The sequence below is a fragment of the Leptonotus elevatus genome, chromosome 13 (assembly GCF_054856555.1).
Source record: "Leptonotus elevatus isolate MCC_2025b chromosome 13, RoL_Lele_1.0, whole genome shotgun sequence".
NCBI lineage: Eukaryota > Metazoa > Chordata > Actinopteri > Syngnathiformes > Syngnathidae > Leptonotus > Leptonotus elevatus.
This window is the reverse complement of record NC_141251.1, coordinates 19,576,035-19,720,213: the sequence shown is the minus strand read 5'-3', so window position 1 is coordinate 19,720,213 and position 144,179 is coordinate 19,576,035. Positions and strand designations below refer to the sequence as shown.

General features: G+C 39.6%; 6 protein-coding genes, 3 long non-coding RNA genes and 1 other non-coding gene across 11 annotated transcripts; 5 read left to right on the top strand and 5 right to left on the bottom strand.

Annotated features, from left to right (window-relative positions):
• Positions 1 to 33,050: 33,050 nt before the first annotated feature.
• On the bottom strand, positions 33,051 to 36,700 carry LOC147164141 (uncharacterized). The gene is made up of 3 exons (XR_015096788.1): positions 36,386 to 36,700; positions 34,309 to 34,567; positions 33,051 to 34,115 (listed from the first exon to the last, which is right to left on the bottom strand). It is a non-coding gene; the product is annotated as an uncharacterized LOC147164141 (long non-coding RNA).
• A 5,068-nt stretch (positions 36,701 to 41,768) lies between these two features.
• spock2 (SPARC (osteonectin), cwcv and kazal like domains proteoglycan 2) lies at positions 41,769 to 79,164 on the top strand. Its single transcript, XM_086093513.1, has 13 exons — positions 41,769 to 41,963; positions 43,694 to 44,136; positions 44,250 to 44,472; positions 44,612 to 44,722; positions 61,969 to 62,014; positions 66,720 to 66,834; positions 66,951 to 67,056; positions 68,345 to 68,456; positions 68,529 to 68,663; positions 71,191 to 71,409; positions 74,580 to 74,642; positions 76,950 to 77,081; positions 78,398 to 79,164. The coding sequence occupies exons 1-13, from the start codon at positions 41,769 to 41,771 to the stop codon at positions 78,541 to 78,543; spliced, it is 2,046 nt and encodes a 681-aa protein (XP_085949639.1). The 3' UTR covers positions 78,544 to 79,164.
• A 1,055-nt stretch (positions 79,165 to 80,219) lies between these two features.
• tysnd1 (trypsin like peroxisomal matrix peptidase 1) lies at positions 80,220 to 84,553 on the bottom strand. Its single transcript, XM_086093345.1, has 4 exons — positions 83,294 to 84,553; positions 82,515 to 82,645; positions 81,798 to 81,983; positions 80,220 to 81,041 (listed from the first exon to the last, which is right to left on the bottom strand). Exons 1-4 carry the CDS (start codon positions 84,334 to 84,336, stop codon positions 80,839 to 80,841), a joined length of 1,563 nt encoding a protein of 520 aa, XP_085949471.1. The 5' UTR covers positions 84,337 to 84,553; the 3' UTR covers positions 80,220 to 80,838.
• Positions 84,554 to 84,856: 303 nt separating this feature from the next.
• On the bottom strand, positions 84,857 to 88,506 carry sar1ab (secretion associated, Ras related GTPase 1Ab). Its single transcript, XM_086093069.1, has 7 exons — positions 88,411 to 88,506; positions 87,389 to 87,459; positions 86,807 to 86,926; positions 86,495 to 86,560; positions 86,299 to 86,402; positions 86,094 to 86,225; positions 84,857 to 85,772 (listed from the first exon to the last, which is right to left on the bottom strand). Exons 2-7 carry the CDS (start codon positions 87,444 to 87,446, stop codon positions 85,656 to 85,658), a joined length of 597 nt encoding a protein of 198 aa, XP_085949195.1. The 5' UTR covers positions 87,447 to 87,459; positions 88,411 to 88,506; the 3' UTR covers positions 84,857 to 85,655.
• Positions 88,507 to 89,076: 570 nt separating this feature from the next.
• Positions 89,077 to 93,433, bottom strand: ppa1b (inorganic pyrophosphatase 1b). The gene is made up of 11 exons (XM_086093754.1): positions 93,283 to 93,433; positions 92,657 to 92,721; positions 91,533 to 91,586; positions 90,939 to 91,058; positions 90,784 to 90,870; positions 90,577 to 90,703; positions 90,378 to 90,505; positions 89,763 to 89,848; positions 89,614 to 89,689; positions 89,498 to 89,537; positions 89,077 to 89,408 (listed from the first exon to the last, which is right to left on the bottom strand). Exons 1-11 carry the CDS (start codon positions 93,341 to 93,343, stop codon positions 89,386 to 89,388), a joined length of 867 nt encoding a protein of 288 aa, XP_085949880.1. The 5' UTR covers positions 93,344 to 93,433; the 3' UTR covers positions 89,077 to 89,385.
• An 872-nt stretch (positions 93,434 to 94,305) lies between these two features.
• Positions 94,306 to 95,647, top strand: LOC147164136 (uncharacterized). Its single transcript, XR_015096941.1, has 2 exons — positions 94,306 to 94,656; positions 95,338 to 95,647. It is a non-coding gene; the product is annotated as an uncharacterized LOC147164136 (long non-coding RNA).
• Positions 95,648 to 101,316: 5,669 nt separating this feature from the next.
• On the top strand, positions 101,317 to 105,878 carry eif4ebp2 (eukaryotic translation initiation factor 4E binding protein 2). Its single transcript, XM_086093547.1, has 3 exons — positions 101,317 to 101,634; positions 102,992 to 103,171; positions 103,353 to 105,878. The coding sequence occupies exons 1-3, from the start codon at positions 101,502 to 101,504 to the stop codon at positions 103,382 to 103,384; spliced, it is 345 nt and encodes a 114-aa protein (XP_085949673.1). The 5' UTR covers positions 101,317 to 101,501; the 3' UTR covers positions 103,385 to 105,878.
• A 1,049-nt stretch (positions 105,879 to 106,927) lies between these two features.
• On the top strand, positions 106,928 to 110,190 carry rps24 (ribosomal protein S24). The gene is made up of 5 exons (XM_086093751.1): positions 106,928 to 107,016; positions 107,589 to 107,654; positions 107,745 to 107,954; positions 108,590 to 108,703; positions 110,110 to 110,190. The coding sequence occupies exons 1-5, from the start codon at positions 107,014 to 107,016 to the stop codon at positions 110,110 to 110,112; spliced, it is 396 nt and encodes a 131-aa protein (XP_085949877.1). The 5' UTR covers positions 106,928 to 107,013; the 3' UTR covers positions 110,113 to 110,190.
• A 7,656-nt stretch (positions 110,191 to 117,846) lies between these two features.
• Positions 117,847 to 122,946, bottom strand: LOC147164133 (uncharacterized). Of its 2 annotated transcripts, none has more exons than XR_015096791.1 (4): positions 122,829 to 122,946; positions 119,200 to 119,895; positions 119,007 to 119,123; positions 117,847 to 118,919 (listed from the first exon to the last, which is right to left on the bottom strand). It is a non-coding gene; the product is annotated as an uncharacterized LOC147164133 (long non-coding RNA). The 2 variants fall into 2 exon arrangements; XR_015096790.1 differs by having other exon boundaries at positions 119,013 to 119,123.
• Positions 122,947 to 123,315: 369 nt separating this feature from the next.
• On the top strand, positions 123,316 to 123,387 carry trnad-guc (transfer RNA aspartic acid (anticodon GUC)). Its single transcript has one exon. It is a non-coding gene; the product is annotated as a tRNA-Asp (tRNA).
• The last annotated feature ends 20,792 nt before the right edge of the window (positions 123,388 to 144,179 follow it).

Sequence of the window (144,179 nt, the reverse complement as noted above, 5' to 3'; positions counted from 1 at the left end):
TATTTATTAACATGTTTTTTGCCTACCCCCCGGAAAAAAATCTCCTTGTTCTTGTTTTTGAGCTAGTTAACATGTTTTTTTGCCTACCCCCGAAAAAAAAATCTCCTTTGAGCTAGTTCCTCTAAGCCCATCTTTTTTTTTCTTCCCTCTTTTTTTTTTCTTCCCTCTTTTTTTTTCTTCCCTCTTTTTTTTTCTTCCCTCTTTTTTCCCCTTCAACCAGTCACAGAACAAATTATCTTCAGCCTTTGGCCTTCTACTGAAGTGCCAGCATCTGCTTCTGTTGTCATCTTTTGCGGCGCTTTGCTTTTGCATTATGTGTTGATGTTCCTCCCCTAATTTGTCCCCAGTCACTCCACTCAATATGAAATAAGACGTTCCAATTCATTCATGTAATCGAAGCCATAGAGCAAAAGAGAATGGAGAGATATGGAGAATGAGATTAAACCCTCCCCTCTCCCTCTGTTATTTTGAGTTTAATATGAGAGGCGGCGTGAGGACTGATGAGAGATATACCGTAGATGGCCAGCATGTGAATGTGTCTTAGATTAGTCAAAGCGCTCTCACCAGGGAACGAGAGGCACAAAAAATGAGTTTATTTTAATAGAGGTAGGGAGGGAGGCATCAGTCTTAAAAGATAAACACAATTTAAAATACACCATCGCCCACCTTTTCTTTTATCTTCCTAATACTTCATTTTACTCTCTGGCTTCATGGAATGTAAAATGGAAATGAAGCAGTTTGAATGTCCGTTAACTCATTCACTGCCATTGACTGCTATAGACGTCAAAAAATCATTTTAACTATTTCTATTAGTTTAACTTTTTTTTCCACTTTTGTTAACAAGAGTATGAAAACCTAGAAAAAAAATATTGTACATTTAGAACAGATATAAAATGAATGATTAATCGTTAATTAACTCGTGAAGTCATGTGATTAATTACAATTTTAAAAAATAATCGCCAGACGCCCTAATTAAAAAATAAAATATAAAATTAATTAAAATTTGTAATCATAATTAATCGCATGACTTCAATAGTTAACTCACGATTAATCACATATTTTATATCTGTTATAAATGTACAATAAAAAAAAAAATCTAGGTTTTCATAAAAAAAATTATGAAATAAAAAAACTAAACTAATATAAATAGTTAAAATGATTTTTTGTCATCTATTGCCATCAATGGCATTGAATGAGTTAATGGTGACATGTAATGCTAGCAAAATTGAATAAAAACATGTAACTAATGTAATAAATTATTGCCTTAAAGTCTGCTTTTTCAATGCTAACACCTAATGGCAAATGCTATTGATGGGCTAGCGAAGGTCATGCTTTAGATGTTGGAACACAAACATGCAAAAAAAAGACTAACATTACTGCAGTTTACCCGATCGCTGACAGTAGTCGTGAAACTCATATTCGTTTGTGTCTGCATGAATATAAATGTATTCTACCGCACACCAGGTGGAGCCACAATAAATGTGTCATCCTTTCCATTAATTTTCTTAACCGCTTGTCCTCACAAGGGTCACGGGGGGGGCGCTGGAGCCTATTGAATTTGTCATAATGCACAAAATTATTTATATTGGATTTGATTATAAACTCATATTCCAATTTTAAAAAGATATTTGATTACATGTATTATTGAACCAAATGTTATCAAGAACCTGCATTTATCTGGTTACTTATTAGGGTTTTTAAAGCACCCACCAGCCCCCCAAAAAGAAAGAAAAAAACAGGATTTGTATAACACCATTTGACCGAAATGGCCTTTTAAAAGCTCACAAATGCATATAAATGAAAACAAAGCTTGAACGGAGCTTTCGGGCATTTGAAAGTTTTCTAAAGTGTCCTAACTTGTTGAACAATCCTTATTTATCTTGCTTTCTCTCATTTGACAGACAATCAAGTCGCCCTGGCAGACTTTTCCTGAGATGAGAGTTAGATGGATTTTAGCCGCCCGCGACTTTCTCACAAAATCAATGGGGAGCACAAAGTGGACTCCAAAGAACTCCATAAACATCTTTATCACTGCGTTGGCAGGAGCTTTTCAACAGGACCAAGGCTAATTACATTTTACTAGAAAAGGTCTTCAGAACTGCGGCATACTGAAAAACTAGTTGAATTCATTAATATATTGAATTCATTTGAATGTATTTAATTAATTTTTTAATTAACCGGTTATCATTCCATTATTTAACAGATATGTCACATGTAATTAATTCATACAAACTTACTTATTTAGCTAATTTATTAAATTTAGTTGCATTGACTAATTTATTGAAAATTTTTAACTTTTATTTTACTGGCATTATCTTATTTATTAAACTAGCTAGTAAGCTGTACATTGTTAAATTCCACAGTTTTTTATTATTGAATTGAAATGTGGTAATTAAACAAATTGATCTCATTCAATTGTGCTAAATTTAGTCTATTGTGTTTAAATATTACATAAAATACATTTTACATAATTTTTATTAAATGCTTAAGTAGTAAATGTCCATATTTCTCATATTAATAAAAATAAACCATTTAAAAATAGATATTATATTTTATATAATTGTATATGATTATATATCTATAAAATACAGCCAAATGTAATGTGTGTAAATTTTGTGGCATATTTTTTTCATGTTCTTTATTTTTTTTACTTTCTTTTTCTTTTTTTTTATTATTTGTTTATTTTTGATACTGTCTACTGTCAGTAATTTTTCCTTGGTGGAGGCCGATGACATTTCAGCTCGATGATGTTGTTTACGGTGCATGTGCCATAAAAAACACGTATAGAATTAATAAGAATATGCATCTCGCTGTCAAACAGCCAACATATTTTAATAATAGCGAGCGTGAACCCAATTAAAGCTCAAAAAAAAGCTCAAATGTCAATTACCCTCACCACCACCCTCCCCGCTAACACCCCCCCCCCCCCCAAACATCCACCCGCTCACACATACATACACAGTACATAGACTCTCTGAAGCGGCAATCTCTCAGAGGCAATTGGCCCTATCATGCCAGCCGCGGCAGCCTACTCCGCCCGGTAACGGTTTTCCAGGCCACCGATTGGCCGAGACGCCGACCTGCTAACGATGACAGATTGTTTATTTACCGGGTTGAAGCCAAGCAAAATATAAATCTCAACCAAAAATAGTAGCGAGGGATTGTGTCACTAGTTTCTATTTGCTTTCTTGTTTTGTTCCGCGTCCACTTTAGTTCATTTGTTTGCTGGTTTATTGACTTTTTCAATGTTAATATTTTCTCTGTGCGCTTTTCTTGTGACATTTCAGGGTATTTGCTCAGTTTGTAAGTCAAATGTGACCTTTGATGTTTGTATTTCAAAGAGGGACAAATGAGGTGGAGCCAGTGATGGCTTACAACGAGAGTTTTCTTGTCTCAAACTGCCAAATATATAATATAATAAAAATATTATCATTAGATGTACATCATACATGATATCAGGTCTCATCAGACCACAGTTCTGATAGTATGAAAGGATGTCAACCCTGGATTGTGACGTTAACAAGGTTTGATTTTTTCCATTACAGTTGGTTACAGATGGTTTTTAACTACAATTAAGTATTCAAATTGGGGTTCCAAGGTTTGGTTGAGGTTTCAAACAAGGATCAGGGTTTCAAAATACAACTTTAAAGTTTGGTTTTGAAACCTGGGTTAAGGTTTCAGATAAGGTTTTCAAGCCAATGTTTAAAATGAGGTTTCAGTGGCGGATTTTGGCATGCGAAGCAGATGCAGCCGCACAGTCAACCCAATGTTACAGTTTCAAATAAGTCTCAAGCCCGGGTTAGGGTTTCAAACTAGCATTTAAAGTTAGGGGTGAGCATTTTCAACAAAGTTTAGTTGTAATTAGGGGTTTAAATCTAAGTTTGCATTTTATATCAGGATTTACATCCAAAGCTATGGTTTCAAGTAGGGTAAAGATTTAAACCAAATTTAGGGCTTGAAATTGAGACTTAACGCTTGGTTTAGGGTTTCAAATAAGGGTTAAGGGTTCAAAATAAAGATTTTGTGTTAGGAAATAATGTCTAGGTTTGTTTCAATAAGTTCCACAAGCCTCAGGAGTTTTAACAAAAAAAATTTGGGATTAAAATTATGTTTTCAAGATGTGACTTGAGAATTTGAAATTAGGGTTTCTAGTAGGGTTTCAAGCCAGGGTGATGGACTAGGGTCTCAAATTGGGGGTTTAGGGTTCAAACTAGTGTTAGGGTTTCAAAATAGAGTTTCAAATTATATTTTCAAACCTGCGTTATGGTTACAAATTAGGGTTTCATGCTAGGTTTAAGATAGGGTTTCAAACTTGGTTTTGAGCTTCAAGCAAAAGTAAAGGTTCCAATATGGGGTTTCAAGTTAGGCTTTCACGCCGGGTTATAGTTTATAACTAGGGTGTGGTATTCAAATTATAGTCTAAAACTTTGGTTTGGGTTTTAACTCTTTTACCGCCAATAACGTTTAGTAAAATCCAAATGAGTGCCGCCAAAGACGTTAAAAGACGTTCACTATGTTTTGTTTTTTTGGGGGGTGGAAACGGCTGGAGGAAAGCCTTGGCAAGATGTGCTAAAAGTATCAAGCAGATTGAGTTAGTATAATGACTATTTTTGGGCACTAGATGGCAGCGATGACTCTCTTTGGATAAGATCGGGTAGGAGTCAGTAGAAGACGTGAGGCGGAGCTAGAGTGTTGAGGGGAGAATGACTGAGGAAGCGAAAATGGCGACCGATTGCAAGCAGCTCACGCTTGAGCATTTTTTTCAAAGACGAAAAGCATCGACCAATGCTAAAGAGCACATTGATGATGATGATGATGGTGACTCCGAGGTTGACGCCGAAGTTGGAAGCGTTGACGCGGCGGCTTCAATCACATCGTAAAGCCTCACCGGCTAGCGATGCTAACGGCAGAAAACGTGGTGCACAACCGAGCACTTCTGCACAGGCGGACGTTCAATCGGACGATGAAGAGTACCCCGAGTCCAATGCATATTCATCGGAGGAGTGGGTACAGTCTGATCACGGAGAAGACACTGGTTCTGGACTACGATGCCACCATGAATGGAGTGGATGAGATGGATCAGAACATCTCTTACCACCCGGTATAGGAACTGAAGGACATGAGGAAGCCAGACGTAACACCAGGTCATGACAACATGGCCAAACACACACTGCAGTATATACCTGCTACTGCCTGGAAAAAAAGGCCGGCAAGAAAGTGCACGCGAAGGGGCAATCGCAGTGAAACTAATCAGTGGTGCGAATCCTGCTGCGTCCCCTTGCACGCAGGGGAGTTTTACACAATATACCTCACAAAAAGAGAAATTGTGTAGTTGAAACATCCACACAATTGTAAATAGTACCACAGTTGCACACATTTGTAAATAGTTTGCCAAATTGTTTTGTGAAATTGTTACACTGTTGAATGTAAATAAACGTATTTTGCTATCAAAATCACTTTTTCATTGTTGGTGGTAGTGTTTTACAGAAGTAAAGCACTGTTTGGGTGTTTGTGGCATCATTCATGGAAAAAAAAAGGTGTCAAATTCACTAGAGTGCATGAAATAATATCGTTTCACAAAAAGCTTGATTTCTCCGTATTTTGGTCCAAAACAGAGCATTTGGGTGAAACTAACCTATTTTCTATTATTGATTACTGAAAAACGGAATAAGGTAGAAACTAACTTTTTTTTCTGATGAAAGATGAGAGTTCAATCTTTCATTTGGTAGTATCTGTGTTTCCATAGTCCAAACACAAAATGGTCTGTGGATCTTGAAATACCAGTCAAAATGCTTAAATAATCTGGCACCCACATATCCTCTTTTCTGAAAATGCTTGGCAGTCAAAGAGTGAAACAAGATTTGTGGTTTCAGATTACGGTTTCAAGACTGGGTTAGAGTTCTAAACAAGTGTCAGGGTTTTAAAGTAGGGTTTCATGCCTATGTTAGGGTTTCACGTAATAATTTAGAGCCTGCATTAGGGTTTTTCACAAGGTTTAAGGTTTCAAATTAGTAATTGATAGTATGACACACACACACAGACACAAACACACCCCCACCCCCACACACACACAAGTCAGCAACAGGGCACTTGTACAAATGTTCTTCCCGTCTGCTGGGAGGAATATGAAAGCGGTTTGGCGTGTCTCCGTACTCTCGATCCGTGTTGGCGGCTCACACAGGCCCGTCGGTGAGATCTCATTGGCCGCTTTCACTCTGACAGCTCAAAGCAATTACACACACACACGCGCTCCCCGAGCACACTACTGAGGAGCGCTTCATTCTTCTGACATCCTGCACGTGAAGGCCACTTGTCATCTTTCACCTGAGCAGCGGAGGGGGGCGGAGGCAGGGTGGGGGGCTTGTTTTTCGACAGCCATTTGTTTCCCACAAAGTACGCGAGTTGCGTAATTGTCTTGGGCACACGCCGCTGTGAGGCTTTTATGCTTGACTGCAGCGTGAAGGAGCTACTAAATGTCTCACTAAACTAACTCCAGCTTTTTGTTAAAGGGGAAAAGGAATATGCAGGAATACATTTTTTCCAATGTAGTTGTTTTAGCCTGTTTTTAAACCTGTATAAATTACAATAAACTCTATTCTGTTCTATGTCTATGTGTGTCCTAGAGAATAACTTGGACATTGCATAAATTAGCTTTATTTAACTATGAAATGGGTGAGTGCTGATTATCTGGAGTCTCAGTCTGGTCGATTTAAGACAAGTGTGTCAAACTAATTTTAATTCAGGGAACACTTTCATCTAAATTTGATCTCAATTGGGTCGGAACAGAAAGTCTGTTGCCGAATAACCTATAAATAATGACAGTTTTGTTTTTGTTTTTAAATAAAAGTACATGCTGAAACTATTGTCATTTATTATTTTACTGTAATCTGAAATTTTGAAATTTCTGAAGAAAAAAAATGCTTTTTTTTGCATCAAATTCTGAGTAACTGTCAAATTTCAGAATGCCTTTTAAGTGGTTGTCAGTGCATCATCTAGTGGACAAAATTATGAACAACAACAATGACTAAAAATTGCTGTTTGTGTTTTCTCACAGGCCAGATTGGATCCCCTGATGGGGTGTTTATTGCCCGTGTGCCATATGTTTGACATTCCTATTGAACTGTTGAAAGGGGAAGTCAAAAAATATCTTTACAATAACATGATTGTGCATATGCAGGTCACAAATCCAACAGCTATGGATGTTTATTGTTTACCTATAGTGAAATCATTTTCTTAGGTCCATTCATGTGCCTAGAGGCTATATATCTGTGTGTGTGTGTGTGTGTGTGTGTGTGTGTGTGTGTGTGTGTGTGTGTGTGTGTGTGTGTGTGTGTGTGTGTGTGTGTGTGTGTGTGTGTGTGTGTGTGTGTGTGTGTGTGTGTGTGTGTGTGTGTGTGTGTGTGTGTGTGTGTGTGTGTATAAGTGGGGGTGTGTGTGTGTGTTAGCGTGTCGTTTCACTTCATTCTTCATTTTAAGTTAGACTTTAATGTCATGTTCACATGGTTTCCAGTCAGTATTGGGGTTTCAAGGTAAGGTTTCAAGCCAGGATTAGGATTCCATCATATTGATTGCTTGATTTGAAGATGTACCTTTGAGCTCAACATTCCAGAAGGAAAGAAGAAGAAAAGGCTTAGAGCCATTAAAGTGAAATATGGCCGTGATGAGTGCGCAGGTACGCCGCTTGAAGTATGGAAGCAGAGAAGGAAGGACGTCGGCCACCCTCCCACCCTCCCGCAGCTCCTTAAGTGCAAGAAGGCCGACCTCAGCCGGGTGGCGCTTGTCTGCAATCAGCAGTCGGCATGGGGGCGCTTGATTTATGAGCTGCTGCCTCTGAGTGCACTTGTGTGTTTATTTATTTGTTTTGGAGTGCTCCTCTTTCACAAAGTTGGCCTATGGTGAAGGGCTTTCCTCGCCTCCCAGCCTCTTCTACGCGGGGTGGGGTGCTTATTTTGTCAACAGGGACCAACCAGGAGCACTTTAATCAGGACAAAAATGTGCTTGAAAGGTTCTCATGTTTATTTTGGTATAAATTGCAGTGAACTTTCACTATTTGATGCAAATGGGAAAATTCAGAAACTCGCAGTTCTTGTGCTTTTTTGTAAATGTCCTAAAATGACACGATATACAGGAAAAGCCTAAGTCTAATTAGGAAAGTAGGACTGTAATTTGGTGTCAAGGGTGGGATTTCAAACAAGGAATGAATGTCTCTGTTGTGGTTTAGGGTTTCAAGGCTGGGTTAGTATTATAATGCTATAAGTGTTAGGCTTTGAAGACTAAATGATTAGGGTTCAAGAGTAGGGTTTCAAGCCAGGTTTAGGATTTCAAATTAGGGTTTGAATTTAAGACAAGGTTTGTGGGTTCCAAACCACTGTTTGGATTTTGAGTAAGAATTTCAAGCCTGGATTATGATTGTAATCAAAGGTCAAAGTTTCAAATTAGGGTTGCACACAAATTATGGTTTGAAGGTAGGGATCATGATTAAAAGTAGGATTTCAAGGCAGGTTATGGTTTAACATGAGGATTTCTTGCCTGGATTGTAAAAAAAAAAAAAGATTATGATTGCAAGCTTACATTAGGGTTTTAATCAAACCTTGGGGTTTTGAATCCCGAGTTAGGGTTTTTTAATTAGGGTTTGAAGCTAGAGTTAGGGTTTTGAAACTAATGTTAGAGTGAGAACCCTAACACTTACAAGTGAATAGAGCATTTAGGTGCAATCTTCCCGAAATAGTCCAAAATACCCACACAGGTGTAAATGGGTGCGTTTTCTAAGAGAATAATTTTACGAAAGTTCTCCAGAAAACTGGCAAATCTGCAGGGCATTACTTTACTGTATCAGCAAAGACTATTGACATGTACGCAAAATAGTATTAATGACGCTTATTAATCCAGCACAGACACATCAATAACAATAAACGCTCTTGCATCCAAACCATTCTTCATTCTCCTTCCCTCAGCCACTTAAACGGCAGCTATTTTCAGGCTAAGAAAAAAAAAAGGGCCCCGTTATCGCATTTAAAGCAAGTCCAAGTTCACTCGCCCTGGCGGCGCCGCATGTACCTTAAATGCCAAATATCCTCTGACTTCCTCTGTTGGTGGAATTCAATAATTTAGCAGCACGGGTCAACAGTGCCTTCGTTTCTTCTGCCTGGAAACAATATGGAGAGACTAAGTTCATGTGGAGACAAGCTCGAGGTACCAAAGAAATACAAGCAAGTTCAGTGGTATCTCAATTTACGTGAACCCTACTTTTTCAACAATTCGGCTTTCAATTGTTTTTTACATCTACATTTTGTAACAATAATCATTTTGAAGTGTATTATTATTGCATGCTTTTGTTTTAAACATTTGACTGTTGAGCGGATGTTTTATGCAAATATCACTATGCAATGTCATGCAAATGATTACTTTCCGAAAATTTCGCCCAGTGAATGAACTATAAAATAAATAAGATAGTATTAAGACAGCATACATTTGATTAATATATTGTTTACCTCCCACAGGTGTTTATTTTCTGAGTTGTTTGCAAAATTATGCATCCACACTTCTTGTCAGTGAAGAGCCTACAACCTCACAATAAAGCATTTAGTCAAAAATTGCCAAAAGTCCATATGAGAAAAGGCAAAAAATTGACCAAGGCAATGGTAGGAAAGTGTAACCTGGTCAACAACATGGCGTCCATTAAACCATGGGCTGCAAATTCAACCAATGACTGAGCAGCGAGTTTAAAGTTTGAATATCAAGACGTTTTCTATGGTTTGATGAGACTGCTATGCTTTTACTTTGAAAGCCTGATTTTTTTCACAGGATGTTATGCCGTTGTTGCCGAGCAGACCGGGAGGCTTGTTATTGTCTTGAGTTGTTAATAAAGTTGGCATCTCTTGAACACTTTCTAGACAAAATGTCAAAAAGCAATTTGTTTAAAAAAAAAAAGGCGAGAAATGTCTCTCTTCTCGCCCCTGCACACTTTATACGCCATAAAATCTTCAATAAAGGTTAAATGTACATTTATCCTTTTCATTAGTCATTCACATGTATTTCACACTGCTTTTGTGTGAACATGTATAGCTAATCTATTTGAAATGTACTATTGTTCGTATTTTTGTGTCAGATGAAATTGAATTTACATATGGGAAATAAAGCTTTGGACATTGTATGATTTGTTTTTAGTCAGACTTTCTGGAACAGATTTGTTGTAACGAATTGTTAGATCATTTATAAACTGTTAATAATTATTATTAATAATGTGTTGTTTGTTAAGGATTTATAATAATACTTATAGATAGTTAATATATCATTACTAAACTGTTAGGTAACGAGTTATAGTTAATGATTGATAACTATACCTACTAAATGAGTAATAGCTCATAAACAAGCTATTAGTAAATTACTATAGTGACTTGTTCAGTATCAGTTAATAGTTTATATATGTTATTGGAACATTATTCTTAAGTTGCAACTATTCCTCATTAACTTTTAGCAAATAATTCATTAATTAACTAGCCTACTAATGATCTGTTAACTAGTTATAACCGGTTTTTTTATTATAAAGTTTTACAGATTAATGGGAAAAACCCAGGATCTACCATACTGTTTCCTCCCATGTGCACTATATAGTGACTAGTGAGCGATTTCTAACACAGCCACGCCGCTTTCAGTTCACTTGTTGTGTGCTCGAGTTGTGTTAGTGGACACAAACACGCACACACACGAAGCGCACTCCATCTTATTGTTGTTCCTAACACTTCAGCCTACAGCCCAGCACGTTCTCCCTCTCAGGAGGGACGACTTCTCATCTCCTTCTTGTTTGCCGTCATGTCCTCTACTCCCTCTCTCCCTGGGCCTCTCTTTCGCTTTCTCGTTTTCCTCTCAACACGCTGTCCTCTCGGCCGGCTAATCGCGGCGGTCATTCCGCGGCCATTTGTCAGCGGAGTGTAAGGTCCGCGCTTATCTGCTGGCCTCCATCTTGCTTCTTGTGGCGGGCGGTGAATCTGGTGCCTGGGATTTACTCCACTTAATCCACCTCTTTACACCACTGCTATCACATTACAATTATACAAAGCATCAATGGGATAGAAACATATGATATAACAGCACACAAATGTGCCAAGTAAATCATCTGAAGTAACACATTTATTTGCACAGTTGTGCTTTGGCCAGAGCCATGTTTAGTATATAAATGCTACTTTGGTGCCATCTTGTGGCCATTGAAATTTTCAAAGAGGGGAGGAGCTTCATGTAGTCAGTACAGAACCTTGTCTAATGAAAAAAATCTTGTGGCATCGATAGGCAATTACAAACCTTGTCAATTACTTCCTTCCACTGTGAATAGCGAGAGAACACTTTAACAAGTTTTGCTCTGACCATTGACAGTCTTCTGCCCAGATTTAATTATAACTGTTTGATTTTAGTTATAACTGTTTAGATTTAGTCATAACTGCTTTTGCTTCTTATTATAATGATAATGTCCAATCTTTCCACACAACGCTTGCTTAATGTTGCGCCAGCCGTCTGCGACCATGACGCCGCTAATACCTTTTTCTCTGAAATGTTTATCTGCTTGTGTTGGACTCTTTTGAGTCCGAGTGAGGGAATGTTGACAGTCTTCTGCCCAGATTTAATTATAAAGGTTTAAACAACAGTTGGGGTTTCAGTTTCTAGTTACAGGCAAGGAGTAGGGTTTCAAATTAAGTGTTTCAAGGCAGTGTTAAGATTTCACAGTAGGGTTTCAAGCCAGGGTTAGGTTTTTCAAACAAAGGTTAGGGTTTCAAAATGAGGTCTCAAACTAGCGTCAGGGGTTCAAACTAAGGTTCAAGTAGGGGTTTAAACAACAGTTATGGTTTCAAATTCAGGTTTTAAGCCATGAAAAAAGTCCAATTATGGTTTCAAGCCTGGGCTAGGGTTTCAAGCAAGGTTTGAGGTTTTGAACAAGGGTTAGGATTTCAAGCTAGGGTGGATTTTCAAATTACGTTTTCAAACCTCTGATAAGAATTTAAGCAATGACGTTTTGTATGGTTTGATGCCAGGGTTTCAAGTCTAGGTTAAGTTTTGAAAGTAGAGTTTTAAGTCAGGGTTAGTGTTTCATAGTAGGGTTATAACAATGGTTATGTTTGAAATTCAGGTTTCAAGCCTGGCACAGAGATTCAAACGTGATAGGGTTTGAATAGTTCATCCCAGAGCTGTTTGAATGCTGAGTGTTTTGATGATCATTTGACACCCGTGGCAGTAAAGCACATTTCGCCTCCTCGGTCGCAACACTCATGCAGATTAGCACTCAGTCCATGCAAGAATGCGATTGATTTTGACTGATCTCATCATCGAGCAATCTGATTGAACACAAAGTAAGTGTTTTGAGGCCACCACGTGTCATTGTCACCGTCTGCTACTGAGCTCGTCTTTTGATCACCTGGCAGAAAAATCGCACTTAGCCTCCTCTTTCCACAGATTTCCAAAAACACTATTGATTTGGACACCTTTTCTAACCTGATCAAGCGGAGTAAAAATCACGTATGGACAGGAGCTGCATGCTAGCTGAGCATTAGCGTACATGCTAATCCCTGTGTCAGTTGCGTGGTCGTGCAATGAGATTGGCTGCCATTCCAAATGTCCAATAACAAGTGGTACCTTGACTCAAGTGCCAAATGAGTCGCCGCCAGAACAATGCCTTCCACGAACATGGCCGCCATGCCCAAACAGGCAGAAAACACATCCCCCTTATCTTAACCAGCAAGCCACTTGTGAGGATATGATGGGATGTCGTAACCACGGGAGACAAGCTTTCCTCCTGTGCTGCAACCCATTGCTAATTGTTGCCTCATCCTGGTTCGGAGGGTAAGTCAGCATTTTAGCTGCTGCTGCCTTTTTGCCCCCCTCCAATGGCGAGTACTCTCAAAGTCTGCAGAGTATTGGCACAAAAGAGTCCCGGGAGTGCCCAAATGGAGGAGAAAGTCTGGCGTGTGATCAAAAAGTCGGAGAATGCTATACTATGGGGAGATCAGCATCAGTGAGGAAAGGAATGGCTTTGGGCATGGGGATCAAGTGAATCAATGTGAGAGAGGAGGAAAATGATGGCCGAGTGAAGAAGGAAGCTGAAAGGTAGTTAAGAGCCAGACCGGAGGCATTTCATCATGTGCGACGACACCAAGGTGGCTCGGGGTGGGGGGTGGGGGGTGCGGGCGGGGGGGGGGGGGGGGCGGGGGGGGGGGCTTGCATCAGTCTTGCTTCATGAAGGCCAAACTGACGCTTGATACAAACTCACATGTATTCCCAGATGGATATCTCTGGCTCGCTTTCCTTCTCTCCCTCACTATTAATAAAATAAAGAAAAAAGAAAGTTAAATGTTGACTACTGTATAATTGTAAGAATGCTCGATGCCAGTAGGAGTACTCAACTCTTGAGTCGTCACCGATACCAAGTACCGATACCACTCATACTTTTGATTAGGGCTGGGTACCGCTGCTAATTTCATCAATCGATTTGATTTTGATTCACAAGAGTTCAGTTTGATTCAATTTCGATTTTTTTTCCCCGATTTGATTCATTTCACTTTAATCCGATATTGATTAATTATGGAACATCAAATCTTCTTAGACATGAAAGACATGATAACAACTCCACAAACATTAAATTCCAAATCAAATTTTGCGGAGGCAGTAAACTGGTTAAATAAATTAGTTTATTAATGAAAACACAAGTTATTATTATTTTACACAAATATTGACATCAGCAATGATGAGATGGAAATATTTTCATCATTCTCATTCATTAATTGTAAATATACATTTAAAAAATACTGAATTGCCTTAAAGTGCAAAAAGTCAGGTTTTTCATAGATGTAAGATAATACTTTTAAATTAATGTGAACAGTAAGTTTCAAGAAAACATTAAGATGCAAAAACATTTTTTTTTATTTTGACTTTTGTCTCATGAATGTATGGAGAAAAGCGATATTAAAATAATTGATTCATGGTTTTATGAATCCATATGAGGCTCGAAAAGGAAAATCGATTCAATATCGATTATTTGATTTTTTTTAAACCCAGCCCTACTCTTGATACAGAAAATTAAGTGTGTGTCATCAGACCTGCAAGATGGCGAGATCCGCCAAACCCACATACACACACAGATGGTGCAAAGAACCAGAGCAGAGCAATCTGAAATGCAATCCCCATGGTCTTATAACCTCACACACTCTCTCGCTCACACACGCACATGCTCAGGTGGGCGAACCAGCGGTCCCTGATTTCTCATTACTGCAGATGGATAGATGGGTGCAAGCAGGAAGGATTGGAAGTGAAAAGGAGATGGAAAGGAAAGAGAGGTGGCAAAATGCTCTGTACTTCCGTAAAAGCACAGATGTGTGTGTAAAATAAGACTTTGGTCAAAGGCGATGTAGTGATATTCAATTCCTGTACCTAAGTAGAAAAGAAAAGACTCTTGAGTAAAATGTGAAAACATGTAATTGGGGGGTTTATCTGAAGCACTTTTAATGGTGGCAGTTGGGCAATGTCTCCCATTTAACATGAGCTTGAATGTGATTCGTTAATTCTGGACGCAGGCAAACGCCCAGTTATGAGGGTGTGTACACTTGTGCAACCACATTGTCTTAGTAGTTTAGCTTAACTTCCTCTCAAAAAGAGTCCATGTTTAGTGATTTACATGTTTATTTTGGCGTCATTATTTTTCATGTCACAAAAACCTAGCATTGAACGAGGGTGTGTACACTTTTTCTCTCCACTGGTACCTTGACTTGAGAAGAACCCCAATTTAAGCCATGGCCCAGTTGATTTTTTTTAAACCTTGTTTAGAGCTGTCAAAATTAATTGATTAATCGACCAGTAATCGATTACCAAATTAATCATCAATTATTTTAATAATTGAGTAATCGTTTGGAGACATTTTTTTATTTAAAATTGTCCAAATCCTCTGATTTCCGCATATCATTTCTATAGTCCTCAATGAAAGAAAACTGATTATCTTCTGTGTTTAATCAAAATAAAGGATTTTAAAATTCTGTTTTTACTTTGGAAAACAATGACCGAACCGGTAACATAGTACAACATCAATCCACCCTTGATTTATTTTATTTTTTTATCACTATATGAATATGAAGTACAAAATTAACACCAATCACTGGTTAATAAACAGTAATAGGGGCAAAATGCTTTTGTAATACACTTTAATGCAAAATTTAAATGAATCCAATTAATCGATTGAATAATCGATATATTAATTAATTCTAAAAATATTCGATAGTGACAGCACTAATCTTGTGGGTTTTTTTGTTTTTATTTGACAAATGTCTTTTCTCTAATCAAATATGAGCAAATGTAGTGGAAGGAAAAAGTCAAACTAATAAATACAGTAAAGTACGGACACCTGAAAAAAATCTAGTAAAAATCTCGCATTGGATCTCATCAGAAGAAAGTAGAGTTTGGGGCAGCAGTGAAGCTGCTCAGCCAATCAGATAGAGAAAAACGTTCCTCTCATTGATCCGAGGAGCTCAATTGGCCGCAAAAAAGCCGTCGATGATAAGTCACGGATTGGCGTGTCGGGGGCTTCGAGGGGTTTACGTTCACAAACCACATCACGTCCACATTTTCTTCCCATCCTCCTCATCTTCTCTTTGCTATCACACCACCTTGTTTATATATTTTTTTCTCCCTCTCTTATCTGCTGTCAGGCAGGAAAATAGCCATTTGGGGTCCTGCAGACACCAATTTCCACCACTACCACACACGCACACACACACACGCACACTCCAATTTCCCCTGCCACCCTGCACTGTCTAATATAGCTCTCAACACAATCTCACATTATCCTCTCATCCCTCCTTCTCCAGAGCGGGAGTCCTTCCTTCATTCCTTAATTCCTTCCCTCCACTGATGGGACGTAAAGTACAAAGACATTGTTACGCTCTCTGAACTCACGTATTTATTTTTCTGATAACTATTTGTTTATTTGGAAACAGATAATCTGAATAATCTTTGATGCTTACAAAATTCCCTAAAATTGATTAATGAATGTTAAATTATTGTTGATTGTTTGTAAAAGTATGTTTATATCGTCTTTGGTATTAAAGAAAAATGTACTTTGAGACTAAATTGTCTTTATGTTTACAAAAACACACAAGAAGTTCGGTTCTTTTCATATTAAATTGATGTTCAGGAAAAAAAACAAGTTAGGTTATTTGATGTCTAAATCATCTTTGGTGTTTACAAAAACACGTCAATTTTGCTCTTTGATGAATAATTGGCCTTGACCTTTACAAAAAAGTAAATTTCGTTTTTTAAAGACTAAATCAAAACTCATGTAATAATATGTCATCTTACCTGTCATAAATATTTTTATATTGCATTATGAATGGAGTGTTTTGGATAGTCCCATAATGGTGTCATTCCACCTAAACGAGCGAGTTAAACGATGGTGTGGCCCTCATTACTCTGTCTCTGTTGATTGTCATTCCTGTTGAGTGAAAGAAAGAGGTGAAGGACCAGTTCATCTTTTTTTTTCTTCTTCTCAGTGCTCAGCCACTCACATGAAAAAAAGCTGCAGGCTGAATCAGCACTTAAACGCGTTGCTGCAGACACAAAAGCAGTGCATTCACGCCGATGAAGGCCACAGGTCGAGTGGGAGTGTGAAAAGAAACGCTTGAATTGACGAAAGCAGCGCTTCTCAGTTCATTCAATGCTCACAAGTTTCATTGGTAACCTTCTCACACAAAAGATGACCCTTTTTTATTTTTGTTAAATGCTAAATGGTCCAACATGCTCGATGTTGTTGTCAATTGCTGGTTGATGGGATGCTTCAAAGCATCTATTCTGGAACCATTAGATACTCAAGACCTACCCTAGCAAGCTTTGTGACCAAGTACCTTGGTCCAAGTACTTTTTGTCCAAGTACTAATGGTGTCATCTACTACAATGCTACAACGGCCCAACTGAGAAGGTTTCCAAATGTTGCGAGCTGCTTCAGACACTGCCATTAAATGACGTTAAAGTAAACTTTAACAACATCCAGCTAACATCTGTTCATTTGGTTAGCCTGCAGTGAAAATACAGGTAAAATTGTCCTTCATTTATTAAATTTTTCCATTTTTTCCATTTTTCAAGCAGATATTTTGCCCAAAATTTTGGCCTAAGAAAGTCAGTGCAGTGCTGACAAGACGAAGCAGACAATAATGGGGTTTCCAATACAAATGTTTAGATTTTTTTAGGGCTGGGTATCAATTCTAATGTCCTCACTCAATTTGATTTTGCTTCACAAGAGTTCAGAGAAATTCGATTTAGACTTTTTCCGATTTGATATCCATTAATAATTGGCACATCAAATCTTCTTAAATGTCAAGGACATGATAAAAACTCCACAAATATTAAATTTCAAAGTCAATTTTGCAGAGGCAGCAACTGGTCAAATGATTTAGTTTATTAATGAAAGTAACACTCACACACAATAATCTCCAAAGTGTTACACAAACATTGATGATGAAAATATTTTCATAATCGAATTCAATAATTGTAAAGATAAATTAAAAAGATTCAGAATTGCCTTAAAGTGCAATAAGTCAGGTATTTCATAAATGTAAGAAAATACTTACAAAACAGTAAATTTTAAGAAAACAGTAAGATGCAAAAAATGTGGCCTTTAAATTCTATTTTCTAAAAAAATATATATAAAGTAATCGATTCATAATTTTATGAATCAATATCGGTCTTTTTTTTTTAAACCCAGCCCTAGAAATTTTGTGAAAATGCTCAAAACAAACATGCGAATATTGAGTGGAGATGAGACTGCACCATGATATGACGTCATATAAGAGTGTCTCTCTCACAACCCAATTTTTGTTCCCTTAAACGTCCCGGTACTTTACTTTATCGCCCACCGCCATTTTTTGTGTTTACAATATTTACGTGTGACGTAATATTCGGTCAAAACGAGTGACGTGGAGCTGGTCCTATTATCATTTATTCGCAAAACCTGTTTTCATAGCCAAAATTTTCATTTTATCAATATGCTAAAAAAAAAAAAACTCCAACCCTCCAAACATACAAACTTTTTTTTTGCAAACTTTAGGCCTTCTTTTTCTCTGACTTTCTAGCGTTTCCATTCAAGTTTATTAAAAATTCTTGAAAATTGGAATAAAAATAGTTGGATGGAAACGCACCTAATGTCCATTGAATTAAAGATTGAAATTATAGAAAAGTGTGCTTGACCTGACAAAGACGTATGAGCTTAGTACTTGACAATTTGAGAGAAAAAATTGAGATACAAGCGCTCACAGTATGATGGCAATCAACTCACCTCCCAATAAGAAGCAGCTTGTCAGAAAGTAAACAGATCATCAAAAAAAGAAGCTTCAAGCTGTTTGTAGTAAACTAAACATAAAACAAAAGAGAATTACACAATATGTATTTAACAACCACATAAATCGGCTAGTTTATTAGTTTATTAATGCTAAAACATAATGGCAAAGGCCATTGACGGGCTGATGAATGGCATTTGCTGTATATGGCGGAGTCATAAGACCACATAACAATACGCAAAGTCACAGGCAGTGTCTTCTTCGTTTGTGTCTGCATGACTGCATTATACTGCCTCCCAGTGGCCAAGTGACAACACCAAAAGGATCAGCATTAAATTCACAGCTTAATTCTTTACATTCTATCAAATTTTGTTATATTTGTATAAAATGTAACACAAATTTACATGAGTTAGTGTGAAATTGTCATTATTAAAAATAAAAATAAAAAAACATTACAAAAAAAATTATTTTCTGGAGAAGGTGGAATGAATTAATGGCATTTCCCTTCATTTCAATGGGCAAAGATGATTTGAGAGTGTTTTGAGTAATAAGCATAGTCACAGAACGAATTAAACCCATGACTCAAAGTACCACTGTATTCACTTAGCTTGCTGGAGATGAATAGAAACTATAAACTTTAACTATCAATTTCTTCAACTATCAACTATTAAAACTTGTGTGTAGCTAGCCACAGTCGTCGTAGAGGTTGCCTGAAGGTGAGGGCCGTCACACTTGGTGTTATCGCACAAACCGACAAGAGAGCATTTATAGTGGCTGAGGAGGACGCATCACTGGATGTAAGTGGGTCATACAACCACTTGGATTGACAGGAGGAGGAGGAGATGGAGTTGGTGGAGGTGAAGAGGAGGGAGGGGGGAGTAAAGGTGAAGTGACAGGATGAGACTTCCAAGGCTTCGGGAGGGGGTGAAGGTTGACAGAGAAAACCTGCAGGGGCTGAAAAAGCAGCTTAAGATGGAAAGGTGACGGCAGCACTCGGGGTGGACAAGTGGGTGAGGAAGAGAGAAAAAAATGACAGAAAGCGGCTACGGGGGATGAGGGCGGGGGGCTCTGAGGAGATGCAACCAGGCGCAGGTGGGAGGAGAAGGATGGCGAATAGGTCACGGGAAAAGGTTGCAGGGAGGAAAATGTTAGCGGTGAGGGCAAAACAAAGCGAGGGGTGAGATGTTTCAACTCCAGCTGCGCCTGTTTGTGTGTGAGAGAATGGAGTAGGGCGGGGGGTGGGGTGGGGAGGTGTCTCCCAGGGCGACAACCCCGTTGTAGCTCTACCTGCTCCGAGGCCTCTCCCAGAGTGCAACCTTTCCAGCGGGTCTCTTGTCAGTCAGCGCAGCTTCTTTCGTGCAATGCCACGAAGAACGCTCGGCTTCTTTTGTACTCTCTGACTGACGCCTGGAATGACTTCTTCAGACACATCCAGTGTGAAAGTCGTCAAATACTCTGAGAACAAGGGCAGGACATCAGAAAGTTAACATGCTAATGACATTAGCATACTATCCTATGGTTAGGAGTGGGACAAAAAAAAGATTTAATCTGAAAATCGGTTTGGATTTAAAAGATACAATGCATACATGAAACTCATTGCATCGCACCCTCTCCAAGTGTTCCGTACAATTATGGAATTGTAATCCCATTGATCCCAACAGAATCGAATCGTACTACTTTCATCGAAACGTCCTTTAATCATGTCACACGCATTGTATGTATAAAATTATCTTTTTTTGGAGAGATGCAAACCCCTAACGGCGGTATGTTCAACACCCTAAAATGTTATATAGTGGTCCCCTTCAATTCCCCTACAAAATCGAAAAATGGGAGAATTTATGAATGCCGGATCATAAATACACTACTCACAAAAAGTTTGGGATATTTAGCTTTAAGGTGAAATTTATGGAAAATGTCACAAGTTGACGCTACAGTTATATATCATGAAAATAGGATATTTAAGTAGAAGGATGCACTGGTGTTTTCCTCATCAAACAATTCACTGAAAGAAAAGTTAAAAACAATGGTGGGTACACCACAACCAAAAATGTCAACATCTCAATAATTGGTCATGTGCCCTTGAGCATCAAATACAGCTTGAAAACGACATCTCATACTGTTCACAAGTCGACTCATTGTCTGCTGAGGCATGGCATCCCACTCTTCTTGAAGAACAGCCCTCAGGTCATTGAGGTTCTGGGGTGCAGAGTGTCCAGCCTCTACATGGCTACTCAGCTGATCCCACAAGTTTTCAATAGGATTCAGATCTGGAGAAAGTGCAGGAACACCATTCTCCAATCCCTCATGATGCGACATTAATGAGCTGAAGCATTGTCGTGTGTGAATTTTGCCGTTAAGCTGCTCGTTAGAGAACAGCAACTTGTGCAAAAAGTACTGAAGCATTTAACAGTTGTACATGTGCATTCAAAAGCTTAGAGGTCACAATAATTAAGTTCACCTGTAAATGTTTCAATGTCTTTTAGGCTCATCCTGAAATTCCACCTGAAAGCCGAATATCCCTGACATTTTGTGAGTAGTGTATGTCGCAGGAGAGCGAAAACCCACGTTAATTGACACCACTGCATTGAAAAACTAAATCTTCTCCAAAACTGTCTAGAATACACCACTAATAATTGTTTTCCACACAAAAAAACGGTATTGGTTCCCAAATATATATATATATATATATATATATATATATATATATATATATATATATATATATATATATATATACACATATAAATATGTTTTAAAATGATCAACAAATAGGTAAGTCCACGAATTGCGAACAATTTAACTTCAACACTTTAGATCGGTCAATAATTCGTAAAAATAACACAACTGGCCATAGATTGCTGAAAAAATATGAAATTTGCCAAGTTGTGAGATTTTCAATATGTACGAAAGTGCTTTTATCTTTGTCCTAAATGTTGCTGTCCATTTACTTATGTCCAAGTACTTGTGTTGATGTTGGGCATGTTTAATTCAGTTCATTTTTTGCCTTCGATTAGGGGATGTCGTTGATATTTGTCAACTGTGGGCATGTGAAGCCCTTTGAGACTCTTGTGTGATTAAGGTCTATATAAATAAACTTGACTTGACTTTTCAAAATTTTAGCTCAACTGAGCGAGACTTTCTTCATCATTGTGCTCAAGAAGAAAGGTGACCTAAATGGCGGATTTATTTCACTCCAACTGCTGTAATCATGTTGCAACGCGCAGCCGTACACAAACGTTGAAGTTAATCCTACAAAACATCTGCACACTACATACATGTTTTTTTTATAAACACTGAAGAAGATTTAGTCTGTAAAGAACCTATTGACTAAGACATTCATAAGAGTGTGGGTGGTGGTATGCATGGTGAGCAGACTCCTCCATAGATTGCACTTATAGGAAGCAATCTTACTTATCATTTATAAGCAGATGATACTAAAAGCGTAGGAAGACAATGATTCCTTAGAATGTGTTGTTGTGAAGATCTAATGAAAGCGCCGCAGGCTGTGTTGGCCCTCAGGTAAACAGTTGTGTTCTTCTTTCCCTTTGAAATGGACTCGCAAGCGGAACATGAATCCCGATCACGACGCGGCGTCACGCAGGGTTTGTCACGGGTTACTTCTCGGTGAGCCTCAAAGCCGCGAAATGACTCGCACCTCGACCTGAAGGATTATAAATAAAGCGATGAAATGAGCAGCCACTCCGAGGACCTGCACCCGCGGCCAGATGCGCAGGACCGAGCTTTCACCTGCTGAACTGCCTCACCCGTCCACAGGCTCCCTTTTTTAATAAAGCGCCCGTACAGCACTGCAGGTACCAGAGGCCCGCAGGTAAACAGCTAATGAAATCCCTTTCTCCCTCTCCGACTAAATCATCTAAATAGCAAGCAGCACCTCAGGCGCCCAGGCAGACAGATGGCAGGGAACCAGTCGGAATCATAGAGGGGTGGTAGGCGGTGTTATGGGGAGGGGGGAAGGGGGGGGGGGGGGGGGTATTTGATGCAGCGTGAGAATAATGTCTGCTAAACACACCAGTTTTACTCAAGAGGTTATCGCCATACCTTAACCGTTAATTGAATTTAACTTACGTAATCGCAAAACAATCTAAACAATAATCAGTTTGGACTGTCTGTTCAAATTGGATAGAAAATGAATGGACCGCAAACATTTCCCTGAGGAACACCACTCTAATGATTGTTACTTTGGGTGACTGTTGGAACCTTACTGTGCAAAATATGTGTTCTACTTCATCCAAGGATGCTTTTATGGACGTATATGGGGCACAAACATGCTGGAAATGAAAAAGGGTATTTTGCAAACTGTTCCCACAAAGTTTAAAGCACACAATTGGCATGATCAAATAAGACCACACTAAAGAACTAAAACATAAATCCTGACAAATTGATTAAACAGGTGTGTCATGCTGTAGAGGACCACAGTTGTGTGTTGTACGGAGGTCTTATTCTCTTTATTGCTCCTTATTCTGATAAGAAGCAATAAACGGTTTCACTTTATCCTTTGCAACTCTCAATCAAGATGAGCGGTGAACCTTTAAGTTCTCGTACAATTGATGATAGGAAAAAAATGATCCCACACCTGCCACTTAGGGACTACTTTGGCTCGTAATCCCCTTTGTTTACAGATTCATAGAATCAGAGCCATTCTGGAGGCGAGTAAAATTGCAGCGCGAGACGTCGACCGAAGTTTGAAATTAATCTGTGCACTCTTGGCCAAATCTGATATGCTTCAAAACTGCATGAGACTCATTAAAAAAAAAATAATTCATAATAATGAATTTCAATAGAAATATTCCCTCTTCTGCTTGAAATTTTTTGGTGGTGCCACACAAGACTTGCTTACCAAAGCTCATGCAGGCACAATTCAGTTCATACCAACTCACTTTCTGCAAGACATCTGCAGGTTGAAACTGTCGAAAGGCAGTCTAGGCAGCAAACTAGTAGGGCTAAATTGGATTATGCACTGGTTAATGTTCACCACAGCCCATCTAGGCAAACAATTATTGGTTTGAAACACTTTTGTAATGTACCCATCATGTCCATTTGTAGGTTAAAAAAAAGCCCACCACCAGACACATTTCATACAGAAATTTATACTGACATTAACCACAGCCCATCTAAGCAGCAAACTTGCTGGACTCAACTTACTGGTGTCTTTATTTGGTTGAAATAGTCCCACACCAGACACTTGACTGAACCCTTTTTGGGTTGAAAATTACTTTTGGCGTAACTGCTGTGGACTTTTACTGTAGCCCATCTAAGCAGCAGACTAATTGTACCCTCTGCTGATTGTAAAAAGTCCCCCACCAGACAAATTTAGATATTTACCATTACCACAGCCCATCTGGTCAGTTCACCAGCTGGGATGTACTGGTTTTGACATTCACTGCAGCCCATCAAGACAGAGAACTAGATGGGCTGAGCGGGTTTAGAAGCGCATCTACGCATTAAATTAGATGCTCAGTTGAATTGTGTGCTCTGGGGGTTAGAAAAATCACACGTGAGATGTTTTTAAGTTTCCTGCAGTCCATCTAGGCGGAAAGCCGTTGGACTGAACTGAATTTTGCCCACTGCCCACCTTTGTAACACATATGCCTCCAGTGCTCACATCAGCTCATTTATAGGAGCAAAAGAACAGTCAAAGTGCATATGATCAATACAATTTTTGAATCTGAGAAATCCGCTGCCTCCAGCTGTCCTTTACTGATGTCACATCAGTGAGTGACTGTTAAGCCGCGTGCGACTAAGCAGCAGAAAGAGAGCAAGGAAAAAATGCACAAAAATAATAACATTAACTTCCAGGAAAAGTCCATCATCAGCGTCCCAGGAAAAAATGCCTGTAGCGTTGGACTCATAAGCCTGCGTGAAAGCTGCCCTGCGGCACTGCATACACTAATGTGCCACCTCCCTCCAGCCAAACATTTCCACAAACTCCTTTGCACCAGCTGAAGCTTTTATCCACTAGTGGAAGCAGACGCTCAGTGAGTAAAAATAGCGGCCACTGAGGACCACTGCACCTCACTTTCCTTGAATGACAGCTTATGTGCCAACTCAGCAACATCAACCTCAATTTTTTTTTTACCTTATTTCACAGCTGTTTTGTAAGTACAGTGGTAGCTCGACATCAAGTGACAAGATTTTCAATTTCCCTTTTGTTTGTAGTCAAGGTGCAACTGTATTACTGAATTAGCATTAACACAGTGCTGGTCTATAATTCTACCAGGTCTTTTAACCATATAAAGCCTGAACCCGAGGTGTGGACTCGAGTCATGTAACTTGGACTAAAGTCAGACTCGAGTCATGAATTTGACGACTTTAGACTCGACTTGACAAAATGTTAAAAGACTTGCAACTTGACTTGGACTTTACCAACAACGACTTGTGACTTCACTCGGATTTGAGCCCTTTGACTTGAAAAGGCTTGCTTCTTCCACCAAAGCAAAAATATTAAAATGTATGTCAATGAGTAAGTTCCTCTGGTGTGTGTGCGCGTGTGTGTACGTGTGCGAGCTGGGCTGACACAGCGCCGTCATTCAGCCTTGTCAGGGAAGCCGCAAAGGCGCAAACACACGCCGCATACGCTAAGGCAAATTTATACCAAATAATACATTGACACCAATGCAACAGCCTTGGCAGATTTTACTTTGAAGTCTGCCTGCATGGTGGCGTGAACGCCAACTTGACTACTTCCCTTTGACATTTTCGCTTACATTATCAAAGTTTTTATTGAAATTACATGTTTTCTACCACCATTATCATAATGCCATCTCGAAAGTATATTAAACAGCTAATTTAGGATACGAAGAAACCGTAAGTTAATTACGCCGTCATTGCACAATATGGTACAAGTTGTGACGTTCATGGATAGTAGCTAACTGTTAGCATTAGCATCGAGTGCCTGGCTACCAACAGTAATTTGACAGCTGTTGCTTGGCTCGCTTGCTTTTCTTATTCTTTTCAATATTGTGGGACTATGCTACTTTGTAACCACTCTCCCTGTTTAAACGAAGGGAATGTGCCTTAAATTGCACTTAGATGTATTTTTTCATTATTAAAAATGATTCAATAGAAATGTACCTTCATTTATAATTATTTTATAAAACTTGCTTTAAAAAACAAAACATTCAAAATGTCCAATATGGCCATTTGGATTTTAGGAACACAACTTCAAGTGCATTACAAATGCAATATAACGTAAGGCAGGATACCTTGTTATTTTATACATGGATCATGTATAAAATAATTATGTATCTTTCCTCATATTGCACTTAAAGTTGTGTTCCTAAATCCTAACAGCCATATTAGACATTTTGAATTTATATATATATATATATATATATCCATCCATCCATCCATTTTCTTAATCGCTTAGTCCTCACAAGGGTCGCGGGGGGCGCTGGAGCCTATCCCAGCTGGTTTCGGGCAGTAGGCGGGGTACACCCTGAACTGGTTGCCAGCCAATCGCAGGGCATATATATATATATATATATATATATATATATATATATATATATATATTAAGGGGTTAGCATTTTATAAAATAAATTAAGACAAAGTTCTATTTATCTGATTTCATTTTATTTTATTTGAAAAACAAAACGATCTGTGACTTTTTTGATTCGTTGCACCACTAGTTGTTTGGGTACAAAAACTATGAGGTGGTCAACAACAAAAATTAATTGCAATATGTCCAAGATTATATCACTGATTGAGAGACAACAACTTCGTTCAACATCTGAAGTTGCACAAAGAACAGTAAGTAAGCTAATGTCAGTTTTTTATCGGCTAATTTTTGCTGCTAGCTGCATAGTTAACTCATTCACTCCCAGCCATTTTCACTGAAGCAACCCCCTTCACTCCCGGCTGTTTTACTGGATTTTGACTGATTTCGCAAGGCCCACAGAATACTCTGTTCTATTGCTATAAAAACATGAAACCTACCATAAGAAAGATTAAAGTCTCTTCTTTAATCAGAAAAAAAAGGATATTTCTATCTGGTTCCGTTTTGCAGCAATTAGCATTAGAACATAGCTAAGTTTCATCATTATTCACAAATCTATTTAGAATTCTGAGTAATTGAGGGGGGGGTGGTCAATATGGTCCTGGGTTATTTCCTGTGCTCTACTGCCACCAGCTGGACGCTTGTGTAATAACTACCATTTATTTAACCATTCTTTGCAGCTGAGAGGCTGCATCAAAGCTTTCTGTATGCTCTAGCAAAACTTTTTTTTTTTTTTTTACTAAAAACGTATATATACGTATTTATATGTTTTTGGGATCAAATGAGTTTCAATGTGACTGTAAACTTACTGGTAACACATTGCAAACACGGCAATCTGTTGCGCCACTCTGGGTTCACTCCTTGAGTCCCTGACTCCTACTTAGATGGTCACCAGAAATAATATAATCTACGATGTTGTTAAAATGACTCGAAAGGACTTGAAACTCAAAGTGTAGGACTTGTGAATCGCTTGAGACTTGTCAGTCTTGACTCGGTACTTGATTCGGGACTTGAGGGCAAAGACTTGAGACTTACTTGTGACTTACAAAACAATGACTTACTCCCACCTCTGGCCTGAACCATGAAATATAAGAGAGAAAATTCAGATTTTTTTGTAAATAGCGTATTTATTGGTCCTTTTGAACAAATAAACGAAAACAAAATTAAAAATCAACTTCCACAAATTTGATTTGTGTCATATATGATACATACGGTCACAATGCTTTAAATCCCTACATTTATAACTGTCAAAAATATAATGATAAACAGACAAATAAAAAATATTAGTATTTCCAAAAATCTGAAAAAAACAGTTCCCACTATTAATAAGTATAGGTGTCTTCTTTCTGGGGCGATCTTGCATGGTTGCTGGAAAATCCATCAGCTGGGTGACACTCCCCTCTAATGGATTATCCGTGCAATACATGTGTCAGATCATATACGTCAGGGTTATAATGCAGGAAAAAAATATTATACTCATAAAATAGAGGGCTCAAAATGTCTTGTATTTAATATGATACGTTTGGCGTTACAGGTTTTGCAGAATTCTTGCATGTTTACATAAAAATTCTGAGCTGCTGCAGCCACTGCGAGTACACGCTGTGATCCCAAGATTAAAGTTTCAGCATCCTGCGCCCTCATACTGGTAAATGGAGACCCCATCTCTTCCATCTAAGAACTATTTCACACAACATGTACAAAGAGAGGGAGAGAGCTCTTCTTGCATATTTTATTTAGAAAACATTTTTTAGAATTACTGTATTACTTTATTTGTTGTGTTTTGTGCTTTATCATCAATCTTTTGTGCAACACTTTGTAACAGCTGTAGATTTTTTTTTAAGCTGTGTTGGTTTATTTACATTTCATAAAACCTGTTAATTTCTTTACATCATACATTTTTTCAAATTTTAAACTTTCATGATAGTGTTATTTTTGCTTCATGGAATGAAATAATCTCAGTCAAGATACCACTGTACTTCTTTGACACCAATTATAGCACTAGTTTACTAGTTAGACAGTGTTTTGGTGGCAATTTTTGCACTTTAGGGTATATAAGAGGACCCAAAAAGCACAAATTGGTGAGTGTTTCAAACAAACACAAAAAGGTACTTGTGAATGGGTGAAAAAATGTGGGGGATTCCTGTAATGTAGTAGCGTAGCCTTAAATCTTTCCAGACGGAATTACTGCTGCACAGCAATGACATCACTTTCTGTGTCCCCGACTGCATTCATCCGCCCTCATTCATCCTCTCCTTGGCTTATCTCTCCGTCCTCCTCCGCCTCCCTCCTCTTGTGAAACTTTCCCTCATCTCCTCACAGTGGGGCAACTATTGGCTAATGGAGTGCGGCAGAATTAATTGTCTCTCTGGCTGCCAGAGCTGCTTAGTTAGTCCGACTGCAGGTGAAGGAGGGAGGACTGCGCCCCGCTGTTGGCCCGGATGTCCAAACAGTCGGCACCCGGGAGATTTTCCCCCCAGTGTATTGGCACTTTGACGGGCATCCTGCTGCACGGCCCCCTATCTTGCACCAAGGGCGATGGTTTGTCATCTGTCCCAAAAACACGATTGAATATGTGTGTGCATGCATGTTGGTCACGTTCTGACCAACCAAACAGCAAATGGGAAAATGATGATGTCGTCAAGGGCCAAGCTCATAAATTTGAAAACGGATTTGTTTAACAAACTGTCACATTGCTAATATAGCTGTTGATACATGGGCCAGCACTACTGCCCATGTGTCCATCTTTGGGCTGAGGCTCAGCTTAGTAACCCAAAGATTGGGTTACGTTCAGCGCGTGAGTCAATGTTTGGGTTGAGGCTCATCGCATATGTCGATCTTTAAGTTGACACTCAACCCGTGCATAATTTTTTTACTTGAAGATCAGCCGGTGTCAAACACTATAGAAACAGTTGGGTCAAAGATAACCCAATTTGCGTCCAAAAGTGACTTATCGATACTTGGCTCGATTTAACCCAACTTTCCGACAGGCTTTATAAAAATGACTCGGAAAGTTGGGTTAAATTGAGGTCCATTTATTACCCATGTTGGGTTCTTTTTGAACCAACTCTTTTAAGAGTGAGACTTAAGGACATCTATTAGTCTTGGTCATGCATCGATCTTTGAGTTGTGGCTTAGCTGAGTTTAGCTTATCTTAATTCAGCCTAGCGTCAAGCACTGTAAAAACAGTTGGGTCAAAATAACTAAATTGGTCGTTTTGTACAAAACAACACCGAAATTTGAGTTGTGATTATATTATATGAAACAACTCAACTTTTGGGTTAGGGTTAGATAGTTGGGTCAAATTGACCCAAGTAATGGATCAGTCCATCATTGACCCAAATTGGGTTATTTTTGACCCAATTGTTTTTGTCTGACTGAGTCTGTGGTCATGTACCAATCTTGGCCATACATTAATTTGTGAGTTGATGTACATAGCCCGTGTATCAACCTTTGGGTCAAGACCACACTGTAATATCTGGTTTCCTCCCACCTTTTAAAAACTGCTATATTAGGTTAATTAAGGACTCCAAATCATCCCTATGTCTAAGTGCTTGTTTGTCTATATTTAGGGGAGATCTGGGCTATTTGTATCACTTTTTATACTTGTATTTATTTCTTGGAATCAATAAATCATATATAAACAAAATGTATACCAGATGAAAGACCAAAGTCTTAGTTATATTTTTTGTATTCATGTCATTTACATACTTTGTGTCAGTGCAGAGTTATAAGTCATCAAATAGAGCACAGGTGTCAAACTTACGGCCCGTAGTCCGGATTCGGCCCACGAGATGATTTTGTAAGGTAAAAAAAAAAAAGAGTAATGTCTGACCAATTAATCAGCCGGCCACAATCAAAGCATATAAATTCGTAATTTCACAAGCAATCCTCAGATGAACAATGCAACTTGTACACAGAATTACTATGGATGTCATTATTTCACACATTACTTTAAGTTACAGTTTGTTTAAAAAAAAAAATATATATATATATATATATATATATATATATATACCAAAATGCCGCATTCCATTTGCATTTGTGTTATTTTTTGGGGACAATATATTTACAGTTGCGCCTTGCAATTTAGGGCTGGCCCGTAAATAGCGAAAATCTGTATATAACTGATTTTAAGTTATATAGGCCTACCATGATTTTACCAATCCGGCCCACTTGGTAATATATTTTCCTTTGTGGCCCCTGAGCTAATATGAGTTTGACACCCCTGAAATAGAGCGAGTGAGCATGTGACATGTTGCCCCACCAATGGTTAAGTTGACACACTATATGGGGTAAGATGTCACACTGGATTTTACAACTAACAAGGAAAAACGTATTCTTGTTCTCCTGTTTTTGTTTGCTTGTTTGTTTTTACAGCCAGATAAATTGTTTATCATTGATCTTGAAATTTTATCCCTAGTCATTGAGCAAACTTAAAACATAAAATATTATGAAACAGATTAAAGTCCTTAGGAACTGCTGGCATGTAGGTCATAGCCCTCAGCCTCAAATGCCTGTTTTGCTTCCCTTAAACTGTAAATTTGAGATAAAATTTAATTTAAAAAAAAATGCATTTCGGTTAACGGATTGATGGATGGTTCATCATGAAACTTAAACTAGTCCTGGCGTGAGCATACTGTAGTTCCAATTCAACAACTGGAAAATCAATTTTAAAACAATGAAACACAACCTAGCAAACTAATTTCCTCACTCTTAAGACTCATCATCTGAAGGGCAATCTGGCATACATAAACCGAGTTGCCAGAGGTGCATTTTTCATTGGTCCATTCTTTGCATATGTGACAACAAACCGCAAAATGCCTGAGACAAGTTGCCCCAAACTACCATGTTGGCTAATACTTGCTCTAGTTTAAAGTTAGCTTAAAACAGAGCAGTAACTGAGGCATAACAAAAGATGCCTGAATCTTTCCTCTAACGAGTCCACATCATTTGCTACTAGAATTTGTCTATGTACGCCGCCTGTTTCAAAATATATAAAGTTGAAAATTGTTACTTTGGATTGTGTAAAACAGATAACTGGCACTCATCTCAGCTCACAATGTGCTATTCTCTTCTCAAACAGTACACAGCACCTGACCATTTGTACAAAGAAAACTAGTATTCCACTTTTTTGTTGCGCCCCCTGGTGGAGAAGAAAATTGCAATGTGGCAACTTACCCGTGATTCAACTAGCCCCGGTCTCCCTAACCAACAATTGGCTGCAGACAAGTTCAGGGTACCCACGCCTCACATCCTAAATCAGCTGGGATACTCTTCACTTTCCTCATTACCCTAATGAGGACAAATGCACAGAAAATGGTTGGACAGACACATAATTTCTAGCATTTAATTGCACATTTAGTGCAACACTGCATAACCATCTCTAAATAATATTTAGGAATTGTTAAATGGAAATGAAATGGTTTCGTTTCTTCCAGAGGCAACAGTTAATTGAAGAAGAAAAAAGGTAGAAAATACAATGAAAAAAGACACTGAGTAAAAAGAAGTTTAAGATTGTAAACGCAGAGCTATCAAAGGCATTGTTAAATGGCTTTAGGTGAAATTAGCCCGCACAACATAGAGAGAGTCGTAAAAAGAGAAAGATGTAGGTCGAAAGAGAAAATAAAACGGGGGGACTTTGTGGTGGGGTTATTCTGCCTTCAAGTGGTAGTGAGAAGTGGTGCAGCTGATGGTTAGGATTTAGCACACTTGCATGGGATGGGGTGGAAATATGCACAGTATTTTGTTATTTTGAAGACTTGGGTTCTATCGGAAAAGGCCTACAATGGACAACATATGCTTTTAATACAACAGTGCTTATTCAACCACACAGATTACATGCACACATACATTTCACACACCAATGCATGTGCACTCTGTTAGAATAATAAAAACAAAATACAATCCCACAATTAGAAGGCATTTCTAAATAAATAAATAAATAAAAATAAAATAAAATAAAATAAAAAATAAAAAACGATTGTGCTGCCTGCCACCAAGTCTCTACACCCTCTACCGCCCTTTTCCATTTGTACTCCTGGGAAATTACACATCGCGCCATCTGAAGGCTACAAAGGAAACTCTGTTCTGGTGATTTTTTACTCTTTCCTCTCATTTACCCGCTTTCTTCTTTCTTTTCGGATGGCTCGTAAGCTCCAGCCGTCATCGTGTCTGCCCCCGAGCCGTGTTCCATCACCAGACCAGACAGATCAGTGGTGGTAAATGGAAGTGCACTTCAAAGATGCAAACAATCAGATCAGTCGTCGCCATTTAGCACGTGGTTGTCTCAACGTGCAAGATTGACACATGGGCTGTGCCTTAACCCAAAGATTGACATATGGCTGACCTCCGACTTTATTTTGACACTTGATTTGCAACCCAAAGTTGACACATGGGATGAGCCTCGGCCGGAGCCAATTTGGTCCAAATAGTTTGAATCCTTTACAATGTAAATGCAATGAAAAGAAGATAGGACAGTAGAAGGTCTTTCCCCCCAGTTTTAAGACTATGGCTCTATTTTTACAATCACTGTGAAGCTGATCACAAAGTGACAGCAGGAGGACCCACATGAAGGCAAGACGAGGCGACAGGAAGTTTGTTTGATGCCAGACAAAAAGCCACCGGCAGGCACTAGGAATAGGGCGGATTTCACTCAACAAGAACGTCAAATAAGCCGACACTCATGGAACAAAGAATAAAACTTGAGCAACAAGAAAGGGAGCTGATTGGCTGGATGCACCAATTCAGTTTAGTACTGTATAACTTTTTATGCCTTTCCATTGTAAAAGGATCACTTGAGGACCCTTTACCTCAAATGTTAAAATGACAAAGTTGACTGCAGAAAAATGCATTAATTGCAGCTGTAACATTACACTAAGCCGTGTGCATGGAATAAACTAAAATTTTGCTTAGGTGAAAATGAAACTGCAGCTTGTCGGGGTCCTTAATTGCACTTTTCCAAAAGGCAGAGGTGACTTCCTTTGAAAGGAGACAATGGTGAAGAGCCAATAAGTGTCATCGGGGTAATTTGCTGCTCAAATTGCTGAGGGTCCAGTGGGATGGGGATACTAGCGGAGGAGCATGCGGCGGGTTTGAGGTTTTTGGATGTGACTTTTACAACTTTCTCTTTGCTCTCTACAGACTCCAATAACAAACACACAGTGATGTGTTGATTAACAGCCTAATTTGTTGAAGGGAAGCTTTTATACGAAATACAGAAAAAACACACATTTATTTTCAGGTTTCCCAGCCTTTATTACAAAGTTGCAATGTACAATTTGTTCAGCGTTTTTTGGCTTTTGAAAAACATCAAGCAAACACATTCAAAATGTCAACTCCTTTACACATCTCTATTTAAAAACTCCATGAAAGTTGCACGCTTCTGCAGCCCCTCAGCTTCCACTACTGCCGACTCGGCACCTCCCGGGTGCTGTGAGACGATATTAGTGTGTCCCCAATTCCACCATGAAGTCATCCCCATTCATTTCACACAAATTATGCAACATGTCAAGACCATACACCTAACTTTATGCAGGTGGCAGTCGTGGTGTTTTAACAAGGATCTCCACCTGCCTTTTAGTCGTCCAAATGCTTCTTCCACTAACATTCTAGCACTGCTCGTCTTGATATCGTAGATTGACTGCTAGGTGGTCAGGCTGCCACCATTGGTGAAAGGTTTTAGCAGCCAACTTTTAAGAGGATAGGTTGCATCACCCAAGAGGTCGTAGCAGACATCATATCATGTATGTTTTTTGTCTTTAGAGGCAGTAGCAAACCCCCATCCACAAGATCCTCAAACCCAGACAAGCAGAGTATTCGATCATCACGAAGACTCCCTGCAGCCCCGACAAAAACGTTCCAAAACAATCCCCGTGCATTACTACAGTCCGCAGAATGATGGAGTGCCAGCCGTCGCGGTTCAAGTACTAAGTTTGATAATTCTCAGGGCGAAGAATGGGAATGTGGAAGCCATCGATAAAACCCACACAACACTGTGGCAGACCACAACTTCTCTCAAAATGTGCAGCCATGTCCGCCAATTTCTCACCACGTGGCAACTCTACGAGTTCGGCCAACAGCGTCTCTTCTATCGCACCGCACGGGCGGTAGTTCGTGTCACTCTTCTCCAGCTCGGGTCCAAGACGACGGCACAAATAATCAAATGAGTTCTTGGAGATGTAAAAAATCTTTAATCCACTGGGCCTCTGTGTAGGTTGAAACGACTGCTTCCCACCTTTCCGATGTTTTCATGTGCTTCCAGACCCTGCGGGAACATACCGCGGACTGTAGTAAGCACGAATCTGAAAGACAAAAAATACAATAAATTCAATTAATCCATAGTTTATTAGGTATGTTTTGAAATTGAAACATCAATTGATTTACATGACGGGCCTGCATTCTTTAAACTGGTAAAAATGTACCATAATGGATAAAGTTCTGACCATGTCCTTTTAAGCCACTTTCTCTGAATGACCTTTAGCACTTCTAACTAACCTAGAAATGGTTTGCCCCTTCTGAATGGCTTAAACTTGCTGTGTTGCGAGTTGTATCGCTAGGAACATTTTGAAGCCGCATCTGCAGTTCTTCATTGTTCCTCGCGACAATAAAAGAAGAAAAACATTACTGAAAACATTCAAATGAGGAACAGTGAAAACAGACCTACCCTATCGTGGAGTGGAGTGGAGCATTCTCGTCCTTAGGAAGTCCAGGCATACTTACATTTACAGCCAACATTTTATTACGTGTGATTAGCCTGATGAAAAACAGATTTTTTGTTAGCCAAATCGATGTGTGTAGAGTTTGAAAGATCAAATACTATGTTCTACTTTGTCTAATTGCAATGAGATTGTGCAAGCGTGCACCATTTTGAGTAACATGGGCCAAGTATTGTGCATGACGAACAGCAAGTTGAAACGTCCTCATGTTTGATTTTGGACCTAATGGTTGCATTTGACTCCTATCTTTTTATTAGTGATGCACCAAATATTCGGCCACCAAAAAATTTCGGCCATAATGGCAAAAATATGCACTTTCGGCATTCGGTCGAAATAGAATTCAAGCCGAAAAAATATGGCCGAAAGAGGATGTTGAGGTGACTCAATCAAAGAAGAAGAAAAAAACACTGCATGCAAGTGTCTGTTTGAATTAAACACAGGAGTGAGTGTCCGGCTTGCTGCTCGCTGGCGTTTGTGAGTACCAGCAGCTTCATTGTGCACACCGGAGAAAGAGGGTCGCTTGGTAAACCATGTCAAAACAGAGACCTGCCAAGTACTGCACTACAGGTGAGTCACTCTTTCTCCAGCAGCGCCTTCCCGTTTTTCTTTGTTAAGAGCCCCTCGAGCGCTTCCACTCTGATGGCTGTGCTAAATACTTTAGCGAATGTTAGCACTATTGCTATCAACAGTTTTAAACAAGTAAACACTTTCCACCATCTCCGGGTGACTACAGATCTGAACAGGACGCCGTGTGTGACTTTGCAGTTCGTCCCCGATTGGCTGGTGCGAAGAAATGTATTTGGTGAATATGCCGATTTTAAGTGTGCCGCACAGTGTCCCGCTCCAAATAGCCTACAAATGCGTCACCCGCACCAGACCACACACATCCGTGCCCGCCGGTGCAAAGTACTGTACATTGACTATTAAGTGCAATTGCACCGCCAGAAAATGCTCTGTTACTCACCCCGCGTTTGGTGTTTAATGTACCATTCGCCAACATGTCTCTGATGTCTGGTGTGGACGCATTTCAATTTAGATTGTGCTTTGTTAAAATGCCTGTGCTAAATAGACCAAAATATTTTATAAGAATATAATTTTAATTAATTATAATAAATACAACGATGATAAAAAAAACTACCATAATTTTTTTTCACCGTTTCGATTTTCGACCAAGCATTTCTCATTTTCGGGTTTCAGCCAAAAAATTATAATTTCGGTGCATTCCTACTTTTTATTGTTGCTGGAGTTAAACTTACATGAATAAAGTCTTCTAACTTATCCATTTATTTTATTTCATTATATTATTTGCAGTGGAACAGTAACTACATAATAGAATTTTCAAGTAAGCCTACACATTATATTTCACAAAAATGAGGACCACAACCAAATATTGACTTAAATAAAACAAAACATAGAATAACACTGAAAACATCAGAAACAATTATTTTCAAGATGGCCGGCTCACGCCGACTGCGATAATAAACACGTGAAACAAAACGGTTCGTTTAAAACTCTGGAATGGCTGCAGGAAACTGTATTGATATTATTAAATAAAGACATGCACAAAAAAAGTTACGCGGCGGTATTTAAACCCCTGATATGAAAGACTATAAAACAGCACCTTTGTGTTCATGGGCACCGAATTTGTATTTGCAGCTCTCGCGCGATTCACGGCACAATAACGCTTAGACCATGTAGAGAGTTGCCGGTACTACGAACAAAACAAAGGAGAGACTCGATAAGTAACAACGACTCCATTAGTAAACGGGAATGTTGTCCAAGAACTGTACCTCGCGTACTTCCTCTATAAAGTGAACTTCGAACGTCGTGATTAGGAAACATGCAGTATTATATACGTTTAAGTCTTGCCAGTTGTATTCTTTGCGACTGCTGGCGTAAGCGTCTCTTGTCCTCCTCACGATCGAGCGCCTCAATGGCCGGTGCGCTCCACCTCTGCGTTCTCAGACGTGTTCGAGCACTCCTGCGCATCAACGCTTCAAGTCTTTGCCGCGAAGCTTTCATTGTTTCAATAAAAAGTTTGAACAACAGCATGCAGAAAACTATAAGCTCGTTTCCTTCCATCCTGGTCCGTGTGTCGCACAAAAGGCGACGCGTGCTTGTCGGTCGCTTTTTATGACGCCATCGTGCTGGTTTGGTCTTCTGCTTTAATATTACCGCCACTTGCTGGACAAGGGGGGTAGTGCATGTTGTTTTTCCACTACTACGGTCAAGTCCCATTTACAAATGAAAATACAGTTTTAAAGAAATGAGTCGAGGACATCAGCTAACTAGAAACGAATGTGAAACCAGTCCACCAATCAACACAGGAATCATACTCCTAACACGTCCGCGGAACCAGCTCACCAATCAGGAGCGGGGGTTCGCACAGTAATATTTGCATATGCCACTCATATATAGCTTGCCTCTGCGGCTGAGCTGGAGGTGAAACGTTGAGAAGAAACATGCCAAAAACAATGACGCTACTACTTTTTCACATTTGAATGTAGTTGGATTGAAAGTAATTTGCCTAGTGTATGTGTTTTATGCACCTGATTTACTAGGTTGTTAATAAAAATGCATCCCGCAGAAAGAAAGGTAACAAATATTTCACAGCCTCGCTCTAAATTTAGTGAAGTCAAGAGTGGACTATTCATTTGAAAAAATAATAAGAGACCGTCATAAGAGAGTCATGATTATAGTAGTACGGTACCACGCCACACGATGGCGCCTCTTTAATTTGTTATGCCCCTTCCTCCTTTTTAACTCCACGTTTTTCATTGTGATACTGTTGGAAAAGTGAGAGTGAGAGAGAGAGAGAGAGAGAGAGAGAGAGAGAGAGAGAGAGAGAGAGAGAGAGAGAGAGAGAGAGAGAGAGAGAGAGAGAGATAAACTAATCATTGAAGTGATTTTGTAGGAAGTGAGATGGGAAGCCATCCCGACTGACGGTGTTGTGCCAATTAGTACTTATCCTCCTAAAAAAAAACATATATACCCCCTCCCATTTTAAAAACGAAAACCTTAACCATCAGGTGACACCACCCCACCTCCCATGAATATTCCTATGATTATTTTTCAGCACGAGCAATTGACCCCCCCCCCCCCACACACACACACACACACACACAAAGGGGGGGAATGTTCTTGGGAAAAGGTAGACCCTGTCATATTTGCTACACTTGCTTAAAAAAATGACCCCCAAGGATGAACAGAAGTCACATGATGGTTAAAATTGGGGGGAGGCGATAGAGTACATATTGTAAAGGAATGCTGTTGTATTCCCTGTAATCAACTGGGGCTTTATTCATTTCGGCACTGGGCAGCTTTCTTTCTTTCTTTCTTTCTTTTTTTTCTTTCTTTCTTTCTTTCTTTCTTTCTTTCTTTCTTTCTTTCTTTCTTTCTTTCTTTCTTTCTTTCTTTCTTTCATTCTTTCTTTCTTTCAGACAACATATTCCAATTGACATAAAAAACAAAGACATAAAGAAAAGTACATATTAAATGTTGAAACAAGATGCCTGAAAGGGAGTGGGAAGAAGAGAATTTATTTAATCCCACCTCTGAACTAAATAAAATACCACACCTTATAGACAACAATGAAGTGCAAAAAAAACATCCTCAGCCATCCATTTGCTTTGTATATTCATTATACATGAAGTGGCTAGCCTGAGGCAGAGCAACTTAACAGCTCTCCGAGGCCCGTTTGAATTGTAAAACACAGCGCACACCATGTTCTATTTCCTCCTTTCCATTCTGTTTTCCACCCTGACATGGAATCCATGAGGCTATAAGGCCACACACGAGTTGAGTCGAGGGGTTTAGAGGAATCCCAGGTTGTGGCAGTTGCCATGCCGTCGCCACGGCGACCATATTGCTGCCACCGGCGTTAAAAATTGAATCAAGCTGGAGCTGGTGAACACTCATCTGTGGTTAGCATGTGTGCCTCACAGTTCTGAGGTCATTTTCATACTCCCCCCCCCCCCTATTTTTTTGGGGGGGGGGACGGGACAATTCTATTGTTTGTATGGTTAGTTTGAGTGCGTTTTAAAATTGGATCAAAACCAAGACAGTTCTATTGCTTTTAGGATAACTATGCATTTTCTGTACTTCTAATCATAATCAGGGTCACAGAAAGCTGAATGAAGCCTTTCTCTCATATTAGATCAACTCCAAAAAGTTGTATTTTTACAGACACTGAAGTATTCATAACAGTCTTCTGCGTGTTCTCCTCCCACATCCACGCTGTCCGAGTCCATCAAAACAGATGACATAAAAGTGCTGTGTCATCTCAAATGTCCACTCATTCATCAGTCATCACTCCCGCAGTTTCTCAGCATCTTCACGTTCACGTGTGTGTCAATGTGTCTTTGTGTCAAGCCGCCCCGGAGGTGTGACTGCGACTTGTGATTTATTGCTGGAGGAAGCACAAAAAGACCTGCTTGCTCTCAATCACTTGTGCTGACAGATTCACTTCACCATTTTATATTGGGAATTTACACAACCAGCCTTCGGATGTATGAAAGTAGCTAGTGTTAAGGGACGGGGGCGTGCCTGCTTGTTTCACGCACAATACCAGAACTGGGCACTTCCGATAATCGTCACAGTGCCCAAGAATGACAATTATTGTGCGTATTGATCAATCGTCATTGGTGTTCATGAAATGGAGGCAGGGGCATGAGGGAGTTCTTTTTGTGGAGGGGGGCACAAGGAGTCAATAGCGAAATGATGAAGTGAACGTGCGGGACTAACAGAAAAAAGAGAAGCTGATCATCATTATAAGTTGTCTCACATCAGTGTCTCGTCCCCCAATGAAGTGAATACTCATTTTAGCAGCGTGCCATCAAATATTTAGCTCTTCTGTCAAGATAACACTTTTTTGGTGATTTGACTTCAACTTGGGGAGGCTGTGATAGAATTAAAAGGGCTAGCCTCAGGGTGAATCGTTAATTTTGTATTCAGACATCATATTAAAATGCTTCTTCAAAATAACCTTTTTGATTTAAGATGCGTACGGGTTTTATTCTATTCTTGCTGTATGAATGATGGTTTAAATAGACACCAATTTAAAATAAGAACATTGAAATTAATGTAAATGAGATCCGTACGTCACTAATATTAACCATTCTTCGCATCTACAAGTATAATTTTCAGTCCGTTGCTTGACATAGATGCTTTTGCTAATTAATTAGCATTAGCACCAAGCTAGCAGATAATTAAATGCTTATTTTTCAAACATACTGTCAGCCCCCTATCAGGAGTTTTGGGTTTCGCTTGTGCTTGATGGCGTGTTGTAAGAATGCCAATCTCAGACAGAGCACATCTTTCCAGTGTCCTCATAAGTACCTGAAGGTCCCCCTCCCCCGTCCTGCGCCTCTGTCATTTTATAGGATGTGACTGGAGACTTGAATGTCGTCAGCCATGTTTTCTTCATCCCTCCTTGAGGGCATAGACCATGGCATACATAATGAAAGCACACGTGAGTGAGTGCAGGTAGAGCAGCTACTTTTCCCCTTATCATGCGAGATGCTCACCCAACTGCCTCGCACGTACAGAGAATAAGAAATGTTGCAATGTGACATCAAATAATTGGATCCCGGTGTGAGATATGGAAATTTGCACATGGGCATTGGTTTTCATGAAGCTGTCAGAATAGCTGCATTAGCAAACGGGCGGAGAGGTACTCTGCTACTATAAAAGTCATCTTTATGAAATCCTTCATGGCAGTCTACCAGACTGAACACCCGAGTACACGAACGTAGCCTAACTATGAATACAACTGCACAGCCAACAATTTTCAGATTTCATTCTTCTTGCATATTTTTCTTTTGTTTATATTTGACATGGATCATTTCTTGCACCGTTATGTTGCCATGGAAAGCTCACTCGGCCAATTGTCTTCACATTGCAAATTTATTGAACAATCATTGAAATTGAAAAACCACAAGTAAAAGATCATTGGATTACATAAGTGAGAAAAGAAAATCAGAATCCTGTTCAGAAGTGTCAGTGGCGTCTGTCGGACAAAAGGTTTCATTCACAGTATGTGTTCTTTTGTCTTCACGGCAAAGTAGTCCATTTGCTTAACTGCAAGTCAACACGTTTCTTGGGTTTTGCGCTATTTTGTCCAAACAAGAATACTCAGCGTTTTTTTTGGGCAACAGTGAGTTCTATTTGGTGACATGACGGACTGAAAATCCATAGAGCCAAATATCGATATTTCTCCTGACATCAATATCGATAGCCTACTGACCTGAGATCATGATCCTGAGACTTGAGATCTGTAAGTATAACTTTTTTCTCCTGCTCCGTGAAGCCAGTGATGTTAAGCAGGTCGCCTCCATTTTCTAATCAAATCGGTGATTGGTTATTGCTGATCGCATATGGGCTGAAAAATTCTGATTGTGTTACCTACACTGAATTAAATGTTCAAACTGTGTGCATGTTAGAGTGGCTTCCACTTACACACACCCTAAAAACAGATTGGTCAAATTGACCAAAAAAAAAGGTTACATTTGACCAATCTATAGCTGGTAGTTATGTGTCCAACAGATCCTTTGGTTAAAACCACCACTCTCGAATGGTAGGTGTTTTCAACCAATATATATTAAGACAACTGATACAAATTGGTCATTCTGATCAAGATATTGGTTAATCTGTGTTAGAGGCTAACATTTTTTCGGGAATCCCGTGATCCGTGGGAGAAAAAAAGTACCACTGATTGTCACACCCACCTAAATTGGGCGAAATTCATTCTGCATTTGACCCATCCCTTGAGGAAGCAGTGAGCAGCATTATCATGTGCTAATATTACAGTGGCTAACAATAATATTGAATAGACTCTTAGCTTGAAAATCACTGTCTATAATACCCTTAATAAGAAAAATAGCTAAGTAGGCTTTATTTATAGTAGGCTATTTCATACAAAGATGTAGGCTATTGTGCTCGCGTATAGGGGTTCTCGTTCCGACCGACTTCGGTTACGTTGCCTGCGTCGTAAAGCTATTTCAACATTTGCCATAGCGGATTTGCATTCCCTCAAATATAGGCTACACCTCCTCCCCTCCCTCCCTACAGAAGACGCGCATCCTCGAAGCTAATCACTTTTTCATTCCAGCCTCAGCATCCTCCTCTTCCTCCTCCTCATCTTCATCCTGCTCTGAGAAGAGGCGAACCGAGAAAGCGTCTTCTGCCTCTTCTTCTTCTGTTTTTTTTAAGCCGACTTTAAGCGTGCACCACAGGACGGACATGTTGTGCCTCGCGGTCCCGCCGCTTGTGCTGATGCTGGTCGGCTCCAGCCTCCAGGCCGCCACCGCCGCCGAGACCGACGTGCAGAGCGTGAAGGAGGCGGAAAAAACGGGTAATTTCATGGAGGACGAGCAGTGGCTGTCCACCATTTCCCAGTACAGCCGCAAGATCAAGCACTGGAACCGCTTCAGAGACGTAAGTGCGCGCGCTATAATGCGACAAAAACGAGACGCACCAACACTTATTAGCACAGCAACTTGGCAAAACTTATTTAAAAAATAACTGGGGTGCATTGTTTACTATGAAGAATTAAAACCTCAAATACAGGCTGCCAAATCTGAAATATGTGACATCTTTAGAAGAAGAAAAACAGATTCTTCTTGTTTTTATATGACTCAATGAAATGTGTATTATTAGTTGGCTCATTTATAGGCTAAGGGAAACTAGTCTAATGCTGTAGCGCAATGAAAATGTTTTTCTCCTCAATGTGATGTTTCATAAGAGGCAAAAAATGTTCTGCATCACTTCCTCGTGTATCTTCACTTGGGGCTTTTCGTAATAACAAGCAATTAACGGGGTGCCTCATCCATCTAATGTGGGCGATATACTGCTTCCTTCCTCCGACGTGTCCCGGGAGCTTTCCTAAACAAGAGAATTAAGCAAGTGCAGCGGTGGGGTGGAGATGGATTGATGTGCGAATTCCCCCCACGGAGCGGGCTCAAGCGAGGCTGCAGGGATTGATCAACCAACGCCTGCAGGCTGTTCATGATGCATTAGCCGTGTCTGGATGTTTTTTTTTTAGCCCCCGGCTATGGGAAATTGATTGCAAATGACCCTCAATAGGATTTGGACATTAGCGCCGTTGGATTAGCTTCCATAGGAATGCGGTTAATTGTGTTTTAATTGATCCGGGGTGGGTCTTGCAGCTTGTGAGAGGTTTAATTTTAAGATTTGAAACATGAGCGTCAGTCTATTGCTTGATGATCTACATGAGGACAACACGAGATCTTCTCGGGATGCAGAGAAACTGCCTTGTCATTGGTGATCTCTTCCATGGATCATGCGTGTCCCCCAGGATGAGGTGCATGTGAAAATAGGAAAGGGATTATAGTCGGACTACACTATGTCCCATGGAACTGTGCTTGGGCTGGTAATGAAGTAGTGTTATTGCAGGATTCTAAATCACTAAGTTTTGTTCCAAAATATCCAAGTCCAAGCCTCACTTGGAATTCTCGCAACAGCCCTCCAAACACATTCAATATTCTTGACTATATAGCCATTGAGATCTAATGCAAGAGCTGCATCTTTCTAACTAACTTATGTGTTTGTAGTTTACATTACAAGTTAGTGGACCTGCAACCCATCTTGGGTCCACCCGTGTAAATATGTGTATGTAGTAGACACTATAAACTTGGTCTACGGTATTTTGAATTCGACCTAACACCAACAAAATTGCCTGATGATTATCAATCACGATTAGCATTAGCACACAAGCAATTTCCATTTAAGGTAAACAAACACTACCCACCATTTAGTTCATACATAAAGTACATCATTATAGGTACGCATGAACATTACTAAACACCAACAAAATTAGCCTATGCTCAATAGTTAGCAAAAACATCTAGCGTGTTAGCGATTACAATTTAAGGTAAACAAACACTAACTATCATATTGTCATGTTTGGTTTCTGTTTTTGGTTGTGTGTCTCCATTGGCCACTCTAGCGTTTTGTTGTTACTTTGATTTTTGGCCTTTTCACAACTTTGTTGGTTTTGTTTATTTAGAGTTACCCAGTACCCCTGTTAGTGTTTTTGTAAAATAAATTATGTTTAGTAGTACATGCATCCCTGCTGTGGTTCTCCTGCCTCCCTGCATTTGGGTCCTCCACTCCACTCCACACTCGTGACAGAATGATCCAACCAGAAACGGACCCAGCAGAGCAAGAGGCAGGTACCAGTTGCCGTTTATGGCGGCGCACGTGCTGCGCCCGCCACCAGTTCCACTTTCCGGCGGCGCATGTGCTGCGCCCGCCTCCAGTTCCACTTTCCGGCGGCGCATGTGCTGCGCCCGCCACCAGTTCCAGTTTCCGGCGGCGCACGTGCTGCGCCCGCCATCAGTTCCAATTCCCGGCGGCGCACGTGCTGCGCCCGCTACCAGTTCCAGTTTTCCGGCGGCGCATGTGCTGCGACCGCCACCAGTTCCCGTTTCCGGCGGCGCATGTGCTGCGCCCGCCACCAGTTCCCGTTTCCGGCGGCGCATGTGCTGCGCAACGCCACCAGTTCCAGTTTACGGCGGCGCACGTGCTGCGCCCGCCTTCAGTTCCAGTTTACGGCGGCGCATGTGCTGCGCCCGCCACCCGTTCCAGTGTACGGCGGCGCATGTGCTGCGACCGCCACCAGTTCCCGTTTCCGGCGCCGCATGTGCTGCGCCCGCCACCAGTTCCTGTTTCCGGCGGCGCATGTGCTGCGCCCGCCACCAGTTCCAGTTTACGGCGGCGCACGTGCTGTGCCCGCCACCAGTTCCAGTTTCTGGCGGCGCATGTGCTGCGCCCCCGCCACGCGTTCCAGTTTCCAGCAGCGCACGTGCTGCGCCCGCCCCCAGTTCCACTGTCCGGCGGCGCATATGCTGCACCAGCCACCAGTTCCCGTTTCCGGCGGCGCACGTGCTGCGCCCGCCATCAGTTCCAGTTCCCGGCGGCGCACGTGCTGCTCCCGCCACCAGTTCCCGTTTCCGGCGGCGCACGTGCTGCGCCCGCCACCAGTTCCCGTTTCCGGCGGCGAATGTGCTGCGCCCGCCACCAGTTCCCGTTTCCGGCGGCGCATGTGCTGCGCCCGCCACCAGTTCCTGTTTCCGGCGGCGCACATCATGTCGCTGCAGCCCCTGGCCTCTTCGCCTGTGCCGCTGCAGCCCCTGGCTTCTTCGTCTGTGCCCTCTTCCTGGCCTCACTGCCATGTTTGACTTTTGTTTGGGACGTCTGGGATCTGTCCCTTGAGGGAGGGGCACTGTCATGTTTGGTTTCTGTTTTTACCCAGTACCCCTGTTAGTGTTTTTGTAAAATAAATTATGTTTAGTAGTACATGCCTCCCTGCATTTGGGTCCTCCACTCCACTCCGCACTTGACACATATAGTACACACATACATCATTATATCTATAAATTGCACATGTAATAGTGTCTTAAAAGTCACTTACAGACAATGCTTCAACAATAATCCACAAGTGGAGTTTCCTGCTAACTACAATGAGCTCAATCCTATCTATCCTCTGCGTACGTCTGCAAAAAAGATCTGTGTAGAAATATGGATAGAGGCACAAACATGGTTCCGGCAGAGCTTTGAGGCAGACATTTTTAGTCGACCTATCTTACAAGTTGACTTTTTCCCACAGCCCTAATGTCAAGTTACACAATCTTGCTCAGGTAAAACAAATATTCACACATTAGCTACTTTGCGCTCAGTACCTATACTTGCATTAGGTAGCTGTACTTTCGTTAGTTAGCCACACTATAGTTAACTGTACTAACACATTCACAATTCATGTCCCAAACCAGTCTCTGTACTGTACTGTCTGTTACTTTCATGTCTTCTCAATTAGATGCATGAAGTACATGGAAGTTGTTTTCTGTTTGACCAGCTATCGGTTAGCTAAACTAGCATATCTTGTGGATTTTGTAGTGTTGGATGAAGTTAGATGTCGGAATTATTGTGTTATTTTTGAGTTACAAACATGCACATTGCATTTTCTATTTCCCTGAATAAAAATTACTTTTCTTTCACACACAAAACACTATATTGAAAATGCAGATTTAAAAAATGTAAGTCGATACATTTATAAGTTTTAACCATGCAAGTCCCAAGTCCTAAAATTGGTGACTCGAGTCAAATCAAATGACTCGACTCCCCTAACTCTATCCCCTATCTAATCACATGCACACGGGCACCGTCCCTCCGTTTTGGGCCCTGTCTCTTCCTCTGAAACCGAAATAATGCCAGGTTGATTTTGTCCAGGGTGGCATAGAGGTCAGCAAGTCCCTTTTGAAACTCTTGTAGTTCATTGAAGACTCTAAATAGGTCTATAGGTGTCACGATAATTATTTTTTAAATTTATTTTACCTGCCTCTTGCCCCAAACCAGCTGTGATAGGCTCCAGACAATGCGAGAGTCTAATGAGGACAAGTGCTATAGAAAATGGATTAATGGACTTGGTCCAGCTTCACTCCATGTCTGCGCCGTTTAAATAATCAGTGAAAATGCATACATTTTCTAGTTCCAAAGGCAGGATTTTTCTGTTTTTCTCCTCTTATCTTGGATCTCATTAGATTGTACAAGTAATGTCATAATGTTTCACTACTGTGTATGTGGAGCAACAATATAAAGATGAAAGCATGAGCAATATAAAGATGTCACATGTCGTATTTTTTGTCTTTATTTATCATCAAAGCTGCAGTGAAACGCACACTCGCTCATTGTTGCATCTCTTGTGATCATAGCTCCCAGCGGTGTGTGGGCTCACATTTGCATGTGTGTGTGCGTGTGTGCGTGTGTTAAAGGCCAGTAGTGATGGTGGTGTCTCTGCAGCTGATTAGGATGACAGGAGAAGCAACATAGAAGAGAGCCATTGAGCCTCCAGGAGGGTTGGGTGAGGTGGGGGCTTTCCAACAGAAACCACTTTGATTTCAGCCTGCTGCCGTAGCAACGCCAATATGTGTGTGTGTATGGGGGGGAGGGGGGTGCGTGTGTGTGTGCGTCGCGGTGTCAAAATGCAGTGAGCATCTCTGGGAGTTTGATGACTCTATCCCGCTCCCAGGGCCAGCTCCAGGTCGCATTGAAAGCATCCTTTGCTGGGAATTGTCCTCAACGAGAGGCGGCGCACGCTTTATATAATCATCCGTATAATATGCAATCAACTGGCATTGCTCCTTGCGAACTTAACAATGAGCGAGCGCCGGTCTCTGGGAATTACATGCACTCAGCGCAGTCGTCATAGGTATTCCGATTACACAAATTGATGTTGACTCGCACAGTCCACCGAGGGAAGCATGCTGAATATTAATCCAACACTGGAAAGCAATAATCAAAGCTCCAGCACATGAAAGAGGAGCGTTCCTCCTCCTCCTCCTCCTCATCCTCGTCGTCGTCCTTCCATAAACACACTAAGATGCAAATATCCCCTTTGCAAAAGCAACGCACAATACACAAGCAGCAGAGTGAATTCTGTAAATATTTAATATGTATTCCCGGTAAGAGCAGAGCGGGGATAACAGGCTTCGTTCACTTTCAATACATCCACGCTCCAATTCAATCTATTTCACAGGAAGACAAGCGGATTAGATTGAACAGTTACAGTCAACAAATAATAGAATTCAATCCTTTAATCTGACAGGTGCACTCAACGTTTCATTCCACTAATGCACCAAATCCACCCGGGCAAAAGAACACGGGGAACCACGAAGAAGCAGATGGGGAATGCACAGAAGAGTTTCTAACTCTTTTGACAGAAAAGTATTTTGGATCCTAGTAGGGTTGTAGTACGGACTTGACAGGCTTTTTTTTTATTGTCCCGGACCTGAGTCGGACTCCTTGGCATTTGACACAGACTTGTCTCGGACACCAACTATACTTTTATTCTTGACGTCCTCCTTCAAAAGGCACGTCATATAAAGTCTTCAGATTATCAAAATAGACTGGCATTGACATTGGCCACCCGGTAACTTTTCCTCCAAGGGCCACATACAGAAAAATCGAAGGATTTTTGATCAAGCACACCAAAATCAGTTGTTGTTTTTTGAAAAACGCTACCCGAACAGGCAAATAATCTAGGATTTTTTCAAATTAATATTTTGGTGGTGGTTGAGACCATGTGACCCACTAAAATCAGCCACTGCACCGAACAAGCAGCGAATTCCCAATTTGATCAAAATTTCAATTTCTCTATCATAATTTGGACCTTGACACAGAGCATAAAGTGGAGTTTGCTTGAAAATGATCTCTATTCACCACAGTGTTATGAAGAAAATTTTTGTTACTTGTTTAATTGTATATGGTTCATTTGCATATTTTCATATTTATAAAAGCTCTACAGTATATAAAACATATGTATTAGTAACAGTTGTGTGCAGCATAACAGCTAAATGCAGTGTTACCATGTTTACTTTGAACTCTGGGCTCTACTAATGGATCAAAATCTGCAGATCTCAGAGCCTTACTGGGTTTATACTTATAGTCAATCAGCATTTCTTTAATGTATTTAGGACCCAGACCATGGTGGGATTTATAGACCAATAGTGTGTGGGAGAAAAATATGGAATTTAGAAAATTGTCACATAGGAAGCAGCCACTTACTTTGACTTGATTCAATTTAATAATGACCTTTTTTGGTGTAACCTTTCGCTTAATAGTAAATTACAAAGGAGTTATTTTCCTTTTAAGTTGTACCAGTAATGTACGGTATAAAAGTGCAGTTGCGCAAAATGAGGAAGCTTATTGCGAAAGATGTCTAAAATGCAGGCACATTCAATATTGTAAAAAACAAAAGGAAAATTAATCGTTATACTGTACATATTTATGTATAGCTCCCATTTTAAGCACATCAATTAATTTAATTTAATTAACGGCTCTCACAAGATAAAATGTGATTAGTCTGTGAGGTTTGGGCATAAACCAGTTAATTTTACTCGTCACACATACGGCACTGAATTAAAAAAAAAAATCAATACATACGATTTCTCCATTTCCCTTGTGAAAATTATACTGTCCGTGATATCGCCCAAGCATGAAATTGGACCAAAGTTCCACTGATTTGGAACGCAGACGCGATATGAACTTGATGATGAATAAGGCTCAGCAATGCAAGTTTTCTCAGTATGAAACTGTTTATTACTGGCATTCATCATGTATGTCAGCGTGCATTGATGATGCCATTTTTGCATATCCCCTCTCTCTCCCTTATTTTCATTCTCCTTACTTGGTGTGCAGTGTGTGCCCAGTACAACCTTATCTAAAACCAACACACCTCTCTCCCATTTCTGCAGCCCAGGACCACCCGGCCCGGTCTGCGCCTGCTAGTTAATAACTCAATTTTACGCCAATCTCATGACACACATCAGACCCCATCATTCACACCCCCCCCCCGCACACACACATTAAATATGCAGTAAGGCATTTGGCGAAGCTACTGGCAATCCTTACTATTGCAGAACTTTCCTTCCAGCACATCCACAATTGCCTGAGAGAACAGTTGAGGGAGTATGATTCATAAGTCTATAAGTATATGGTGTGGGAGATACTAATACTGTACATCCCATTGGAAATGAATGGAAATGCAATTAGTCTGTTCTGCTGTTGCTAGTATTGCTATACTGTCTGTTTATATGTGTTTGTGTTCAAATATCCATTGCTTAAATTGTTGCCACACCGCCACATGCTACTCATTAGCCTGTCTATGGCGTTTCCCATTATATTTAGCATTAAGCAAGTAGCTTTTAATGCAAAGTTATGTGGTTGTTTGAAATACACAACATGTAGTTCTCTTCGTTTTGTATTTAGTTGTGTGAATGCTGAGAGCATTCACTATTATAAGTTTTTTTATTCCCCCATACTTTGTCCTTCAATTCCTACATTTCTCGACCGATTCCAAATTCAATATGTTGCAAAAATTCACACTTTGTGGGCTATTATTTTTCTCATTCCTAACAGTCATTGTTTTCCACCAGTTCAACATTTTCACCCCAAAAATTCCCTTTCATTCGGTTAAGACATTAAAAAATTCAATGCTATTTGAAATCCAAAATGTTCCAGTTCATTCAATTCACCTTGGGATCAATGGTCAACACTCCAATTACCACTTAGCAAAAAAAATTGTTTTCCTCCCCCACTAAATATTGCATATTTTTCACCAACAAAAATTCTAGGGTAGGTGCTTGGGTTAGGATTTAGGGTTTGTATCGTTCCTATTGAACATTCTAAACATTCCCTTCATTCAATTCACCTTGCCATTAAATCTGATATATTTCACCCATGCAAAATCTTGCCACTTTCACATAATTCTACATTTTGAGCCACACATTCCCCATTCGTTTCCAATGACAATTCAACAATTCATTCCCATTCGGTATTCAAAATGTTCATCTCATTCAATTTACCTTGGGGAGGATTTTCAGCATTCCCACAATTCCCATTGCATTTTTTCACCAATAACATTTCACCAAGTTCCATATAATTAACTATCATTCAATATCATTCCACATCATTTAATGCATGCATTTTCACCACTACCTCCAACTCATTCAATACAATTTGACATATTTCTATCATTCCACCACATTCAATATAATTCCATGTTTCTTATTTTTTTCATTCAGCATTTCAGAATTCACACATAATTTCTCCATAAATTGCTTCTTCTAGTTTGATGATATGGTTGAACTGGGAGTGACATTAAACAGCTTGAAGCCTCTTCTTTTTTTTTAAAGATTATAGACTATGCCAAAGTGCTGCTTGTTGTGAAGTGAGTCAGCTGAGTTCACTGCCACCAGCCAGCTCTCGTAGCTCAAGCAAAGAAAAAAACAATAGTCTGAACGAAAGTTTGTATCCCCAAACAAACGTACAAGTCGGGTCACAAAGTTTCTCAGGGCGCAAACACTCAGTATGAACAGTGAGTCATTCTAGAAGCGGGTCTGCAGTAGCTTTGCAGCTCATGCGTAAGGCTCTCTGCTGCGCTGATGCAGATGTGAATGACGATAAGAGCTCATCAAAAAGCCATTAGTCGAGCTCGTCATGCTGCTTGCTCCTTATCGGAGCCCAGATTAGGCATGAGACTGCACAAAGTCCAGAGGTATGTTGATGAAGCGGGCACCTTCATCCGTCTCAAGAGACGGGGATATTTTGGGGGTTTGTGGGGTAGGTAGGGGGCGACTTCTGGTGTATTGTGAGACGTTTCTGGCTTCCCACCAAAAGCCTACGTGGGCTGTAATTGAAGCGGAGGGGAAAATAAATGCCTGTCTCCATGCTGCAGTGTTAGTCCACTTGTGAAGGACGCAGGTGCTGCAGAAGAGCAGGGCGTGAATTTGCAAATCAATAACGAACAGGAAGAAATATCAAATTCATTTAGCTGCTACAGCCTCCAAACAGAAGAGACTAAAAGCCTCGTAGGGGAAAAAAAAAGTATTTTCGAGCAGTCTTTTTGTTCTCAGTCCTGCTTCACAGGTGCCAGAAAGCTCTGCCTGCGAGCACCTCTCACGCATGACGTCTCCCAGTGACCTGCTTTTGCTTCTATGACACCTGAACACCGCAATATGCTACAAACATACCGCTTACTGTTGAGAAATACATCTCATAATAAGCTGTTTAAGCAATCAGTCCAATGTAAATGCAAATAAACTACTTTTAGAGTAACATTTTAACATAGATTTCAAGTGTTTTATTTTCTTTGCAAGATAAGGCTTCTTTCTTGCTACCCTACCCCATAGCCCAGAAATATGAAGAAGATGGGAGATTGTTGTCACATGCACTAAACATCCGGTACGTACTAGAAATTCCTGCATATCCATCACTGTTGCTGTCTGACCAGTTTTCTTTTCATTTTTTCATCTATTTTGTAGGAGCATGCAGTTCTTGGTAATCTCACTTTCGACTGCCTTCACTGTGTTCCATGTTATATTCAATGCCTTAGAATTTCTTTTACACCTTCCTCCTGATGCTTTTCAACGAGATCCCTCTGATGGAAGTTCTCAGAGGATTACGTTAATATGTCGTCAGAAAAAGCCTACTAGAACATCTGAACTTTATTTGGGGGTTAATCAGAGGAACTTTATATGGTGGACTCCCATTTAACATTACCAGTAGTTTGAATGTGATTAATTTCCAAAACAGGCAAATCCTCACTTATGAGGGTGTGCACACTTGTGCAACCACATTATCTCAATGTTTGTTTGTTTATTTGTTTGTTTTATTCATTTTTTCCTTTCGGACACATTATTACAGGTTACATCGTTCAGTACAACATTGGCATCCGAAAGAAGGGCGGACGGGTAAAAGCCATGGCTTGTTAGTAACCCGTCCCCATCGATTCTTACTATACGCATCAGTCATATACATTGATTATGATGGTCATTGATTCATATCGTTATCAATACCAGACTTAAGTCTGCACACTCCTTGCTCAGTTCCTCTTGAGTAATGTCCGTGTGCAAGTTGCATCTAGTCCCAGTCATTTGGAATTGGTAAATCGGTCCCCAGACGCCACAAACTGGCCCACCCCACCAGGCGAGCAGCCAAGCCGAGCGCATGCTCGTTCACCAGTAGCGTTTTCGCTGACCTCAGCTTTCACACATGTTGTGGCTTCCAGAAGAGTAGATCGGCTTGTATTCTGCCCATTGCTTCCACAGCAATGTTTACTCCATTCTGGTCAGCTCAGCCACCACTGTTGCCAGCATCCAGATGATGCTTAGATCTTGACACTCCTTAGCGCCCACCAAGGCCACCCACCAGCTGAGTAGGCCCGACGGCTCCATCCCGGAACCATGTCTATCAACCCCATTGTAATTATTTACAGCAGATACATTACAACCTTTTCACAACAGCCTTGCATGTTACATCAAATGTCCAAACAGAAATAGAGCCAGACAATGTTTACATTCTTACAGGAACAGCAATACATGTTATCAATGCAGGTGTATAAACAAGAGTTAACCTTAGCAGTGTCAGCAAGTAATCATATACTATAATTACATTATTAAAATCATAACAACTCCAATTTTGGGTTAATTAGTAATATCTTACAATAATTTCATTTGGGTGAGACATAATCCACAATTTAATGATGTGAGTTACTGATTGCAGTTATTGTCTCTCAAACTCCGCCAATTCTTTCACTTTTTTCACGATCCATATTTTCTTCTGAGAAGATGAGTTTTCTTTTGTGTGTTTGAAGATCCGACAGTCTTTTGTACATGTGCTCTCGATAAATCCATTCTTTCTCAATTGTCGCGCCCTTCTGGCAATGTCAGCATTTCGTTTTGAGAGATATTCATTGACGTAGACATGTTTACCTTAAGGCTTGTAGCTATCTCTCAAAAGAGCGATCTTTTTCTTCCTGTCAACAAACCTGATCAGAACTGCCGGTGGTCGTGTCCCCCCAGTTGGAAGCGAAAAGCACATCTGAATGTGCGGTGGATCCACAATTAATCCTAAATCTCTGAGTCGAGTTGTTACTTGCTGTTCCACAGTCTCGTTCACTGAAGTTTGGTCAGAATCAACTGCACTGCCGGCCGCAGCTCTCGCCAAAAAAAACTGGCTGAGAATGCAGTAGCTGAGAAGAAGCATAGTGGAAGTGTTTTAGTTTGTCAGAACTGAATTAAACCAGATTTTTTATGATCATGGTGTCTGTCCTCCTTGCAACCCCCATTGAGCTACTATAAATGAAAGTCCTTGCAGCTTCAAACTAGGTTCTATTGTCCACAAGGACAAATTTAATTACATAGATGTCATTAGTGTCATCATTTACCATAATTTACAGCTGTGAAAGTGTGAGGATGGAATGTTGTTCATTTCCTTTGACTACACACTCTAAATAGAATGAAACCATTCTTATCCAGCTGTTATACAGCAATTCGCTTTCAGGCTCTTATGACATAATCAGAGAAATTGTTATTCTGTGTATGTTATAGTCGTGGAAGCGTTTACTGGTTGGTTGGTTGTCTGCTTGATTGGCTGGTTTATAGGCTGGTCTTCCAGTCGGTTGGTAAATCAGCCAGGTGGTCGGTTGATTAGTTGGATGATTGGTAGGTTACATTAATTGTTTTTATTGGTCAGTCAGTTGGCAATCAGTGGATTGTCATGTAGTCAAGTGATCTCTTGGGTTAGCTGTTTGGTTATTCGGTCAGGTGGTCACTCAGTGGTTTAATAGTTAGGGCATTCAGTCCGTCCATGTGGTTTGTTGGTTTGTCTGTTATTCTGTCAAGGCGGTTTTATCAGTTGGTTGGTTGGTTTCAGACTGGAGGTCTCTTGGTGGCCATTTGGTCATTGGTTGGTCGATTAGTTAGTTGGTTTAAAGCCGCTTGGTCATTCTGTTGGCTAGTCAGTTGGTTTATGCACATTGGTAAACCCATCCATCCATTTTCTTAACCGCTTAGTCCTCACAAGGGTCGCAGGGGGCGGTGGAGCCTACCCCAGCTGGCTTCGGGCAGAAGGCGGGGCACACCATTTTTATGCCTCACGCTGCATAAAATACTATATTACAGCTCTTTCTCTGTAATATCATCATTTTATTTCCATTTGTAGTACAGTAGTTACTAGTAAAAGCCCTATTTGTAAAGCTGTAGAATGCTGCATTTATTTCCTTTCTGTTTTGCTTATTCTCTCTATTGAGTACATCAGTGCAAACAATACACAAAGCAAGGTTTGAACTGAACAACAAACGCGACATCAATTGTTCTAAGTTCAAATAAGAACAAAGCTGTGATTGAAAATTGTTGTTGCCAGAGATGAAATACACTCTTGCAGATACAATGTATGACTAAAAAACAAGAAAATCAATACAAAACCCAGTAGGCTTTTAAAAAGTCAAACTTTTCTCTGACCCAAAGTGGTAAAATGATTCCATATATCACTTTTGAGTTATTTCTGGGCAGGCACACTTTTTTTTTTAACCTGTAACTCTATATCACGGCTTTGTTCATTAATCTTGTTGTGGTTTCCAGAAAAAAAAAAGTATGAGGCCATGTTACACTTGTGTGCATCCATTTTGAAGCTTCCCTCTGGCTAAGAGAAGCAACTCTGTCCCCTGCAGGCCTTCAACATCCATGTACTGAATAGACCCGCATTGTGAGGAGAATAACAATAGCATGTATAGCATGCAAAGTTGTTGCTTTGATTCATTTCGGGTGCCTCGTGCGATCTATAAATTGATGCTGGCGGCAAGCGTGTGATCCTCAAGAAGGGTGGAAGTGACAAGTGGCTCAATGTATGAAGGCGACATTTGACGTTTCACTGCATTTCATCAGATTAGATTGATGTACGACAGCGCTATCTGGCCTAGTTTCAGTCACAACACTGCTTCCTTGAGATAAGCTTTAAGAAGCTAATAAATAACTACAAATATCTCAAATGTTGACTTATGGAAAATGGAAAAAAATGTGAAAAGAAAAAAGATAGTTGTTTTTTTCTCCCGGTGTGAGGTGGCAAAGGATGAGAGGGGACTTGAGCAGCAGAAGGTAGAGGGCATGTGGTCCATCCTTGATGAGCTCTCCAGGGATTTTATGGGGGTGAGGGTGGTGAGGTGGGGGACAGACTGCTTTCTGTGCCCGAGTCTCATTCTACAGTGCTGGTGACAAATCAGACCTTCACTGTCCAAAACTGTATGGTAGAAATTCAATATTATTCTATATATATATATTATTCTACACTATACTATACTATACTATACTATACTATACTATACTATACTATTGGTATAGTCGATCTAAAGAAACTTCGACGCTTTAAATTCATAGTAGGATAAAGGTAAAACACATACAGTAAGCAACATAATGATAATAATAATAATAATAAAAAAATTAAGAATAATATTAATAATAATAAAATTTAACATTTAAGGTTAGGGGCAATATTATATACTATTTTATATATTGCATTATATTTGACTTGATGGTGACTGGATTTTGTGTAGTTTGTATCTCAAGGCACCATTGCAGGGTTTCCCCCAGCGCTTTATAAGCCTGGCGGCCCGCCAGCCTCTTCTTGCCCTTCTCCCCCGTCAGGCTAAGCGTCCCTCCTACAACAAATATGATTCGACACATGTCGTTTGAGATTCGGTGCGTGTTATTCGACGTCCACACCTTAGCCCCACCCCACCCACAACCGAATATTTTCCCGTGCCGAATTTGGTTCCCAGTCAGTCCCTGACCACTAGGCTTAGCAAGTTTTCTGGGGGAAAGCATGCATTGTGCACAGGTACTATGCAAATACTACATAATAATAACAAATATAGTGAAACGAGCTTCCCTCCTTGTAGTAATTTCCCTATTCAATTCTTACTCAGTATCAAATATAAATATATACAAGTGGGTTTTTTAGACTTTCTTATTCCTCAATTTAAAGTCAAAATCCCAAATTGCCCAATTATGACGTTTATCTCACTCCTTTCTTGTGACAACATCTTGATCGCCTCAAATTGTGTCACATAAAAGCCTGAAAATGGCTGACAATTGCCATTCTAGTGTGTATTGTTGCGCCGCATTTGTGTGAGACGAATGCAGATATTATCAGCGATTATGAGGAAAAAGGTCAGAGCCTGAACCTTTACCCGAGTCGGAGTGTTATTACGGCGTCCTTTTGTGACGAGGCAGCCGCGCGGAGCGGTGCTGTCACGGCGAGCGTCGCCCCCGAGGAGTGTCAACGCTGAGTGCGTCAGACAGCCGACGTTTGCCGAGAAGCACCTGTCAGTCACCGCCGCATCCTGACAGACACACTTACCGGCGCATTTTTTCAAACCCGTTTCTTTTATTGCCATCCACCCAGCAAGTGTCAGAAGCTCTCTCTTTGTCACACTTCCTCTTGACTTGTGCTGAATTCTACAAGGGGACAGCAGGCTCCGCCGCTTATTTAGAAGACGGACGGGGAGCTGTCAATCAGGCGGCCATGTTGGGATGCAAAGGGAGAACTTCCATGCTCTATTTAACAGGAAGTAGGTAGATCACAGCCTTTCTGTCCTGGATATGTCAATTTTTCCCCTCATAGTGTCTTTAATCACAATGAGGGTTTGTAAGTTGTATTTTAGGGTGTGTTCACAATTGTCAGATTACATTTTTAAAAAGAGACATATTTTGAAAAAATTACTTTTTATTGTCTGCCCACTCATCAAGTGGCAAATTAATACAGATATAAGATTCTACATACATTATACATGTTTAAGTAGTAATTCAGTTGTGGCAATATATACAACCATTGAATTCGTCCTGATTTTGGGGGTGTGGCTAAAACAGTGACTGTGACCGGGTTCTAGCATGAGTCGCCCCTCTTGTCTAGATGAGAACAGGCAGAAATTGCCTACTCCCCAAAAATATATCTTCCCTTTGGATAATCACCTTGCATGGCTTTTGTAGAGTGCCTTGTTGTTGGCCTTGAGTGCGTGCTTCAACACAGGAGGTGGAATAGCAAGGAGGAGTTTTTTTTACAGCCAGCATGTAGCCTTTTAACTGGCATGGCCACTTTAGAGCGCCTTTTTGTAGGCCGTGAGTACGTAGACATCATGGAAAGAGAGCGGAAGAGTGAGGTGGGAAAAAATGTTAAAAGCCCAATGAGACAGCCGTCTTGGCAACAGGGCGTTGAAAAGCCCCATGTTGACCCGTTCATGATTTTGAAGCATCATTCAAGATTTTTTTTAACCATTCAAATTTGGAAGGGTTGTTATCTCAGATTTAGAACATATTTATCTTCACTTTATAAGAACTTTAAACAAGCAAGTAAATCTGTTGCCTACTTCTGAAAATCTGCATTTCCTGCCCACTGTTACGTAACAGTGAGGCTGATTTCCATATTAACGACCCCCATACCGAGTTCCTCCGCTCGCCCATGACATGATCAGCTGGGATGGGTGAACATTCAGAGCCATTTTCAAGTGTCCAGCCTCCACTGTCTGAAAAACTTTCACGAATGTGACATCCATGCTGTTTTGTGAAAGTTAAAAGGTAAGCAGAACTGCATTCAGTTTTGGTTGCAGCAATATCCAGGCCACTGTTCTGCATACCCTTTGCAGCGGATGATGAGAGGCAGCCCGCGAAGCCACCCCCGCTAGCTGTATATGTGGCGATGTGTATAGTCACTTCCTCACGGTTGTGAGGAAGTGACTATGCATGATGATTGTTGATCCTTGAGGTAATTTGTTAAGACCCTTCACACTTTGACTGAACGATAATGAATGAATGAGAGCGAATTTCAGTCGAATGTAAATGACAGTAGGTGTCCGCCTCAGATTGTTGTCATGGTAACAGTGAGTCAAACTCTATCGATTGCCATACTGGTGTTCAGGAAAGTGTTGTCATGTTCACCTTAGGACGGCCAGTGTTGTAAACAGAGCTGGAGGTGTCTCATATTAAGTTTACATATTAGCATTAGCTTTAGCTAAAATTACATGACCAAAACAAGTCTGTCTTTAGCATTTAAAGCTAAGAGGCTGAGAGTGTGTTTCAGAGTGTATTCCTATTGGTCCAATTGTAAGGCAGACAGACTCACTTTGTGAGATGATTTCTGTAGAATTTTGACACTGCTTGATAGCTGTGGCAGCTCAATTTTGGTCTTTGTTCCACTCTCACTGTGAAATGTAAAAGCACAGTTTTCGAGATTTTGTTTTTACTTCCTCTGAGACGACCGCAATCATAGAGTTGTAATGGGAATTTGCCAGAACAGGCTGTTACATTGGATCACATTGTCATGTCTTTTATCTTTAGCCAAGCTTGTTTTGAAAGCTTTCTTCCAAATACAGTATTGCCTTTATGTACAGTGCGTCATTCGGACAATTATTTTGGCTTTTACTTGAGCGTGCGTCCTTGAAGATACGCCCGGCGGAATGACAATTTAGTGGCAGAAAGCGGGTCTAAAGTTAAACCTGCTTGGACCATGTCTAAATCCAAGGCGATTTTGGTGAATTTGATTGGGGCACATGCAGACAATTGCTGAGCTCCGCGGGCATCTGCGTGGATGTCGCTATGCGAGACGAAAGTGTGTCACATTCAAAGGGAATGAGAGGAGCTGCTTTGATGATCGGCAGCAAATCAAGTCAATTGTGTTCACACCTACAACGCAATCGGCTTAGGTAAAATTACAAACACTCGGTCTAACCTACGTCCATGTAGATTTATACCACTGGCCGTGCTAGATTTGCACCGGTCACAAAAATAGAGTTCTAGTTGTTTATTGCAACAGTATATAAAATAGTGTTACAACAAGTCAGTGTCTTCAGGCTGCAGTGTGCCAACCCTGCATATCAACATGCACACTTATATTGTACTCTCAAAAAGGTGTGTGTGTTTTTTTCCTGCCTTCGCACACACACATGCACCTTCCCAAGTCATCGATTTCCAGTCGTGTCAGTGCAGCGGGGCATTTTCCTCACTGGTCCTGGCAGCAGCACAAATAGGGATTACTGAATAATTCAGGTTGCGAGTCATCAATCGAGGAGATGCGGTAAACACGGGATTAATGGTCGGGTTGTAAACTACAAACTACAAAACCCAGACAATTACTCACCACCCAAATGGAGTATTGAGTTCATTCCACAGGCACATGTCGGCTTCCTGGCAAAGGGATTGTGTTGTCAATGACGATGGAGACCAGCAAGGCGCGCAGGCGGGGAATGTTTAGATGCTCGGTTTTGACAGTGTGGAAAATATTTACTTGCATATGATCACACTGCGGAGGTCAAAGAAGAACGTCTCCGAGATGTTTGGCACCTTCTTGCAATGCGGCAAATGTTTAAAGCTGTGATGAAGCCTCACTGAGACATGGTAAATATCTCATGATTCGGCTCAAGAATATTTGTATCATGGCTGCTTGTCAAGGACTGCTGAGATGTTTAATCTCATTCAGAATAATGGGATTAGCTATGAGTTGAGTGTTTTTCTGTGGTACACAGTTTATTCTGCCACCATTACATTTAATTTTTTTGTACAACGGTATCTCAATTTAACAAGAATTTCGAGATATGAGTTGTCGAAGTGGCCATTGTTTTTGCGTTGACTACTGCGATACAAGCAATAAATGGGAGCAGTTTGACAGATATTGAACAATTCTTACAAAAAGAGACCTTTACCAGTTAAATTCCCTGTCAAATTAAACAAAATAAGAATAGTACATTCTGGGTCAAAAGTAGCCCCACTTGGGTGAAATGGCTATCCTAGTGCTGGGTCCAAAAGGGACCGAGACAATCCATTCCCCGTTACAGGCCACCACAGCAAGTCGCTCATCAAAAGATATGTTTGGCACAGTTTTTACACCAGATGCCTTCCCTGACACAACCCACCCTTTTTCCGTGGGTGGGCTATGTGTCCTGACCGGGATTTGAACCCAAATCCTGTGTCTGAAGTCACCCACTGTGTTACCCACTGAACCATTTGGCTGCCACCAATGTTTTGTAAGAATGTTACATTAAATTTACTTCAGCTTCATAACAAAAACATTTGGGGGGAAAATGGCAGCCAGCTTCAGATCTTTAGCCCACCCAAATATTATCTTCAACCCAATCTGCTGGGTAAAAACAAAAAAAAAATGACCCAATCTTCTCAATATCTACAGCTAACCAACAATGAGGTTCGGACAACACGTAACAACAAATTTTACCTTGTGAAATTCTGCTAGCTTAATGCTAACATATAATGGGAGATGCCAGAGATGAGCTAACAAAACTAGCATTGGTATTGCAATAGTGATAAACCTTTAAACAATTTACAGTATATTTCAACACAAACAGCACTTGTGCCATATAGTGAGATATTTTATCAAAAGCCACATTTTACTGATGCACGATACTGTGTGCAATATGTTTTACACTGGCTAAAATTTGGGAATATAAATAAATAACAATACAAAGGCACCTCAGTTTTAGTTTCAGGCTCAGATAGTCTGGATTAATGAACATTTAATGTCTTTTTTCTTTATTGAAAAGTCTTGATGGCTAAGTGGGCAGATACGGAAGCCATTTTAATACTTTGGTACGAATTTCCTCAATTGTATCAATTTTCATGCATTTTTCTGTAACATTGTTTTAAAAGGGTTCAAGGTGTGTTTCACAATGAAAGCTTATATGAACAGCTCAACGCATAACAACAAGCACTCGCATTTTTTATATTGACAGTCTGACTTTTGACAGGATGTGTTACGCCAATGTTGCTTGGCTGTTGCCAATTAGACCGGGACTGTTATTGTCTTGAGTTACGAGTTATTAATAAAAGTTTACCTTGCTGTCTGTTGAACCCGTTTTACTGTCCACAACTTACGAAATGCTTGAAAAAAATTAAAACTAGGTCATACAAAAACTGAGGCTTCATTGTACAGTACTTTATTATTTTTTAATTATCACTTTGTTTTAATATTATACAGCTGTACAAACTGTATTTTAAAAGTTAAAAACAAAACTCTACATCACAATAATAAACATATTTTATTAATATATTTTTTATCGAATATACATCACAATTAATAATACATTGGATTTATATAGCGCTTTTCTAGACACTCAAAGACGCTTTACAATGGAATGGATACATTATTCATGCACATTCACACTGTGGTGGCGGTAAGCTACTTAAGTAGCCACAGCTACCCTGGGGCAGGCTGATGGAAGCATGGCTGCCAGTGTATGCCTACGGCCCCGCCGACCTCCACCAAACATTCACACCTTCCATACACCGGTGTGAGTAGCACTGGAGGCAATGTGTGTGGAGGGCCTTGCCCAAGGACACAACGACACATGACTTAGGGAGAGCGGGGATCGAACAGCCGACTTTCTGGTTACTGAACGAACATCTCAACACCCTGAGCCACCGTCGACACAAACTAAAAATTACTACCTGTCCAAAAATGAAACCAAATTAACACCTGTCTGTCAGCATCCCAAACTGTTTAAAAACTTAAAATATGAATAAAAATCATGCAGACCTTGAGTGAGTGTTGGCCTGGTTAATGCAGAATAAATTTTTTGATACAGCTCACTAGAAAATACGCTGTTTTGTGCTGCATAATTCAAATAGCAAATGTATCTGTTTTTAGCATCATATGAATAAGGTGTAGTGATTACTTCCCACTAATTTCCACTGTTTTTCTCTCCTTTTGCTGTCATTTCATCAGGAAGTGGAGGTCAGTTCTTCTAAGTGTTAACATACTGTATATACACACTGTCGTACGTCTTCATCTGTGCATGGCTTCGACTTCATATTCAAATTCCAAGCAGTCGGCCCTGGGCGCCATATGTCTTGCGTACAGGTAAACAGCAAGACATTAGTCAGAGTCATTTCCATAAAGACGCACACTCATTTTACCTACACACCTCGCTGTGCTCATCATCATGCTTTCAAGACAAAATGTGCATGTTATATTCAGCGTGCAACGCTAATGTCACTTCTTACTAAATATTATTTTTTTTTTAAACTGCATTCATTGTCTGCAGTTCCCCAGCAACTCACTGATTCTTTTCTACTTCTTTGTGCAGGATGATTATGTGCGCAACTGGGATGAGAATCAAGGCTCCAGTGACAGTAAGTCTTCTTTTGCTATTTGTACTTATTCTTTAACTGGACAATCAAAACTATGAACATTGTTTAGTAACATCCAATTAATTGAAAATCCATTCTGCACAATTGACTGAATTATTTATAATCAAGCCGATAATTATGTTTCGCCCTATTGGAGACAAACTAATTTGCTCCCAAAAATGTATAAAAACTGTATATTTTAAATATTGGCATGGTCCCAAAAACGTATTTATACGTTTTAATGTGTTTATTTTTTTATGCTAGAGCATACAGAAGGCTCTGATGCAGCCTCTGACCTGAATAGGTCACTTAAAGCAATGGTAGTTATTACAAAAAAAACGGCCAGCAGGTAGCAGCAGAGAATAAGAGATCAGCCAGGGTTACAACAAGCTCTTTTTGCCATGGTTTTCAACAGGATTGTGAATAATGATGAAACTTAGCTATATTCTAATGCTAATTACTGCAAAGCTGACACATATACAAATATACTTTTTTTCCTGATGAAAGAAGAGACTCTAATCTTTCTTTTGGTAGGTTCCATGTTCTTATAGCAATTAAACACAATATTCTGTGGGCCTTGCAAAATCAGTCAACATCCAGTAAAACAGCCGGGAGTGAAGGGGGTTGCTTCAGTGAAAATGGCTTGGAGTGAATGAGTTAAATGATGCTGATGTGACAGATATTGCATCACACAGATAATTCATCCAAATGTGACATGACGCAGTTAACAACATGAATCTGAAGCAGTCGATCAAAATTGAATATCGTATGTCAGAATCCATGACCCCCGGTTGAACCGGACACACACACACACACACACACACACACACACACACACACACACACCCCCACGCACACACACACACACACACACACACGTCACTTGTGTATTGTATTGCACAGCCTTGAGTGTGAGTGTGTGCGTGTTTAACGGGGTCACCCGCCATATCCTCTCGCAGCAGAAAAAAAGATTGAGTGATTGTTGTGTTCTGTTTGATGTGCTCGAGCAGATCTGATGCGCCTCCCAAAGGAGATGCTCAACATTGCCTCTGCTTCAACCCACCGCCGCTCTTTTCTGTCTCTTATTTCTCTGTCCTTTGTTTTTGTTTTTTTAATCCGCAACGCGTAAAGACTAGTTTTCTAGAACGTCCTCGCATCACAGCTCAGCATTAACTGAGCCAAGTTATGACAGCAGTGTCGTGTCCTCGCCGCTTGATTTGCAGCTTAAATTAAGTCGTATGAATGGCAAAATCCATTAGTGCGGCGTCTCAAGGCCTAATGAAGGACTAATTATGCTTTGCAGTAGAAAACTGGACGGGCAAGTAAAAGCACGGCAGATAAAATATGCGAGACACGAGTGGCAGTTATTAAGACTTAATTTAATGGAAGACTGTCATCGACAAACATCACCCGCTTTGGTGAGATGAAAATTGCCACTAAAACATTAAGTCCAACAGAGAATTTGAAATCAAAGAGGAGGCTGGTTTGAGCTCTGTTGCTAACCAAAACAGCAGCATAGGAGCAGACTCTCAGATGAATTAAAGTGAAATATTAACGACATGCCACAAAAAGGTCACCTTACTTGTCAAAAAATCTGAACAATGATCTGACAAGAGCCCGCAGTCCTTCTTTTTCCTCCACTGGGCATTCTTGACCTCACAGAAGATGGACGTGTACGAATTTGTCAACACTTCTCACACATAAACGGAGAGTCTGGAAATTTACATTCAGGCACTGCAGTATCTGTCTCCACTTGAGGCGACCTGTGCGCTGAGTGAGTGAGTGAGAGGTCAGGGTAATTTGCACTCTAGTCAATTCATCAATGCAGTCAGTGGCTCTCTGCTCTGATTTAATCACGTCGCTTCGCTCGGAGCTGATAATTCGGATTTGTAAGAACAAACAAGCACGCGCATGCAAACTTTTTTACAAGTTGTTTTTTTACCACAACAGAAAATGGATGGATTGGATGTAATCTCAAGCAGAGAGGTCATCTTGAATGGCACAATCAATCAATGACCTCATTGCAGTGGCCGACACTGAGATAAGAGAAGGCCTGCAGGGTCCAATTTTTCATTCGTTATTTTGACGGACACTATCAGATTATCAAGTATAAAGTCCACAATATGTCCATTATTGTGGTGGTGTCCTTTGCACTGGTGTAGAATTTATCTAACTTAATACTACCACTATCACGCCACAATTATAGAAATCATCAATATCATACAAAAAAAACCACTGCATGATTTCTATCTTTTTTAGAAAAGTCCAACTTAAAAATGCAAGAAAACTCAAACTGATTAAGTAATCAGAGGACAGAAAAATGCTGACATTAGAGATTAGAATATTACATATCATCGCTGCTATGTGAAAAACACTTATGTCCATTTATTTTGCATTTGTTAATTTTTAGGTTATTGGAATGTGTGCATTCAGTTTCATCCCAAAAACATTTTTTTTAAATGGGGGGCGGGGGTGGGGGGGTTGACATCAGTGTTTTTTCATATGGAAATTTAGCTAGGAAATTGCCCTCTGAAAATTATTTTGTTTTTATGTTTTGAATCTGTATAGTTTGTTTCATTTTTGGAATTTAATGACTAAAGTAAATATTTTAGTTAATCATGTTTTATTAATTGTGTTTTGTTTCAATGGTAATTATTGTACAGCATAAACTTATGGTGTAATTCTTCCCACTCCTTTTCATATATTGTATATAAATTGCATCGTTAAGATACATCTCTATAAAAGGGTGGATCGTAGCTAGACAACAGTGGGAGAAAGATGCTGATGACATTTAGAATGTCAGTTAGAACAAGGGCAGTTACCTAGGCAACCAGGAACTTTCATCATAATAAGTGAGTGTGTGACAAATGCGTCCACATCCTTACAAGTGCAGGCAATTTAGCGTTACATCCTTATTAGGAGTGATTGTGTTCAAGTGTGCACGGGCGATAAAAAGGTCCACTTTCATATCCTCAATCCTTACGGATAAACCTCATTTGAATCTGCATTGGATTGTACCAAAGCACCTAATCAAGGGAGGTTTTCTGCCGATTTGCGCATTAGTGTAATAGCATAGCGGAGATCTGGAGGAATCAGCATCGATAAGAGCATTATCATAAAATGAAGACAAAGCCTTGAAGACGGTCACGCTGACATGATTGCACAGCGAGCGAGAGTTCTTGCAAACAAACCAGATTGAGCCACAAATCACAGTCAACCCAGAAATGATTCCCAGGACCGCCGAGAGCCTGTTGCTATGGTAACATCATCATCGCCCGCCGTTGCTTTAATCCGCGGAAGCCTGTTAAGTTAACATGAGGCTCAGGCAGATACCTTATGCTGCTGGTGTGCGCCCAACACAGCAGTTGGCAACCGCAGACACAGATTTATTTACTAATGTTTTCATTTTACAACCTATCATAACATGGATGCAAAAATCTGTGAATTTGTGAAGAAAAGCTACAAATCAGGCTTGTTATGGACTCAACTGAGACGCTAGCCTAAAAAAGACAGCATTTTCTGCCGTTTTTTTATTGTTCCACAAAAATGGCACCAACATGAAAATGACTGTTACGGGTTTTTAGACATACGACATACATTTATTTTAGTTCTGCGCGCTAGCTAGGATGGCGGCTACAAGCATTTCTAGTTGAAATTTACTGAAAAACTATACATGAAACTAAGAGAGTTACCTGATATTTATTTAACACAACATAACGATGCCTAGGAAAGTAAGCTAGCTTAATGCTAACGCAAAATTCAAAACACCATACATTAGCTAACAAATAGCATCAATGTTACGGTGCTACAACCTTTACACAATGGATATTTGATCACAAATGGTGCATCACAAATGTAGACAGACAATGTGACTATATTCACAGGCATATATTATTTATCCTCTGTGAAAAAACAACTATTACTGCAGCTTACTGAGCAGTATGTCCGGCTTCTCGTTTATTATGTATTATACTACCCGCCTTAGACCACTACACATTCATTCTTGATATTGCTGTTTTTATGAAACCGTAGAGTGCTATTTGTTCTTATTATTATATACATTTTAAAAACACACACACATTACAAGATTTTTTGTTGATGCTTTATGAGACGCTGCAATAAATTAATGGCATTTTTGTTCATTCCAATGATTTGAAAGACAAATGTTTTGAGTTACAAGCATGATTACGGAACAAATTAAACTCATAAATCAAGGCACCACTCTGCAGTGTCTGTAAAAGGCTTTTTTTCATATCACTGCTCTGTATGAACATCACTGACATGGAATCGAAGTATGTCTACCGCATCATTTTCAGAGGCTTCCTTTACACCTGTAAATGCCACCATTAGTCCATTGTTTTTTTTTATGTCGCTTTTCTGGAGAAGTGTCATGAGCACGGAATGTGATATTAATTTTTGTGCCATAAGAAAAACTTGTAATAATAAAATCCCATTTTACACAGTCTATTTAAAAACACAGTTTGACCTCATTTTTGCTGCGTTGTTGTCCTAAATAAACACCACCACAGAGTAATGGAGTTAATGGAGCACCGTGTATTTCTCTCCACCGCTGCCTTTTACAGGCTTTGCTTTAGGTAATATAGGGCACAATCATGCTTGAACAGAAACATGTAGTGTACATGTGTCGCACAAAAGGCATTGAGATTGAATCTGAAACACAGCACAACACATCTTCTTGTTTTCGCAGACGTGGACACCACCAAGGACCCGTGTCAAAAGGTTAAGTGCAGCCGACACAAGGTGTGTATCGCCCAAGGCTACCAGAGAGCTGTGTGCATCAATCGCAAGAAGCTTGAGCACAGGTGAGGATGTGTGTGTGTGTGCAACACCCTGAGTTTTGGTGCGGAAGTCCAAAAGAGGCCATATAGAAACACCAAGCCTGGAAGTCAGTAGCTGGTGTCGCTTTTTTGTTCCATAGACTCAAGCAGCCTGCTCTCAGGTCCTCTGACGGCAACTGTCAGCCATGTCCCATCTCTTCCACCGGGCCTGTATGCGGATCTGACGGGCACAACTATGCCTCAAGGGTACCCTGACATGTGACATTATACACACACACATATAGTGACCGTGATTGGTTGTTTCTGGGCCAGTCATAGTGTAGTGAATTCCAAATCCACTGTTGTTGTATTTTGGATTCATGTGATTTTCACTGGATTCTTTATTTGTACACCATCTCAAACAGCCATTCACACTCACATTCACACAACAGGCCTGTACGAAACTCAGAATTGAAGTGAGAATGACCCCCTTAATTATTGAGGTGTCAAACAGGAAGCAGAATTGCAATTCAAATTTGAATTGCAGGAAGTAGAATGGAAATTCCATAAAATTCATGATGCAAAATTAAAGCGTATTAAACAACAAAGCCTTGCTGTATATGAACCCATTTACAACATGAATTTCAATCAGTAAAGCAAATTTTTCAAAACAAAATGAACAATAGTTGATTAAACATATTGTCACTGGTCCCCATGTCTTCTGTAATTTTTACGCATTATTAATCAACGTAAAGTGTTAAAAATGGCTTGAGAAATAACTTTTGTATTGTCTGCCTCTGTGGGAGCCATGCGACATTATTCCGCCTCAAGATTGAAAGTCTAGATGATTTTTAGATACTAGCAGTGAAAATAGGTTTGATATGTTCAAGTTAGAGATGATGATGCAACCACAGTTGTTTGCTTTTGTGAAGTATTAAAGGCTTTTTGTCTGGTCGAGGGTCGGCTTGACTCGGCAGTGTAATAAATCAGCAGATTTTTAACCTATTAAATTACTGAATTAACATGATTTACGGTCGACGTTGTGGATGATGTTGATGTTGTGGATGATACCAACTTGAACGATGCAGTGTTTGGTAACTCAAACAATAGCGTTTTTATTACCTGAAAAGTAATGATTTTGCAAGACTTCTGCCTGACAGTGACATGTCATAACAGCCCTCCGAGGGAAACCATAACTCCAAAACAGGCTGCGCCTAAAATGAGATTGACACCCCTGCTATAGTCCCTAAATGTGTAAAAGACACCGTCAGGCATGCATCGCACAGTGGGGAGACTCTCAAGGTGGGGGACAAAAAGTATAGAATTAAAAAGACCAATATAGGTTGGGGGGGGTTGAGTTTTATTGCTTCAAACTATGTCTTTTACATCGCCATTGCTGACCTTGTGCAAGTCTCGCACAGGAACGAAGGCATACAGTCGCTCGCCTCATGAATATTTGATCCGTGTCCCTACAATAAGTCATTTGACTTCACCTTGACGTGTCATTGTCGCACGTATATGTGTGTGTGTATTAATGTGCGTGTTTGTGTCGCAGTGCAAGCTGGAGCAGCAGGCGTGTCTTACAGGGAAGGAGCTGACCCTCAAGTGCTCGGGTCTCTGCCCGTGTTCCACCGCCGCTCCCGCTGCCAAGCAGGAGAGTAAACGCGGTAAGATGCAAGCTGTGTGTTAAACGTAAACATGAGCACGAGAAGTTGTTACAAATATGGACCTCCCCGCAGAGAGTTGCACCGGACAGGATCTGGCTGATCTTGGCGAGCGTCTTCGGGACTGGTTCCAACTTCTTCAGAATAATGCCAAGCAGAACAATAACAGCAAGCCCGGGGCCAAAAGCGCAGCAGCCAACACTGCATCAGGTTGGAGAAAATACTACGACGACGACTACTACCGTGACTGCTATTATGGGTCGAGGCATGCAGTGCGAGGACGCTCTTGAAATTTATTTATATTTTTTGACGTTATTATTTGTAGGCCAAATAAATTGCCCTTTTGAAGGCTTTCTCAAACAACATTTTATCAAATTTAAGCACTGAGAACTCAAATGGGCCAACTCCATATTTTTTTCATTTTCACATAAGTGCAGAAATGAACAGAGATAAGGCATAATGCACAGTTACCAGAGGTGGGAGTAAGTCATTGTTTTGCAAGTCATAAGTAGGTCTCAAGTCTTTGCCCTCAGTCATCTTAACAACATCATAGATTATATTATTTCGGGTGACCATCAAAGTAGGACTCATGGAGTGAACCCAGAGTGGTGGAACAGATTGCAGTGTTTGCAATGTGTTACCAGTGACTTTACAGTCTCATTAACTTCGCAGCTAGCAACAATAATTAGCCGATAAACAACTGACATTAGCTTACTTACTGTTCTTTGTGCAACTTCAGATGTTGAACTAAGTTTGAAGTTGTTGCCTCTCCGTCAGTGATCTAATCTTGGACACACTGCAAATCATTTTTTGTTGACCACCTCATAGTTTTTGTACCCGAACAACTAGTGGTGCAACGGATCACAAAAGTCACGGACCGGATTGTTAAAAAAAATAATAATAATGAAATCAGATAAATAGAACTTTGTCTTATCTTTATCTTGAATGATTGAATGAATATCTATTGGTCTAAGTCAAGGTTTAGTCACAATTTTGACATAAATAGACCGCTATTGCACGCAGAACTATTAGGGGGCTTTTCTGTGCCACCAGTGTATAATAATATAAATGAAATCATATTTCATGAAATATTGATAGATGTGACGGATGATTGGACTTAGTATTGCACTAAACCTTTAGCCGCAGCCATAAACTTTAAATCACTCGCCAGTGAATTGACAAAGATGGAGTTAACCCAATCTAGTTCCCAGTGATTCAATTTGCCTTTGCCACCATTTGCATTTGCCTTACCTTCAACAACTGGCTAGGTGACCCTTGGAATTTTGGGAAAATTCATACCCGTAGCCAATTTCACTTTGGGAATTGCCATTTTGTCTTCTTTTCAGGGGCATTTCAAATACTATTTTATCATTATGGTGTCCCTTAGTGTGTAGTATTTGATACCAAACTTTTAATTACATATACGAGAAGGGTGAGGGATGCTAAATTGCGAATAATGTTGTTCCGTTCGTCATTTAATGTGAGCAGAGATTGGGATGGTGGAATGGCCGGTGTACGCCCTCAAAATTAGTACAGTAGCACCACACAGTTTTTAGCAAATTCATAGTCCAAAGTAAGTTTCATTTTGGATGATGAAATGTAGGCACAAGTACACCCATAATAAGTCTTAATTAAAAGACATGCACAAAAAGACACAGGACCATCTGCCATTTTGCACATTTCCAGAGGTCATAAACAAACTTGTCCTTGATATTGTTTGACTGTGGCCGAATTTGAACCAGACAGATGGACAACCTTGAATTTCATCATTGCATGTGCGAAGAACATGACATGCAGACTTGACTCTAAAATTTGCCTTAGTAGCATCTGAAAACGAATTTTTCAGAAATTTAAAATTTGGAAAATTCATACCCTAAAGCCAGTCCCTTGAAATTTGGTAAGCATTTTTATCTTAAGTCAACCCACAAAATATGACTTAAAAAAGACACAGGAAGTCTGGCATTTTTGTTTGAAGCGGCCATTTTAGGTTAAGTTGGACATTTCCCGAGGTCCTTTGAAAGCAAACTTGTTCTCAAGACTTGAGACATGCAATAAATGTGGGTTTTCGATAGTGTGTGGACAGAGGATGAGAGAGGTATTTGATGACTCAGCTCAAACACCACACTTGAGTTAAGGCTGCGAAAAGTGATGAATGCATTCTGACACACCTGAAACAGATGGGAGATGCACCAGACTAATTTAAAGGAAATCTGAGCGCCAGGAGAGTTATTGAGTCTCTTCAGTGAGGGACCTTCATCACACACAAGACGTTACAGTGACCTTGTGGAGTTGAGCTATTACAGTTTTGTGTTAAATGGAGAACCATCAAACACGGTTACATGATCCAGATTCCAGCAATGACCATTTTTATTTATTTTGCAGTTTAGTATCAGTCATCTGTCCCATGTACAAGATTTAAATATTGTTCAATTGAACAAACTTGGTAAAACACGTTTTTCTTATTAATAACGGGCAAAAGGTCTCTAACATGGTGAGTTCAAAATGGTCGCCTTTCTGTGGGTCTTCAGATGTGGCTTTTTTATGGTCTACCCTTGATAGACAATCATGTGTACCAAATTCCATGCAATTACACTGGCTTTGAGGGCTGAATTGCTACCAAGCCAATATTTGTAGTTCAGTTATTCTTATTACTCAGAGTAATTCAGAGTTATTCACCTGTTTTTAATTTACCATTGGTCTGGCTTCCTGATGTGTGTTTTTCGTTGTGTACATTCAGTGCTGGACAGGAGCCTGGTGGCCAGCTGCAAGGACTCCGTAGGTTGGATGTTCTCAAAGCTGGACACCAACGGCGACCTGTACCTGGATCAGGCCGAGCTAGCCGCCATTAACCTGGACAAGTACGAGATCTGCATCCGTCCCTTCTTCAACTCGTGCGACTCCTACAAGGACGGCAAGGTGTCCACGGCCGAGTGGTGTCTGTGCTTCTGGAGAGAGAGTGAGTGGAACGTTTTCACCCGTTACCCCCTCCACCGTAACTGCCATGCTTTCTAACATCAAGGCCGCCCTCGGGACAGAAAAAAAAAAGGAGGGTCACCTCTTGACTACGTAGTTTCCGCGTGTCTGTCACCATTTATCTCCTCCCGATATCTCTCCCTCCTATTCCCCAGAGGGTTGAAATGTCTACCGCCAGGCAAGGAGAACATTGCTGCTGCTTGTTGACAGCCTCGTTTTCCCTCAGCTCACGAGTCGTGATATAGCCCATCAGCCGAGCTGAATCTCGGTCCCGAACTTCCCGGCATTTCAGTGCAAGTGAAACAGAACTTGCAGAGGAAGATTATTATTGCTGCAAAGTTAAGAAAAAAAATCCACAATTCAGATATTCTATATTGATAAACCACTTGAATAGTCTATAGTCCCTTGGATTCTTTAACCCAGTCACATCGTCTGGTCACTTGTTGCTAGGCAGGATTCATTCAAACTGCTGTTTTACAAGAACAACGTAAATTCACAAGAACACATTTTCAAGAATGGTTCAATGAGAATCACATTGTATTATAATAAAAATGAAAAAACAAATAGTTGTGAAAATAAAATGGCAATGGTACAAGAAAAAAAATCTTAACTTTACAGGAATAAAGCTTTAAGCAGGAAAAAATCATTTAGTTACACAAATAAAGATACAATTCTACATTATACATAAATACAACAACAACAAGAAGATTCAGAGATTAAAAATTTAATATTACAAGAAATAATCGTACTTTTATGAGAATAAAGTTGTAATATTACAAGAAGAAAATACAATTTTAATATTGCAAGAAACAAGTCATAACTTAATTAGAATAAAGTTGTATAAAAATAATTTACAAGCATAACTATACTTGCGTTGTGGGGACTGTTGAGGATTTTGTCAAGTTATATTTGAGTGTAAATTTTACAAACACAGAAATATTAGATCAAAGATCCCTTCCTTCCTAAAATTTCCAAACGAATGACTAGTCTATGGGCAGCACAGATCGTGGTCGTGTTTAGAACAGGGGTGGGCCTCGAGGGCTGGAGTCCTGCAGGTTTTGGATGTTTTCCTTTTCCAACACAGCTGATATATGATCAGCTCATCAGCAAGCTCTGCATAAGTTTGATAACGATTCTGCTGATTGGAATCAGCTGCGTTGGAGCAGGGAAACATCCAAAACCTGCAGGACTCCGGCCCTTGAGAACAGAATTTGCCCACCACTGGTTTTGAATGTCTGCCTCGAAGTTCTAATAAGGACATGTCCTATGGAAAATGGATAATGACTCCTCTGTATTCATCATATATGTGTGTATATATATATATATATATATATATATATATATATATATATATATATATATATATATATATATATATATATATATATATATATATATATATATATATATATATATAAAATACACACACACACACATTGCTGCTCAATAGTTCATGAACCCTGCAGGCATGGTCAAATTTTTTTGCATAAAATATTAAAATTATTTAGTCATACCCCAAACTACAATGCTGACATTGAAAATAATGGACTTGAACAAAATGAATGATAATATTGTCATTCATTCTTGAACAAAAGTTGTTGATTTAAGAAAAACTCAGATTTTATGGGTGCAAAAGTCTGTGAACATCTCACTTAATCAAACATTGCACCTCCTTTTGCAATGAGAACTTAATCCAAACACTTTCTTTAGTGACTTTTCAGTCTTTCACATCTACTTTGGCCGATTTTTGCCACTCTTCCTTGCAAAATGCAGCCAATTGAGAGAGGTTGGATGGGCGTCTAGCATAAACTGCCCGCTTCAGGTCCCGCCACAGTATTTTGAAAGGATTTAAGTCAGGATTTTAACTGGGCACATCCAGAACATGAATCTTGTTGTTCTTCAGATATTCCTTGGTTGTTGGTTGCTTCACTGTAGGGTGAAGTTTCTTTTGCTGGTATGCAGTGCTGAATTTTCACCAAACATGGCGTTTTTTTTTTTGTTTTTGTTTTTTGATGACTGTTTTAGTTGTGACCAAACGTGACCAAGTTCAATTTTGGACTCATCTGTCCACAGAAGGGACTTCCAAAAAGCTTCAGTGTTGTCAGGTACTCGCTGACAAAGTTGAGATGGGCAGCTTTGATCTTTTTTTGTGAGCAAAGGCTTCTACTACCTAGCAAGCCTTCCATGAAAGCCTTGTCGATTGACTTTTCTTCTGATTGTTGAAGCATGCACATGTATCCCAGATGCAGCAAAAGAGGTCTGCAAATCCCTCGATGTGATGCACAGGTTGGCTTTCACCTGAATTATCATTTGTCTTGTGGGTCTAGCTGATATTTTTAAAAGGTCTTCCACTTCTAGGCAGGATTGTTGTCATTTTCAGTGTTCTCCAGTTGCAGATGATCTGCTTCACAGTGGAATGATGAAGCAAACCTTTTTTTTAGATGACTTTATAGCTTTCCCCAGACAGATGTGCTGTCACTACCCACTTCCTGAGGTCCCCTGAGATTTCTCTTCCTCTCAGCATGGCTGCCTGTATGGGTTCACCTGGGTAAGACTAAAGTGATGTAATTTTGTCTCTGTTTCAGTCAGCAATGCACAATTTCTTTGCTAAACCTCTCATTTCAGGGGTTAGTTTGGCTACCAATTTGTCCTACCTGATCCTACTTGACTGCTTGTTTTAAGCAATGCAGCTCAGGGTTCACTTACTTTTGCACCTACATTAATTGACCAAAAACTCTTTTTAAGTTTTGACTACACAATTGATAACAAAAAATAATAATAATAAATAAATAAAGAACAATGCATTGAAATGCTAAACCTACACCTGTTATTTCATATAAAAATGTAATGGTTCAGATTGAACAACATAATCAGGTTGAAACAATTGGAAAATCCAAATTGCTCAAGAGGTTCACAAACTTTTGAGCAGCACTGTATATATACAGTAAAACATTAGGGGCAAACAGTGCCATCTGATGGGACACTGCCTTTAAAGCACTGTTAAGTCAGTGCCTTGAACCAGTCACCATCCTGAAAACTGTATTGTGCCAATTCACAGCAATGTTATCTCAAGACAAGTTTGGTTTATGCTCCTCATATGCATGGAATCAAAGTCAAATTTTTCATGAATCTTCTCACGTTTCACTCCATCAGAGCCTCCCTGCTTGGCCGAGCTGGAGAGGATCCAAGTTTTAGATGGCGGCAAAAGAAAGTTTGGTAGGTATTCTCGTAAGAATTATTTGAATCCTATTTGGATCCCTCCTTATTGGATCAGGATTTGACTCAAACAGATCCCTAACAGGAGGCGGGGATTAGGTCATGGTTGGGTTTATGGATTAGAATTTGATACAGACAGACTGCAAGGAAAAACAGGCCAAAGTGTGTGTGTAAATATGTGCCTAAGTGGCTAAATGAATGTGTGTGTATATTTGGACTCATGCACACTGCAGATTTTGGCTGGCTGACTAGGCTCTGAGTCAGGACTCTGCAAGGACATAGAGGGCAGAGCGCCAGCCTGACTTTCAGATGCGCCTTTAAAATACTGCGGGGATGTTTTCATTTTGCGCCATCTTATTTGTATTCTGCGCAGATTTGTTACATTGTTGTTCCAAAATGTAATTGATGTAATTGGTCAAGCAAATCCAGCTTCATCACTATGCCAGAATACATCCAATAGAAATGGCAATAAACACACGTTAATGTTAGCTTAGCTTGTTTGAGAAAAGGACTTGTGAGCTGGACTGTTAGAAATTTCAAGTCATGAGGTGAGGGGCTTTGTCTGTCGAACTTTGTAACTTTCAAGTTTAAGTGCGCCACCATTTTGTGAAAACCTATGATCTAGTGCAGTGCACAAATCGGTGGTGATGGATTATTGGCCATTGAAAACGAACGCCGAATCAGAATTGTCCCATTGGAGTCAGAATGTGTCATAGCCTCGCTGTTTGCCGGCGTCAGCTAACACCATCTTAGCAACAGCAATATCTGGTTGGCTAACGCCATGCTAGCAACAAACACAAATTTGGACAGACCTGAGAGATGAACTAGCTTGGCACATGCTAGGATGAGGCTAGTTGCAATGTAGATGGATTTAAAATGGGACAAAAAGACAAAAAAATAGATAATTTATTCTGCTTTTGACCAGGGTGCCGTACGGTGTGGGATCATGGAGGTTAAAGCTATTTTAAACTAAAAAGATGAACCTGTCCGTGTGCTGATGCGCTGCGTCATGCTGGCGTAGGCCTGCCTACATTCCGATACATTAAATACAATTAATACAAATGACTTAAGGGAAGGCAACCCAAAAATATTTTTGGGACAATAATATGTTCTATGCAGCCCCACTAGTCTAAATACGGTATTCTAGTTAATGTTGCGTTAGTGGAATACAAATTAAGCAGCACAATCCAGCAGTTTCTTTCAATATAAGAAGGCGGCCATTTTGCCACTTGCGGTTGCGTGAAAATTACATCAAAGTTGCTCAGGTCTCAGGTAACAACCAATCATAGCTCAGCTTCAGAAAACAGGTGAGATGTGATTGGTCGTTGTCTGAGCCCTGAGCAACTGTGATGTCATCTTCAGTCGACAGCAAGTGACAAAATGGCCGCCTCCTGAGATGGAAAAAAACGGCAAGATTTTGCTTCATAACTCATATTCCACAAATGTAATATTAATCACAATGTCATGTTTAGACTAGTGAGGTCACATATAACATATTATTGTCAAGAAATTTTAAGCTTGACTTCCACTTTAAGTAAATATGGCTTTGTAAACATACAGTATGATCAAGATAAATCGCTATACAAGTGCACTCCATTTAACCATTTTGATCAAATTGATTTTTTTGTTTGTTGGCTTAACAGTACTCGATTCAGTCATTTGGTGGGCTAATGTCAATATAAAATCAGCGAATGCAGATCTTTGGTGCGAGTCCGAGCTCTACAGTATTAAGGTCCAAAGATTTGTTGAGAATAATGAGCCAGGACTTCTTGTGAGAAATTTCAGGTCACATGTGAGGGACTTGGCCTGTGCATGGAACAGGGTAACTTTCAAGCTTAATAACCCCTCCACCACTTACAACACTTACTACAACTACTTCCAGCAGATACTTTTAAACAATATTTGTGTGAGAGCTTTCAAATCATGCGTGTAGAGTTTGGACTGTCTAACCTTGTAACTTTGAAGCTTAATAAGTTGCAGTTTCTCCATCTGGTGAAAATCCATGGTCCAAAGAGTTTTTGTAGAGGATATCGAGCTGGACTTGTGTATGAGGGGCTTGGCGCACACACACATCTTCCCAAAATGTTCCACCATGCTGATTTTATATATTCATCACCACCATGTTCCGTAAACAAAATTGATATTCATGGCTTATGGAACTGGTTGCAACATATGCTGCATGCATGATACTGGGAGTCAAGTGCAGTGAAGCATGACGCAAGCCTGCTCTATGCTCACCCTTGCGCGCGCGTGTGTGTGTGTATGTAAAAATTTGTGCGTTTGTGTGTGGGTGTGCATATTTGCCAGGTCGCTTCATCCCAAACTGTGATGAGGATGGCTTCTACAGGAAGCTGCAGTGTGACAGGGGAGAGTGCTGGTGCGTGGACCAGTACGGCGGCGAGGTAGCCGGGTCGAGGATTCGTGGAAAACCAGATTGCGGTGAGCTTTTTGCCCCCGTAAATCCACTTAGATGTTCCCCCACCCCCACCGCATCCTTTTGGATTAACCCCCTTCCTGCAATCCATCCTGCACAAGGTATCTTTTATGTCAAGTGACTTTCCCCTCGCTGCAAAGAGCACATTCATGCGTCAGACGGTCATTTGCATTCCAAAGCGTGTCTTGTCACTGCGAGAAAAGTCTTTTCAAGATAAATGAGGGCTGCTCAGACAGAACCGTCTCCCGATAAGAACTGTTCCTGCGACAGGGCTTAGGAAATAACTCTTAAATCAGCACAAAGTCAAACTCCTGCCCTTATTTCGCCATTGTTTCTGCTTCCATTCCACTATGTCTCATTAGGAAAGTGTGCACTTGTTCAAAGTTAACTGAAGGACAATGCTGCAGATGTAAGACTAGAATATTTACACACACACACACACGCACGCACGCACGCACGCACGCACGCACACACACACACACACACACACACACACACACACACACACACACACACTCATTTTTTTTCAAATCTGCTGAAATCTAATAATGTTCACACAACTGTAATTGTATTTTAGGAAATATATAATGTAATATTTTTGTATTATTCCGCATTTTCTGTTAGGCAGAGTATTTAATTTAAATTTAAACACCCCAAAATATTGTTCGTATAAAACCTAAAATTGTCATTGTATAGCATCAACTGTATACAATTAAAGCATAATTAGGTAGGTTACAAATAGAAACACATTAGTACAATACAGCGTACAACCACAATAATTTCTTTAGTGAAATTAATATTTCTCAGGGCATTATTTTCTTTAAGGCAGAATCTTTGAAACAGCTCTTGGACCTGATTATAATGTGTTGGTGTGTGTAATGCATCAAATGTGTCCTTGAGTGTCAAGAAAGGCGCCTATAAATGTAATGTATTATTATTATTAAATGTATAGTAATATTACGGTATAGTGGTACCTTGACTTGTTGAGAAATAAACTGTTCTGCTTTAATTGCTATATTTTTACTTACCCATTGAGTGCTATTTTTCGCCTTCCTTTAATGGACAGACGTCTGTAGTTTAGAAATTATTTTAACACTTTTGGCTGCTGTTACAGCCTTTATTGACTCCTTTGGCTTCAGTATAGGACATATCACAACTAGCATGCTGGTATTTTTGGCCATATCCGCAAAGCACTTATCTTATTCATAGTTTTCTATCATTTCAAGCATTAAATCAATGAACATCATTCGTTTCTTCTCAGCAGTCATTTATAGCGCTGATGGTCAATTACTTTTTTTTCTCTTTCTCTCCCCGTACGTAGATGATGAAGCTGCGTATTCGGGCGACTTTGGCAGCGGCGTGGGTTGGGAGGACGAGGAAGAGAAAGGCGGCGAAGAGACCGCTGAGGAGGCAGAGGAAGAAGAGGGCGAGGCGGGAGAGGCGGATGACGAGGGTTACATCTGGTAAAGGGTCGAGCGTTTGTCCTTGCAGCCTCTCCTTTTCCAACGGCATCTCCATGTTCCAAACACACAAACAACGGAGGAAACTCCCAAGGTGGATATTGAAAGGGGAACATATCACTAGCAGTAATTGTGGGGTGTGCAGTCAAAAGGCTTGTCCCTCATATTTGTGAATCTATGTTATATTCTCTTGTACGTACGTTTTATTTTCTAGGAGATTTTGAGCAGCTTTCAGGTAGTTTAAAATGGCCAACCATCTCTTGTTGCTTTCATTAGATTAGAAACATTTTGTCTTGTTTTTTTTAAGTGGAAACTATACAGAGGACAACATTGACTTTGACTTTACCGTCCTCATCTCATGTGCTTCAGCTCTCATGTGACAGTAGTGCTGTCTCATTCTTAACGCGTCACTCCGCAGCTTGTAAATAACGTCAAGTCACGTTGTGTACCAGAAACCGAGGTCGCCGACATGCACTCCGCCGAGGGCTTCTCTTTGCTTAGGCGACAAGTATACATCGCATCGTCGTGTGGGTCGGTCGTTGTGTTTAATAAAAAAATTAATTTAAAAAAAAGGAAATGATAAGCATTCAATAAACGTGAGTGTGTGTGGCCACAGCTGGCCACCGTACATTGGAGTCTTTGTGTGAATTATCTTGTGTGGTGTACATATTCCCTTCATGCTGCTCGTCGCTACCAAGGTAAAAAGAAAAAAAATGTTTTAAAGGTAAGAAATAAAAGTTGCGATATTACCGTGTATGTGAAATCAACTAATATTGCAAGAAAAAAGTCATATTATAAGAATAAAAATGTCTAATTTTACCAAAAAAAATCACGTAGTGTAACGATTTTTTCTGAACATGACATTTCCCGTCATTCTGTGACTTTTTGTAAAATCTAAAATTTTCTTTTACACCTATTGTTACAAAATGACAGCATCATCTTAAAATGGCAACTTCTTTTCCTAATATCACATTTGCTGCTATTATTACTGCTATCATAAAATTAGTTATTTCTATATACTTTTACTTACTTTTCCCCTGAAAATTACTTAAAAGTTTGATATCAAAACTTCATTTTCTTGAAATTACATTTTTTACCTATGACTTAACGATCCTAATTTTTTGCCCTCCTATGTTCGTTTCCTACAACTTTTAATCCTATTGTGACTTTATTCTCAGAGTTCTGACCTTTATCTTGTAATATTGTTACTTAATTATTGTAAGATTTCTCATAATTTACAACTTTATTTTTGTAAAATTATTACTTTCTCTCATATTACATTGTCATAAAATGGTGAATTTCTTTCCTCTTAATTTTACAATTCAATTATGTAAATTATTCAAGTATTCTCTTAAAATTACAACACATTTTGTTGTTTATTCTCATAATATTAAAGCTTTTCTCATCATTTGAATTATGTTATTAGGACTTTTCACTTGTACTATTATGTAATATTTTACTTCAGCAGTCATCCTCTGAATTATTAGAATTTTGTTTGTTGCTGTACTTGAGATGTTGTTTTACAAGAATAATACAACCCATCACGTCACAAAAAAACAAGCATTTTTTAATATGACAGAGTTTGCGCAGAACTGTTAGATTCTGTTTTCAATCCCTCTTAAAAAAAAATTTGGGGTGGTTTTACAGATTGAAAAATTAATTCTAAAAAAAATTTCTTTGTAAAGCAACGTCGTGAAACGTGACGCTCATGTTGCATCCCTATTCAATGTGTATGCTGACGTAAAATCTTAAATCGGAGTTATACAAGTCACACTTTTGAATCCGAAATTATCCAAAATATGTGACGCAGGGATGATTCGTGGGCGAGAACTTCAAAATGTGTTGTGCTGGGAGCAGGCGATCCCCTCTAGCAGATGTCTGAGTGTCTGTTACCCAATGGGACCAATCATTCTGTGCAACCTGTCAGCCAATTATTACTTGAGCGCTTTAATATGCTGACATGTTTCCAGCTCGGCGGTAAGGGAACGACAGGGAAAATCCAAACATATGGTTGAGCAAACAAGTTTCCAAATACTCATTTATAAGCCTACCATGACAACTGTCTAAAATTGTTGTGACAATACTGTACATAATAATACAACAAAATGTAACACACTTCTACAAATAGCTTTTATTTTTCATCACCTGATCTCTACAGGCAACGATTGAGAGGAGGCATACTCACTTTTTTTTCACAATTTAAAAAGCCTCTGTCAAACTGCATAAGTGTACCGAACAAGCCCGTTTCAGTGATCCTATCGCACAGTAAGTGCCGTTTCTGGCTCTGCGGTTTTCATCACACTTACAGTTTACTTTGTGTACCTTGTAGCCTCCACACTCTTTTTACTTGTTCATCCGCGGCGTCCAGCATGTCGAACGCCCTCACGTCCCTGAGCCGACTTAAGTGAAGAAGCGGCCCCTGCAGCACGCTCACTGGAACACAGAAGTTAAGGTGTGGGTATGTCACTTGGGAGGACAAGTCCCTCGTGTTGCTGGATACGATGCCTGCAATGACAATAACATTGTTTTGTCACTAAAGTAACAAAGTGCAAATACTTCATTATTGTATTTTTCAGGTACAGTGAACCTCTGTGAATTCTCAGTTCAGCATTTGTGGATTTTGCCTTTTTTGAATTAGTCCTCTTAAGTCACTAGTTTTGTGTTTAGGCAAAACTATTAAAAAAAAAAAATTAAAAACATCTGTACTTTCTATCTACTACATAAAATAGATTATTTCCTTTTTAATCTCCGTGGTTGATGACACAATCTAAAGATGATGTCACTAAAGAGCAGTAATCACAACCGGTTGAACTCTTCTTTGATTAAAAGTACCAACATGGAAGAACTGTAGTGTTACTTAAAGCTACTGAACACAGAAAAGTGAATTTCGAATCGATACTGCCACCTGTGGCCGAAAAATGGAACTTTTTGCATTTTCCCTTCTTTTTTGGGGGGTGGGGGGAAACTTTTATTGAGACAATCAGAAAACTGCATTTTCCCTTCTTCACATACACAACACGCACATGACGTCACATCCACAGACAGAGGTCGGGAAATTCAAACCCAAATCCTGTCTGAAAAGTATTGGCCAGAGGCCTGCAGGAGTTCCCATTATGAACACAGAAGGTGTTACTCTACTAATTAAAAAATATTTCAGTCATAAATGGTCATATTGTAAAGTTATTTTAGGGCAAATTGTTACAAAGTGCAGCTTTAAGTACAGAGTGCACTTTTGCAGTTTTCTAGTCACAAGTTTCTTACCAAGCAGCTCTCCCGTGGACGCTCGAACAACAGCGCCCCCACTGGCCCCTGCCTGAACTGCGCAGGTGGTCTGAAGCATGATGGGACGGCGGTGTTGACTAATGGTTTTCGACAGGACGCCGCAGGTCAGCGACGGGCCACACCAGCGACCAAGCCCGCCATAACCCACCACCAACAAAGATTCACCTGTGGGTAAACACAGCAATATTAATTATTCATTATACAGGGGGATACACTTCATAGCTATTTATTGAAATCTCAACAGTAAATCAAACGCATTAAGCAGTCATGTCGGAGCTGATGTGGGCTACAGCTGCCCCCAGACACTCACGCAGACTGCCACAAAGCCCCGCCTCTTTAAGCATATGCAGACACGACAATGTGTACAATATTTTCTATACATTTTGTGCTTGTCATTTATTGGGGTGTTTTAAGCTATGTTTACAATGTGTTTAAAAGTGTGTTTTATGGAGTTTAAAGCATGTGAGAGGGTTACAGCTATAAAAAAAAAAAGTTTTGGTCACTCTATAATCACAGATTTGTGGGTAGGTCTGGAACGTATCCCCTGTAATGATTAAGCGTTAATACAGTGTATTAACAACATAACAATATGATTTGGGATGCAAAGGTTTACAAGATTGACGTGAACAATAACTCCACATTGTCATTTGCCACACAATTGTCTATGTGTGACACCTTGCACATTGCGCTAGTGACCTGTGTTGAACTCGTGTGCCATTTGAGGGACGACGACGTCCACAATTAATTCTCTGGACCGCACCACAGCGATGTCATAGGGCGATGACTCCTCAGTGGAGAAGAGGACGTCGCCGACAGTGTCCATGACTCTGTAGCACATGCAGACATTGACCATTAAAAATTCAGTTTTATTTTCTCCCAACATATTCTTGACACTATTCACAATTTCAACTAATCGCGTTTTTTCTGTGGAATCTATTAGTAGTTATTTACACAAAATGTTTGTGCTCTTTAGACTAAATTCCCTAAAATGCAAAAAAAATGCTCCCAAAGCCCTGTCTAAAAATGTAATTGGGATTATGGAAGTACATCTGTAACTAGACCTTGAGTCAGGTGCATAAATAATCGAACATGGACACAATTCTCATCATTTTTGGCTCTGAACCCTCGACTTTTTATATTCTCCTTCTAAATGGGATAATGAGGGAATAACACACCTGGCCATGGAGCGGCTGAAGAGCCAACTGTCCCATTACATTCAAAGTGTTGTAATTTCCACACCATTTGTCTGATTTGGATGTAAATACCATGAAATTAAAGCTGAAAGTCTGCAGCTAAAGCACATTCTGTTCCATAGTGGTGGTGTTAGAGCCAAAAAGATGACGATTGTGTGAATGTCCCTTTAAAAAAAAAAATCACAAATATGCTGTTAACACTGTATTTATAAAAGTAATTACAGTATAAATATTTTGGGATGTGTCATTTAGGTTTTAATGAGAGGCTTTAATAGTGTGCACCTGTCTCCGTGGTGGAACTTGAGGGCGACCGTGAACTTCCCATTCACGACATGTCGGCAAGTTAGAACAAGTTCAGAGGTCACAAGGACCCCCGATCCCCACTGCTGCCCGCTGTCCACCAAGCACACATTCGGGTATTGACGTGCATTGGACTTTTTGGTCGCTATGACTTCTGCGGGGTGAAGACAGATATCTTGGAGTGGGTTCGGAATTTCATCGCATTGGACAACGTTCGATAGGATTGAGTGGACAGAACAGACGAGCGTGAGTCCGATCCACTCGTTGGCCTTCCAGCCAAACGGCGACACTATCACACCAACCAGGTGCAGTGAGTCATCTTCCATCGCAAACAACCCGCCGCCCTCCGTGCCTGGCAAGCAGCGGGCATCTGTGAGGATGATGGTGTTGCCCTCGCCCGCCAGGTTGCTGATGATACCCCTGCTCACAGTGCCATTGAAGAGGTCTGAGCAAAGGGAACCAAACGGTGAGCCGCAGGCAACGACAGGGGAACCTTTCTGAAGAGATGAGCTCTTCCGCCAGGAGACAGCACCCGGATGTGGCACGTCCACATTGAGGACAGCAAACCAGCTGAGGTATTCAGTATCTCGGATCAGGTCGTCATCCTCGTCGCCATGGAAACGCCACTGGTCAGCTTTATGGAAAAGTGCCTGGAAAGTATTTTTGAACTCCATGCAGTTGACCAGCATCAGCAACTTAGCTTCATGCTCATGTGTCCTGTGGCTTCTGCTAGACGGACAAACTTCACTCACTCCACATGCATTAGCCTCCACGTCAGTCCGAGAAGCAAAGCTGACACCTATTTTAAGGTTGTCGCTGAAATTGTGACGTAACAGGACGCGACGTTCACTAAAATAAGTGGACTTTTTGTCTGTAATGAAACGAAAAAACGGCAGTCCGGTGCATATCGCCAATCCGTTGCTAGGATGGATGACAACAGCGCTAAAGCTTACAGGCGCACGGGCAGTAAAAGCCTCCGTCAAGGTAACGACATAGCAGCACATCTCAACGTCTTGTACCTCCATAATGCTAGCTGAGTTGATGAACTTTGCCTATGTTGGCGCTCAACAATGTTTAACTACTGAAAGACACGTTGAAATGTAACGTATAAATATACACACGCTTGTGGCGACACAACCATGATACCGAAATGTATAAACAGACTCGTCATGACCAATTTGAACCCGAACGGTTTAAAATGCAAGTGGTTTTGGGACTTCACCGCTTGAGTACTTCCTGGTCTCAGACTCGCGGGAAGTGACGACATTAACTTTTTGATTGTGATTGGCTAGAGAGAGAGAGAGAGAGTCGATGGGCGTTAAGTGCGTTTTCTAAATAAATAAATAAAATAGAGCAGACAAACATGAGCTATTTGGATTACATGTATTTGCTGTAATATACTTATATATATTCAAAATATGTCTTTTTTGCTACAAAGTACAATACAACAATATGATCGTATGAATTTTTTTTATTGCTAGAATTTTCTTTAAAACTAAAAAAAAGAAAGAAAAGTTTAACATTTGAATAAAAAGAAGCAAGACGTTTGTAGAAAGTGTTTATTCTGACCCAGCTCCAATAAAAATTTGACCCATCTTTTGTAACAGCTTCAGAGCTAACTTGACCTCTATGATGTAAATATATAAATAATTGTTATGTACAAATAATATTGAAAAACATATCGATTACTTTCACACATATATTGTTATACCCTGCTTTCAAGCACCACCCTGGAAGTACTCTCATATCACTGCATGTGGTGAGCAGCTACTGATCACAAAGTACTTCAGCCTTGTCCACATCATATATACCACCATTATCATAAACTTCAACTATATAACACTGTGCTGTCATTGTGAATCTCACAGAAAAAAATTCAAGCACTTTGCACTTTTAGTGGTAAACCCTGTTTTCAAAAATAGCCCCCCAAAAAACTCCCATCCAATTTCAAGTGAGTGATTGGATACACAATTCAACATGTGCTTCAGTGGCACCAGTGTGTGTCTTAACACGGTCCGCAAAACTTTAAACAAACCGACCTTCACTGTAAGTCAACACCAACCGCTAAAAATAATCAGCGGGTCAGAAGCTGACACGCTGTCGTAGACACTTTCTCTATGGCACCCAGAGATTAAAAAAAATACACAGCATAAGGATCCTTGGCGACAACACTTAATAAGTGATCTTTGACTTGCTGTGGTATGATGTTCTTCTAGCAAAGAATATTGCATTCCCAGCTGGCAAGGTCAAAATTATAAAGGTATGTAGATACAATATTTCTCTGATTGCAGGTAGTGTTGTTTTGTAAATCAGTATTGTATTTATGGGATCCATTTGCATGAAATCAGTCAATGTATTGGGACAGCCAGCGGAATCCTTCTCCATATCCTTGTCTCTTCAGCACGCTGCACATGAAAATCTCCATTGGCCTCAAATTAAGCTCCTTCAGTGACACTTTGCCCTAAAAGAGAAACACAAGCTTCTTTTATAAAAGCAGAAAGGACTTTATAGCATCTTCTTTGTCAATGGCATTTATGTGTGACGTAAAAAAAAGACTGAAGTAAAAAGTATCAGCTGTGATGTGGCTACAGGAGAAAAGAAGAAAAAATGTAATGCCATATTAATGCTAAATGCTATTATATACATGATAGTGATAGTCCGCTGCCAGGTTGGCATTGCAAATGAGAATATTTCTTAATTGCCATAACTAGATAAATAAAGGTCAAGTAAAATAAAAATAAAAAATAATTTTTGCTCAATGTTCATGTCATGTGTTGGTCACCTTTCCAGTCGTGTGACCATGCAGACCGAACGTCCCTCGGAGTGCATCCTCACTGATGGCCTCCGGGCGATCGATTTTGTTTCCCAGTATAAGAACCGGCACGTTTGAGATGGTGTCATCTGTCAAAAGCGCCTGAACAAAGAAGAGGAGTCACGTAATAGGAATATATGATGTAAAGGCAAAGAAAGGTAAGGTTCAAACTCACATCCAGCTCTACTTTAGCTTCAGTTAATCGCTCACGATCAGCACAGTCCACCATGTAGACGATACCATTTATGGCTGGGAGGTAGTTTTTCCAGATGCGTCGTGCTAAGACAGATTTAAAAAAAATATATATATATTTTTTTTTTCATTACAATTAAAAACGTATGTTGTCCAAAGTTGCCAGTTCTTTTCCTTACCTTGTGTGTGACCGCCCAGGTCAAATGTGGTAAAAGTCATTCCAGCGATGGTCAGCTCTTCAGATGCTGAGGACAGACAGGAAAAAGTGACATGAGTTGATTGGAAAGAATGGATGGATGATAGATGGATAGATGTGTGGATAGAATATATAAAGTAATGTATGATAGATGAAAAGATGGAGGGATGATAGATGAAGGATGGAGAGATGGGTGGATGTTGGCTAGGGTGAAAGATAAATTGATGCATAGATAGAATGACTAGATGGATGGACTAATGGATGGATGATGATAGATAAATAGGTAGGTAGGTACTTGGGTGCAGTGTGGGTACATGCTGGCCCAGCCTGTCATCTCTGAGCATGTGCAGTAGTGTCGTTTTGCCAGCATTGTCCAATCCGAGGAACACCAACTTGCCAGACTTCTTATACAGTCCTGCACAGTCATAATAAATTGTTTAAGTTCGGAAACATGTGTTTTATGATCACTGACTTGTATGAAATATACAGTGGAACCTCCAAGTTTAAACACCTTTAAATGTCGTGAGTATGAAATGTTGATTTTTGTTCCTTATTTAAATCGTACAACTTCAGGTTTTTGCTTATTCTTTGGCTTTTTCTATTGTTTCGTGGAAGGGCCATCAGAGAAGGAGAACGGTGATGGAAAATGTGGGTAAGCAATAGGAATATTAGAAAATGACTTAAAACAACCTGCCTTTTTAGCCATTGTTTTATGATAGAAAGCAACAGAATAGATTACTTCACTTTCCATTATATCCAATTGGGAAAATTGCCCTTAATTCGAACAAACGGGAAGCTGACATTACAAATTGTCTTCAAAATCTCTTCCACTGTATAGAATGGCATTCTTAACAATAATACGCAATTTATACATTACCTAATAATTGCAAGACACCATTGAAGCCTCTGTAGATCCAGTTAAAAATAAAAGACATGATGCTGGACTGCCTGTAATTCAGATAAGCATAAATTAAACACATAACGTGAAAAAAAAGAGCTTCAATTACTCAACTATTGCTGATTGTATTGCTTAATCTCCGTAGGCTGCTTTCTTCTTGAGCTTTAATAATACTGCTGGTATGCGTAAGCTATAATAAGAAGGAAGAAATACTTTTTTCAATGTACTGATCATTATTATTGTTAGTCTTTTTTGTAATTTATTTTTCATTTCATGTACATCACTTTATTAGAGCTGTGATTCTTGTTAAAGGTCTCTATAAATAGTTATGTTGAGTTATGAATTAATTCAGCATCTGAAAGCAAAAACATTCAGTTTTTGTTAGTTTTCCTTCCCAGACAGACACACGCTGATCATCCCCGGACTATTTTTATTATGACAAGTTGTGGCAAGGACACTTCATCTGATCTCCACAAGTCTCCCTTTCACACTCTCACACACTTTACACGTACACACGAACACGTACACGCACGCACACACACGCACACACACACACCTGTCACTCTGTATGCAACTCGATGGGCTTAATGCACTGCATATGAGGCCTCCTTTGAGCAAAATGTCACTACATGAACCAGTTTTGTTTCAAATTTCGCCAAAGTCCACATAGCTTAGGACGCCCATATGATTACAGTAATCATGAAATTATTTTCATATTAAAGCGCTTTCATGGTGGATTTTCATGTGCAGTGACAAATTGATCAACAGAAGTAGTTTTCTATTAATATTTCGCGATGACAGCCAGCTTTAGGTAATCGCAAGAGGACAGATGTACTAAACGTTTAGCTGGCCCAAAGTAAACAATAATGCTGTAACCTTTTAAGTAAACAAGCGAGCAGAAAAGTCTAGAAAGATAAACCACAGTTCGAGTCGGGTCGTAAAATAGGACACGATTATTGTAACTCGAGCTAGCAAGTGAAAGTTAATCAATAACTACTTACCTTGTTTCGACTTGTTTATGATCCCACTGTCCGCCTGTCCCGTCAGCTGTAAAGCACTACGCAAGTTTGACACTAAACCGGAAGTACGTCATCGCACTAGCCTGTTTGCTAACTCACATCGTTAACAGCCTTGATTAAAAATATAGGAATGTATTCTCTAAATATAAAGGTTTGTTTACGATATAGAAGTCCGCTATTATTTTTGATGTATTTTCCATATTCAAACAACAAAATACTATCAAAAAACATTAAGGCATATATTAAATGCGGCTAGCAATAATATTCACAGTTTGGAGTGCTAGAATGGTAAACTCGTATGATACAACAATTACTAGTATTTTTTTCTTTGATTTTTCTTTTATTCTAGTGATGTAATAAAAGCAAAGATTGCTATGTGTAATTGTATGAAAATGGTTTTGGCTTATATTAATTAAAATAACAGCACCAATTAATACATGTAAAAATGTGTTGCCCTGAAATTAGTTTCAATTGTCTGTCTCCTGCATCACACCGATTGCAGCACATAAAACTGTATTTTTCTTAACTTATTGATGCACGCAAAAATATTAGAAAATGATAAAACACACTTAAAGTGAATGTATTTTTAATATTGAACACTGGGTGGCGTGTGTGTAAAAAACAAAACAAAAAAACATTCCCACTTCATTAATAATATACATAGGGATAGCTTTATTAAAGCAGTTCAGTGTATCTTACATGGCACACATTAATAGGTGTCGTACCTGTGTCAGTTTTAAACCTACACCTTATGTGTAGGAAAAGCTTTTGATAAATAAGGGAAGAATTAAATGCTATTTTATTCCTTATCACTATACTCTCTAGACACATCTCTATAACGAAGACAGACACCTTACAAAAACCTGCAATGTCTCATTCTGTTGTTGCAAAAGTTCCTATCATCTTCAAATAAGTCTATGACAGATGAAACGTCCGCCTTCTTCTCCCATTTGTCCATTAGTAGTAAAACCATTTATCAACTGTAAATAGAAGAAACAGCAGATTAAAATCACACAGTCAGTCGGAAAATTCAATGAAGTATACCCAAACTTTGTTATCAATATGCTACCTGATGATGGGGTAGGCTCCTCCTTTTCACAAGGGCATGCCTGTAAATGCAGAAAAAAGAATCTGATGATAATATGGACACAATAATGCAATTTCTACCATAAATGTTTTACTTACATCACCGACAGCGGCTTTAGCCTCAGCCACCGAGCAGCATAAAGGACTGTCACTGGATGAGATGCATGTGTTTTTGCTGTATTTTACAAGAAAAAAAATTAACAAGAGCAGCCGGGATGTTTATAAATACTATACAACAATTTATCTACCAGTTCAGTTCACCACCATCGGCCTGTTGGCAAATCAGAGCTTTCCAGAAGTTGTGAGTGCTCTTGATGACATCAATGGCAAAGTCCTGAAAATAACTCACAGTAAATCATTTAGTCACTAATGCAGTTAAACACAACCCCAAAATATATAATTACTATATTTTTATTGTAGGTAAAATTTTAATAAAATTAAAAAGCCCCCCCTCCTCCCAAAAGGAAAAACTAACTTTTTTATTTTATTTTTTATTTTTTAATGGTACTCATTTAAAAACTCTAAGCCCCATTCATGTATTTACAACTTATTTTGGTACTTTTTTCCCCATTTCATAAATGTGTATAGCTACTGTACGCCCTATTTCCTTATAGTGAATTCATTTAGTTATTCAACGACAGATCGGGGGATGCATAAACAGAAGGTCCTCTGTTTACAACAAAGTTCCATTCCTCCGGGTGCAATGCAACCCAAATGTGTATACAAGTCAGAAAGTGCTGTAGTTGATCCCTAACCTACTCTAACATAGTTGTCAAGTCATAACTTGTTAACTTTTCTAGAAGCCTGCTTAAGCTGCACAACTAAAGACTAATGATAAGTGTTTAAAAAAACAAAAACAAGACCTTGTCCTTGAACTCTTCATTGAAAGCGAATGTGTTCTCTGGCTTCCCGTCAGGTACTTTATACCTCTTGAACCAGTCGACTGTGGACTGCAGATATCCAGGCTTCAACCTCTGAACATCACTGATGTCTGAAGAGGGGGAGAAACAAGGTCAAAATGCAGGAAAAAGAGGATATAAGTCAATAGCGAGTAATGGTTACCGTTGAACTCTTCAGCTTCAGGGTCCTCAACGTTGATTGCAATTACTTTCCAGTCAGTCTCGCCCTCGTCGATCATAGCCAGGACCCCGAGCACCTTCACTTTGATCACCTCACCACGGGAACACACCTGACCGGCACGTGTACGGACTTGTCAATGTGACGCAAACAGTCAACAGTGGCTAAAAATAGACCTTTAATTGTACATACCTTGGAGCCGATTTCACAGACGTCAATGGGGTCGTTGTCCCCATGGCAGCCGGTGTCTTTGTCTTTGTGCTTTGGATCTTCCCACGTCTAAAACAACATGAGAAAAATCAACACAATTTGCTGAAAAATTATGTGTATAGAGAAAATGCGCTGACCTGTGGAATGGCTCCATAGTTCCATATGTAGCCTTTATGCGGGAAAACATTAGCGACGTAGCGCAGCTTGCCCTTCTTCACGTCTTGTTTTATTGGGTTCAAGAGGTCCTTTGTGGCGATCTGCAAAGACAATAGCAAAGATGTTAGTGCTCAATTTGTTCACTATCAAACCATTCGAACTACAATGATGCCACGATTAATAATTTGCAGTTTCATAATACTGTATACAAAATAAACATTGAATAAACTAAAACATCCGCCAAACACAAGGAAAGAGAGACACTTGTTGGAACTAAATCCATACTAATGTTGACTTTTTTTTGTTTTGTTATGTGACATCTGCCACAATGGTTATTAAATGCTAGACTAACTTGCAAATTTGCAATATTCAATTATCCCAGTAACTTCCTGTAAAATGTCCATAAATTCTCTACGGAATGTGTATTTTTTTTAGATTTCTTTAATGATTTTTAAATGCCCCTTTATGACTTATGTTTACATATATGCCAGTGGTTACTGCTTAGTAGAACACCTGCCTCACGATTACAACCTTAATTCATTACAACGTAAAACCAGAATGGTTACATTTCTTACCTCCATCTTTGCATTTGTCCATCTTGGTACTTCCACCACCATGTGAAAGATGTTCTGAAGAGACAGAAATTCAATATGTTAATTTACTTTCTGTCCTTGTTACTTTTTTTATACACAGTTTTACTACTGTAATGACATTTACACACTCTTACAGCCAGCCACAGGAGATATCAAGGCTCGATAGACTATGGCCTCACTCGTTCTGGAAAACATTACGTAATTCAAAGGGTTGCCAACTCAGCATGAGAGCGTTTTAACATTAAAATGTGACTTTAAAAGGGCATATTAGAGAAAATTGACTCAGTGATTGCTTGTATGCAAATAGTTGGGTGAAGTGCCCAACTTCATTACATTCGTAGATTTCTGTCTATTTCTGAATATGAAACCTGCCCTTCTGAATTTTGCAAAATGTGATGTCACAACATAATAACCAACCCCACACCAAGAATCATAAAGATCCGCCATTTTCAAACCATGCTTTCTAAGGCTGAGTTTAAAATATCGATATCGGATCGATATTCCATTTCATAGTCCAATATTGATTCATAAAACCATGAACTTTATACTTAATATCCAAAAAGGTTAGAAGAGTTGTATTGATTTTTGTTAGATGCACTGATTAGCGTTAGCTTCTGATAAGCAGCAAATACTGGATTGTTCGGTAAAGTTGACGACATGATGGGGTGAGTCATATTTGGCTGTATGCGCCAAATGCACCTGCATACTAAATAGATGTGTATGATTCGGTATCTTGGAGTTGAAGTACTGGCTCCGTGAGGGAAAATAATCCGCCCGCTCTTTTAAACTTCGGGCTCAACATGCAGCCACTACCTAGCTCCACTTTAAGTTGTCATTGTAACAAAAGCCAATCAGCAATGTCCGGGCCACGGTGGCCAGTGTCTCACTTGCATGAGAAAGGACCACCCCCCTCAAAACTGCCTACTTTCAGCAAGACGAGAGAAGGTATATTTAAGCCCTATTATTCTTGATCCATGGTTGTTGTTTTTTTTTGGGGGGGGGGGGCATAACCACACGACAGACACGTTAAGACACTTGTATGTCTTTGTCATAAATGCATAATGTCTCCTGTGGAATGTGACTTAACAAGATAGGTGTTACTGTACCTGTGCCTCATTGGCATATATTGGTATGTCATGGAATGGCGAGATATACTTCCCCTCGGAATTCTCTGCAAGACAATGGGAGTAGGAAAATGTATTGTTGTATTTACAGAAAATAGTTTGTTCAAAGCACTGCTTTACAGCTTTATAGCACTAGACCGTTGAGACGAACATATCGCAAAAAAAACATATATTCACTGGGGAATTAGACTTGACTAGCCAATGCATTCTCCTAGCGTCCTGTAATCAGAGGGTGTTGCCCCACCAGTAAATGTTATGCTTCCCAACTTGATGACGTGTGGAACCACCCTGGAAGATTTCCCCACGCGATTGCTACACAAATTACGATTTAAAACCCCCAGATTAGAAGCTTTCTACTCGAGTTGTCGTTAACCCGACAAACCGGTTTAATGCAACCGAGTATGCAAATGTAATATAGGCCAAAAACAATGAGAATATCGTGAAAAGGAATGCACAACTAGGGAAACTTTCACCAATATGACATCTTACGGCGACATTCAATGAATAGTGACACGCGGGAGGTTACCGCGAGCTCTTAAAGAGAACGACAAACATTGAATTCTCCAAACATTAAATAAAGATAATAAATCAATGTCCGCTGTACTCACTGAAGAACAAGCGGTAGCTCAAGGAGTTGGGAATGCCCCTCTCTTCCGCAGTGAAGCTCATGATTAAGTGCAGGTTTGTCTCACTCGGATGAGGGATGGCGGCGGAAAGAGGAGTCAGTCGAGGCAGTGGACAGGACGGGAGGGCAGGCGGAAGAGCAACACGCATGCGTACACCGTGGATGAGACGTTCAGGGAATATCGGAGAATCCCAAATTGGTTGAAAAGAACCGCAAAATACAGTACTCAGAAATTGAGGGTCCGCTCTCGGCAAACACAGGTCGCAAAGTACTTACACTTTGTACCTAGGTAGGAATACAGATACGTGTTTAAAAAAAAAAAACTCGTAAAATTAGAAGTACATATACTGTTTCAGAAAGGAAAACAACATACAAACCCAATTCCAAAAAAGTTGGGACACTATACAAATTGTGAATAAAAACTGAATGCAATTATGTGTAAGTCCCGAATTTTAATATTTTATTGAGAATAGAACATAGACAACAGATCAAAAGTCTAAACTGAGAAAATGTATAATTTTAAGGGAAAACTATGTTGATTTTAAATTCCATGATGTCAACAAATCTCAAAAAAGTTGGGACAAGGCCATTTTCACCACTGTGAGGCATCCCTATGGAGGTAAATTTGGTGCAAAACTAACTTGTGCAAAAAATTTGTACCTGTAGAAAAAAGTCTAAATTTGTATCTGTAAAAGTCGTGATTTGTATCTGTAAAAAAAATGTGTGCCTGTAAAAAAAAAAATTGTGTCTGTAAAAGAAATTTGTACCTGTAAAAAAAAAATGTGTATGTGTAAAACAAATTTGTATCTGTAAAAACAAATTTGTACCTGTAAAAGTCATGATTTGTATCTGTACAAAAAAAAATTTGTACCTGTACAAAAACTATAAATTTGTATCTGTAAAAGTTGTGATTTGTACCTGTAGAAATGACAACTTGTAGTCAAAGAAGTCGCCACTAGGAGTCACAAGTGGGTTTTCTGCTGCTGTTCAGTGACGTGACGTGAGTTTTGCCCCATTTGTCGCGCTACAAATGGAGCAAAACTAATTTGTACTTGTAGAGCGCCGTGATTTGTACTCGTAGAAGAAGAGGGCGGGCTCTGGAGGATTTGGGCGGGCTAAAGCTCAACCTCATTGGTTGAGCGAACGACCGTGGGTTGAACTCAAATGACGCCCATAAATCCGCAATTCCAAACAGAGTAGCCACACTAGTTTACGCGTCATTTTGGAAGAAGAGGACGTCCCAGGCGTGAAAATTTCAACATGGTTCAATATACGAACACCGTGTGGAACAGCTTAAACGTTGGTTGACATGCAGAGCACTCCAAGTGGGCAGAAAGAAAGAAGTTTTAGTATGAAGGTAAGATTTATTGTACGAACATAGCTCGTAATCCGGTGCTAGCTAGCTAGCTCATCTCATGTTGTCACGAAAACTGAACACATTGAAGTCACGATTTGTATTTCAAGATTTGAAGCCTACCAGTGTAAACATACGATCAATAGCTTGTACCTGTAAAAAAAAAAAAGTGGACAGTACTCAGCTACTTGTATTTGACTAACATTATATTCAAGCATCTGTACTCTTACTATCATAATAAAATGAAAACAAAAGTGCGAGTGGATCTTTAAGCCGCTACAGGTATTTTAACCTCAACCCTTTACCGTCTGTATTTAATCAATTAATTTCAAATATTACAATTTATTGATAAATGTCAGTATTTTTGCAATGTATGCTTTGCAAACAGTTAAAATAAAAGGCTCTTACACTTTTAAATATACACATTTGCTTTCAACACTGAAGCCAAATAAAAATAATGCAAATGGGAATGTGTATAAACAATGTCTGTGTCTATCAGTATTACCACTATTTCTGATATTAAGATGTGACAAAATCTTTGTTTTTTTTCTGGCTAACAAGATAAAGCTAAACATTTAACTGATTACGTATAATGTCAGTGGCTGTGTTTTGATGACACAGCTAGGAAGCTATGATTATTTTTTATTGTATTAATATGCTGACCCAATCATTCTATTCGCACAGATGCCAGCATGCAGTCAATCAAAGCTACTTCTTGATCAATCGCTAGACGGTGGCACATGGTGTGACATCAAACCTGCTTCAAAGTGGCTGTGAAGTCCAACAAATGAGAATCCTTGATACACTGGTTACGGTTCTGAGATAATTTCACTGCAAACACCTTTGGGAAAGTGAAGAAATTATGCTTTCTAAATGTCTTCCAATTTTGAGTTTGAAATGTTGCAGGAGTACAATTTAATCCATATTGAGAGTTATTTGAAATAGTCAGATCAAATAACAACATGTATCATTCAATAAACAAGATTGTGCATCATTTGAAATGTTTTATTTGATGTCCAGAAGAGCCGTTTCTGCATCCATCCAAGACGAGAACAGTATTCTTCTCACAAACAGAACAAAAGTTATTGATGGAGCTGTATGAGGAATTCAAGACTCACCAAAAAAGGCAATACTGCTGCTATCACTAAGACGAGGGAAATATGATTGGCAAAAAAAAAAGAAAAAAGCAGACCGACTAAATATATAAGTTATAATTGTTTCATGTTAGATGTGTATTTCACATTAATCGTGTTATTAATTATTGATTTAATGTAAAGCACCTCGAATTTACCTACATATTCATTCTTCACTGTTACATCTCAACAGTAGCCAAAAGCGATCATGGCAGCAAGTCGGCAAGTAGCCTATAACAATATATATATATAAAAAATAAGACTAAATAGGTGTTGCCCATTATTGTAGCCACCAGAAAAAAAGACTGACCACTGCCACAGGTAGATCTGCAAAATAATTTTCCATAATCCAGTTTTTTTTTTTCCTTTTTTTTTTTTTTCCTTTTTTTTCTTAAGAGCTCAGTATTGTTCATTCGGAAATGTCATCATCATTGCTCTTTTTTTTTTTTTTTTTTTTTATATATATATATATATATATATATATATATATATTTTTTTTTTTGTGTGTGTGGGTGAGTATGTGTGCGTGCGTGCGTGCGTGTGTGTATTTGTTAGCTCACCAGAAAACCTATTAGAAAAAAATCTCATACCGTTCACCTAAATCGAACACCAGGAGACCCGAGGGGACCGAAGAAAACCAAGGAAGGTGAAATCCAGCACCGACCAGACACCCCCCACCAGAACTCCTCCCCAGCCCAAGAAACATCCAGACCCCAACAAATCCAAAAAACATAAAATCAGGGAGGCCTCAAGAGACCAAAGGAGAGACCGAGAAAAGGAAGGAAGGACAGACGAAGCCGCGTGAGATCCGCAGACACCAGCCTCCACCGATTCAATAACCTGAGGAGGAAACAGATTGTGTCTGAGTTTCGGTAGATGCTGGTGTGGTGGATCTGGCATGCATGAAAATCTCCACCAAAGAGGGGAGCCGTCGACCCCCGCCGGAACAGAGCAAGCGCAACACCTCAGGGCCCCCCAGGCCGCGGCAGCGCCAAAGGACGACCCCCGGGCCCCGCCAGGGCCACCGGCCGGAGAGCAAACCCAGGAGCAGGAGCGCCCCCCGCCCCAACACGGCCCGCGCCCCCGGCCCAACGCAGCAGGACGGGGCACTGCAGGCCCACCAGGCACCCCACCCCCCCCCCCCCCCACGACCCCCCGCCCCACATCCACCCCCGCCACCCACCCCAACCCAGCCCCAGCCGCCCCCAATCCCCCAGACACCCCCCACCCCAGCACCCCCCACCACCGCCCCCCCCCCCCCCCGACCCCACCCCGACCAACCGGCAGCCCCCCAACCCCCGACCCCCAGCCCCCGGGGACCACCCGCACCCAGGCACCGGCGCCGAAGAGGGGCCGGACAGCGGAGCGGAGAGGGCAGCCGCGCCCACCCCACCCCCCGCCGTGTGGAAGGACGGAACACCGGGGGCAGAAGGGGGAGATGGGGGCACCGGAGGGCGGCCGACACCCCCGAACCCCAGGCCCAGCGGGGGAAGGCCCCGGTCGTCACCCCAGCGTTCTTTGTGAAAATTAACCCCTGTTACTGAGTCCGCCAGCTCGCGGACTGGCGAACTCTACCCCTAAACCGTGAATGTGACCCCACCCAGTGTATATACAAGTGTGTGTGTGTGGTGCATTAAAATTAGGAGCAGGTGAACCGGAGCCGATGGAAATGATATTCCCACGCTCCGATCCACCCGCCACCCAAGCATGTTGCTGAGTGTACGGTGAACGGTATCCTACAGTCCAAGACAGCGGAAATATGATTGGCAAAAAAAAAAGAAAAAAGCAGACCGACTAAATATATAAGTTATAATTGTTTCATGTTAGATGTGTATTTCACATTAATCGTGTTATTAATTATTGATTTAATGTAAAGCACCTCGAATTTACCTACATATTCATTCTTCACTGTTACATCTCAACAGTAGCCAAAAGCGATCATGGCAGCAAGTCGGCAAGTAGCCTATAACAATATATATATAAAAAATAAGACTAAATAGGTGTTGCCCATTATTGTAGCCACCAGAAAAAAAGACTGACCACTGCCACAGGTAGATCTGCAAAATAATTTTCCATAATCCAGTTTGATGGAATACCCCCAGGTGTCATCTCCTGTCTCTTGGCTGCTTTCTGATGGAGTGGGTCATCCTTTTCACTGATGCTTCAGCAGTGTCTACAGCAGTTGTCTCCACCTTTTGAGCAATATTTTGAAATATATGAGATTCTCATTTAATTAAAAATAAATAAACTAACATTTGACCTAGTTACTTTTGTTAAAGTAGCTGTGTGACAGTGACACTGCTCACATCTTAGTAATACAGATAGACTGGCATTTCAAAAGCAGAATAGCCAATATTTAAATAAGAGTAATGTTACATTGGAAAATGTAACTCAAGTAGAAATTAAAAGCACAGAAAAAATACTTGCACAAATATTTGAGTACTGTGAGTGATGAGTAAACTAAGAGTGTAAGAGCAAAATACTGACATTTATCAATAAATTATAATATTTGAAATAAAATGATTAAATACAGAGGATAAAGGGTTGAGGTTGAAATACCTGGAGCGGCTTAAAGATCCACTCGCAGTAAAAACGTTTTGTTTTCATTTTATTATGATAGTAAGAGTACAGATGCTTGAATATAATGTTAGTCAAATACAAGTAGCTGAGTAATGTCCACTTTTTTTTTTACAGGTACAAGCTATTGGTCGTATGTTTACACTGGTAGGCTTCAAATCTTGAAATACAAATCGTGACTTCAATGTGTTCAGTTTTCGTGACAACAACATGAGATGAGCTAGCTAGCTAGCACCGGATTACGAGCTATGTTCGTACAATAAATCTTACCTTCATACTAAAACTTCTTTCTTTCTGCCCACTTGGAGTGCTCTGCATGTCAACCAACGTTTAAGCTGTTCCACACGGTGTTCGTATATTGAACCATGTTGACATTTTCACGCCTGGGACGTCCTCTTCTTCCAAAATGACGCGTAAACTAGTGTGGCTACTCTGTTTGGAATTGCGGATTTATGGGCGTCATTTGAGTTCAACCCACGGTCGTTCGCTCAACCAATGAGGTTGAGCTTTAGCCCGCCCAAATCCTCCAGAGCCCGCCCTCTTCTTCTACGAGTACAAATCACGGCGCTCTACAAGTACAAATTAGTTTTGCTCCATTTGTAGCGCGACAAATGGAGCAAAACTCACGTCACTGAACAGCAGCAGAAAAAACACTTGTGACTCCTAGTGGCGACTTCTTTGACTACAAGTTGTCATTTCTACAGGTACAAATCGCAACTTTTTGTACAGGTACAAAAAAAAATTTGTACAGATACAAATCATGACTTTTACAGGTACAAATTTGTTTTTACAGATACAAATTTGTTTTACACATACACATTTTTTTTTTACAGGTACAAATTTCTTTTACAGACACAAAATTTTTTTTTACAGGCACACATTTTTTTTACAGATACAAATCACGACTTTTACAGATACAAATTTAGACTTTTTTCTACTGGTACAAATTTTTTGCACAAGTTAGATTTGCACCAAATTTACCTCCATACTTCCCCTTTATGATGCGCCAAATGTGCTCTATAAGTGAAAGAAGTGGACTGCAGGCCAGCCATTTCAATACCCGAATCCTTTTCCTACACAGCCATGATGTTGTAATTGGTGCTGCATGTGGTCTGGCATTATCATGTTGAGAAATTCAAGATCTTCTCTGAAAGTGATGATTCCTGGATGGGAGCATATGTTGTTCTCAAATCTGAATATACCTTTCTGCATTGACGATGCCTTTCCAGATGTGGAAGCTGCCCATGCCACACGCACTCATGCAACCCTATACCATCACAGATGCAGGCTTATAAACTGAGTGCTGATCGCAACTTGGGTTGTTCTTGTCCTCTTTAGTCAGTATGATATAGCGCCCCAGTTTTCCACAAAGAACTTTGAATCGCGATTCGTCTGACCACAAAACAGGTCTCCACTTTGCCACACTCCATTAAAAAAAAAAACTGGCCAAGAGAAACGCCTGCGCTTCTTGGTTTGCTTTAGAAATGGCTTCTTCTTTGTACTGTAGAGTTTCATCTGGCAACAACGGCTGACACGGTGGATTGTGTTCACCCACAATGATTTCTGGAAGTATTGCTAAGCCCTTTCTGTGATTTCCCTTACAGAAAGCATTCCTGTTTGCGATGCAGTGCCGAAGATCATGGGCATCCAGTATGATTTTTCGGCCTTGACCCTTACACACAGAGATTGTTCCAGATTCTCTGAATCTTTGGATGATGTTATGCACTGTAGATGATGATTACTTCAACCTTTTTGCAAATTTTCGCTGGTAAACACCTTTCTGATATTTCTCCACTATTTTTCTGCGCAACATTGGAGGAATTGGTTATTCTCTACTCATATTCTCTTCTGAGAGACACTGCCACTCCGAGAAGCTCTTTTTATACTCCAATCAAGTTGCCAATGGACCTCATTAGTGGTAACTGGTCTTCTAGCTGTTTTTTTTTACAAGTGCAATTGACTTTTCCAGCCTCTTATTGCTCCCTGTCCCAATTTTTGGGGGGGATTTGTTGGCACCATGAAATTTATAAACAACATATTTTCCCCTTAAAATTATTCATTTTCTCAGTTTAAATTTTGACCTTCTCATCTATGTTCTACTCTGAACAAAATATTGAAATTTGGCACTTCCACATAATTGCAATCAGTTTTTATTCACAATTTGTATAGTGTCCCAACTTTTGGGGAATTGGGTTTGTATAATGTTCGGCTCAAAATAGATCTGTTTTAACATTTGACGACATTAATAGTATTATTTTTTTTTACTACCGTAAATGATATTATCTTACCCTGAAATTTCAAGAGTTGTCCTAAATTTACCCAAAATACCCAATAAAAATTACTGTAAATTAAATAGCATTTTTTTTGTACAGGTACTATACTGAGTGGAAACAATTTTACTGTAAGCTAAATTGTGACTGGATAAGTAGGACTGAATTGGCAACAGGTTCTGCATGAGCAAAACATAAGAACATATAAAAAAAAATGCAATTAGCTATTGAGAACAACTGTCAGTTGACAGTGACATAACTTTCAGTCACATTAGACTGATAATTGTTTTAACACCATAGGCTAGTGTGTTTTAGGCTGGTACAAGACAACGCCATTGCCACAAATGTTTTTTTTAGTCGACAGAATAAACATCCATCCATCCATGTAATGCATGAGTTATTGTATATTTCTACTATTGTTTATTGAATGTCAGAGTTTCTTATTATGTGTTAATTACTAATAATTATTTTGCTTTATAATTTTTATTTTCTTTCTTTCACTTGTATTTTATATTTTGTATTGCATTTATATGTTCAATAAACAAACAAACAAACACAAATATACATGTCTTCTATAATGAGTTTCTTTATTTCTTAAAAATGTTTTAAATACAGTATCGTTTTTAAAACACCGTGGCCTTCGTGAGTCCGCACCACTTGACGTCACTTCCACCCGCTGCTCGTCCTGCTTCCTGCCTTGCTGAGGGAGGGGACGGCGCTGACGGCTGGAAGGACGCGAGGAGCGACAAGAAAGCCCTTGGAAAGACACAAGAGAGCGGGGAACGGCCCTGGTTTACACCGTCCGTCGGGAGATAAGCACCCCGAGTTTCCGTAGCGGCCGAATTTGTCACCGAAGCGGCGCCGAAAAATGTCGAACAGTCGTCAGCTTAGCGAGAGCAGGGCCATCCCGACCAGGACGGTGTTGATCAACGACACAACGCAGCTACCTCATGACTATTGTACCACCCCTGGAGGCACTTTATTCTCTACCACTCCCGGAGGTAAGAAGGCTCTATTTTCATTTTTTTTCCCCCCAACAAAAAAGAAGAAGCTAGTGCTGAGCCTCACACCCCCGCTGCTGCTGTCATTGTGGCCTTTAGCTGGCTTGTCATACCTTCCAAAACAAAAACAATGTTAGCCCCGCCCCTAAATCCTTGCTGCTCGCTGATTGGCTACTTTACAACGAGGTTATCAAATCCGTTTTTTGTTATCTATCAAACACTCTCGTGAATTTTGTTAGCTTGTAGTAAAAACATTAGTAAGTCAGTAACACTCCGGCACAATCCATCCATCCATTTTCCGAACCGCTTATTCTTTTACTTTGTGTTTTCCCTAAATGCACCAGTTCATACTTGTTTTGCTAAACAAGACAATTACACATTAAAGCAGGTGTCAGTGTCACTAACATGGTACCCATGGGCTCCTCCTGGTAGACCATGAGTAGCTCACAGACCGCTCCTAAAAATAGATCACCAGTTATGGGACATTGTGATTTCCTAGTAAAGTTGTAGAAGGGATCATTTGAAACTGCAAACACAAGTTTACAGAAATGAATTGTGAATTAGCTGTTTCATACCTCGTTAACATGACTGGTGTCTTCAAATAGATGATTTAATTCATTATGAATAATCTTTTGTAATTTTAGGTAATTTGAGCAATCTTTTAATTTCAGAAGTGTGTATCAAAACGCTCAGCACCTACCGAACCTGTCCTCATGACTAATAAAAAATATTTTATAGAACACTTTGTTAATCTTGGCTGCACTGGATTGAAGCATTTGCTGGAACAGAGCCCTGATAAAATTACGTTAGGTTCCTGCTGTACAAGGTCAAGGTGTCCTCTGAGTAAATTGTCTTTGAAACTGACAGTAATACATTCTCTGATGTTATCATAGTTCAGCATTTTAAATTTTATTAAACAGCAACTGTATGAGTAAAACTAAATGGCTTTGCTGCCAGCGCATTAGGAAAGCTTCTTTGCGTGGACACTGACTTCAAATTTTCTCTCAGAGTGCTGACCTTATGAATACTTCATTTTTCATGACGCAAGAATTAAGAATGTGTTTAAAAAGAAGTCTGATCTTTCACTACGACTATCAACTCACAATAGGGAGGTTGAGTGGCTTCCAAAGGGAGGTAACAATATGTACCTAGGTTTTTAAGGTCATGGTTCAGGTCACATTCATTACAGAATGTAAACTGTAAAACCGCTGATCTTTTGTGTAAACAGAGGTGTGGTTAGAGCACATCACGATTACCCTTGTCCTGTCCCCTGCCTTATACTGTATGTCCTGTACCGAAAAGTTGATGATGAATACAGTAAGTGTAAAAGTTACCTATCCTGTGTATCCCGTTGCAGGAACCCGAATCATCTATGACCGCAAATTCTTGCTGGACATGCGTAATTCGCCCATGGCCCAGACCCCGCCCGCTCACCTGCCTGTCATCCCCGGCGTGACCAGCCAAAACACGCTCATTGAGAACCGGAAGAATGAAGCCAACAACCACGTCAACAACCATGACGGAAAGCCTACGAACGGTAACAACAAGCTTCGGCAAATGCACGCTGTTGATATTGTCATGCACAGTTGCTATCCAAAACGGCAGCACCTATCGAACCTGTCCTCATGTTCTGCCCAGTACGGTTCACTCTATGTCTGTATTTTGGAATTAATTCCCCAATTGCTGTCTTGATATCTTGCTTTTTATTTGTGTTCAAGGAGACGACGCGCAGTTTGAAATGGACATCTGACAGACTGGCGCCAGCAAACACACGAAAAACCCAAACAAGTAATTGACCTGGCATGCCCTGTCATGCCAGTGGCTTGGCTTATAAAAACAAATGTGTTGTTGAGCCCTCATGGCAGCCATCTTCTTTTGCTCTCCACCTCGCTGCTGCTGGATGTCGTATACCGAATGTGTATGTGTGTGTGCATGTGTCTATGTGCAAAAATCACAGAGATACAGTGCAAATACTGTCTGGTACGGGCGGGGTCGGGAAAGTGGGTTTATTTGAATAGATTTCCATAGCTGCTGTACAATTCAACCACACAACAACGGGAGCTGGCCTGGCGATTATGCATACGCATAAAGACACACACACACACACACACGAATGGCAGTGATCTCATTAACAGAGCACATCAATTCTGACCAACATTCTGATTTATCTCAATCTAATCTAGTCGATTATCACCATTTTGCAAAATTTGGAAATTGTTTTCTCAGGCAGGTACAAATGAATATATTTTAAACTCCAGGTTAAATAGTACAAGACAGGCCTTTTGGTTGACTAGAGCTTTATATTGAAGAATACGTAAAAAAGGGGTGGGACATTTTGAGATGGGAAGTTAAGCTATGAAATTTTGGAAATATTCAAGGCAGGACACTTTTTGAAAAAAAGATACAGTGGAACCTGTGATTTTGAACGTCTCAGAACTTGTACAAATCGGACTTACAACCAAAAATCTGAGTAAAAAAATGCTTTGGAGTTTGAACTCATTTTCGGAGTTCGAACACCCAAGCAAAGCAAGCTAAACTGAACGTACCTTGAAAACGGGTAGTCAAGTAAAGCAGTTCTTGGAGGTTGGGAACGGATTAATTGCATTTACATGATTTCCTATGGGGAAAATTTTTTCGGAGGTTGAACAATTCAGACTTTGAACACTTTGCAGGAATGAATTATGTTCAAACTCCGAGGTACCACTGTATAAAGACAAATAACAGGAATTAACAGGGAATTGTTGGTAGAAATTTAATGCTATGAACATTTACTTTTATCATGAGCAGACAAACATGGAAATTAACTCATTTGCTCCCAAAAACGTATAAATAAGTTCTATTTTGAATATTGCCATGCTCCCAAAGACATATTTATAAGTTTTTATGTTATTTTTATGCTAGAGCATACAGAAGGCTTTGATACAGCCTCTGAACTGAAAATAATGCATTAAGCAATTGTAGTATTACAAAGACGGCCAGCAGGTGGCAACAGAGTATAAGAAATCAACCAGGGCCATTGCAACAAGCTGTTTCCCCCACTGTTTAAAACAGATTTGTGAATAATGATGAAACTTAGCCATATTCTAATAATAATTGCTGCAAGACGGAAACAGATAGAAATATACTCTTTTTTTTCCTGATGAAAGAAGAGACTCTAATCTTTCTTTTGGTAAATTCCATGTTTTTATAGGAATAGAACACAATATTCTGTGGGCCTTGCAAAATCAGTCAAAATCCAGTAAAACTGCCGGGAGTGAAGGGGATTGCTTCAGTGAATAGCTGGGAGTGAATGAGTTAAATTGTAATATACATTATACAGTTTTCCATCTAATTCTGTCATTGAACAACAGCAATATGAATGTTGCATAAACTAAATGAATATCAATGTTATCCCTGTAAATTCCTATATAATTCCATTATATCCCATTGGAAAGTGCCCTTATTTGAAAATTCCCCTAATTTTGCAACCATGATGCAAGAAGCGAGGTGATACTTGACTTGAATATTCTGACCTAATGTGTAAATTTTTTGACTCCATTAATTTTTGGGTGAAGCACTTTTACGTAGACTTTAAATGAACCAGATATGTTGCAGACATTTTATTTTGATTTGTATTAAATACAGTTTTCTGTATTAAGGGTCTTGTTTGACTCGAAGTGGAACCAACCTTCAGATTTGTCAAATGTGTCTCTGATCTTGATGGTGCCATTCCATAATCTGCAAAACTGTCCCCAGTGTCCTTAATCCATTGTACTGTAATGATTTCTTCTTTTTTTGTCACATAAGTGTGCCCACGCCTTACTTAAACGCAATGCAGTACACAAGTCTACATAAAGTCATCACTTTGTACTACTGCGAAAGATGTATATTTTTCACTGTTAACACTGGACATTCTACTTAGCAACTGAAGAAAATTTATTCTTTTTGCTTTTGTTTGTACATGTGGAGTTCAAAGGAGTGACGCAAACATTATCATTTGGTTCAATATACGGCTATGATACACCACAAGTAGCCTACCCGTTTTCCATTCCAAATTGATTTTTTTCCATTTTTTGGGTAACAAAATTCTTGAGTACAAATTTAATTAAAATCGGTTTGTTTGGACAATGAAGGCTAAAAATTGTGAATTAAAACAACAAAAGGTTTGGAACAAGCTTCGATTTAAAATAACTATTTTTCATGAAACTAAAATGCCAGTGAATGCTCTTGCTACAAGATCAATAAAAGTTCCATAACAAGGACAATGTCATTGTGCTCTTATTTTACTTACATTTTCTTAGTGGTAATGTTTAGGAAGGTTAAGGCACAAGACCGGTGGTTGTCAAGGTGTGGCAGTACGCGTAAGAATCATCCATAAGAACTGTGTTTTTAAATAATTAATAATTGACACATAATTTGAGAACAGTTTTCTCGTTTGTTTTTTCAGATTTTCTAGTTTTCACTTCTTTTTTTAAATCAGTCTTTTATTTCCTTAATATGCACATGTTTATAGAATGTGGGAAGAAGCCAATGTACTCCCAGTAAAACACACACACAAACACAAAGTACAGGTACCATGCAAATGCACAATACTTGTAATGTACAGGTATGCCAACTGGATCATTGACAAAGTAAACAATACAGTGTAGAAAGTGAAACAAATTTTAATAATTTATGGTGCAAATTATTATTAGTAAATCCAATTTACATTGTACCTGCAAAATCACAGGATTTCACCAATTTTTACATTTCATAGTGCAGCTCTTTACATACTGATGAATATGAACACTGTCTCTGCATGTGTCTGTCATTTGGCTGTGGGCTAAAACGTCACACAAAACCATTGCCGTGACGTCAAGTACCTGATATTGTCGATAGGCACGATAAAGAGGCGTAATTGGGCTTTCCCACAGCTTCTATTCACAAAGTTGGCCATAATTGATTTCTACATAACTAGCTAGTGCAGATCAGTGGTTACATACTGCCACTAGGTGGACGACTGAAAAACGACAGCTTTACGTTTTTCAATAAATAATTTAATGAAGACTTTTGTTTGATTTTAAGAGCTATTTTTTCCAGACTGAAAAGTAAAGATATGTTTTTGTTTTGCAGTTTTACTCAATTCCAAACAAAGGAATTATTGTCAAAATGATCATCCACGTGAATTGATTTCCACATGGGAAATTTTAATTCTAAGGATTTAAGCCCCTATATTTCGGATTTAAAATAAGACACACAGCTATTTGCTGTGTTTCTGTTTGTGACAGCCTGGATGCGGCCTGAATTTATTTTCCATCAGGCAAATCCAGTAGGTACTCCTCTATTTACGGACAGGCATTAATCTGGTTGCTTGCAGGTCCTTCCTCCTTTTCTACGTCCCCGAGCGAGGCCGCCGCCAAGATGGTGAGTCTGGAGGGCTGAAGTAGAAATAAAATCCACTTATCATCCAGGCGATCGTCTGATTGTCACTTGTTTCATCGCGGCCAAGTGATAGTTTATGTCGCAGTCTGCAAAAATTCACCGATATCAATGTTTTGTGTTCGTTTTTGTGACACTTAAACGGCGCTTTCCAAATGCTAAGATACATCATCAGTCAATAAGGGACACCGTGTTATTACTGAATTAAAATTTTTAAGTTTCGTTTTGTTTGAGTCAACCTAACATATTTGTCCTGACGACTTGTGTACATATAGTTATGACGCCGGCGTTTCCACATTTACTAATTCATATATCAAGACTCGTCTTGGAGGCTAATGTTAGCATCCTCGCGATGAACTCTGTATTGAGGCCCTTTTGTGCATTTAAAGTGTTTAGTTGGTTAGTAATACAGTAGTATTGTGTGCATGTGACCGACAACGTCCCAATAAAATTAAGCGTTCCAAATCTAAACGTTAGTCCACTGCGAAGATAACGTGACGTGCTGTACTTGCTTGAGTGTACAATACCTACCTTCAGTGTTGTCTTCCTCTTTTTAGAACGACACAGTTACAGTAAGGACCCGCAAGTTCATGACGAACCGGCTGCTTCAGAGGAAGCAAATGGTAAGTTTGGATAACATGCAAAGTGCCTACATCACTCAAATCTTTCATACCTGTTTCATGTGTACTCCTTGCCAATTCCTGTCTTTTCAGGTCGTTGATGTTCTGCATCCCGGCAAGGCCACAGTCCCGAAGACTGAAATCCGGGAGAAGCTTGCGAAGATGTATAAGACAACCCCCGATGTTGTGTTCGTTTTTGGCTTCAAGACTCAGTTTGGTGGTGGCAAGACAACGGGCTTCGCCATGGTGTACGACTCCCTAGATTACGCAAAGAAAAATGAGCCCAAATACAGACTGGCCAGGGTGAGTTTGAAAACCATGTTGTTATTTGTTCAGGATTTCTCACTGCTTTAACTTGTTTGGACCTAAAGGCTGTGAAATGTGGTGCTTTAATTTGCACCCATATTGGTGGTGTTACTAGATCGGTTGGTCAACGTGCCTTTCTGAATGTCATGATAAAAGTGCTATTGTCAGAATACATTTCAACTGGTTTGCCCTGCGATACATTCTAAGGCACATATCTATGCAATAATCACGCTCTCTATTCGGCATTTCCTGCCACACTTGTGAGTTGGCTGGATTATTTCGGAAAAAGAGAAGTCCTCACTAACATGGATGTAGAAAATATTTGAAATTGGCGTTCCGCAAATTCTGCTCATGAAAATGATGGTAAAAACAAACGTTTTGCACTTAAATTTTTGTTTATTGTAGTTAATTGTGCGCAGTTCGTAACTTGGAAACCTCGAATGTCAGGAGTACTTGATATTGACATTAACTTGTATTGCTCATATTTTACTGAGCAGCTAAGACACTTTCTGTGTCAAGGCATGTTTTATCCGTTATAGTTAGAGATCCGAATATTCCTCTGTAGGATTTGCTTCCATTTGAAATTAATTCTAAATCCCCCCCCCCCCCTCCCCCCTCCCACCACCCTCCAGCATGGTCTCTATGAGAAAAAGAAAACCTCCAGGAAGCAGCGAAAGGAACGCAAGAACAGAATGAAGAAAGTACGAGGCACCAAGAAGTCCAGTGTGGGGGCTGCCAGCAAAAAGGTACGTCATTCATTAAGTGATGCAAAGTTCAGTTCAGATGCTGCACAGTTAAATGAATAGCACGTAGCTTAACTTCATCTTGTCATTCTTCCAACCTTGTCGAATGTTCTTCGGGAACCATAGAAGGTAAACGTTCAAGAGCAGGCTAACTCGTGTGTGCACATAATCCTCCAGTGTTGGATAATAGCTAACCCTCCTTCACCGCCACAACTACCCACCTAAAAGAAGTCCACATGAACTTCAAGAAAATAAAAAATGCAGTTTGCCACACTGGCTTGGGCGGCTTGCCACTAACCAAGAGCCTCATAAATCAACTGCATCATGTATATGATGCATTTCATTAGACAAAAAAACCCTGTAATATGAATATAAGAATCCTTACCAATGGTAATAAATTGAACAAATTACTTGATGAAATCAGTTTTACCTTAAACACCAGCCTCTTTTTTAGCAGTTCTGCTAAATTGCAAGCATAGCTGTTGCTCCTGCGTTCATGTCTGTGCCCTTTACACGGAGGCCAACGAAGCAGGTTCCGTTTGACAACATGGAATCCTGCAATTAGATGCATGAAGACGTCAGTGCCAGTGTCTGGTGTGATAAAACAATTACACGACTGACAAATGCTTCAATACAACACAACCCGCCAATTCTGTATGTGCTGTTTATTTGGAACGACGATGCAGGTAAAAGGCGAACAAACGGTGCAAAAGGGGCTAAAATTAGCATGTGGATAAAAAAAAACTCATCTGTCAAACTTGGCATCCTCATTGCATCACTTACAGATGCAAGTCACGCTTTGACCTTACTAGCTTAGTTTTAAACCCAACAAACACTTTCTGCCGCAACTTTCGATGTGTTAACGTGATTCTATTCCATCTTTTGTTCCCGACTTTGCCTCCCACGGAATACATGCGCAGAAATGAGGTGTCAATGTACAGGTATAATGTGCCAGCATGGGGTGCCGCCGTGTTGCACATCCAAAAGTCTGATACTGGACTTGTACCACGCATGCCACGCCCACTTTTCCCAGTAGATTTATCCTCTGTTTCCTCCACTGGTGTTGTTTCAAGGGTGTTTTCTCCCCACTGGTGTTGTTTCAAATCCCTTGTAAAAGGTTCTCCCACTGCCTCAAGCCTTTGTTTGTTGCTCTGTTGGAGCATACCCACTATAGATTTTAATGTTAATTAAGTGGAGCGCAAGCGTTTTTGTGAGTGTGGAATATTTTTGACTCTGCTTACTTTTTTTCTTACCACAATGAAACACTTGTTACAAGCGTAACAATGTTTTTGTTTTTAAGCATACTGTGTTAGTATCAGTTTGGAATTTATAAACTATAACCTGATACAAACGATATACATGTCAAGTGTGGAGTAATCTTTTTTTTTTTCTCCTTTCTCTTTCTTCAGTAAGCCCAGACAACCAGGGATGGTCCTCGTGCTCAAGATGTTCTTGTATATTGTTCTCAAATAAAAGTTTGGAGAAAAGACCATTTCTCTCGGAGTGGATTCTTGTAAACTGTTTGCCTGAGTGACTTAACCTAAAACCTGCCCATTCTGTCATGGAGTAATGTATCGGCCCTGTTTGACTGTTGCACTAATATCTGCAATACCTAAAATGACCACACAGTGACTCACTTGACCATCCATAAGTCACTGTTTTCCTAATCACCAATTCATGCAGTCAAAACCCCAGATGAATACTTTGCACAAATCCACCACCAGGCTCGGGCTTTTATGTGCACACTTTACCTTTTCTCATTTCTAAACACCATTTGGAACAGAGTAGACTGCCGCCTCTGCACCATGACCTTCTCGGCAAATTAGCATATAAATACACCCCAAGAGAATGTTAAAATTAAGCCATGAAAATGCCAGGGAATGGCTCACTCCTGTGGGTCCGCACTGTTGCCCACCCGCTGCTTTATGACATCTTATTCAGGAGCTCTTGTCAAAGCTACTGAAGATTTGCTGTTGTGGAGGATGTCACGAAGCCTATTAAGCAATATTGGTAATGCATGCATACAGGTAGGAAAATAATATGATCTGCTAGATTTTTAAGGTCACAAAGGAATTAAGAGTGTTTCTTTGATACTGGTAGAACAGACAATTGGTCAAAATGCCAAACTATGGTTGAGATGGTTCTCCAACTTAAGCGAAGTTTGACCGTTTAATTCAGTAAGTCTTTCATGCACCACTAAGAGAGAGCCTGCATACATATGTACTATTTCACTCATGGTTATGAACTAAATGAAGTACTTGCGCATTTCTATATTACACAATCAAACGCAATGAGAATGAATAGGGTTGGGGCCTTTATTTCTACCTTGTGGACAATCTTAAAGGTTTTCTTGAACACCATCAAATGAGTGTTTCAATACTTTTATCTTCTCCATAATCTGTCTCCCAAAATCATTTGATTGAAATCCTACCTCGGCTATTTGACACACACCATATCTCTACTCAAGTCCTAAGTGTAGGCCACGTGTTCTGTTTTGGAATCCTGCATGTGCTGGAGAAGGAGGAACTGTGCTTCCTTGGAGGCTCCTTCGTGGTGGGAGGCCCCGTCTTTCCCCAGTAGACACCAGGGCCTGTGTATGTACAGTATAAATATACTGTACACTCAGTACTCCCTGTGGGCTTGTCTTCAATCGATGCCAGACGGCTGAGATTTAACATGGCTGTTTATCAAAGATAATTTTGCAGGTTACATTAACACCCCACCACTGATTATGAAGCAAAGAGTGGATATATTAGAGGATGTGGGGGGGTGAGAGGGGGGGGGGGACACAATTTACCTGCCATTTGTGCCTAAACAGAATTCATGATGACCTAGAAAAGAGGCAGGTGGATTCATTCATCTCAGCTGAAGTGGGGGTGAGTGTGGCTCCACTGGTGTGCGGTTGTGGGAGGTTTGACACAAATGGAGCTTTCAAAAGCCAGTCACTGCTAACAGATGGTGCTGGGAAATTAAGCTCCTCTCGCAGCAGCCCTTGCAGTTCGTCCCAGGAGTCCCTTGCCTTTCCCTGTCTTTGTCTCTTTTTACGTCACCATGTTTCTCACTCAACATTCGTATCATTTCTTCCTCCTTTGTCGGGGTGTGCGAGTGGAATGAGTCTACTCTCCTGTGTTTTCATTAAAAGAACGAGTGGGTGCCTGATGTAATACATATGTGTAAAGGGACAAATACGATTAGGAGTTTTGGCTGATACATTTTGAAGAAGTGTTATGCCCCCAAACACCCCCCCCCCCCCACACACACACAATTTGAAACATTAGTTGCCATTTTTAGGACTTGAGACTTGCTAGCCAAAAACCTGGTAAAGACTTGACTCCGGAGTTCAGACTTAGTATCCAAGTGACTCAACTTCCATCCATCATTTACCACTTATCCGGGGTCGGGTCGCGGGGGCAGCAGCTTTAGCAGGGAAGCCCAGACTTCCCTCTCCCCAGCCACTTCAGCCAGCTCCTCCAAAGGGATCCCAAGGCCTTTCCAGGCCAGCCGAGAGACATAGTCTCTCCAGCGTGTCCTGGGTCGTCCCCGGGGCCTCCTGCCGGTGGGACATGCACGGAACACCTCTCCAGGGAAACGTCCAGGAGGCACCCGTACCAGATGCCCGAGCCACCTCAACTGGTTCCTCTCAATGCGGAGGAGTAGCGGCTTGACACTGAGTCCCTCCCAGATAACAGAGCTTCTCACCCTATATCTAAGGGAGAGCCCGGATACCCTGGGAGGAAACTAATTTCGGCCGCTTGTATCCGGGATCTTGTTCTTTCGGTCACGACCCACAGCTCGTGACCATAAGTGAGGGTAGGAACGTAGATCAACCGGTAAATCGAGAGCTTTGCCTTTCGGCTCAGCCCCTTCTTTACCACAACGGACCGATACAGAGTCCGCATCACTGCAGACGCTGCACCGATCCGCCTGTCGACTCGACTTAAACTAAAAGACTTAACAAGTCTTCTTGTTGGAAATAATAATTGGAAATCTGCATTTTAGCACAGTTTGCTTGTATAGGAAGGAAAAAAATAATAATTTTTGATTCATTTGCGGCTCGCGCCAACCTTGGCTACCCAGTCAGCATTACTTGTCCGTGTGAAGTGGCTACCTAAACATCAAAAGCGATCGGAGCAGCTCCAAAGATCAGTTTCATTAATTTGAGTTAATGATAGAATGTTGATGGCATTGGCAAAAATTAGACGGCAAAACGTATGGTTTGCAAAACATAGAATTACACAGAAACAATGTCTAACCTCATTTGTAACTACAAAACCCACAGACAGGTAAGCTAACGTCACAACTTAGTTAGGTAGCAATGCAAATACTAGTTTGGGACCAGCAAACACTGTGATTGTGAACATATAAGTACAGCTAAGTAACGTAACTAGGATGGTTTATGAAATCTTTTCTAACCGTTTGTTTCGACTGTTGCAGTTTCAGTTCGCAAGTGGCTGACTTAACTTACGACTTGCTTGATCCAAGTCATGACTTGATATTTGGTGGCAACTACTTGCTTTTAACCCCCCCACAGTGTCTTGGGACTTCAAGGTTACGACTTGAGACTTAGTTTAATTATGTTAAGTATGTTTTTTCTTTCTAAAGTCGAATATTTACACAAAATAAATGCACAATGGCTCACAATTAGCAGATAAACGATTTACATGGTTGTTTAATTTCACACTTGACAGCTGGACTGGCACTCCAGAGACCCAATTATTTGTATACAAGCAATTAAAAAGTATTTTTCTTCCTAATATGTGATATAGGCGACAGAGCCGAGGAAGTGAAGTGCACGTCGCCTTTGCTGCCTGTGTTTACAGGTAATTTTACGCCATACTTTAGCTGCAGTGCAGTGTCAGCATGGGGAGAGTCCCAAGGGAACCTCCTATGTGCCAAATAAAGAAAGCCCTGATAAAGCTGCATGACTTCCTTCAGGGCCTACATTGCATTTGCTCCTTCCTGCTTTGACGACAAAAGCGTTCTTTGCTCGGAACAAGTGTTAACTTCCTCACAACAACTTCTAATGGCTTGTTTCTCTCCATCCGTGCACACAACAAATGTTGCAAATGTTGTTGTTTTTTAAAGACTTTCAGCCAAAGGCGGACTGTTTTGTATTTACAGTGGTGCATCTAAAAATTTCAATGTTCCTTCAGTTGAATAAAAAAAAAAAAAAAAAAAACGAATTTTCAAGAAAAATACACTTGTGTCACAAAAAGTCAGAAGTCAAATTGATATCATGCATGACGTCTTATGAGAGATCTTAGTCGGTTTTATCGGCCAATATTTGCCCTTTTTAAAATAATCATTATCGGCCGATATACACGCCGATATATTCTTACTTTTTCACGGAACATAAATGTTTAATGTTCAGTTTTGGGACTCAGAATCACTTAGAATGATATCCTTGCACCGTTTGCCCACTAGATAGAGCTCTGACTCCACTCAATCCAATTACTGTACTAAGTCCCCCACCCAAGACAATGACCAATGACCTGTTGGCCATTTATTACGTAACTATGCGTGAACACTAGCAACATTGCTGTTCCAGCAGAAACTTTGTCCTGACCGCCAGCAACAAGAAAACTGAAGAAACACACCAAAAAAACATTTTGCGTTTCTTTTTATTTGCTTTACTTTGGCAGCAACTGATGGCACTTAAAGTGGGCACGCCAAGAGTTAAAAAAAAAAAAAAGTTTTGTTTTACAAGAAGATGGAGCTTAAGGATTTCTTATGCATCTTAATGAGATGCCCGTCTCTCCCGTTTGCCTCAGCGGGGGAATCATCACTGCTGTGTCTTTTTTTCCCCTTTTTTCCTTTTGCAGTCCTGTCGTGTCCCATCAGCTTTGGCAGAGCCCGCATGACGTTCACTCCCATCTGCTGGTTGCTAGGTGCCCATGTACAGCATCAAATGATTCCAACAGGGCAAAGTGTGTTTCATGCATCCTAATTCTTCCCACCACCTTTTTTTTTCCCATCAAGAGGCCTCTTCCTGTGTTTATTTGTTTTTAGATGTTTTTAGTCTTCTATGAAAGCAGAAAAATGTATACAGAGCCCTTATCGATAAGGATGCGTGCAGGCTGCAATGCTATGCTATTTTTCACAGAGTCTAGTAAGACAATGCAAAAATGTGGCCTTTCCCAGCAATAAATGTGTGTTAACATGGAGGAAAACATTGTGAAGGGGCGGCGGGGGAGATTCTATCATAGAAAAGGGGCAGCAGATGTGAGTGACACTGTGATGGAACGCATAGTTATCATTTGTATATTAAATTGACACATATATAGTACACAGATACAATAATATAATAATAGGGTAAATGCCACCATCAGTGTCGTTTCTGGCCACTGATGGCCGCGTTCCAACACTTGCACCCCCACTCCTGCGCCACCCAACCGCCCATTGGCGGGAGCGCGCAGGGCGTCTCAACTCTCTGAAATGCCCAACCGAGGGGGACAAAGGCGGAAGCGCAAGAACTGGGACACGGCCCGCACTTCGCAAACAGGAAACGGAAACAAAGCTGATGTGTGAAAACCAGGAAGTCAGAAGTCCTGCCTCCTTCGAGGCATATACCCCATTGGATCACACAGTAAATAGTTAACATTTGTTTTAATCAGTACAAAGCATAAATACGTTTAATTTAAATTTGATAGGCAGCCTTGAAGTCTGTTGCTTCCACGTTCTGGAATTCACATCTTATTTTAGCTTTAGTGGACATACCTACAGCGCCACCACCAGTTAGTGGCTAGAAATATATTGCATCAGTATTAAACTAAGCACTAACATTGAAAATGAAACTGAAGTTGAGCTCAACTCTCCAAGTATCCGCGGCGCGGAAGACCGAGGTTCGATTCCCCGATGTGGAGGTTTCGCTTTTTCATTTTTCCTGATAAAATTGACAGTGATGGGCATAAGCCTTCCGTCTGACCACCTGCAACGTTTCCTAGCTTTGGGGGAAACTTCAGCTAACTACCTACCTACCAAGTGGCATAACTACAACAGCAAAAAAAAAAAAGAATAAGCAGACTAGTAATGAAACTAATTCATACTTGTAGAGCTCCGTGATTTGTACTCGTAGAGAAGAGGGCGGGCTCTGGAGGATTCGGGCGGGCTGAAGCTAAACCTCATTGGTTCAGCGAACGACAGTGGGTTGATCTCAAATGACACCACGTTTTTATCATTATTATGCACAAGTCCGAAATTCCAAACAGAGTAGCCACACCAGTTCACGCGTCATTTTGGAAGAAGAGGACGTCCCAGGCGTGAACATTTCAACATGGTTTAATACATAAACACAGTGTGGAACCGATTAAACGTTGGTTGACAGAATGGGTCAGCATATTCATACAATAAAAAATAATAACTTCCTAGTTGAGTCGTTGTCAAAACACAGCCACTGACATTATATGCAATCGGTTAAACGTTTAGCTTTATCTTATTAGCCAGAAAAAAGCTAACATTTTGTCACATCTTAATAGTGGTAATACTGATAGACACAGACATTGTTCATAAACGTTTCCATTTGTGTTTTTATTTGTGAATTTCACTGCAAAACTTGTTTTAACAACACATGGGATACTGTATGTATAGTATAGGATTTGAAATAAAAATGGCAAATATGTCATCATGAACTCACAGTCCAAAGGTAGACTTCAAATCTTTAAATGAAAATCGTGACTTCAATGTGTTCAGTTTTCGTGACAATTAACATGAGATGAGCTAGCTAGCACCGGATTACGAGCTATGATTGTACAATAAATCTTACCTTCATACTAAAACTTATTTCTTTCTGCCCACTTTGAGGGCTCTGCATGTCAACCAACGTTTTAGCTGTTCCACAATGTGTTTGTGTATTGAACCATGTTGAAATTTTCACACCTGGGACGTCCTCTTCTTACAAAATGAAGCGTAAACTGGTGTGGCTCTCTGTTTGTTTGGAATTTTGGACTGATAAAAACGTGGCGTCATTTGAGATCAACCTACTCCTCTAGAGCCCGCCCTCTTATCTACGAGTACAAATCACTGAGCTCTACAAGTACGAATCGGTTTTTACACCATCTGTAACGAGAAATTTGGTGCAAAAGTCACGTGACTGGACAGCAGCAGAAAAACCACTTGTGACTTCTAGTGGCGACTTCAAGTTGTCATTTCTACAGGTACAAATCACGACTTTTACAGATACAAATTGACACTTTTTTCTAGGTATTTTTTATTTTTTTTTACAGGTACAACGTACTTTTGCACTATATTTACCTCCATACAGCTGCAAGACGATCAGTGTGCTTTGCTTGTACACGATGTCGCAACAGCAGGGGAAGGAGGGAACGGAGGGCTGAGATGGATCAAACCATTTTCTAATTAAATGGGGGGGGGGGGGGGGTACTGTATTTTTGTTGTTTAAATATTACTTTTAAACTCTATGCTTTATATACATACTATGTAATTTTCTAGCAAAAATAACATACCGTAAAAATATATCTATATACACAAAAATGTTTGGGTTGCTTCAACACCCCCCAAAAAGGGCTAAATACGTGTCTGGTTGGCACGCCCGAACCATCGCGATAAACGATGTCTCGCGAGAGGAATGAGACTCGGGTTCGATCCCAAACCAAGCGTAAGTAAATATCACTTAAATAATTCAAATGTTGATTTTGGAGTATTTTACATTCAGTATTAAATCGAAAGCATTAAAAAGTAGTTTTATTTGATTATTTTTATCTGATATGAATACAAATCAAAACAAGTAATTGTAGGCATATTTTTCATTCTATTTTGGGAAACTATCAAATCTGCCATGTATTCATTTTTTAAGATATGCATAAAAAAATTATGTTATTTTTGGTCGAAATTATATTTTATTTTTCATTTTGTTCGATATCTTATGATATGAAAATAAACAAATTAAAACAAGTAATGAATTTGTCATTCTATTGTTAGGATGCTGTAGCAAATCTGACTTGCTAATTTCTGAAAGATACACAAACATTTTTGAAATGTTATTTTCAGTGTAACTTATACAGTAGTAGCTTTTATTGTACACTTTAATAGCCTTAAAGTTAGACATAATTTTAATTAATGGCCCTTAATTTTAGCTTTATTGTATTTAATGTAAACTAAAATGACTGAATAGAGAAAACAGATTGCAATTCAAGTTTAAACTATTTTTATTCACAGGACATCCACATTACCTGACTCTTCAGGGATAAATAAATCATAAATAAAATTGAGATAAATAGGTGAAAAGTTTTTTGTTTTTTTAAGACATTCCTGTTATAAAAACATGACACCTCCATCACACTGAACAAGAATGAACATAAGAAAAAAAACATACGAGTGAACATTGAAAAGGAACATTACACCAATACAGAATGCACAGTAGTACACAATATTTGACATGTCTGTACATTAACAGTGGCCTGTGGCCAGTATGTCTTTGTTAGGCTACCCTGACTGGGCCTGTACAACTTTTATAAATAAAGATGAGATTATCATATTGTTGTTTTACTATTTAATGTTTTGAGTTCTATCTACTGAAATCTTTTGGATTCTATACAGTAAAATTGAACAATCATCATAGATGTTGTATGCTGAATTTTTTTTTTAAGCGTGAAGTTACATCTTTTCACAAGGACTGGCTTGCATGTTGAAATCCGTCATAACATGCAAAAAAATTACTAAACAGACAGAAGTAAAAAAAAAAATCATCAAGGCTTAAATAAAACAGTTATAGAGACACTAATATTCATTGAAACCTTATTGGCTTAACACAGGAACCTCTTCTAAAAAAGGATACAATAAAATGCACACAAGCATCCCCATATACATCCATTGCAGCCACTTTGTGTCACAGAAGGGGAATGCTTGAAATGGTAACCAGTAATGCCCTTGTACAGAGCAAAAACTTTGGAAAAAAGGGCTGCATGTCAAAAACACGTTCTGTACTTGTGTAGCCTGACTTGAAGACTTGGTTGGAGGTGCCCTTGAGCAACTGTTTTTTCCAGCAGTGACTTACCCGTGCCATAGCTAATCCATGCCCGACTTGCATATGGCTTTTTTTGTAGGTCAAGAAAGTTGGCAAGATGTTTGTGAAAGCATTTGGGCAGCTTCTCTAGCCACTGCAGATTGCTAACCCGTGTTTGCAGCAGACCTTACAGAAGAGTCGTGAAGCCAATGCCTCCCGTGCAGACGATTTCTCGTGACCGCGTCACACCAGCGGACGCTACATGGTTAAACAAAAAAATTTAAAGAAGTAATTTAAATCTCTCTTTAAAATGTTGCATCACGTGTAGTACAACATCAAAAGCACCTGCACCTGAAGCTGGAGACAGCCATGGGGACACGGCAGCTCATACATGACCTTGTGCTCGTGCTTACAAATGAAGAAGGAATGGAGTTTGGGGACAGACAGCAGCACGCCAAGATACTGAAATGCATGTAACACATCGTCATTTCACAGTCATTCAAAGCAACCCGTGTTTTGCACACAGTAGCTCACTTACCACAAACATGATGCCTGCGACTCAGTAGACCATGAGACTGTGGCACAAGGAACTGAAAAAGAAACTTGAAGTTATGTTAGAATCTAAAGGTCACTTTGACAATTAATGTGCGAGTGGTGTTAGTATAAATTAACGGCGGTGACATGTTTCTCTCATATGCTAATGCAATGCACAGTGTTTTTAAAGCTACATAAGAATTTAATGTATAGATTTGAAAGCAAACATCTGATTAAAGTTACAATTACAATTTGTAAAAATTTGATTTTAGATGAAAAATGTAAATATTATTAGAAGTAATTTTATAGGATTGAAAAACTACAATATTCAAATTGACCTACATTTCATTAAAAACCAAATATGGAAGCAATGCAATGAGGTGTGAAGCGAACATGCTTGTATTCTATTGTCCATGTTTGGCAAGTACTAAGGAGAAAAAAAAATAAGTACGGTACTCACCATTCTTGAGGACGCGACCATAACATGGCCATGCACGTCAGAACATACAAACGGAACATTTCAGGCGAGGTCTAGACTATCCAGGCAGGAGGCACAATTCACCGAGCAGAACAAGTTGTGTGTCACTGTTACCAAAACCTGTCACTGATGCCGCCGACACCACGGATCTGGAATGAGCTGCTCCTTTAGATCTTGTTCTGCAGATTGGAACGATGGACCTCTCCATGTCCTCCTCCATTGCTAAGGACATGAACATTTAGACTAGGCAAAAAGTCACATACCTCACTAAAGTTGCAAAAACCAACAGAAAATAATAATACAGAGGCTCCAGAATAGAATGCCCCGAAATTTGACTGGTGGCATTTTGATCCTAAAATTTGAGACTGTGCAGGTACATTTTTCATCTACATAGTCGTGTGTGACCAGAAAGTTTGATGGGGTTTTATTTAAAAGACTATTCTTGAAAAAAACAACATGCTTGCTAACACACCTCTGCTCAATACGTCAGACCACTTATTAGTAATATAGCGAAAAAGAGTAGAATGAATATATTTACTTTTTACTTGGCAAGTCACCCCTAAATTTTCAGATTAGAGGCCACTGTGCTCCTAGTGGAAAAAAACTAACTAATAATAATACTATTAATAGTACTAAACTACTATTAATAACAACAACAACTAGTTTGGAGTCCTGTATGATGATGACAAACTTCAAAGGACTACACCATGGTATTTTAAGCCCTTCCAAAGTTAACTATAGGCATATAATAATAATAATAATAATAATTCATTTAATTTATAGGCGCCTTTCAAGACACTCAAGGTCATCTTACAACACAATAAAACAACAACAAAAAACACTACAATAAAACAAAACATAATACATAATTAAAAATAGCGAGTACTATGACAATGTTAAAGTGAAAAAGCAGTCCGAAAAAGGTATGTTTTAAATCTGGTTTTAAAGAGTGTTAATTAATCAATATTACATATGTCAGGTGGTAGTGCATCCCAGAGACAGGGGGCAGAGCGGCTGAAAGCTCTGTCTCAGACGGTGACCAGGTGGGCAAAAGGTACGGAGAGGTGGAGGCCAGATGAAGATCTGAGCGAGCGAGCAGGTGTGGCAATGTGAAGAAGGTCCGTGAGATATGGAGGAGCAAGTTATTCATGGCCTTAAAAGTGCAGATCAGTATTTTGTATTTGATGCGGAAACGGACAGGAAGCCAATTAAGTTTTTGCAGGACTGGAGTAATGTGGTGCATGGAAGTGGTCCTTGTAATAATGCGAGCAGCAGAACTCTGGAGAAGTTGTAATTTTTGAAGTGATTTGATGGGGAGACCAAACAGAAGAGAGTTACAATAATTCAGGCGAGAAGTGACGAGGCTATGAACAAGGACAGCAGCAGTGTGGGGTGTGAGAGATGGGCGGAGACGATTTATGTTGCGCAAATAGAAGTATGCAGATCGGGTGATGTTGTTTATGTGTGACTGAAATGAAAGTGTACTGTCAAGGATGACACCCAGACTTTTAACCTGAGGGGATGGGGAAACAGAGAAATTGTCAAGTGCAAAGGAAAAACTGTCAGTTTTGGCTAAAGTGGACTTAGTACCTATCAATAGGATTTCAGTTTTGTTACAGTTAAATTGAGGAAGATTGGATGAGAACCATTGTTTGAGTTCGGAAAAACAATAATGTTAAAAACAATAATAATAACAAAAATAATAATAAAATCTTACCTTTAACACAATCGTGATGTAATTTCTTATGAAATATGAGTTATTTTGGTGGCTATTTTTCTTACCCGGAAGTCAAACGCTCGGTTCAGTAAAACCCCGCCTCTCCCCCTGTGGCTGCCGCGCCCCTCTCATGACATCGTCCGCGCAACGCCCAAGAAACATACAGATAGGTTTTAAGCCGATTTTTAAAATGGGCTCTAAATATCACGGGCTGCTAGATCTCTGCGTTTGGTCACACAAGCCATTAATTCTTGAATAAACATTTGAAACAAAACGGGTCCTTGACGCAAGAAATCGTGGAAGAGGAGGGGGGCAGAGAGGTTAGAGGAAAGAAGGAGGAGGGGAAAAAAGCACCACAGCGGATCGCAAATCCGCGCACTGTTGCTTATGGGGCGAGCGCACTATCCACGATTACATCATCCATTCATTTAAATGTGTCAGCGCAAATGTTTAACTTGTAGTTTACACCGGTGTCAGCCAATTGATTTTAAGAAAGCCAATTGTCATTTCATTGCACATTGCAAATGTGAAGAATAATTGATTGCTTTGAATTCATTTAGACAGAATGTTTATTGATAAACGCTACTTTTGTCAATATCCCATGGAGGGAGGTCTCAGAGAAAGTGCGTTTAGTCCGCATAGGCAGTGCGGGGCCGCACGCAATGACGTCAAACTGTGCCAACAGCTCGTTTTCTCTGGTTGGGAGGGGCTGGTGCTTGGAAAGCAGAATAACCTACAATTTCTCAAACAGGGGCGAATGGAGGGAAACACTCGTCTTGTTTTTGGTGAGGAATTAGCATTTTAACATGGCTAAAAGCTCCAAAAAGTAGGTTTTTCATGTTGCAGTCCCTTTAATTTATAGAGTACTTTTACACTTCCAGGTTGGGGGAACACTTTTCAGAAATCTACTGTACATTGAAATAAAATGTTGTTCACCACTAAACATATCATACTGTCACATATAAACAGGAAATTAACACACAGTTATAATATTCATGTTTAATACAATTGTGCGAGCCTTTCATACACAACAAAACAGAAATAACAATTTAAATAGGCCTACTGTATAAGTAAATAATGTATAAATTTACTCTACAGTACAGCCCCTGTCTCTTATCATTCATATGTTATGATAAGATAGCTCTTTAAGTCTTTTTTTTTTTTACATTCATTCACACACACACACGTTTAGTCAAACCACTTCAAATCACTACCCAAACACTAGGCAAAGATGCAAAGCATGCCAGTTAGAAATTAAAGTTAATCCAGTTGCTTCATAATAGACAAATTATATGAGCATTTAAGCACATAAATACAACGCAAATAAACGAGATTTTCATTCAAACCACCTCATAAGAATTGCCGATTTGCATCAGTTTATGTTTAAAATAGCTCATGGACAATACAATTTAACTACAAAAAATATGACAAATCTTACCATCAAATCGCTTAGTGAGACGTTAAAGTAGAAAAATCCAAACATTGCTGCACAGCTTGCAACAGGTGGCGTCGCGATGTAAACGAATGCTTATAGACCGCGTCTGCGTCCTGTTAACTTTGACCCTGACCAAAACGTGCCTGCAGCGCCACCGCCAGTCAGTGGCAAAACAAAAAAATATTGCATCGGTACTGAGTTTAAGCACTACCATTGAAAATGAATAGGGAAAAGTTAAGGGCAGTTGAGCTCAACTATCCACGCGGCCGACGCAAATGTTCGATTCCCCGACGGGGAGGTTTCACTTTGTCATTTTTTCTGATAAAAAAACAAGCCCAAACAAAACAAAACTGTACAGCTGTGTTCAATTACTTAACTAAAAGTAAATATTCAGTATTATTGTAGTCAATAAAGACCTATGAATCCACTATGGTATCAGAATATAAAGTAAAGACTATAAAAAGGACAATGGTAGAAATAATGATAGCTATCCTCGTTAGTATAGTGGACAGTATCTCCGCCTGTCACGCGGAAGACCGGGGTTCGATTCCCCGACGGGGAGGTTACATTTTTTCATTTTTCCTGATAAAAAACACTGGTAGTGTAGTAGCAATACCATTGAAACTAAATGGGATTCGGTTTAGGGCTGTTTAACTTAACTATCCGTGCTGAACGAGACCCGGATTCGATTCCCCGACTGGGAGAGTGTAATTCTCTCCTTATATTTCTGGTCAAATTGGACAGTGTATTGCTCCATTTACTTTATTTCTTCTTTAACGCCATTAATTTTCAGGCAAACAACTAATAATTTATCAAGTTTGGACGCATACGCGAAGTAAGCCACCTGGCGGCTAACGATGCTAAAAAGTAAATACTGCTTATTCGCGTTGTATTTATTCACGAAACCAAATAGAAGCCAGGTTTAGAGTTTTTATTTAAGAGACATTTTTGTTTTCTTACACTGCTAAACCAAAGCTACAACCAAAACGGAGTCAGTGGACAAGTAAACTACCATGACGGATTAGAGCTGTATCTGAAATGATGCATGTATAAAAGCGAATGTTTCTCATACTCATCTTATTTAGTTGTTTTACACCACTGCAAACTACAGCTACAATAATTATCAAAAGCAGATTTTTTTTAATGAAAGGGGTGGCGCCCATTAGATTGTACACCAAATATTAATTGAACAAAAATGTCCTTACTTTTTACTTACGGCTGTCCATTTTCTACAAAAGGTGGGTGGCTACACCTTGACTGATCGCTATCGCGAGCTACTCATCGGGCACGTCCACACGTTAATACAACCGTTCGTTCATGCACATTTCAGGCTAGCCGTACATTGTGTTAAGGCCCGAAGCATCGCGATAAAAAGAATATCTCGTGAGAAGATTAATTATATAAGTAATTATGTAAAGTAATAAATAATGTAAATAATATTATTATTAATAATCAATAATGTAAATAATAAATAATAATGTGAATAATAAATAATAATGTAAATAATAAAGAAAAGTAAATTAAACGTAAAAATAAATAATAAAAGTATTTATTAAGACAATGAAAGCATGACATGACAAAAGTGCCTTTATTTGTTTATATCTGATAGTTTGCAATTTCAGAATCAAAACCAGCTTTATTGGCCAAGTATGTAAAAAAAAAACACACAAACACAAGGAATTCGTCACTCTAGTATTACAGCAACACACAGCTATAGCAACAACAACACACAAAAAAGAACATTTAGGTAGACACTGTTAATACGGTAATGGTGTGAAATAGTGATCCACACTATTGTTATAATTTCATCAAAACACTATGAAAATACAATACAAAATTGACACAATCACATTAAGGCTTTTGGCAGCTCTGCCACCATACATATAGGTTGACCATCTATTTAAGTAATTGTTGAAACTAATGAGCTGCATGCAGAATATGAAATTTCTACATTTGATTTAAAAAAATTCCTTACTTTTTCATTCCAGCGAACCATTTTCTATGGGTACGTAGGCTACACCTTGGACAGGTCACCAGCCATTCACCGAGCGCATCTAGGTAACAAACCATTCACGTTTATGGCCGATTTAAAGTCTTCAATGAACCTAGCACGCATGTTTGGAAAGTGGAAGAAAGCCACACAAGCTAGATTCAAACCATGACCTGGCAAATGATGCTAAGCACTCGTCTACAGTGCCACCTCTTTAAAAAAATATAATTTTCTATGAACATACAGACAAGGTTGTTAATGCTTTTGGAGATTTCAAGTTTCTCCATCATACCTTTTGTATGTCTACGATTGGAATGAAATTGCATTGCAAACTATTAGCAACTGGAATAAATTAGATTTTCATGAGCACAGTTTCATCTTCTAATATTCCCTTTTTAAAAAAAAGTCTCATTGCCAATACACGAAGACTCTAAATAGAGTGATTCAATTTCATGAACAAAATGCCCCCTTCAGTGAAGAGTGCGGCCCATGTTTCTTCAATCAGCCGAGCAAATTTTTATTTTGGATTTGACTTTGCATGATGCCACTTCCAAAAGTACCATCGTGACTCATTTACATACTTTTTCAATTGCAGGCTGACACCAAATTGCCCCTTGTGGGAGCACGGTGGTTTGATGGAGTCTCTGCATATTGCAGGCCAAGTCGACCAAATTGTGATTAACTTTATTTGTAATAAAAATAAAATAAAAGATTGTACGAGATCAGGTTTGGATTGCCTGCTGCAAATCCGACACTTGAGTTATTTTGCCATTTTTGAGTGAGCGTACGCCTTCTCCCCCCTGCGCTCATTGGTATTCCTGTTCATATTAGCCTCTTCAATCAGCAGCAGAGAAGCAGTGATTAATGGCAGCAGAGAGAGCAATCTCCCAGTGATTCATTAAACACGACTGGCGTGAATAAAAAGGAAGATTTGCTCATATTTCCGCTCAGACTCTGAAAAATATCGTCCGGCGCTGGTGAAATGTATAATTTATGGTGTTGTTAGTTGCTCTCATGTTAAGTCCACTGAGCAGAATGAAAGCCAAATTAGTGTGAATAACAGATGCTTCCTGTTTTAGTGTGGAACACCTCATTTACTGCCCAATCTCACACTTAAATAATGAAAATGTAATACGGTACTGGGGATGGTTTGAGTGATTATCCTATTACTAGCTAATGCTGGAATCTAGAAATCAAGACATGTTGTATGTTTCAAGCTTTTCTTAAATCAAGCAGTATTATAATTCCACATAAATACTCAATCTGATTAAGTCATCCACTGCTCTACGCACATAAAGTTAAGAAGTAGCACCAGGCAAGAATGTCAACATAATTCAGTTTACTTTTAATTGTTTTTCATGTCATTTGTTTATGACAATGTTTGAAGATAATTTGAAAACATGAATATTCTAATGTGCAGTCTTCAAACTCAGGTTCCGATAGATGGAAAAAAGAAGGGCAGGTTTGTAGGTAGGCTTTACACAATTAAGATTTTGGAGCCGATCAGTGATCAGTGAGTTTAAAAAAATGGATAATCGATCACCAATCAGAAGATGGACCAATATATCTATTTAAACAACTTGTTAATTTACTGTACAGTCAACTCCTGCTAATTGACAGGGAATGGAACCAGCCCGGCCCACAAATAGCCCACATTTGTGTATAATTGTCGGCTATTGAAAAGCATTGAGAGAAAAAAATAATGATTAAACATTTCTCTTAAAAACACAGATAAATATTCAAGACACTTAATATAGGGCAAACAATTATACTCCAACTCCTAAACCCCCCCCCCCTCAATTATTAAAATATATATGGGGGTGGGGGGGGGGGCACTGTCTTGTACCATTATTTCTGCAACTAATTGTTACACTAATACAAGGTAATAGTGAATGCATTTATACAATTAAGCCTTATCCATAATAAATACTTTCTACAGTTGAGTAGGGCACGTCATATTGTTAATGATTGGTTATAAAAACGTGCTATTATTCAGTATCATATTAAATTATTTTGTACAATAAAGGCCTTACCTCCAATCAATGCATTGTCATTTCTGCAGTTGAGTGTATAAACAGCCTCAGCCACTCTAGACAAGTCATAGAACAAATATGCAATTATTTAACAATGTTATAATGAGGACAAATGGTATAGAAGATGGCCAGATTGGTCGATATACTTTTTTTGTACTGGTCTTACCCTAATGATTACCTGATACTTTTTGCGGTTGAATAAATAAACACCCCAGGCCACTGTATGAGGAAATGGAAAGCAATCTGCGAGCATGATGTTACATGATGTTAAATGATGTTATGTGGCACATCAAACCAAAATATTATTGGTGGACAGCAGATGACAAGCGGACTCTTGTATTCCATCTGAGCCATTTATAATCCCAAAGAGACGTCATTCCATTTCAAACATTAGCTGGACAAAACCAGTATCTCAAGATCCAAATCCCCTCTGAAACCCCCCAACCAGCATATTAACACAGATTGATTTCAATCAAACATTAGTCCTGCAAATGTGCAACGGGCCATCGAGCTCGCGTCATTACTGCCGCTCTTTTGCCAGCTAAGAGACGATCAGATATGACAGGGGCGGAATTAGCTTTGTGCTGGCTCTGTCACTCTCATCCCAAACTGCCGCCGGGTGGGTGGGAGCTTTCTGATTAAAAGGATATATGGTATAGTACGTGCACATTAAAGACTCTCTCTCTCTCCCACTTACAGATCATACAATTGCCACAGCACCCCATATGTGCGTCACTGTGATGCTGCAATGGATGCCCTGAGCTGCTCCTTTCTTGAAGGAGAGTGCTCATATGAGGTAAAGCCAGTCATATAGAAATCCTGCTTTGTCACCTCCGTCTCCATGCAATGAATACACAGCGGAACAAAGCCAAAGCCTGGCTCTGGAATGGTGTCTTTTGCGCCGAGGTGCCTGCTGTCTCATTGAACGGTGTTGAAAATCAATAGGCTCTGACCTTACCAAAGTCAGAGGCCATGCTGAGGACCCCATCACGCAGAGTACACCCCCACCCGCCATCCACCATTTCGAGCACTACTGACTAAACAATTTTGACACGTTCAGCAAATTTACATCACAGATCATTTGTAAACAGCATACATATTAATATGATTTTCTTTTAGTAGTATTGCATCATGTTTTGTGAACGTACGAGTTAGGATATCATTTAAATGCAAATGTGCTAAAGAGTGCTATCATAATTTTTTTTCATGTGTGTGCTATGTTGCAAATGTAGAAAACACGTAAGTTTCTTGCTAAAAATATCTCTATTAGAATAGTTTGATGCGCACGAAGTAGTAGTGGCCTTGGCTCTTAACAGTCGCCAATTAATCGTTGACTGCTAGAGAAAAATAAATGCTACACCTCAAATAGATGCCTCCATCTTTGTTCTCCTAAAAATGTGAATAAATAACAAACAGTGCCACTAGGTGGGTGTAATTACCTTTACCATGACTCATACTATCACAATGCACTACCTGCAGAACAGACATGGATTCTGTAACTCTAACCACCATTTTAAGAGAAAGTGCTTTAGACTGCTGTGTGAAGCATTTCACTAACCTACATTGACCCATAAAAACTGAAGAAACAGGTTACAATGTCACTTGAGGTGCGGAATTAAGATCCAAACGCAGAGAAGACATATGAGGTGGGAAACACTATCTTTATATACAAAGTAACAACAGAGAGCAGGGCTGGATTCAGATGGCTTCGAAGAAAACTGACGTACTGACAAAAGCGTCACTCAGTAACTCATACTAGGGCAAGGCACACTTCTATATGTCAGAATAAAGGCCTCTATGGCAAAACAAGAGTGGCTAGACAAACTAAGACTGATTAATACAAGACCATAGAAACTGCGTAGCAACTGCCAAAATCATCACCATATGAGACATAGAAACTGCATAACAACTACAAAATAAGAGTGAAGGGGAAGGTACACTTCTGTAAATCAGAATAAAGGTCTATATGACAAAGCAAGAGTGGCTAGACGAACGAAGAGTGATTAATACAGGACCATAGAAACTGGCTGCGTAGCAACTGCCAAAATCATCATCATAGTTGCAACTGTGTAAGGCACAGGACCATGTAAACCGCATAGCAACTGCCAAAATCATCATCATAAGAGACATAGCAACTGCATGACAACTACAAAATAAGAATGAAGGACAAGGCACACTTCTATATGACAGAATAAAGGCGTATATGACAAAATAAAAGTGGCTCAACAAACCAAGAGTGATTAATACAGGAACATAGCAACTGCATAGCAACTGGCAACATTATCATCATACGGGACATAGCAATTGCAATGCAAATACAAATGAAGAGTGACTAGATAAAAAAAGAGTGAAAAATACATCATCATCATCATCATTAAGAGACATAGAAACTGCACAGCATCATCATACATGACATAGCAACTGTAACATCATCAAAACAATCCAATGACCCCATGACTCAAACCAAAACAGTCACAACTTGGAATATGGTAATATTGGTCATTGTTTTATGTACACCAAAATTGAGTACAGTACAGAACAAGTTCACAGAACACTTCAAAGCCTGTAGAAATTGACACATGTTGACATATGTAGCCTTAAATGTTGTACTGACTGCTTTTTAGTTACTGATTATACACTTCTATTAAGTTGCCATCTGCATTTTGTTACCTTGTACTTGTGACGGGTAATTTAAAAAAGGTGAGCCTAATTTAATCTAATCTGATTAATATATAATAAGTAATATTACAAAACTGAATTGCACCTACAAAGTCCTCATTCAAGTTATATTCACATATAACATCTGCTGAAAGTTGATATAGGTGCAAACAAATCATTCTTCTGAAAAAAAGGCCCGACTTCACTCACTGTCTCAAGTTGTGTGGATGGATTAGGCCACTACGTGTTGAGGATGGTTTTAATAATTAAGAAGAGCCGAGAATATAAGCTGCTCCCTGTTGTGCAGTCAACTGCACTGGCACGAAAAAGAAGCTTGGATAGAAAGAGGAGGAGGAGGAGCAAGGCGGTAATGGTGAGAAGTGCTTATGAAATATGGATATCAGGAAGAAAGCAGTCCAGGAAAGTTGCCAGCAAAAAATTATTTAATTAGTTGAGTGAAAGCTGCAAATACTCAACAGTTGAAAAATATGACACATTTTAAAGTGTTTGTGAGCAATAGGTGCCACTGGAGTACTGTTTGTCTTCATCCAACCGCTAATTATCATCCATTACGAAAGGATCAATTCATTGAAAACTTCCGTTAGTGTAATAAAAGAAAACACACAGGTAATCCCTAATGGCATCTGTAGCATGTGCATGATTTCATGCCTGTTGATGCACTATTCAGAGTGCCAAAGCATCCCAGCAGTGAAGTTTTTCCCCGGTGAGAGACAACAACATCTCAACGCTTCTGAAGCAAACAGAAACCCCCCAAAAAAACTTTAAACAGAGAAAAATAATTGTGTTCAGAGCAGGTTTCCAGGGTACATATCGGCTAAAAATAATAATAATCTGTTTTGCTTGGTGAAAGAACAATTATGAATACAAGACATATTTCCACTTAACCCCTTCTTCAGATGTGCAGTTTTTCTGCTGGGCAATTTATTTAGACTGATTTTGACTCTTTTCCCACATAAGAACAACATAGAAAAACATTATTTTTGGGATTATCTCATGTTTTTATCTGTTATAGCGGACGCGAGGATACTATGGCTGTAACGTGTTGTAAAGTTACCAAGCTTTAGATGTAAAATTTTCAACATAAACATCATGCAAATCAACTTGCGATTGTGATTGGTTAACTAGGATCCAATCCTGAACCAGAAGTGTTGACATCATCCAAATGATGCGTTTTTATTGGTTTAGACACGTCAAATGTGTCATGTCCACTGCAATCATCTATGGGTCCCAAGGGTTAAAGGGGAAGTTTACCCCCCCGAAAAATTTCTTGACAATAAAATGTTCTATGCAGTCCCACTAGTCTGAACACGGTATTCTGGTTAATATTGCGTTAGTGGAATATGAGTTAAGCAACAAAATTCAGCAGTTAATATCAGAAGGCGGCCATTTTTCCACTTGCTGTGGAGTAAAAATGACATTGCAGTTTCTCAGGTAACAACCAATCACAGCTCAGCTTCAGAAAACAGGTGAGCTGTGATTGGTCGTTGCTTGAGCCTTGAGCAAGTGTCGACAGTAAGTGGCAAAATGGCCGCTCCCTGAGATGAATTAAAACGACTGGATTTTGCTGCATAACACATATTCCACAAATGTAATATTAATCAGAGCATCATGTTTAGACTAGTGAGGTCACATATAACATATTATTGTCAGGAAATATTTACGGTTGACTTCCATTTTAATAATCATTGACCAACTGTTTTTCATTTCGAGATAATCAACTTTTTTGTTTTTGCTTAAATTTAAACTGTGCTTAGCAGCACGCTATTTTCATCTCCAGAAACATTGGTGACATTTTAGACAAATCTCTCCCCATTTATTTTATTCTATGAGACAAAGTGACGTCAGAACCACAGTTGCGATTCTGCAACGGCACATTTCAGTGTATATATTGATTGCAGAGACCTGGTCTTTACAGTATACACACTGCAATTGTATTGGCATATTCACTGTTTCCTTACTTTTTACACAACTTGAGGCAAAATCCACATCAGATTTGATTTTTTCATCCAATTCTATGCCTTTCTGTGACTCTTCTAATCTTTCTGTATCTCTGTTGCAACCTGCCGATGACACTCTAAAGCTCAGTAGCCACATTCCTCTGAAAACATCCTCCATCCTACTAAAAATCCATTGTAAACTGAGACTTTCTTGTATTTTTCCTGGTATGTACCCAAGTGCCTGGTGTTTGGTCCATTTTGTTATATAACAGCACTGATATAACTTAACTCTCCAAAGGGTTACACCAGCTACCCTGTGACTTTGGTTATATTAATTTGAAATGAGTGCATTATGAACTACTTGAGTTGCTGCATGCCAAATGTTCCACGCTCTGTTAAGCAAATGACTGTTAGATTTTCCCTGGCCCGCGACCACGATATTAAGATTTAACATCACTTCTGACTGGAGATGGAAGCGAGGAAGAGCTGCTTTGCGTTCCCTCCAGCCTGGCTGAAGACCAGCATCAGCATCATCATCATCGAGTTAGCAAGTGCAGCACGCTATCGACGGGGCCGCCTGGCTGTGGCGTTTAGCTTCAAAGAACCACCCGAGGGCATCCTTTCTAATATTGTCCCAGAGACTGTGTTTTTCACAAACCTACTGATGCGTGAGGCCTGCGAAAAACAGAGGGCAAACATCAAAAGTGCGTTTGAAAGCGTGGGGGGAGTAGTCACACCACAACTAAAAGTTTCCACCTGAATCCTGAGTCAGCTTTCATTACAAGGCGGTGACTGATCTCTCGGTTGCTGATGGAATTTTGTACCATGTGTATCTCCTTTATATCACAGCTGCGCATATACATTTGTGTGTATTGCAGAGATGGCAAATCCAGGTCCAGAAAGTAGAAAACCTGCCACAGTTTGGCTTTAGCCCCTGATACTAGCTAGATAGCTCCATTGGTGCTTGTTTACCTGCTAGGGAGCTAGCTATAGCATCAGGGGCTAAATCCAAACTGTGGCAGGGTTTTTACTTTCTGGACCTGGATTTGCCACCTCTGGAGTCTGGCTGCTGGCACTAGAGTTGCTTCCCGTCCAGTTTTTCCTAGAATTGTTGTCGTTTTTTTTCTTTTTTCCCCTTTTTTTTTTTTTACCAGCTGTTCTAGGAAAATAAAAATCTCTCTAAGGACATAATTTATCCCGGTTTTTTGGAAGAATGCCAAAAGATAATTTGATTTCCTTCTTTCTGTAGTCTAAAAATGTCCCTTGCGCTACTGTGCCACCGGCGGCACATTTCCGTAGGGGCACTTTGGATTACCATAACTCCGGGGTGGGGGGTGGGGGGATTATTTTATATTAATTTGAACAAAAAGTGGCACGTCCAAAATTATTCATACCTTTCTCCTCAAAAATCAATAGAAAAGCCTTTATTGGCTATTACAGCAAATAAAACACATCCTATATTTGCTGATCAGCTTATTACATGACTCGACTTGCCCATTCATCTTTAGCAATGAGCTCTTCTTGTCATCACCTTGATCTTTAGTTCCCTCCACAGATTTTCAACTGAATTCAAGGCTGGACTGTCTGGGCCACAGGAAAACGTTAATATTTTCGTCCGTGAACCATTTCTTTATTACGGAAGCCTATCCTCTTCCGTACTTAACCACTTTTGCTGTGTGTTTTGGGATTGTGTCATGCTAAAATGTCCACATATCCCAAATTTTCCGGGGGTATAAATAATTTCAGGCTTGACTGTTAAGTGCCCGAGCTTGGTAAGGTGTCCCTTTTTTCACAAATCCAAGATGGCAACCCTAGCTGGCACCATCAAAACAACAATATAAAAAAGAAGAAAATCAATCATTCATCCTGAGCGCACAGATTGCAGATTTACTGTATGTTTTACTCCTATACCCGCCCCTCCCTCACTCTTTGTCTTTTTCTTCCACATGCTAGCCTTCTGCATTACGTAACGCAGAGGCTGGGTGTAGTGAGAAAGGTGGTCCATAGGGGAATGCACAAACAGCTGCAGTGTCAGTGATGGGTACATTTTATTATCACAGCGTGACACAAGACCTCAGGCACCTTCTGTGCACGAAACAGCGTGAGTGAAATTGCTGGTTGACTCACATGCATGCATATATACGAAATATGGCTGTAGATTTGTATGTTTGTTATGTTAATAGTATTTATTTTATCCAGTGGCTACTGCAATGTAAACACACAGTTGGACTTTTGCGCAGAGCCATTTGATTGCCTCCAGGAGGCTGTTTTAAGTGATGTGGATTTATTAGTTTGTTTGCAACTTGCCGTTTATGATCGACCCAGATTTGCTTTTATGCTCGGTTCATGGTGTTCTCTTTCAAGTTTGATGATATTCCACATGCCGATTACGTCATAATGGTTTGATGACTCCCATTCCACCTCTTCACCATCATTTAACCACATGTTAATCTCATCTCTCTGTTTACAGAAATGCGTAGGTTTAAAAATATATTTTTAAAATTTGAACTATTTCTCAACAGTATTCCTCAAGTCAAGGTGAATGAAGATGATGTTTAGATCAGTCGGCCTACGGAAGAAGGTAATTTCATCTACAGCCATGCCATTGTGGTAATACAGTACATAATGGCTTCTGACGATCGGTGAGTGTTTCCCGTAGCACATGTTAAGCAATGCATCAGTTTCTAGAGCAACCTTATTTTGTTTTTTTGCTGCTTGTTTACATACATAAAATCAGTACTAATATGCATTTGCAGAAGTGGACGTGTCAATGATTTTTTCTATCATCACAATAAAATCATAAGTGAAACATCCATCCAATTGCTTAATCTTTTGGAGCCATCAATGAGACCTGCCAGTTCTTTGAAAGGAAACACGAGCAGGACTCTTACTAATCACAACAACTTCATTCAGCATTTGTTTTTCATTGTTTCTATGCTAGTCTGTTGAAATTGAAAAAAATATTTTCTTTACGTGAAAAAGTTTAGGGATCGCTCTCCTGTGCTGAAAAACGAGCAATGACAACTTTAATCACATATTCAATAGCAAAAAATCTGTTGTCATTCAACTTTTCATACACACACTCCTGCGCACGCGCAGACACACACAGTTCCTGCAAGAGGAGCCAAATTGGGAAGCCGCTCACATTTGTCACTCTGGCATGCAAGCTTCCCTTTTTTTTCAGAGGTGGCCTTGTTACCGCACGGGTTCTGGGCATCTCTCGCCACGGCTGCCTAGTAACTGTCAGATGTAGATTGTGATTTATGCAAATTGGCAGGGAAGTGCTTGTGGGTCAGCCGCGATAATGTGGCAAGACAGTGCACGCGGGCAAGTCAACGGGATATCAAGTCAAGTCAGAGCTGTGTGTAGATGGCAAGTGCAGAGTGATGAGGAGGAAGTAATGCGCAGTTAGACGTTTGTACAAATATTTGACTATGAAAATATTGTGTATATAGTATCCCTTTAACGGGTCAGTGTTATTTTTTTTTAATCATAATCAATCACATGACTTCAATAGTTAACTCACGATTAATTGCAAATTTACTTAATTAATTAAATTAATTTAAAAAAATTCTTAGTGTCATACTCTTGTTAACATAAAAATGGAAAAAATAAAGATTAAACTAATAGAAATATGGCAGCATATTCGTCATTGAGTACAGTAATTTCATAAAATTTAGTTAAGATTAAAAAGATGTACTGCACTGTAAAAAATTGTGTGATATTGATTTCTGTTGAGGTAATTTTTCTGCCACCAGATGGCATATTTGCATTTGTAAGACGTTGGTGTCAACTCATTTTCATATTAAGATGTTATGTTTTGGGTTTCAGCTGCTTCTGATTTTTTGTCGTCGTCGCCTTTTGGTAAGCAACCTTTAGTCCACGTGCTGTGCGCTTTTTGTTGGTTCATTAAAATTGAGTGACTTTCACCCTGGCTGGGTCTGCTCTTTTCTTTTGGGGTCCAACAAACACAATCCATTCGTGACATAAGAGCTATCTAATCTTGAACATGAAGTAACTTGTGAAATTCTGCACATTTTTAAGATTGTAAAATAAAACTTAACCCCAGTCTCCACAAACATTATGCATTATTAAATTTATTACAGCTAAATTTGGATTTGGACGTGTCTGCTGCATTGCAACTGGAATACCCCCAGTACAGGCTTTCCAAGTAAGGGACGGATTAATCATGCGTAATTTTTTTTTGTGTCATTAAAGGAACTTTAAATTAACTCAAAATTAAAGCACACATTTTTACATCCTATCTTTCTATCTCATTCGCTCTCTCATTCTGTCTCTCAAATTAATCGCACATATTTCCATAATTAATAAAACATTTTCTTCAAAGCTTGTACCATATATTTAGTTGAGTAAAATCTTGGAATCAATATAGAATTATCAAACTGTCTTTTTTTTATATAGCATTTATGAAGAAAAAAAATCTAAATGTGATGCTCTATTGATAATTTCACAAACAAGCAATCACAGTTCTAAACTTTCTTAACACTTCAAAATAAGGGCTTTTGTGCTACTGATTTCAGCAAACGTTCTCAATGGCCGTCACGGGTGCAATCACACTTATTGTTTTAACTACTGCCGGGAAACACATTTTCCTTGACGACAAAATAAACAAAGATAACACGTTAAACATTGGCTTTGTTTTATGTGAGGAAATATTCCTACCGTGACTCAAATGTCCACCTCAAGCCAAACATCACACACCTGTTTGACTGCATATCTTCATTGGATCATTTATGGAAATGGGGGCAGTGCACAGTGGTGGTGTTGTCGCTAATCTTTCCCTCCCCGGTTTGTAAAAGGAAACTTTTTCCTTTTCAAATTCATAAGGTGGAAATGATGGTAACAGATGTGATTGCTATCCAGGGATTGGGGATGTTGATATGCTTTACTGAATGCGATCCTTCATCTCTTCCCCCTCATTTCCTGCCAGCTCCCACCATCTAATTAAGAAAAAGAAATCAGCCACTCTGTGATTTCTCTCAGATCCAGGTGATCCAGATGGTACCGGGGGGGTCGCAATACAGTGTTGCCATCCTCTGATACAAACAGTTGGTTGTTCTATTTTCCAGGCCGGGTACATGTGGCGCCTGGCACAGTTTAATTGGAGTGAATACATTAGGTCGGTGCGCGATCCTGCTACCTGGCATGGGTTCGAACACTTTGGGGACTGCAGAGGAGGCCGTGCGATACTACACTCCCACCTGGAGCGAACGCTGCGGCTTCCCAGTGACAGATGGAGGCTTGCTCACGGAACTGGGCCGGATTACTGCAGCAACCATTAGAGCGGTCAGTGAGCCATTGTGGCTTTTGTGTCGGCGCCGCCGTTGCTTGGTTGCTACTACAGCAGTGATGCCATCCATCATCATTTGCATTTGTCTTGTGGTTCATCCAAGTCACTGGGACTAATCTCTCCAGCCATTACACCTATACACGGGGTCCTCGATTTAGGACCATGCCGATTTACAACATTTCAAGGTTATGAACGGTATGCATTACAAGAAGATATGATTGGTATATTGGATGCATTGATCCAGAAGATTTAGGAGATCAGATCTGATTGCCGACATCGATATTTGGCATTATGACGAATATCGGCATTAGCTTTTTTTGTTTGTTAGTTTTTTTGTTTTGTTTTTTTACAATTCTGAAGGCCGCAAAAATTGGTATCTCACTGAGCGGTGAATGCTTGGGAAGGTTGCAAAGTTGGGGTTTTCATCAGGGTTCGTAAAATGTTGCAAAAGGTTGCAAAGATGTTCCCAAACAGTTTTTACTTGTCGCAAAGAAATTTTGAGCATGTTAACAATTTTTCACCGTCTGTGAACATCTTTTTTTGAAAACTTTTGCGAACCCTGACGAAAATCCAGCATTGGCTACGTTCACAAGCATTCGTCACTGAAATACTAACGTTAGATTTAGAAGTGGGTTAACTTCAGGGATCTTTTTATTTATACTTACATTTCACTTACCTTTATAAGAGCTGCTGTTGACACTGGGAGCTCCCTGCACTTTTTGTTAGAATTTGTTTAAAAAGGGCCAAAAAGTCTCAAAGCTAGACAGGTGGCCTCAAATCAACATATTACACTCTAAAAAGAGAATTGTTGGACCAATTTAAGATTAAACAGAGAATTGTTGACCAATTTAATAAAATAGCTTTAAGTGGTAACATGATTGAATTAAGATAATCCTAAGTGAATATATTAAGTTTAATTCATTATGAGTTCATTGAATTTAATATATTCACTTTGGATTCATTTAATTTAAGATTAAGCAATTAACCAATTTAAGATTAAACAGAGAATTAATTGAAACAATTTAATAAAATAGTTTCAAGTGGTAACACCCGAATGAATGAAGTTAATCCAAAGTGAATATGTTAAATTTAATTATGAGTTCATTGAATTTAATAAATTTTCTTTGTATTAATTTAATTCAATCACGTGTTACCACTTGAAGCAATTTTATTAAATTGTTCAACAATTCTCTGTTTAATCCTCAATTGGTTCAACAATTCTCTTTTTAGAGTTTAGAGGGCTGTTTACACAACGTTGTCAACAAAACTGATGGAAGAACGGAATTGTCCCAAAATGTATTGGTAAAATAAAAACTGAAACTGAAAAAAAGAAACTGGTGCATCTTGGTTTTTGTGCCGGTGCAAGCATAGCACTGCTCTATGCTGTTTTTGTTGTTGTTGTTTTTTAACTCGCCGCAGCACACCTGAACATTTGGTGGCTGAAAGTAGACTAAGCTTTAGACCACCTCGAAGCAGTTCTAAGTTGTGGCGCAGGCTGTGCAATGCGATTTTGGTTAATTAAATCGAGGTACAAGCCGATTCTGAGCTCCGTGGACATGCGTGGTGGATGTCATCATTCATAAATATGACACCCGTGTGCATCGACATTGAATCATTGTTTGTATGGGGATACCCAACCCCAGATTTTTATTCTCACTTGTTGAGGTAGAATATGCTGAAAGGTGCTTGCAAACGCATCACATCCCTCTGGATCTGTGCAAAACGTCCTCCTTGGTCCATGTCTTATCCCACTAGATATGGAGTTGTTTTTGCATAATCACACTAACTAACAAGCAGCAATGAAATCATAACCTTGTTGACTTGTAGTAAATGAAAACTCATCCGTCCTACGTCCTGAGAAGTAAACATTGACGACTGGTTTCCTGGGACCTCGCTTGGGGAATGAATGTGACACATCTCATAAAGAAGAGAGATGGCGGGATCGGAAAGGAAGGAACGGCGGCTGCCATTAATGCAAACTGTCCAGAGTGGCTTCAATCTAATGGGGGACAAGCGTGCACAACCTCCTGAAGGTTGTACCAGCAATTATGCCACTTAGGAGTCTTTGACAGGCAAGGTCGCATGGGCAAACAGACACGAGGAGCATCATAATATAGCGCTCTGTATTCAGAGCCACACGGATCCTTTTAGTCGAAACAATATCAATCTTCCGTGTGTATCTTGTGTCCACTTTGACCGCGGATCCTCCACCCATTCTTGTCTGGAATGCTTTGGCAAATAACATGACAAATATGACACTGGCACAGCACCGATTCATCCTGTACCTTTTTATGTGTCAACGGTCAGACGGACCAAAAAAAAAGAAAAGAAGCTTGAGCTCCTGTGGCCTGCTAATGAAAACAGATGTGACTCAAGAACCGCTTTTGCCAGAATGCATCCCAAAGGTGTTTTTTTTACTCACACCACGCTACCAAGGGAGCTGCTGTCTTAATTACGTGCACACTTAGGTGAACTGTATGTGCTCGATATTATTGTATAAGAGGACCTGAACTTCTTAATACAAGAAAAATAGAGGTGCCATGGACTAGGGGTTAAACTGCTAAAGATTATTTTCCTTGTTTTTATTTTTTTTTCAACATATTCCCACAAGTTCACCCCCCAAAAAAACATATATTTGCTAAAGATTTTTCGGTAGTTGACACTATTATGATGAAAGTCGTATTGAAGTCCATTACTCAATGACATCATTGGTATTTTCTCATCCCACGATTCCTCAACCTTTTCTGCGCCATGGAACGGTTATATGTAAAGATATAAATGAGTAAGAACACCACTCGCCACTCACCGTTATGCTGAATGAAATTAGCAGGAGCCCTGCACTTGTTTCTCTTCAATGAGCTGCCATCTTGTGTTCAATATATCCAAGCTAAAAATTGTTTAGTATTTTTCTATTGTTTCTATTTATTATTATTTTTTAGACAGACTTGCATGTTTTGAAAGAGGCCATACTACCCGTCTCATTTTTAGTAAAATATTTCCATTTGATTGAATCATTGTATGTAGAGATGTCAAAATTGATTGATTAATTGGCAACTAATCTATTGTAAAAATCATCAATAACTATTTTAATAATCGAGTAATCATTTAGAGCCATTGTTTAACTTAAAATTCTTCAAATCCTCTGTGGTTTGTAATACACATTAAAGCAAAATAAAATGTTATTGGATTATTTGATTAATCAATGGAATAATCGATTGAATATTCAATTCTAAAAATGATCGATCGTGACAGCCCTAGCTGTCTGTCTCTTTATTTTAATTAACCAAGTATCAACAACCTTGAATTGCGAATGCAATGTTTTGAGCAGAGAACAAAAGTACATACACTGTACATATATTTCTGTCTGATTAATCAAAATCAAGATATGAATTACATAAAATAATAAATGCTGACCTGTGATCGATCTACCCTGCCTTTCACCTAAAGTCTGCTGGGGTAAGCCCTAACTCACCTGCTATTAGAGATAGACTGATATGGGTTTGTTTGTTTTTAGGGCCGATGCCGATACCAATTATTAGTGGTCAAGAATGCTGATAACCGATATTTGCAGCTGATATTCATTTTCACTAAAAAGTAAAATATTGGCATCAAAATTGGAAAAATTACAAAGTCCACCTCTTAAATTTGTTGAATTTTTAAGCATATGTTTATTGAACAACTTTTAGGGTTTGTAAAATGTTGGAGTTTGAAAAACAATCTTAGTCAATAGACATCTTTGTTTTAAAAATCAAAAAGTTCAGGGATCTCCCAAGGGCAGTAGCATGTCTTCAGAAGTAAAATAAAAGCTTAATTATATGGATCTCTATTGTTTTCTACAGTAAATGAAGTTTTGTAAAATCAAATCAAAATATCTAAAGTATTACAATTTTACTTATCTTAGTTTAAATTTCAAACAAAATCAGACGGTGCAGAGAGTTCGCAGGGTCAGCAGCATCTCTAAAAATGTAAACAATTAGTTCCCTGAAGTCCCCCCCTGGACACTTAAAAATAAATTAAAAATAATCTATTATCGGTCGTATGATTCTTCGCCAAAATGTCGAATTTCAATGACGATAAGCGGCCCAGCCAATAATGGGTCTATCCCTACCCGATACTCTAATGAGGACAAGCATAATAGAAAATTGATGGAAACACCATTTTGATGAAAGGAGCATGAGTGACATGATTCGTCATTTTTACATGGACTTTTGAGTATGTCTGCTTTAAAGTATCAAAACATTTCATTTTTACATATTTTGATTACAGTAAATCATTATTCAAATGAAGTCGCTGTTAACAGTTTTTTATTGCTCCTGAAGAAAAAAAAAGAAATTGAACATACAATAGATTTAGCTGACAGTGATGAAATACTGTACATATAAGTGAATATTATCATAAACACAAATATATACTGCATTCTAAACAATCGAAGTATGTCCTGTTGACTGCATAATGTGCTCTGTCTGTGGCTTTTTGGGGAGGTTTTGCTGTTAAAGTTGAGTTTCCTGGCAGTCGTTTATCATCGAGCTTTCAGAGACTCCAAAGTGACAGACAGGAGATTTGTAGTCTCCACATATTTACTGCCCTCCGCCACATGCTTAATTGTTATCAGATATGTTTTTGCCTTCCTCTGCTGTTGGCTTTTTCGTAGCTTGATCTTGTTATGTTGGAAACCCCAAGCCGTTCACTCCTCTGCATTGAGAGTCATCCTTAAATGTTCAGGGAGGTGACAAACTGTCTTGTCTGGCGCCAGCATGTGCACCGAGGGACAACTAGATTCATGTTAATGGTGTCAAAAGTGGAACCTCTCAGCTGTCCGTATTTCCAGTTGACTGTAAACACATTACACTGTATATTCATTATGAGCATGGTACGGTAGTTGTATCTAATTAGTCTTGATGCCATTTTGAAAGAATGCCTCCTACAGATTGGAGCAACGATAAGCTCGCGCGATGTCTAACAGAAACATTCCCTACCTGATTTCTCCTCGCCCTGCCATCCATCTACTGCCCTCACTTCTTCATCAAGCTCATGCTTTACCTGCCACCTTTTTCTACTCTCGGACCAGCTTTCTGCTAATAGACTGGGGATGAGATTAACTCAGCGTGACAACCTCTTGGGAACGTAACATCTGTCTCATTTGGTCCTTTCTACCCCTATCCCAATAGAGTCATTTATTTAATGTTAGAACAAAGATTTATTTAATTTTTTTTTTTTTTTACTATAATATTAGTTTTTCTGTCTCAGTTTTGAATGAATCCTTTCCAGTTCTGTCGCCATCATAAATCCTTTATTAATTATAGAGGAAATTATTTTCTAACATTTTCTTTTTTTAGCATTTGTGTAAAAAGAAGTCAGCCTAAATTAATAGAAAAACAGTATTACAAATAGAAAAAACAATTTTATTGATGAATGTCAAATGTTTACTACAAACCTATCACCCACCTTTATGTTTTACAGTAATACTCAACTATATAACAATGCCTTTTTAAAATAATCGCCCAAGTCACTTCCCCCCCGGATTATTTCACAAAACACAAAAAATTTAACCATTTGCATCATGAGGAGATGATTTAGCCGAAAAAAAATATTAAATGCAAAAAAGAAAATATTTTTAGTCATGTCAGGCGATTAAAATGTTTAATCTAATTAATCACAGAATTTTAAATTAAATTATCTAATTAATCTATTTTAATCTATTATCTGCTAAAGGTCCCCAAATAAAGAATTTGAATTCTAGGACATTACAAATTTGTAGTGCATGACTAATCAATTGAATACACCAAGAAGAGAAGATTTGAAATCCACATTTTTATTGTTGAAGTGTGCTTCATTAATGAAATTCAAAAGAAAAAGGTTAAGCACATCAACAAACCAATTAGGCCATGCATTATTTAAAAAAGATCATCTAAACTTCAATTTTGTTTAAAAAAAATTTTTTTAACAAAGTTGAATCTTAACTTTCACAAGATGAGGTTTGGTGTATGGATGGCATGAGATGAACTGGTAATAGCTGTGGTGTTTTTTTAAAAGTTTTTTTTTTTTTTTATAGCTTAACTGACAAACAGGTAATCAGGAAAAGTTAGAGGTAAGAAGGAGAGGTAAACAAAAATCTAAAGCTACAATATCTGAGTCATAACAACTCAAACCCAAAAGAGAAGCTGGGGCTACAGTATCAACTCCTCAAATAAAAAAAACACCCCAAGCTAGTAGGGATGTTAAAAAAAATCGATTCGGCAATATGTCGTGATATTAGAGCGCGAAATTCTCGAATCGATTCGATATGCAGCCGAATCAATGTTTAAACATCCATTTTTGATGGAAATATTCAACAAAACGTCTTACTTAGGGTTAGGATTCACACTTTAAGCATGGAAGATTGTTATATTAATAGAACATGAAGCCTTAATATTTTATTTCAGTGCTGTTAATACAGAAACAAAATGTAACCTGTTTGTTAAATACAATATAAACCGAAACTTTCAGATAAATAAATGTATTTTCATATAAATCTTACAGTGTACATGTACAAGTTTACTGATTAGTATTGTCTAAATTTGAGTTTAAAAAAATCACAATAATCTATTTATAGAATCGTATCGGGATTAATCAGCATTGAATCGAATCGTGACCTATGAATCGTGATATGGATCGAATCCCCAGGTACTACGCAATTCACACCCTACAAGCTAGGTTACAGGATCTGACAACAGATAACTCTATGTCCTTGAGCCAGTTACTCAAGTAAGCTTGTTTACATTGTCTGAGTTTCTTTGACTGTGTAACGGATGCAGACCGGCATCCGTCCGTACGGACGCCGCAAGGAAAGGAGAGAATTTTAGTCTGTGTGTCAATTCCCACCTGCTGCAGTGCGGTGCGTATGCGGAGCTGCGGAAGGTTTCTCGTTTTTTGGGGAGAGAAGCTAGCTAACTACATAGCTTGACATGAGTCGGCATTTAAAAGACAAAAAACGAGCTCAAAATAAATGAAACATGACAAAATAACACTATTTAAAAACACAACGTACTTATCCCAGAAATATCGATGTGAACAACAGGCAACGACTGACGACGTGGATATTGTTTATAAGTAGTGCTCTATATATACGGTCGTTATCTCGTGAACTCAACTCTTCAGCGTGAACTTCTGTGATCTTGTTGTCTCGCGAGTGCAGATTTCTGGACACATACACACACTCGGATTGCAGCCATATGGGAACCGTTCCCCAACCGTCACGCAGTCAAGTCGGCGTGCTCTCTTCTTCTATATGATAGTATCCTAATAATTTTGTAATGTCGGGCCAAAACCTCCTACGTGCAAATTTGGTCGATTTCATATTTTTCACACAAATTTACGCTATTGGTTAGCCTCCATGTCAATAGCTGACCAATCAAAAGTGATTCA

What these genes read in the sequence shown, in the direction of transcription:
- rps24 (XM_086093751.1), top strand. An exon ending in TGCTTCAGAGGAAGCAAATG is followed by an intron (nt 107,655 to 107,744) that starts GTAAGTTTGGAT and finishes CTGTCTTTTCAG; the next exon opens with GTCGTTGATGTTCTGCATCC. An exon ending in CCAAATACAGACTGGCCAGG is followed by an intron (nt 107,955 to 108,589) that starts GTGAGTTTGAAA and finishes ACCACCCTCCAG; the next exon opens with CATGGTCTCTATGAGAAAAA.
- sar1ab (XM_086093069.1), bottom strand. Translation starts at nt 87,446, where the DNA reads ATGTCTTTTATTTTTAACTGGATCTACAGAGGCTTCAATGGTGTCTTG. An exon ending in TGGTGTCTTGCAATTATTAG is followed by an intron (nt 86,927 to 87,388) that starts GTAATGTATAAA and finishes ATGACTGTGCAG; the next exon opens with GACTGTATAAGAAGTCTGGC. An exon ending in ATGGTCACACGACTGGAAAG is followed by an intron (nt 85,773 to 86,093) that starts GTGACCAACACA and finishes TTTCTCTTTTAG; the next exon opens with GGCAAAGTGTCACTGAAGGA.
- spock2 (XM_086093513.1), top strand. Translation starts at nt 41,769, where the DNA reads ATGTTGTGCCTCGCGGTCCCGCCGCTTGTGCTGATGCTGGTCGGCTCC. An exon ending in CGCCCGCCACCCGTTCCAGT is followed by an intron (nt 44,137 to 44,249) that starts GTACGGCGGCGC and finishes GCCCGCCACCAG; the next exon opens with TTCCAGTTTACGGCGGCGCA. An exon ending in TCTGTGCTTCTGGAGAGAGA is followed by an intron (nt 71,410 to 74,579) that starts GTGAGTGGAACG and finishes TCACTCCATCAG; the next exon opens with AGCCTCCCTGCTTGGCCGAG.
- eif4ebp2 (XM_086093547.1), top strand. Translation starts at nt 101,502, where the DNA reads ATGTCGAACAGTCGTCAGCTTAGCGAGAGCAGGGCCATCCCGACCAGG. An exon ending in ATTCTCTACCACTCCCGGAG is followed by an intron (nt 101,635 to 102,991) that starts GTAAGAAGGCTC and finishes ATCCCGTTGCAG; the next exon opens with GAACCCGAATCATCTATGAC. An exon ending in TGACGGAAAGCCTACGAACG is followed by an intron (nt 103,172 to 103,352) that starts GTAACAACAAGC and finishes TTTGTGTTCAAG; the next exon opens with GAGACGACGCGCAGTTTGAA.
- tysnd1 (XM_086093345.1), bottom strand. Translation starts at nt 84,336, where the DNA reads ATGGAGGTACAAGACGTTGAGATGTGCTGCTATGTCGTTACCTTGACG. An exon ending in GGCACACGAGTTCAACACAG is followed by an intron (nt 81,984 to 82,514) that starts GTCACTAGCGCA and finishes GTTTACCCACAG; the next exon opens with GTGAATCTTTGTTGGTGGTG. An exon ending in GTCCACGGGAGAGCTGCTTG is followed by an intron (nt 81,042 to 81,797) that starts GTAAGAAACTTG and finishes TTGTCATTGCAG; the next exon opens with GCATCGTATCCAGCAACACG.
- ppa1b (XM_086093754.1), bottom strand. Translation starts at nt 93,343, where the DNA reads ATGAGCTTCACTGCGGAAGAGAGGGGCATTCCCAACTCCTTGAGCTAC. An exon ending in GGACAAATGCAAAGATGGAG is followed by an intron (nt 91,059 to 91,532) that starts GTAAGAAATGTA and finishes TTGTCTTTGCAG; the next exon opens with ATCGCCACAAAGGACCTCTT. An exon ending in CTAAAGCCGCTGTCGGTGAT is followed by an intron (nt 89,538 to 89,613) that starts GTAAGTAAAACA and finishes CTGCATTTACAG; the next exon opens with GCATGCCCTTGTGAAAAGGA.